This window comes from Notamacropus eugenii, chromosome 3, assembly GCF_028372415.1.
Source record: "Notamacropus eugenii isolate mMacEug1 chromosome 3, mMacEug1.pri_v2, whole genome shotgun sequence".
In the NCBI taxonomy this organism is placed as follows: domain Eukaryota; kingdom Metazoa; phylum Chordata; class Mammalia; order Diprotodontia; family Macropodidae; genus Notamacropus; species Notamacropus eugenii.
In genome coordinates, this window is record NC_092874.1 from 199,841,829 (window position 1) to 199,958,633 (window position 116,805).

General features: G+C 37.1%; 2 protein-coding genes and 1 long non-coding RNA gene across 4 annotated transcripts; 2 read left to right on the forward strand and 1 right to left on the reverse strand.

Moving 5' to 3' along the window:
* The first annotated feature begins 28,391 nt into the window (after nucleotides 1-28,391).
* On the forward strand, nucleotides 28,392-59,357 carry STYK1 (serine/threonine/tyrosine kinase 1). Its single transcript, XM_072653948.1, has 10 exons — nucleotides 28,392-28,793; nucleotides 41,032-41,182; nucleotides 41,985-42,119; nucleotides 44,000-44,266; nucleotides 45,595-45,776; nucleotides 50,031-50,114; nucleotides 51,806-52,014; nucleotides 52,961-53,001; nucleotides 55,303-55,399; nucleotides 58,069-59,357. The coding sequence occupies exons 2-10, from the start codon at nucleotides 41,137-41,139 to the stop codon at nucleotides 58,271-58,273; spliced, it is 1,266 nt and encodes a 421-aa protein (XP_072510049.1). The 5' UTR covers nucleotides 28,392-28,793; nucleotides 41,032-41,136; the 3' UTR covers nucleotides 58,274-59,357.
* On the reverse strand, nucleotides 57,948-62,950 carry LOC140533769 (uncharacterized). The gene is made up of 2 exons (XR_011977049.1): nucleotides 62,359-62,950; nucleotides 57,948-58,285 (listed from the first exon to the last, which is right to left on the reverse strand). It is a non-coding gene; the product is annotated as an uncharacterized lncRNA (long non-coding RNA).
* Nucleotides 62,951-80,561: 17,611 nt separating this feature from the next.
* LOC140533770 (killer cell lectin-like receptor 6) lies at nucleotides 80,562-91,142 on the forward strand. Of its 2 annotated transcripts, XM_072653949.1 has the most exons (8): nucleotides 80,562-80,701; nucleotides 81,855-81,959; nucleotides 84,281-84,379; nucleotides 85,110-85,223; nucleotides 88,460-88,522; nucleotides 88,724-88,875; nucleotides 89,508-89,611; nucleotides 90,676-91,142. In XM_072653949.1, exons 1-8 carry the CDS (start codon nucleotides 80,626-80,628, stop codon nucleotides 90,806-90,808), a joined length of 846 nt encoding a protein of 281 aa, XP_072510050.1. In that variant the 5' UTR covers nucleotides 80,562-80,625; the 3' UTR covers nucleotides 90,809-91,142. The 2 variants fall into 2 exon arrangements, with proteins under 2 accessions (XP_072510050.1, XP_072510051.1); XM_072653950.1 differs by lacking the exon at nucleotides 88,460-88,522.
* Nucleotides 91,143-116,805: the final 25,663 nt, after the last annotated feature.

Consider the following 116,805-nt stretch of genomic DNA (forward strand, 5'->3'; position numbering starts at 1 on the left):
ATAAATGCTTATTTCCTTCCTCACTTCCTAAATCTTCCTCTTTACAACTTCCATGCTTTGTTCCTAGTTTTGGAGCCAAAGCAACTTTCATTGGAGAACTCCTTCAGTTGAGTGATCAAACCATTCATGACTACTTTTTGGTTCTAATCATTTAATCAATTCCAATTCACCTAATTTTATTTTACCTATTTCTCCAACTTGTTCACAAACACAGCAAGAGAGACTTCATCAGAGCCTTTGCTGAAATCCGAGTGCTCCATGTCTTTGCCATTCCCTAGTTTTATTAGTCTAGAAACCCTACCCACCCCCTTGCACCCCAAAAAGACACAAGGTTAACCTGGCATGATCTGTTCTTGATGGAGCTAGACTGTTAGTGATTAGTTTCCCTTTCTAGAAGGGGTTACAAACCCTTTGGGTAATAGTGCAGTCTAGAAATTTATTAGAAATGGATCAGGCTCATTGGCTTGTGGTTTTCAGACTAGATGCTTTAAAAAAATTGCAACAATATTTGCCCTTTCCATGTCCTGTCAAACCTTACCTGCTCAGTGACTGTGGCTTAGCAACCCCAGCTGTCATTTCTTCAATATATTTTACTTATTTCATTAAATATTTTCCAATTACACATAAAATTTAAAAAATCCAATTAACCAGTAGTTTATCTATTTTATTGCTTTAAAAAAATAAAACCAGCTCCTAGTTTATTTATTAGTTCAATAATTTTTTTTAAACTTTCAATTTATTAATCTCTTCTTTGATTTTCAGGATTTCCATTTCAGTGTTTAATTAGGGATTAAATTTTTTTCTATTTTGTTTTTAGTTACATGCCAAATTTGTTTATCTATTGTTTCATTCTTTTATTGATGTACATGTTTAGAACTATTAAATTCTCCCCTCAATACTGTGTTGACTGCATCCCACAAATTTTGATTTGTTTTCTCATTATTGTCATTGTCTTTAATGAAATTATTGATTGTCTCTATCATTTGTTCTTTGAACCACTCATTCCTTAGGAGTATATTATTTAGTTTCCAATTATTTTTTAATCTATGCACCCATCATCCTTTATTGAATATAATTTTAATAGCATTATGGTCTAGAAAGGGTGCATTTAATATTTCTTCTTTTTTGCATTTGATTGTAAGGCATGTATGACCTAGTACATGTTTAATTTTTGTGAAGGCACCATATACAGCTGAGAAAAAGGTATACTCCCTTCTATTTCCATTCAATTTTCTCCAGAGGTCTATCATATCTAACTTTTCTAAAATTCCATTCATTTCCTTAACTTCTTTTTTGTTTAATTTTATTTTTTAATTTATGGAATAAAATAAACATTTCCACAACACAGTATAACAAAAAACATAATTGCACATGAAATTGCAAATCTGTTATGTACAACTGGCTATTCCTTTTAAATATATGAAAACATTATCATGTAAATTTTTTTCTTTCTACCTCTCTAGATGGCTACCATTAGACACAAATATGTACGTATGTATGAATGTATATATGTATGCATATATGCATGTAAAATCATGTGTGCATATATATATAATATGTAAAATCATTCTACATATAGTTCTATTTATCATTTCTTTCCCTAGATGCATTTATTTTATGGTTAGATTGATCCAGCTCTGAATGGGGAAAGTTATCCCCCCCACTATAGTTTTACGGTCTATTTTCTCCTATAATTCACTTAACTTTTCTTTTAATAATCTGTATGCCATGCCATTTGATGTGTATATGTTTAGTACTGATATTGCTTCGTTATCTGTGGTGAACTGTCATTTCTTTTAGAACTCTGGGATATAGATCATCTGGGCCTGATGACTCACAATATCAATTTCTTGTTAATCATTTTCATTCAATTTCTTATAGTCTAAAGTCCTTGGTATAGAAACCAGAAGCCTGATAAGGGTTAAGTAATTCTCTTTCCTCTGTCTTCCATTTTAATTTCCCCACTCACCCTGAGCAATAGTTCTGTCTCTTCTTTGATCCTCCTCTTTCCTTCCATTCATAGTAGGCAAAAATGCCCTTTTTGTTGTCTTTAACATTACTAGCCTCAGCATCCTCTTTCTCAAATTTGAAGATGGAGTGTGCACTCCCCACATCTTATGCCATGTTCCTCTTATTTGCACTTTAGCAATCATTCTTTCTTTGTTGTTGATGATCAGGTGCACAATATAAGTTCCTCTTTTTGGTTCTTCCATTTATTAGAGTATGAAATTATCTTTAAGACAAGCCGAGAATTATGAGCTAGTCTCTTTTGACAGAGAGCTCCAATATGTGTCCAGATAATTGAAGTTCTCCTAAGTACTTTATCATGGCTCCAAGCCAGGTTTGTTATCTGTCTCAGAAAGTCCTCTTTCTGTCTAGGTATTTGTACAAGACTAATTTTCCCCCTTTGATCTTCACTGCTTTTGCAACAGTGGTGTCAAACTCAAATAGAAATGAGGTACCTTATCTGTACATAGGGATCCCTGCAGACTCCATATTGACTTAGTTTTAAAATATAGTGTTGTCTATATTTTTTATTGTATTTTTATTTCTTTTGTTTAATATTTCCCAATAACATTTTCATCTGGTTCATGGCTACTTCTCCAAATTCCTCCATTAGGTTAAGCTAAATCTTCTTCTAAGTCAAGGAAATTGTCTCTAAGATTTAATTGGTCTAGGGCTTAAGGCATGTCAACAGTCTTCCTGTCGTGATCACTTAAAGGCTTAAAAGGCATATAGAATTGGGGTCTTTCAGAGTTGGGTAGATATCCCAAAGCCTTGAGAGTCACCATACCCTGCTAATGATATTCATGTTAGAATGGAGATGGGAGATGGTTTGTTTACCTGACCTAAAAGTGATATCCTTGTTGTATATCCTTTCTGTACAATGACTGAGCAAACCTTTTCTAATTTGTCAGATGGTCATTTCAATCCAATATCAGAACTAAACTAATAGGAGTGGGGGATGGGGCATGCCTAAATCAGATCTAGGCCATGACAGCTAGGTTAACAGCTAGAACAAAAAAGTTATAATGCCATTGGCTCAAATTGTGGTTAAATGTGCTGTGTAACCTTGCATAAGTCATGTAAAATGACTGTCTGCCTCAGCTTCCTTGTCTGCAAAATGGTGATAACAAAATAGTACCTACCTCCCAAAGCTGTTGTGAAGATCAAATGAGATAATTGTAAAGAGCTTAGCACAGTGCCTGGCACTTAGTAAATGCTATATTAATCTTAGCTATTATCATTTATTATAATTATTATTATATTAAGAATTGGCAGGTCTCTGTCAGAAATTGATAGACCAAGATTATGAGTGGGGAGTACATCTTTAACCGATAATTTTTACTGGAAAATGTGCTGCATTCTGCTGAGATCAGAATATAAGGCAGGAGATTGAGAGCAGAAGTAAGGATGAAACTTGGGAACCAGTTATAAGAACATCCTGGGTTTATCCTATTACTGCCACCCAAAGTATGATTTCATTCATAGAGGAAGCCAAAGGGGGATTTCACCACCAAGTAACTGGAAAGTTTGAAAGAGAATTTTAAACAGCAACCTGATGATTCACTAAAACAATAACCCCTCTGAAGGGGGCCAGCGGGACCAATATGGAAACTTGCTTGATGATAGATTTCTATTGACTTGGGCAGCTCTCAGAAAATTGCCTTTTGCAGAGACAGTTAAGTCAGGTAGAGACTTCAGATGGAGACCTCCCATAATCTCCAATAAGTATAGGTGGATAAGATGAAAAATTGCACGTTCCTGGCTTGCAAAAGATGAATTTCTGTTGTAGCTGGTTTTCTACTGGGGCTCTGAAAAGGAGAGAGTGATATTCCTAAAAGATTAGACAATCAAAAATTTTCCTTTTGGTGTCCAAACCAATGGAAGAATTTTGTAGATAGATGCCTCCCATCTTCTACAGTTTTTGATGGGATCTGTCAGCACTCATGAGAGACATTTTATTTCCTCTACTAAACTAAATAATCAGGTTGAAACTTTTGTGAACATAGCAGAAATTGAGTAGTTGATCCATTGCCAATCTAGACATGGGACTCATGAAAACATGTTGTAATGGGATCCAAACATAAGATCTCCCAAGTAAGGGCAAGATTGCTAGCTACTCCTCCCCAAGTGGACTTTTCATGTCATTTGTTGTGGCCTCTAGACAGCTGGAAAACTGGTCCTCTTATTTCAGCTCAAGGGAAGAGTTTTGACTCTGTTAATCAATAGCTTCATTATCATGCCCCTGGTTAAGAGGTTTGGGTGTCCCACCTCCCACAAGCCATATCCATGACAAACCAATACCACTTTAGAAAAGGTAGGGGATTTCTGTTCCAGCAGTTGCTAAGATCCAGCCTTCAAAAAGCCTATCATCAATAGAATTGGGATGGCCTGGGATGGCCTGACTAATGGATGGCAGTGGGAGATATGGCTTCCATTACTGGCTCCATCTTTTACTTGCTGCTATAAATTTTTTTGTACATGTGGAACCTTTTCCCATTTTTATGATTTGGGATACAGTCCTAGAAGCAATACTATTGGGTCAAAGGGTAGGCACATTTTTGTAGCCCTTTGGGCATAGTTCCAAATTGCTCTCCAGAATGGTTGGATCAGCTCACAGCTCCACCAACAATGTTCCAACTCTCTCACATCTTCTCCAACATTTATCATCTTCCTGTTTTGTCATGTTAGTTAATTTATAGGTGTGATATGGTACCTCAGAGTTTTGGTTTGTTTTTTCTCATCGTTTCTCCTATTCATTTTAATTCTTCTATGTAACATGACTAATGTGAAAATGTGTTTAATAAGAATGTATGTGTGGAACTCATATAGGATAGAATGCTGTCTGTGGGAGGGAGGGGGGACGGAGAGGAAAAAAATCTAAGATTTATGGAAGTGATTGTAGAAAACTGAAAACAAATAAATTAATTTTTAAAAAAGATAGATTTGTATATCCCTTGTCTGTATATGTTATTTCTCAGTTACATGTAAAAACAATTTTAAACATTTGTTTTTAGAACTGTGACTTTCAACTCTCCCTTCCTCCCTCCCCACCCATCCCCACTGAGAAGACAAGCAATTCAATATAGGTTATACATCTGCAGTTATGCAAAAGACTTTCATAACAGTCATACTGTGAAAGACTAACTATATTTCCCTCCATCCTATCCTGCCCCACATTTGTTCTATTCTTTCTTTTGACCCTAGCCCTTCTCAAAAGTATTTGCTTCCAATTTTCCCTTCCTCCCATTTTCCCTCCCTTCTATCATCCTCCAACCCCACACTCCCCCTGCTTTCCTGTAGTGTAAGATAGATTTTTCATACCAAATTGAGTGTGCATGTTGTTCCCTCTTTAAGCCAAATGCAATGAGAGTAAGGTTCATTCTTTCCCTCTCACCTCCCTCTTTCCTCCTCCATTGAAAAAGCTTTTTCTTGCCTCTTTTATGTGAGATAATTTGCCCCATTCTGTTTCTCTTTCTCCTCTCAATATATTCCTCTCACCCTTTAATTTTATTTTTTAGATATCATCCCTACCTATTCAACTCACCCTGTGCCCTCTGTCTATATATACCCCAATGCTGAGAAAAGTCTCAAGAGTTACAAATATAATCTTTCCATGCAGGAATGTAAACAGTTTAACTCTAATAAGTCCCTTGTGATTTTTCTTTACTGCTTACCTTTTCATGCTTCTCTTTATTCTTGTGTTTGAAAACCAAGTTTTCTATTCAGCTCTGTTCATTTCAATAAGAATGCTTGAAAGTCCTCTATTTCATTGAATAACCATTTTCCCCCCCTAAAGTATTATACTCAGTTTTGGTGGGTAGGTGATTCTTGGTTTTAATCCTAGTTCTTTTGACCTCTGGAATATCACTTTCCAAGCTCTCTGATCCTTTAATGTAGAAGTTGTTAGATCTTGTGTTATCCTGATTGTATTTCCACAATACTTGAATTGTTTCTTTCTGACTGCTTATAGTATTTTCTCTGTGACCTAGGAGCTCTGGAATTTGTCTACAATATTCCTAGGAGTTTTCCTTTTGGGATCTCTTTCAGAAGACAATTGGTGGATTCTTTCAATATCTATTTTACCCTCTGGTTCTACAATATCAGGACTGTTTTCCTTGAAAATTTCTTGAAAGATGATCTCTAAGCTCTTTTTTTGATCATGGCTTTCAGGTAGTCCCATAATATTTAAATTTTCTCTCCTGGATCTATTTTCCAGGTCAGTTGTTTTTCCAATGAGATATTTCACACTGTCTGTTTAATTCCTTTCATTTTGTTTTATAATTTCTTGATTTTTTGTGAAGTCATTAGCTTCCATCTGCTCCATTCTAATCTTTAATGAATTATTTTCTTCAGTGAGCTGTTGGGCCCCCTTTTCCATCTTGTCTATTCTGCTTTTAAAGACATTCTTCTCTGCATTGGCTTTTTCGACCTCTTTTGCCTTTAGGTTTAGTCTATTTTTTAAAGTGTTATTTTCTCCAGCATTTTTTTTGGGGGGGGTCTCCTTTAGTAAGCAGTTGACTCATTTTTCATGATTTTCTTACCTCACTCTCATTTCTTTTCCCAATTTTCCCTCTACTTATCTTACTTGATTTTCAAAATCCTTTTTGAGCTCTTCCATGGCCTGAGACCAAGTCATATTTTTCTTGGAGGTTTTGCATGTAGGAGTTTTAACTTTGTTGTCTGCTGTTTGTATACTTTGATCTTCCTTGTCACCAAAATAAGATTTTATAGTCTGATTCCTTTTCTGGTTTTTGCTCATTTTTCCAGCTATGTACTTGACTTTTGAGCTCTTTGTGAAGGTACTTCTCTGCTTCCAGTGGGGGTGGGGGTTGTACTGGCAGCCTTTTGATCCCCTCACAATCTATGGGCCTAGAGCTCCAGAAGCAGTCACTACCTCTGCTGCTACCTCTGCTCCTGCTGCTGCTATTGTGAGTCCTCCTCCACAGGCTGCTCCATCCCCTCTGCCACCCTAATCCTGGGGCTAGACCACTCTGCTCCTCACACAGGTCCCACAGGTTTTTTCACTGACCTTCCAATCTGTCCTCAGAATTTTGGGGTCATGAAGTCTGGTAACTTCCATAGGTGCCCCAGATTCAGATCCCCCAGGCCTGCTCAGATGCTGTTTGTGCCAGCATGGCCCACACTAGACTGTACTCTGCTCCCACCATGGCGTGATAGACACTTCCAGATGACCTTCCAGGCTGTCTTGGGCTGGATATTTGCTTCACTCTGTCATTCTGTGAGTTCTGCAGCTCTAGAATTTGTTTAGAGTCATTTTTGACAGGTATTTGGCTGGGTTTTTGGGGAGAGCACTAGCAAGTCCATGCTATTACTCTGTCATCTTGGCTCCACACCTAAATCCTATATTCTATGAGTATTTTTTGACTCTCCTTAACATTAGTTCCTTCTCTTTATTGATTATCTGTAATTTATCTTGCCTTTAGATCACTTGCCCATGGTTGTTTCCATGTTGTCTCCTCCATTACAATGTGAATTCCAGTAGGTATTGTCTTTTGCCTTTCTTTGTATCCCTAGTTCTTAGCACAGTTCCTGGCACATAGTGAATGTTTAATAAATGTTTATTGACTGACCAATGAAAACTTAAAAATAGTTTACCAAGTATTCCATTTTTCACAACACAATTCTCTTTCTGTTTTCACTCCTCTTCAGTTAACATTAAAATTAGCATGTATTGTGCAAAACTAATGTGGAGTAGAAAGTGGCAGCAGCTGTGGGGTTATGGAATATTAGCTTAGAAAGGTAGTATAGATAATCTTCATGCAGATTGGGTAATCAAAAGCTGATGGGTAATCAAAAGAAGTTGATGTAAGGCTGTGGCCCTGGTGACAGGCTGTGACTGTATATGAAGACAGTGCATGAGATAAGCCTCTATGAAAATTTAATGACAGTTTAACTGGGGAGTAATAAAGATGGCCCAGATAGAAAAGAACTGGTTGGCATTCTGACTTTGGACACTAACATGGAGAGGACCTTGATTTTGATCATTGAACTTGGTGGTTTTTCCCTTCAGCCTCTGGTCACTCCTGATTAGTAAGTAGATCAATTGATAAACAAGTGTAGTATTGATAATTGATATTGGTTATATGATATTGATAACTGATAAAAAAAAAAAAGTGTGGTTTCTCCACATGGCTCCCAATGTGGGTGTAATGATAGATCAGGGAAATGTTGGAATTGTATATGTTTGAAGGGACTGAGAACAGAGTTCTTTGGTCAGCTTGGCTAATTATACCACTCCCTGGCAAGTGCAGCAGCTTGGATCCCCTAAGACAGAGGTGGGGAGCCACATGTGGCCTTTTAGGTCCTGAAGTGTGGCCCTTTGACTGAATCCAAACTTCACTCATTCAGTCAAGTGTTCAGTTCACTTGATTCAGTCAAAGGGCTGCACTTGAGGACCTAGAGGGTCCCATGTGGCCCCAAGGCTATAGGTTTCTCACCCCTAACATGAGAAGCAGGAGGAGGGTGAATGGCGCAGATGAGCAGGGGTCTAATTACCTCAGCAGAACAATGCGACATTTGGTAGTGGTAAACTATACTTACTTTGTGTGCCACTCCAAAATAAAAGACTAATAATGACCTGACACTCTTAGAAAATTTGCCCAGGACCTTGGCATCATGGGAATGTATCTAACCTTGCTTTGTAATGGATGCTTGACCCTGCATAGGACACTTTCCCAGAGAAGGACAGAGTATTATGTGTTCTCAGTACCCAGAACTCCCATGGAATATTTCTGAACTTTCACTTATGATTGTCCATTTACTCATCTCATTGCCCCATCCATTCCATCCCTGATACTTAGCGCCCTACTTGATGTTGAAGATTTTGTAAAACAAAACAAAATAGAACAAAAACTGCTTTCAAGTAAGTAATGCAGGGCTTAGAATATATGCTTGGCCATTTTATAAAAACCTCCTAATATAGTTAGCTAATGATTACAGCAGCCTTCCTTCACCAGTTCCTGTGGGGATTTCAACAGTTCTTGATATTCTCAGTCTTTAGAGATTCTTCTATCAGCCCTATTCTTCATAGTAACCTACTGGGACTATTTAGTACAATTCACATAGCCATACAACAGATGGAGTAAAGAAAATGAACTGATGAGAAGAGGTGAGCTGGAACCAACTAAGGTCTTTGTAAGCTTCATTGTATTCTCACAGAGTTAGGAATAACTTACTTGGGAGAGCAGAAAAGATCTCATTCACAAGAGAAAATTTTAATTTCTCTGTCAGTTCATTCCCAAAGGTACAGCCAGTATCTGCTTTTATTTCCCTCAAGGGACATTGTGGAGAGGGTGGGAGGATCATCAGCAATAGCTTCAACAAACATTTGTTGAAACCCTACTGTGTGCAAGAGAATAGGTACTAGTGGGAGAGAAATCGGTGTCAGGAAAGACTGGTCTGAAAACAAATGTTTTTATGTTTGTGAACTTTAGGATCAAAGGAGGGTGGAGTCCAAGGCAGATGGTGAAACTGCTTTATGAGGCTGGACTCTGAACCCTAGAAAGGAGGAAGAGAAGGGAGAGACCAAGATGGGGAGGGAGGGAAAAACTTTTCACTTTCCTTGATTTTTTGGAAGCCCCTTTCTACACTCTCTTCTGATCCACATAGTCTAGAGATACTAAAGTGACAAATCATAGTTGTAATTTTAGGTGAGGCTTATTGCATATTATAAAAACACAAGCAAATCAGCTCCACAATCATCTTGTATTCGATTCTTGACTCTGGGGTATGCAGTGGGGCCTGGGAGATGTTTAGCATTTGGACAGGACGGTTTCCCAGAAATGAGTGATCTCTCCTTAATTAAGATTTTTCTGCACGAGGAGAAGAACTTTCTAGCTTTGGAGTGGGTGTGAGCATTTCCTTTACTAGAAGGAGAATGAAAACACTGACAGTGACCCCTTTCTGCCACACTAATGGCTATGGAATGAGTACAGACTACTGTCATGCATACTCAGCTTAAGATTCTGTTTCAGGGTTCTTCCTGACTTTTCTAATTGTTTCTGTGTTACTCTGTTAAGTCCTTGACCTCCTTCTGACCCTTTCATTGAGGTTTCCCCCACAATGAGGGGGAGCCCATTGCCTAAAGAGGCAGTTTGTTTCACGAGTAGTTAGAAACTCTTTGCTGACAATAAGCCTACATTTTCTTCTTTTTACTTTATACCAGTTTTTCTTAGTACTGCCCTATGGAGCCAAAACAGAACAAATGTAATCTCCTTCACAAGGCGGCCCTTCAAATCTTTGAAAGCTATCATGTCTTCACTGAGTCTTCTGCTTTCCAAGCCAAACATCATCGATTCCTCCAGCTGGTCCTTTAATGGTATGGACTTAAGAAACTTCACGATTCTGATTGCCTTCCTTTGAACATTCTCCACGATAACAATATCCTTCATAATACCCCAAATTGATATTCTGGATGTGATTTGAACAAAGCAGAGTGAACACGACAGGATTATTACCAACTTATTTCTGAAAGCTTTGTCTTTCTTAATAAATCTCAAGATTTCATTGACTTTTTTTTTTGGCTGCCGTATCATACAGTTAGTTTCCACTTGAAGTCCACTAAAACCACCAGATTACTTTCCCAGACAATTTGGTATCTAACCATAACTTCCCCATCTTTTAGTTAGGAAGATGAATTTTTGGAACCCAAGTGTAAGACCGTAACTTTTATCTTAATGAAATTTTATCTTATTAGATTCAGCCCAATTATTTAGTCTGAAAAGATTTTTCACATTGGATACTGACTGTAATCCAGGTTTTTGTCACCTGTGAATTTGACAGGCATATCATCTACGCCTTTGTCCAAGTCGTTAATATGTTAAGCTAGCACAGGCTTAAGTACAGATCCCTGGGTTACATCAATAGAGTGCTCCTTCTAAAATGAGATGAAATTAAGGATTATTTGTAATCAATTTAAAATCCATTTAACTGCTCTACTATCTAGAATTCAGTTCTTAGTATTTTCCACAAAAATAGTATGCATTATCAAATACTTTGCTAAAATCTAGGTAAAGAACACAGCATTTAGTATTAGTATTAGTAACCCTGATGAAAAAAAGCAAATGCAGTAGAACCTCAGTTTATGAGTAACCTGGTTTATGTGTGTTCATCCTTCGTTGCCAAAGAAGACTATGCCATCAGAGAAATGATGACATGACTTGCACTTGACTTTGTTCTGAGTGAGGGAGGGCTGTGCAGGTCACCAGCCTCACTTTTCCTCCAGAGCCATCTGAATCCAGTGACCAGATATTCATCACGATGACAGGAGGTGACCCAGGATGAGGCAATGGGGGTTAAGTGACTTGCCCAAGGTCACACAGCTAGTGAGTGTCAAGTGTCTGAGGTGAGATTTGAACTCAGATCCTCCTGACTCCTGCACTGGTACTCTATCCACTGCACCACCTAGCTGCCCCACCTGATTTATGTATACTTTACTGGATGAGGAAAAATTTTTCACAAAATTTGTCTTGCAGGATGAGCAAAAATTCACAATATGAACATCATGTTTGGACTTGAATGGCTCACAAAGGGATGATGCTCAACTAGGGCAATGTTTTTTTTCTTGCTTTCATATGTCAAACAAATGGACCTCAGGTCAGTATACCGCCTAATTGGTCTCATTCAGCCTTGACCCTTTGTGAAGGCAACATCGTTTGCTCTAAACAGTACCATGACAAGTATCGTTAGATAGATTCCTAATCAGAAGTGAATGTAAAGAAAAAACAATCAAGAAGTCAAAACATGAAAGTGATTCAAAAAAATGAAAAATAAGTGAAGGCAGTATTGTTAGTCTTACTTTTAGTGAAAGTAGCATAAAAGTGAACATTCCTGACATTGAAATCCTTGATCTTCTCATAGAAGGAGATTCTCCTTCCAAGCAATAGCTCTTCCTCCTGCTCCTCTCTCTTGTCTCCCTCACACCAGCGACAACTCTTCTCAAAGGTAAAATGAAGGTTAATTTATTTTATTTTCGGTTTACATTGTGTACTAATCATTGCTATTGTATTTCAGGTGCATTAGGGACAAAAAAACTTACTTAAAGTTATAAGTAATTACTTTTATATGTATATTTTTGGGGAATGTGGTACTGATCACCTGACTTTACATTATTTCCTAATGGGAAAATTTGCTTTGCAATACAGACAAATCACATGATGAACAGAATCTCGGAATGAATTAAGTTTGTAAACTGAGGTTCTACTGTACAGTTAGTCTCACCTGACCTATTTTTTACTGAAGACACATTAACTCATGATGGTCACTCTCTCTTTTTATGGATGGTCACTAATTATCCTTTTAATAATAAGGAGCAAAGCTTGCATTAGAGCATTTTCCCCATGGAAATGGCAATACACACTTTGACTCTGTGGGGAAGGACCAACCAGGATCCTCCCATGACATGAGAGCCAGAAGCAGCCAACATATTGAAGCACAAAGCAATCAATCGTACCTCCTGACAACTGTGCTTGTGCCAAGTGAACCAAACCAGAGGCTACACTCCTGTTCCTGCCGCACTAATTCTGGTTCTGTACGCCACTGAGCAATCAGAAGGCTCAATGACCGTTATGCAGGAATGTTCTGAGAGGACTCAGGAACCTATGCTTTGTCCCAAAAATGCCTGTATGCGTGGGCCTGCTGTGGGAACTGTTTACTCAAGACCTAAGGATGACTATGTTGGTTTCCACCTTTGTGTTGTTTTCAGGTTTATAAGCCCTACCCCTGCCCCAGCATGTTGTCCTGCTTGAGGTGGGGGGGAGGGGACTTTGGTTTGCAAACCCATTTTCCTCACTTTCAAATCAATTAAACAGCTATTTGATTCCTGACTCTCCTTTCCCTAGCCTGCTTTATTTGACTCTGGCCACCCACAGTTTGGAGACCAATCTGGTCTAGACTGCATTTAAAATTCTTTTGTCATTTTCTACTAGCTGCTTCCCTACTGTCTTCCCACATGCCCATGTCTGCTCCCATCCTCAGAAAGTCATTTCATCCATTTATTTTCACTAGCTATTTTCCTATATCACTTCTCCCTTGAAAAGGTTGCCTAAAATACATTAATAGCAATGCTAGTACCTAAAACATTCCCAAAGGACTAAATTCAGAATGCCATCCACATCCAGAGAAAGAACTATGGAATTGGAATGCAGAATGAAGCAGACTGTTTTCTCTTGTGTTTTGTTTTGGTATGGTTTCTCTCATGGTTTCTCCAATTCATTTTGATTCTTCTGTGCAACATGACCAATGTGAAAATGGACAACATTAGGTCCCTGCCCAAGCTCCACTTAACGGCTAGCTTAGAGTGATTATCAATAGTAACAGTTTATCTTTCCCTCCCAGTTTGATTTAGTTATTTTTTTCTTTTGCTTATTACAAGGGCCATTCCCTGACTACTTCTTAAAGAAGCCTATTCACTTAATAGGCATTACCTCCCTCTAAGTGAGTATATGACAAGACCTACCCTAAAAAGGCCAAGGTCTCCCACTACATCCTGGTCCATTTTCAGTCATCCTGATGAATATCTGGTCACTGGATCCAGATGGCTCAGGAGGAGAAAGGGATGCTGGTGACCTTGTACAGCCCTCCTTCACTCAAAACAAAGTCAAGTGCAAGTCATGTCATCATTTTTCTGATGTCATGGTCTTTGAAAATGAAGGACAAACACAACAACAACCGAATGTGAAAATGTGTTTAATAAGAATGTATTTGTAGAACCCATATAAGACTGCATGATGTCTCAGACGGAGAGGGAGTAAATTTAAAACTTATGGAAGTGATTGTTGAAAACTGAAAGCAAATAAATTAATTAAATAAAAAAATTAACGGAAAAAATAAACTGGATTAATGGCTGGCATTTATATACAGTAGTATTTAAACTGTGCCAAACATTGTGCTAAGTGCTTTACAATTATTATCTCATTTGATCTTCATGACAACACTGGGAAGTAGGTACTACTATTATATGCATTTTATAGATGAGGAAACGGAGACAAACAGAGGTTAAATGACTTGCCCAGTGTCACACAGCTAATAAATGTCCAAATCTGGATTCAGATCTACCTGCTGCACCACCTAGGTATCTTTATTTTTTTTCTTCTCTTTTTAACTCCCTATAGTCTGCCTTCTAACCTTATCATTCAACTGACACTGCTTTCTTTAAAATTACCAATGATGTCCTTAATTCTGTGCATTAAAAAAAAAAAGATGGGAAAAGAGAGGGTGGAACCAGGATGGCAGAGGAAAAAGACAGACCTGTAGAAGCTCTCTCCTCATAGCCCATAAAATAACTGTAAAAAAATGACTCTAAAAAATTCTAGAGCAGCAGAAGCCACAACATGACAGAGTGAAAGAGGTTTCCAGCTCAAGGCAGCCTGAAAGACTGACAAGGAGGGTCTATCACACTGTACTCAGAGCAGCCCACAGAGGGCAGCCCAACCTCGGCCATGCAGCATGGCACAGACAGGCCTGGAGCAGGCTGCAGGATGTGGAATGATGGGTACCAGCTGAGATTCCTAGATTCCTCAACCCATAAATGCCAAAAGCAGCTTCAAATGTCAGTGAGTAAGCTCTTTTACCTGGATGAGAAGGGAGCAGGGTCCAGCCCTAGCCCCAGGCCTAGAGCAGCAGCAGCCATTGCAGCAGGAGAGCCCTCAATCTAAAGACCCTGGGGGAATTGAGCAGCTAAGCTAGGTCTCAGTCCTGAGTGGTGGCCCTGGGGTGAGAAGGAGCACTGGCATGGTGGAACTGGTGGAGGCTCTGGAGAGGAAATTCTATTCACAGATACTGGGCAGAAAAGCTTGTGATTGCTCCCAGACCAGAGTGCAGGCCAAGAGAGGAGTAAACACATCTCCCTTGATTGTGCCAACTTAGAGGAACTGAGAACTTACAGGTCCCTAGAGCATACCCTCCACTTGACAAAAGACTCAAAAGTCAAGTAACAGGCTGGAAAAATGCCCAAAAAAGGAAAAAAAATGAGACTATAGAAGATTACTTTCTTGGTGAACAGTTATTTTCTTCCATCCTTTTGTATGAGGAAGAACAATGCATGCCATCAGAGGAAGACATAAAAGTCAAGGCTTCTGCATCCAAAACCTCCAAAATAAATGTGCAATAGTCTCAGGCCTTGGAAGAGCTCCAAAAGAATTTTGAAAATCAAGTAAGAGAGGTGGAGGAAAAATTGGGAAGAGAAATGAGAGAAATGCAGGAAAATCTTGAGAAGTAAGTCAACAGTTTGCTAAAGGAGACCCAAAAAATGCTGAAGAAAATAACATCTTTAAAAATAGACTAATCCAAATGGCAAAAGAAGTCCAAAAAGCCAAGGAGGAGAAGAATGCTTTAAAAAGCAGAATTAACCAAATGGAAAAGGAGGTTCAAAAGCTTACTAAAGAAAATAGTTCTTTAAAAATTAGAATGGAGCAGATGGAAGCTAAGCACTTTATGAAAAACCAAGAAATTACAAATCAAAACCAAAAGAATGAAAAAATAGAAGACAATATGCAATATCCAATTGGAAGAACAACTGACCTTGAAAATAGATCTTGGAGAGACAATTTAAAGATTATGGGACTACCTGAAAGCCATGATCAAAAGAAGAGCCTAGACATCACCTTTCACGAAGTTGTCAAGGAAAACTGCCCTGATATTCTAGAACCAGAGGGTAAAATAAACATTGAAAGAATCCACCAATCACTTCCTGAAAGAGATCTGAAAAGAAAAACTCCTAGGAATGTTGTAGCCAAATTCCAGAGTTCCCAGGTCAAGGAGAAAATATTGCAAGCAGCCAGAAAGAAACAATTCAAGAGTACTGGGGAATTACAATCAGGATAACACAAGACCTAGCAGCTTCTACATTAAGGGATTGGAGGACTTGGAATATGATATTCCAGAAGTCAAAGAAGCTAGGATTAAAACCAAGAATCATCTACCCAGCAAAATTGAGTATAATTCAGAGGAAAGAATGATCATTCAATGAAATAGAAGACTTTCAAGCACTCTTGATGAAAACACCAGGGTTGAAAAGAAAATTTAACTTTCAAACACAAGAATCAAGAGAAGCATCAAAAAGTAAACAGGAAAATAGAAATCATGAGGGACTTACTAAAGTTGAGCTGTTTACATTCCTATATGAAAAGATAATATTTGCAACTCTTGGAACTTTTCTCAGTATTTGGATAGTTGGAGGGATTATATACATATATATATAGGCAGAGGCCACAGGGTGAGTTGAATAGGAAGGGATCATATCTAAAAAATAAAATTAAGAGGTGAGAGAGGAATATATTGGGAGAAGAAATGGAGAAATGGAATGGGGCAAATTATTTCTCATAAAAGAGGCAAGAAAAAGCTTTTTCAATGGAGAGGGAAAGGGAAGAAATGAGAGGGAAGAAGTGAAGCTTACTTTCATCACATTTGGCTTAAGGATTCTTCACCCAATTTTATTTCTGTAGGTTTTTTTTCTGGCTTTATAAAATAATTCTTTGGTAGTTTGATTCATTTAGCACCAAAAAGGTAAATTAATTTAGGGAATATTATCTTTTTATTATACTGGCATAGTTTATCCATGAACAAAAATTTTCTTCAATTATTTAGGCTTATCTTTATTTCTGTTAAAAAATATTTTACAGTTATGTATATTTTGGCGTATGTCTTAGTATTTAGACTCCCAAATATTTTGTGCATTCTCTTATTATTTTGAAAGGGGATTTTTCTTTCTTTTTCTTCTTGCTAGGTATCTGTTGGCAATATTATGGAATGCTAACAATTTATATGGATTTACTTTAGATTCTTCAGTTTTGTTGAATTTTTAAATTGATTTTAGTAGTTATCTAGGTTTCTCCATATAGATCATTATATCACTTACCAAAAGGGTAGTTTTGCTTCTTTATATGTTTACTACCTTGATTTCTCTTTCTTTTCTTATAGTTGTAAGTAATATTTCTAGCACCATGTTAATAGTAGCACTGATAATGGCATATTTGCTTTACCCCTGATTTTATTGGAAATTCCAAATTGAAAAAATTTATTTTATTTCTCCATTACATATAATATTTGCTCTTGGTTTTAGATAGCTACTACTTAAGGCAAAGTCTACTTTTAAGTTTATATTCTTTTGCTTCTAAAAGGTACAGTTTTGATTTTGTCAAAAAGTCTTTTCAAAATCCATAGATATAATCATGTTGGTTTTATTATTTAGTTTGTCAAAATAGTTTATTAATTTTATATTGAACCAACTCTATATTGCTGGTATAAATCCAAACTGTTCATAGTGTTAAATCTTTTTATTTTGTTGTTGTAATCTGTCAATATTTCATTGGATAATTTTGAGTTAGTATTCATTAGGGATATTTGTCTATAGCTTTCTTTTTCTTCTTTGTTTCCATTTCAGACACTAATACAATATTTGTATCAAAGAGATGAGAAGAGTCTCTTCTTATTCTATTTTTGCTAATATTTCATATACTATGAAAATTATTATTCTTTGAATTTTTGAAGAAATTTATTTGTAAATCCATTTTGTCCTTTTTTTCTTTATGGCTTCTTCAATCTCTTTCTGATATTGTGTTATTTACTTTATCTCTCCTTTGTTAATCTGTATGGTTTAATTTTTTTTTACACATTCATCCACTGCTCAAAGTTATCACTTTTGTTAAGAAAGAATGTGTAAAATAGTTTTTAAATTTGTTTATTTATTTATTTTTTCAACATTCATTTCCACAAGATTTTGAGTTCCAAATTGTCTCCCCATCTCTCCCCTCCCCCTGCCCCAAGACACCATGCCTCATTTATTGTGAAGTCTCCTTTTTAATTTTTTGATACAAAAATTCAGTTTTCTTCCCCTTAAAATCAGATTAGTTTACTTACTATTTCATAAAATTTTAAAATAGCTTCACCAGTTTCATTTATTAATTCAGTAGTGTTTTTGCTTTCAATTTTGTTCATCTCTTGTTTTTCAGAATTTCTAATATTTTCTTCAGTGAGGGGTTTCTGATTTGTTGCTTTCATTTTTTTGTTTAATCCTCAATTTATAGCTTTGTTCTTTTTCTCTTTTGTTGCTGAAAACATTTACAGGTACAAATTTTCCCTTGTTGTTGTTCAGTTTTCTGTCTCTTCATGACCCTATGGACAATATTAAACTAATACTGTCAATGAGGTTTTCTTGGCAAAATACTGAAATGGTTTGCTATTTTTTTCTCCAGTGGATTAAGGTGAACAGAAGTTAAGTGATGTGCCCAGGATAACACAACTTGTAAGTATTTGAGGCAAGATTTGAACTCAGGTCTTCTTGACTCCAGGCCTAGCATTCTATCCATTGAGCCTAGCTGCCTCTAAATTTTCCCTAAAATCAGCTTTACCTGCACCACATATATTTTGCTTCATTGTTTCATTCTTACCATTTTCTTTCATGGGTTTTACTATTCTTTTTATAATTTATTATTTGGCACTGTTTCTTTAGAATTAAGTTTCGTAGACTTCAGTTTATTTTAAATTATTTTCTCTATGAACCTTTAGTAAATATAATTTTATTGAATTGTGATTAATAAATGATGTGTTTGCTATTTCTGATTTTCTGCATTTTTTTTTTGGTGAGGTTTTCATTCCTGAACAGTGGTCAGTTTTTGTAAAGGTGCCCTGGACAGATGAGTGTATTTAAACTCCTTTCTGCTCTTTTTTGGTAATCCTCAGAGATTCATCATGTGTAATGTTCCCAAAGTTATATTCAGTTCCTAGTTTCTTTCTTATTAACTTTTGGTTAGACTTGTCTAGGTATGAAATGGGCACACTGAGTTTTTTCACTATTGTAGTTTTACTGTTTATTTCTCCTTGGAATTCTGTTAACTTTTCCTATAAGTATCAAATGCCATGCTATTTACTGAATAAATATTAAGTATTAATATTGAATTTTATGGTGCCTTTAAGCATAATGTAGTTTCCCTGAATATCTTTTTATCATTTATATTTTTTATCTTAGTCTAGTCCAATAATATAATTACTATCCCTGCCTTTTTGAAGCATAATAGATTCTACTCCAGTTCTTCATTTTAATTCAGTGTGAATATTTATGTTTTGAGCATGTTTCTTATAAACAGCATATTGTTTAATACTACTTTCTACTCTATTCTGTTATGTCATTTTATTTTGTGGGTGAGTTCATCCTATTTCACCATGATGATTGTTAGTTATGTATTTCCATCTTCTGGTCTTGTATATTTTCATCTCTTTATCTCCACTTCCCTCTATATAAATAAAAAGAAAGTGGTAACAGGGATGAAATTTGCTTAATACTTGTGATGTATAAATGAAGCAATCTCTTTTTTTCTTACTTAATACTTAATAGTATTTTATATTTTCCAATTACATATAAAGATAGTTTTCACCATTCATTTCTATAAGATTTTGAGTTCCAAATTTTTTTCTTTCCCTCTCCCCTCCCCAAGATGGCAAGCAATTTGATATAGGCTATACATGTTTTTTAAACATATTTCCACATTAGTAATGTGAAGGAATCAGAACAAAAGAAAAAAACATGAGAAAGAAAAAAGAAATAGTATGCTTCAATCTGCATTCAAATTCCATAGTTCTTTCTTTGAATGTAGATAGCATTTTCTATTCTTTTGGGATCATGGTATAAGCAGTCTCTTTCTATTCTGGTTCCCCTCTCCCCTCCTTTTTAGTCTGTCCCTGATCCTAGGCTTTCACTCTTTCTTCCTTTCCTTTTAATCTTCCCTTTCATACTCTCCTGTCTAGTATTAGAATTTTTGTTGTTTATTACTGTTCTCTTACTTATCCTTACCTATTGTACCCTTTATATTTATATTATACCCTTTACCTTTATGCCCTTTGTGAATGCCAAGTAAGGTGGAATTTTTGTTGTTTTTCTTTTGAAGTTCAGTTTCCCAGGCTTATGCTAAATTGCAAATATCTGAAGGATTAATCTCCTTTGAACCCTGGTAATTCATGGCTGTAGCACATTAGGTGCTGAGGCACATAGGTTTTTGTGTCTTTGGGCACTAATCCAGTCAGGTACAGAGTTTCAGCACTACATAGATTGGCTCTCATGCCTTCTGTGCTGAGTCAATCAGATTCTGAGAAAAACTGTATATATAGAAAGTGTTGAGAGGGTGAGTGAGAAGAAAGAATGTGTGAAGAAAAAAGGAGAAGAAGAATAAAAATGAGCATGGTGAATAAAAATGAGCATGAAGATAGAAAATGAAGATGAAAAAGAAGATGAGTTGAGCTTTGAGTGCTGAGCATTGATAGAAGCAGCAGCAGCAGCAAGAACTTGCTGGGGAGGAGGAAAACTCAGTGAAGAGAAATTCTCTGGAGGGGGATCTGCCCATGCTTAGCTCAAACCCCTTTTAAGTATCTGTTAGCAAGGAGCCTCTCTGTAAAAGTGAATTGAAATGGTGGTGGTTCTAATATGTACAAATATCTTTGTTGTCCTGTTAAACTTTGTTTTCCCAGAAGCTGGGGGCAGGAGCCATGGGGGTCGGCTATGCCTGGACTCAGGCAGGAGCAAGGAGAATTTGGAGTGGAGCAGTTCCTTCCTCTATGAGCTGAGACATGGAGCAGGAGCAGAGAGCTGCCTGGGTGTAAACCCAGTAAGGGGCTCAGGAGGAAAAACCCCAGACCTCAGGAATCAGCCCCAAATCAAGATGGAGGGTTTGCAGCAAGGCAGGAGCAGTGAGTATGTTTTCCTTCTGTTTCCCCCTGAGATGGTTTGGGACCCAGGGGGTGGAGTTGTTTATGATGGTTGGGAGGAAGTGTTATAACCCCCAGGTCACCCACCCTGTTGGCTTTGTTGACTAGGCATCCCTCAGAACTTGGAAGCAAAGGCTGGAGCAGTGTTAAGACTTATACTCTTTGGCTCATTCAAGCATGTATGCACCTGAAAGTTCCAGGTGGGAACTTGCAGTGGTGTGGAAAGGACACACCCCCAAGAGGACTTTTAGTATTTGGACACTTTATTTTGATTAAGGGAATTGTAACTTACGTAAGTGATAGAGTATGTTGTATTTTCTGCTACCCATGGGGATGTGCTGAGCTAGGGAAGACCCTGGCTTGGGATCTCCTAATTGTATAAACAAGTATTTGGGATATATTGAATGATATGTTTTGTTTGAAGCCATGTGGCCATCCTAATAATAAGTTGTTAACTTGCTATGCTATGTTATGAATGCTTTAGTTTCTTGAATAAGGTTTATTTTTGAGCAACTAGAGGACTTGTTATACCTTGTGAGTCACCTCCTTAAATAAATATATATTCACAGCAGCAGCCCTCAAGTGTGCTATGGTGATTGGTATTACACCCTTATACCCCTCCTTTTCTTTGTCTTCTCCTATTTCCCTGTGGAGTTTAATGTATTTCTATACCACACTCTGATTATATGTATATCAGTGTATGCAATTATGTTCAACCTATCATTTAGCCAGTGAAGATGAAAGTGAAATTCATGGGATGCCCTTTTCTCTAGCCTTTTCCTTCATATTTTTATACTCTTCTTACTTTCCTCACACTTTCTTCCCCAGCATAGTTCCCTATTTTTCCCATTCCTGTCTTCTTCTAAGACTAACAAAACAGAATAACAACAATCCCTGGGCCTTTGACTCCCTTATTTAACTTTCTTTATGACTCTTGAACAATGAGGTTCTAAGAAGAAATCTGTTTCTTGTCCTTCTACTAGTATGTAAATAATTTATCCCCACGTTATCCATTCCAATTGAACAAACGTATATATCTTTCTATATTTCTCTTGACTCCTATATTTTTATTTCAAAGTGTCACCTTTGCTCTGGCCTTTTTCTCAGATTTTTCTCTTGTAGAATTATGCAGTTTTGTCAGGTTATTCTTGATCATAAGCTTTTTTATCTTTTGCCTTTTGGAATATCACATTCTAAGTTCTCCTTTTCTTTTTTTTTGTGGTAAATGCCAAATGTTATGTCATTTGAATGTAGTTTGTTGGTAGTCAACAAACATTTTTTAAGTGCTTACTGTGAGCCATATACTGTGCTAAGCACTGGAAATACAAATACAAGCAGAAAGAAAGACAATTCCTGACCAAAAGGAGCTTATATTGTAATGAAGGAGGGGAACCATAAAAGGAAGCTAAAAAGTGAGAAAGGGGGTGAAAGGTAAAGAGAAGGTACTTACACTGGTGAAGCAAAGAGAAAATCTGGAAAGCCAGCAGTAGAACCCAGAGAAGAATGAAGATATGGCTGGCCTGAGTACTTTCCTTAAAAAAGAGTTTCTGGGAACTAACCAATTAGAGTGAGGGACTGCAGGGGCAGAGTGTACTTTCATTGAGAAGGCCAATCATCTCTGATTCAACTTTCTTATAGCTCTATTCCTGTGACTTCTTATTTTACTCTAGAAATATATTTTTATGATCTCATAGCTCTGATTTCTGAGGGGGTGGGGTTGGTAACAAAAATTTAATTAACAGATAACAATAACAAACAATAACAATAATGCCTATATTTCTATAATGCTTTCGTAAGCATAATTTCATTACACATTTGGTCTTGAGAGGTAACTTCACACATATATAAAGTGGGATGCAGAGAAGTTAGGTGACTTGACCTGGAAGGTCCCACCCCTCGTTAATTACATATTCAAAACTACAACCTACATCTACAATGAAAATGGTTTTCCTTCCCACGCCTGGCTTCTAGTACTTTGGGAAATTATTTAGCCATTGCTAATAGGGTAGGGCCTAGGACAGGAGAAAGCTGAAACTGAAAGGAAAAGGAGGCACCTTGGGCCATCATAAATAGTAGGACCAATCAAGGAGCAAAAAAAAAAAAAGGCTTTGATGAGAAAGTTTTCATTTCAGATTTCTTTCATGTTCTTGTCTTCACTGAAACCCAGGGCCAGAAGACATTGCTATCCCTGGTCATCTTTTTTTTTTTTGGTAGTGAGTGCTCTTTATTTTTTCTATCACCTACTGGGACAGAAGAAGAAGTTGACCTATTTCTTGCTCTTCATTGCTATTTTCCAATAAAATGTTTTTTATTCTTATTATTTTCGAAAGATCTTTGCCACCATCACTTAGATGGTCCACTTAATCCCTCTATGTCACCTGGTGTAGTCCTTTGTTGCAATCATCCACTGTTGTCTATCTAGGTCAGTCTCCTTCCTTACCTAAGGAACTCAGGAAATGGCTCAGTCTTCCTCTCAAACTTTTTCCTCTTTCTAACTTTCCTGTGATTGTTGATGGTATCATCCTTTTCCAAGTTTGTCTAGGCTCATGATTTTGGTGTCTCTCATTCTCTAGTCCCCCACATCCAATCTGTTGGCAAGTCCAGTCAGTTCTACCTTTGTAACTTGTCTTGCAAATGACAAACACAGTTGATTAAGAACTGACTGAAGCTGCTGTAGTCTCCATTTCCAGGCCAATGAATTACCTGGTTCTGTCATTTCCAGCCTCAGATTATTTTGTAGGTCTCCCAAACTCTACCCCCCAGAGATTGCCCAGCTTTCATTATGAATTTTTGCTTGTTATGCAAAACAATTTACCTGGTGAAACTATGAAATGCCTAACCCCTCCCACCCTCAACCTAGTCATTCCCTCTGCCTTAGTACCCTAGATAAAGTCTGTTCCCAGACCCCTCCTGGGGTACCCCAGAACTTTCTGTGTGGTACTATGAGTGGCAACTCGTATGATCTGATTAAAGACCTCCATTTTGTTGTACTGAGTGTTTTCATTTAAAATTCACATCGATGCATATGTCTCTTTCCTTTGACACTGCCATCACTCTGGTGCAGGCCCTCATTATTTCATGCCTGGACTATTGCAATAACTTCCTGGTCAGTGTCCTTGCTACAAGTCTCTCCCCATTCCAGTCCATCCTCCCAAGTTGCCAAAATGATCTTCCCAAAGTTCATGTTACTTCTCTGCTCAATAAACTCTAGTAATTTCCAAGTACCTCCAGGATCAAATATAAAATAAAAGCTTTTGATGGGGTGATGGGACCTGGACCTCTAAACAGGAAAATACTATGTCTGTGAAAGCAATCCAGTCCCTGAATTTTCCCATACATTTCAGCAGCCCAGATCACTGGATCCTCTGCCCAAGACAACTGGCCCACCCCATCCCACCAAGATTGCCTAATTAGCTTACTTGATAGTCTACAGTGAAAGTACTGTTGAACCTGGTTCATCCCAGAAACTTACCACTTCTTAACGCCATCCAGATCCTTTTACTATCTCTTTTGTATATAAGCATCAGTATTGTCCCTAGTAAGTTGTTGGTTCTCTAAGAATCTTGACTTCCTTATTGGCATTACAATAAACCTTGTCATTTGACTGGAAGGTTTGAGTGTGTGAATTCATTACATGTAGATGCTGCCCTGTACCCTGACATTTTAGGGTTCCCAGCAATCCCAAACCTCATCAGCTTTTAAAACTCTTCATAAACCTGACCCCTTCCTACCTGTCCAGGCTTCTTATACCTTATTCCCCTCCAACTACTCTGTGATCCCGGAACACTAGCCTCTGTTCGCATCACAGGAAATAATATCTCCCATCTCAGTGCCTTTTCACTGACTATACCCTGTATCTGGCCTCTGCCTCCTGGATTCCCTAGATTTCTTTAAGTTTCAGATAAAATCTCACTTTCTCCAAGAAACCTTTCTGGATGATTCGCCTTAATATTAATGCCTTCATTCTGAGATTATCTGCAATTCATCTTGTATATACAGTCAATCTTCAACTTGCACAAGTAACATTCCTAGAAAATTCCATTAAAGTACAAAACACAAATGTTGATACAATGAACCTGTGGGAAATAGGGGGGTCAGTTCCCACAAAGTATAACGTTTCACTAGAAATTGCTGAAAGTATACTTTTCTGTATAGGATTCTTTTAAACAAAATATTAATTCTGATAATATGCACCTTTCCTCACATGGTAACCATGAAATAACTCATAAGATGAAGTACACAAAATAACTTGTTAACATGCAAAACTTTTTTTCACTAATAATTCCTTAGAATTCTGTGACCTTTTGTGCTAAGATCGCAATAAAAAACACATTGATTTCACACAATATTCACTTTTCACAACACATAAAATCTGCAGTACCATAAATCCTGTATAAGCAAAATTCTTAAAACTAAAATAATTTTAACCTGAATCATAACTTTTACTATGTCAGATGGTGGTGATAGGGTATGATACTGTATATTATATTGCTAGAAATCTTTTTTATCTTAGTTGCCATCTGAAAATCAAGGGAGAGGTTGTCACTACTGTCAGAAGTTGCTGAGATTGGGTGAAGTCTTGACAAAACTTCTGACACTGTCTTTCACTTCTGGTGGATGACATTGGAGATTGTGAAGGACACACCAGTTTGAAATAATGCATTGGCAACATCTGCTTCATGCACAATTTGGGTTCCTTAAGGGTCTAGGAGTGTGGGAACATAGCAGAAGAGAGCTGACATTTAACTTTGAGTCTGCGGTCGATGACAGGATTGGCAAACAATGAAGACATGCAATGAATGCATAGGGAGTTCTTTCTGGTTGTTCTGATGTAGCTGATGAATGAGGTCAGTGAAGTGCCTTGTTGAGTACCAGTCACTCCACAAACCTGTATACATGATCATGCTTCTCATTTTTTTCTCCACTGTACACAGCTGTGAGTTACCAATGCAAGATTGAAAATGACATTGCTGCTAAAATCATGGGAATGCTTGAATTCCCTTTAGTTAAATGTTGGAATGTTAAGGATTGACTATATCTTGCTTATATATAGTTATTTGCATATTATTCCTTTAGATTGTGCACTCCTTGAGAGCAGGGACTATTGTTTTCCTTTCTTTGTCATTACAGTTGCTCAAACTTGGTAGTTGACTAATAAATATACCTGTTGTTGATTTGACTTAAGGCTCTTATTACCGCTTATCTGGACTATATAAATCATCTCATTGATGCCTATTTCTAGTCTTTTCCCTCCGCAATCCAATCCCCCCCTCCAAGATGCCAAAATGATCCCCTAAGGCATAGATCTAACCACATCACTCTGTCTCTCAAAACTCTTCAGACTACTTAGATCCAGTAGGATAAAATACATATTCATCAGCCTTGAACTCCATAACCTGGCTCCTCCTTTTCATATTATTACCCTTTATTCTGTATTCTAGCTAACTGGTCTACCAGTTGTTACATGAATTTGACATTCCATTTCCTATCTCTGATCTCCTATCTTCATACTTTCACATAGAGTATCTCATATACTTGGAATGCTTGTCCTCCTCACCTTTGCCTCTTAGAATCCTTATCCTTATTGAAAGTTCATCTTGGGTGTCACCATCTTCTACAAAAAGCCTTTCCCTATTCACTCCCCTTACTCCACTATTTACCCTTCAATTACTTTGTATTTGCTTAACAGTGTGCATGTTTTATCCTCTTCACCCATCTTGCAGAATATTAAGTTTCTTGAGCTGTTCAGAAGATTTTGTAATATATTTTTTTTGGCTGAATTCTACTATTTATCTTCTTAAGAATTGAAAGCTCTCATTTCTGTTGTTTTATTTACCTCCAAATCTTTGTGAGTAGGTAATGCAGGGATAACTAATTTTTTTTTTTTAAATAAATGGGGCATAGAAGTGATGAAATCTGACCAAAGTCTCCCAAGTCAGAGACAGAGCTGGGATTGGAAGTCAAGTGTTTTGGCTAGGGCTTTGTTGTTATGAAGACAAGAACGGTTCTTCCTTTTTTCCCTCCCTTTGTAACCATAGTGTTTTAATTTGGGGTCTGGTTTGTTGACTGGTATGATGATGGCAAGAGCATAGGATTTGGAAGGTCTGGTTTTATTTAGCTCTGCTGTTCAACCACATATGGGGTTTGGGGGAAATTACTTCCCCTTTCTGGATCTCCATTTCCTCAACTGTAAGATTCTATGATTCTGGATGCTGCTACTTTAATAGATAGTAAGAAATCAGTGAGGATTAACTGATAAGGAGAGATAAGATGATTTAAATTTTTGGGGAAAATACAAAATCTGCCTTCTCTACACTATGGCTTCCATTTTATACCTGACTTAGGGGGAAAAAGCATTTGTAAGGACTCAGATATATGCATGCCTTTTTAGGTTAACTTTTTTTGGTTACTAAGTTCTAATCTTAACCTCCTACCTTGGCTGATAATAAGAAGATCCATAAAAGAAGATTTTAACATTCACACCCTTTTCTTTCAGCTGGCTTTTCCTAGAGAAATCCCCCCCATTCCTTTTCCTTCTCAATGATTGTATTAAATTGCCTTCCACTGACACAAAAGGCAAATGGAAGGCCTGAAGCATGAAGGAGTGGTTATTCCCCTCTCCTTAAAGCAGAGAGTCTTGTTTTACTGAGGCTTCAAAAAAATCTCTCTATGGAGGGGGAGAAGCTGACTTGGCTAGGTCTAGCTGTTCTACTGAGGTTCCATCACTGGTTAATCATTTGCCTCAAAGCTCTTCTCTGGCAAACTCTGCCATATAGGCATTTCCTTTTTTGGTCAGACATTTTTATTGAAGGCATCAACAAAAAAGTTACAGGTACATGATGAGAGAAAGGAAACACAAGGTCAATGATGTTCTCTCTGTAGTTGTGGTGATTCCAGATTTAGTGTTTTATTAACTCCCAGGTACCATCACTGATCTCTGATCAACACTCTGCTTTGTAGATAGTTTCTGTTGCCCTGAACAAATTCCCCTCAGTGACTGTATTTCAAGTTTTTCCTATTGACTTAGCTGTAGTGAATTTTTTTTTTTGGTTGCTGTTGTTCAGTCATTTAGTTACGTCCAACTCTGCGTGACCCCATGGACCATAGCACACCTACCATCCTCCACTATGTCTCAAAGTCTAACCAAGTTCATGTTCATTGTTTCCCCATTACTACCTATCTTAATCCTTTCCCATTACACCTGTGGCTCTCCAACCTGCATTAATTATTCTGCTCTCTGATTCAGCTTCTTCCTGACAGAAATGGTCCTGGTTACTCAGAGGAGGAAGGAAAGGTATGGTCAGGTCAGGTGCTATGCCCTTGGGTGCTTACCCAGTCACCCACAAAACTAGAATTAGGAGTTAGATCTGACAAGATGGCTGGAGTCAATGCCTTCTGCTCTGTTTCCCCTCAGATTTGGCTCTCCCTTTACTGCCCAGGCTATCTCCCAGGTAGCAATTTGTTCTGTTTGCTCTAGGGTAAATACCTGTACTCTTATAAATGTCCTGTCATTTCTCCTAGATCCTAGGTGTCAACCTTTATTGTGTAGACGAGACCAATTTGTCCTATGTATAGATTCTTTGCAGTGACACACCCAGCATGACGCAGCACTCAGGTGAATGGCAGTAGCAGTAGCTTCCTGATTGCACAATCGCTCTGCCTTAGGGACAGAGGTTCTATTAGAAGAGAGAGGGAAAGAGAGAGAGAGAGAGAGAGAGAGAGAGAGAGAGAGGAGAAACAAACAGACACAGAGACAGAAGGAGAGAGAGAAGGATACCTTCTTTCTTACCTTACTCCTACACACCTTCCCAATCTTTTGCTCTGAGAAAGGATAATTTGCATAATTATGCTAGAAAGGTAGCAAGAATTAAAATCCCTACGGAATGGAAGAAAGCTGCTGAGGATCCCTTTACGGAGCCAGAAGACAGAAGCCAAGAGGGATGAGCATCAGAGAAGGATTGATCCTTTGGAAAAAATAAGGTGACTGAAGACTTCAGGTCATACAGTAGTGGACGATAGGTTTAAAAGAAACTCCAAGTAGTCGGTGCTGGTGAACCTTGACTATCACTCAGGTAGGAAAGACAAAGCATTGATGGATTAAGGGTATTTTTGTGTATTTGGCTCTTGGGTGGTAATTGGTTGTTCACTTCTTTTCATATCTTGTTCAAGTGGGAATGTTCTCTTTCCTTTCTTCTCCCCCAGCACTTAATGAAAGGGAAAAAAAAACTAATGATGCTTATTAGAGGATACAATAAGAATATACAGCAATAGGAGAGAGAGAATGAGCCTTGAAACCAGGAAAAGCTGGGTTCAAGTCCAGCTTCTGACACATGTTGGCTATGTGATCCAAACCCCCAGGCAAATCACCACCTCTCAGTGTCCCAGATAATTCTTTAGTGCCATAAGTTGCAGAGGAGGTGTCAACTTGCATTGATAGAAGGAGACCACTTACTGAAGAGTTTCCTATATAAGTGAGATCCCTATCCCTTAAGCAGATAAATGTGCCATTTCAGGAAAATGTCTATGGGTTTTTGGTATTTGAACACGGTATATATAACATGGAATCTAGAAATGGGACAAGTAGGACTTGGTGTATATATTTTTTATGCTGTTTGGAGAGTATATCTTGAGAGCCTCTCTCTCAAGTCACATCAATAAGCAGTTATTAAGCATCTACTATGTACCAGGTATTGGGCTAAGCAGTAGGGATGTGAAAAAAAGGCAAAAATTAATTCATACTCTCAAGGAACTTGTAGTCTGATGGGAAAGAGAATATGTAAGCAATTATGTATTAACTAGATAGATACAGGATAAATTGGAGATAATAAAGAAAGGGAAGGCATTAAGATTTAAGGAAGACAGGGAAAGGTTTTTAGATGTCACTAAGCTTGTCTGCCTAGCAATTATGTTACTTCTTTGTGCAAAGTACACTTTCCTTTGGAGATGGCAGGATATGTATTGAACATTTTCAGCTATATACAACGTTGGCTATAGCAACTGCGAAGATGGGCAGATTCAAGGAACTGGAAAATTGATAAGCTTCAATTCTACTGTTAATGGACCAGTTTTTAATCCTGGGCAGGTGTCTGCTCCCTGGTAGTCCTAAAGTACATTTCAAACTCTGACCTTCCAGAAAAGGTCAAGATGATCATAATCTCTGAATAACTGCTAAGGGGGAGAGCATAGAGAACTCCCCCAGGGTCATCTGGACTTAGGTTGTCATTTGGATGATCCACTGACCCTGGGGAATATCACCAAATCTTAGATTTTTCATGATCCCTGAGGCTATTCAGTTCAAACTATTCTTCTTCACCTAAACTAGAATTCCCTTCACGACATGCTTAGTAAGTAATTCACATTTACTTGAAGATTTCCAGTCAAAGGTAATCCACTATCTTGGGCTTTGTGAATTTATTTTTAAAAAACCACAGCGATTTGACAACTATTTAAATGTAATTATTGTCATTTTAAATTTTATTTTGCATATTTAAAAATCTCATTTTGGTGAAGCTCATGAGCTGTATTAGACTACCAAAGGAATCTATGACACATCTCTGCACTATGGGTATGATACCCCTCAAAACATAGTACAGTTATGCCTTCACATCATGGGGGTTAAGGTTACAGTACGCCTGAAATCTGGAAAATCCATGTAAATTTTATCTTTCCCTTTGTACCAAAGAGGAAGTCTTAATTATTATGGTATTAAAAGATAAAATGTGTTGATATTATATAATACTATACATATATTTTATGCATTTCTGAGTTTCTAAACTTTTTCTGTGTCATCTGCTGGCCTTGGCGTGTCATGTGTGGCTTTTACAAAATTCCCTCCAAATTCACATTTAATTTCTTACGCTGACCCACAATGAAATGTGGAAGGGATAACTGTACTGGCTAAGTGCATGACAGTGCATTGGATTATTAAGGATAGATGTTCAAGTAATTGTGTATTTCTACCTTATTACATTATACCTTGATGAGGACAGGAACAGTGTTTTATTCAAAGTTGGTATTTCCCTCAGTGGTAAGTGCAGTACTATGTACATAATAAGGTCTTAAAAAATGTTTGTCAAAGTCTATGCCTACTTTCCTATCTCTGCAAAACTTTAATGAGAATAATTAATTCACATTCAATATCCAATGTCAATTTTTCCTAGAGAAGGGAGCAATGAGGGCTTTTACCATCTGTTGCTGTTATAATTGTAATCCCAGGAACAGATTGTGTGTTTTATTAGTACCTTCCTAGCAAAATAAGGAGAGGCTTACACTAAATGGGTTATTCAGTAGGTGATGAATTCTCTTGCCATAGCAACTCATAAAACAAAGAAAAATATAGAATAGTTATTAGTCCTGTGTGACCCTTCCATTTCTGTCCTTGCAGTCTCAAAGGGTACTAATAATTGTAGGATTTTTTTTTCAGTATAAACATTAACTTTGCTGTCAGTACTATGGAATCCAATGACCAGAAGGTTGTCCTTCTCAACTTATATGAAACCAGAAGACAAAACAAGATTACAATTAAATAGAAAAATGGCTTGTACAAGGTCTCTTTGGAATGGAACGGTGCAGGTGTTTTTATTGTACATCTTAGGGTAATAAGAACATTTGCTGGATATTGACCATTTCATATTGTAGGGTTCATGGTAAGCATTTGCAAAAAGATCACATTACTTTCAGTTTCTGTGCCAGAATCTGTTGCAGAGGATAAGGAGGCAGAAAATTCTACAAAGGATTTGATAAGACCCTATAAATTCAATAAATGTGCTTTATCACTTTGTAACTTTAGCACAAAGGTACATATACGGAACAAAGGTAAAAGTATGGTTTAAGATTAAAAAAGGAAGGAGGCCAAAGACTTGTAGACTCCAAAAAAGTCTCATGGTTATACATTATGCATGCTTTCTTCAAAGAGAGTCGAGAGCTCTAATTATGGTAACAAATAGCTTTACAAAAATAAAATCAATTATTCTTAACAGAAGGGAAATTTACTAGTAGATACTGGGGGTGGGGTGGTCATTTGTGAATCAGTTAGTGTACAGTCAGAATACCAACTTAATGCAAAAACTAAATCATTATCAAGTTCTAAGAATAAAAATAAGGATATATATTCCATAAATGAGACAACTCCAATCTGACCTATGTAAATAGTTAACTGACATTGAAAAATGGGAAATGGGTTAAAAAAGACAAACAAGACCCAGACATCAATGCAGTTTCTCAAGGCATTTGACAGATATAAATCAATTATCACAATAAGGAAGCCAAAAGAGTCTGTAAATACACTTGATCACTTTGTCAGGTGAGGGCAAAAGTAGTTTAGAACATAAAATCATTTGCAAAATGTAATGAGGGAGGATGAGACAAGATATGAGCAGCATGGCCTTTTAAAGAGCAAGTAATGGAGGAAAGAGAGTAAAATACTAAAAAGCTTGACAAAATACTCAATCCAGATCATTTCAAAAGTACTGATGGACGAACCTAGAAAGAAAAATTGGAGGAAAGGAAGGATTGAGATTTCTGTTTTTCCATCAGTTTCACTGAAGTCATCACTTATAGAGTCTAATATAGTCCCTGGTATTCTTCATAAGTAAGTAGAAATGACACTAAAAAACAAACAGAAAGAGCAGCAACTGTATATATTAAAATAAGTATATACAGAGGAAGTCTATATGAGAGGCAGCACAATACTGAGGAAATTGGGGGATTGATTTCCAAGATATCTGATAGAGGGGATAATATCAAATGCTTGAAAAAAATAATGAATGTTATTAATATCAAACAAAGGCAAAGAAAATAGCAATTCTTGGCTCACATACCTTATTTCCTATTTCTGTATTTTTAAAAATTTGTATAACCTACATACAAGAGAAAAAAAACAGATCATTTAAATAGTCCAATACCAGAAAAAAGGAATTGAGTAAGCCATGAATGAACTCCCAAAGAAGAAAACTCTAGGAGCGGTGGACTTACTGAGTGAATTTTATTAAGAATAATTAATTCTGATACCACATAAAATGTTTTCAAAAATAGGAAATAAGGGGAAGCTTTATTCTGTGGTGTAAATATGATCTTGACACCTAACTAGAGAAAGACAAAACAGAGAAGAAAACTACCAATATTTCTAATGAATACTAATGCAACTTTTAAAAATGAACAAATAAGCTGCAACAACATTTTTAAAAGATTATGTTCTATGACTAGGTTTCATGTTCTATGACTAGGTTTCATTTATATCAGGAATATAGAATTGGTTCAATAGAAGAAAAAACTATAAGCATAATAGATCATATTAATACATACTATGCTATAATATAATATAAAACCTATATGATTATATTGATAAATACTTAAAAGGCTTTTGATAAATTCCTACTCCAGTTTCTGTTAAAAACACCAGAAAATTTAAGAATAAATAGGCATTTCTTCAGTATGATAAATAGTATCTATCTAAAACTGAGAGAAAAAAATATATAGATACATATATAACCTGGAGAAAGGTTGGAGACTTTCCTAATAAGGTCAGAGGTAAAATAAACATGCTAATTATCATTATTACTATATAACATAGTGCTGGAAATCTTAGCTAGAACAATAAGAAAAGAAAGAGAAATTGAGGGAAGAAAAGACAAAAAGGAAACAAAAGTATCACTTTTTGTACATGACATAATGATCTATCTATAGAACCTTAAGGAAAAGTCAACTAAAAACTAAAATGAAATGAAACTGTGCTCTCAATTTAGCCAATTTGCAGAATAAATCTCCACATCATCAGCTTTCCTGTACAATACAAGTAAAGCCTAGTAGGAAGATATAGAGAAGAAAATTCAATTCAGACTAATGACAGAATGCATAAAATATTTGGGAGACCATGCAAAACACACCTAGGAATAACTACAAAACACTTCAAAGAAAAAAAAAACCTGGACTTAAATAATTAGAGGAATATTTATTACTCATGGAAAGGCTGTGTTAATATAACAAAAATAACAGTAATATTCAGTGCCAAACCAACCAAAAAGAGAGAGAGGCAGAAAAAAGAATAACAGTTTATTTGGAGGAACAAACAAAAGATCAAGAATTCCAAGGAGGCAATGAAAAAAAGTGGAAAATAAGGGGACCTGGTAGTACTGCATCTCAGACTACATTACAAAGCAGCAATCATTAAAATGAATTAGAACTAGTTAAAAAATTGGGAGTTGGTCAGTGGAACAGATTAGGTACACAACATATAGAGGCAAATAAAAAGTAAGTGCAACCAGCCTAAAGATTCTATTTTCCATGGTAAGAGCTCACTATTCAACAAAAATTGCTGAGAAAACTGGAAATTAATATGGCAGAAATTAAGCATAGATCAATATCTCATTCCATAGATCAAAATAAATTTCAAACACGTATATGGCTTAGACAGAAAAGGTAACATAAGCAAATCAGAGGAACAAGAATGAAATTACCTTTCATATTCATGGTGGTGGAAGAGTTCCTGATCTAACCAGGAATAGAAAGGATTACAAAAGATAAAATAGACTAGTTTGGTTGATAAACAAACAAAACCAGTGTAGTTAAACTTAATAGAGAGAATGCTTCCTGGAGAACAGTCTTTGCAGCAACCTTTGATAATAGTCTGCATTCCAAGAAAAAGAAGGTACTAATTCAATTATATAAGAGTGATGGGGACTCTCGAACAGAGAAATGATCAAAGGATATGAACAGGCAATTTTCAAAAGAAAGAGTTAAAGTTACAGCCTTATGAAAAAATATTCCAAATCACCAGTAATTACAGCAGTGAAAATTAAAGTAACTCTGAGGTTCTTATCTCATATCCAGCAGATGGGCAAAGATGACAAAAAGCAAAACAGAAAATAGCAAATGAATGCTGGAGGGCTGTAGTAAAATACCCTAACTAATGTACTGTTGGTGAAACTGTGACTTGATCCAGCCATTCTGGAAAATAAAATGAATAGTAAGATTGCTATCTGTTCTCTTTTCATCTTTCAACATTTAATTTCCTTGCTTGGGTTTATAGCCAGCAGGTTTAGTAATAATCATGAACAGGAACCATCCCAGTTATCCTATCCTATTCTATTCATGGCAGTGGATAGAGTGCTGGGTCTGGGATTAGGAAGTACTAATCCAAATCCAGCCTCAGACACTTACTAACTGTGTGAACCTGGGCAGGTCACTTAACCTGTGTTGGACTCAGTTTCCTCATTTGTGAAATGAGATAAATAATAACACCTACCTCCAAGAGCTGTTGGGAGGACAAGATAAGATAACAATTTTATAACACACTGCCTGGTGCATACTAAATTCTATATAAATATGAGCTATCACCATCCTCATTCTCATCATTATTATGTATCTATCCATCTCTGTCCCTATTTATGAATAGGGACATGTACACACACGTGCATGTATGTATATATATACATACATACATATATATGTTATTGTTGTTGAGTTGTTTCAGTTGTGTCTGACTTTCCGTGACCCTGTTTGAGGTTTTCTTAGCAAAGATACTGGATTGGTTTGCCATTTCCCTCCCCCACCTCATTTTATAAGTGAAGACTTGAAGCAGGATTAAGTGACTTGTTCAGGGTCACACAGCTACTAAGAGTCTGAGGTCAAATCTGAACTTATGAAGATTAGTCTTCCTGATTCCAAGCCCAGTGCTCTATCCACTGAGATAACTAGCTGCCCTAGATGTATGTATACACACACATATACATACATCACATGCAAATGTATATAGTGTGTATATAAACATATGTATTTATTTACACACACATTTGTGTATAGTTCTCCATATGTGTAAATGAACTTTTACATATAGAGGAAGTAGAAGCTCTCCCCCACAAAAAGAAGCTTGGGATGATCCTCATCTATGGATAATCTCACATGTAAAAGAGTGCTCATGTATCATCATCATGATTCTGGATATTGGCTGTTGTCTTTTTTCTCAAAGAGGACCAAAATGACATCACTATGTTGGGGTCAAGGTACAATATGTTGGACTGTGACTGATCAGACCAGTATGAGCTCAGAATGTTCTACCATGAGTCAGGCACAAATAGTTCATATAATAATATGCTGGATATAATAATAATATATAGCCTCAATGATTTATTTTACTAAATCTAGGGGATGATGATGAAATTATCTCTCTTTCTTAGGGATTCAGGTACTATCCTTCCCTAATTCAGCTTTGTTAGGGGGGCAATAGCTTGAATCTCTTGAGGTGTAAAGCACCTCCAGTCTTACGCTGAGCCAATGTCAATAAATTATGTCATTCAGGGTAAATGATCATCAACTTTTCTTTTATGCCAATGGGAATAAATTTGTAAACAACAGTAAATAATCTAGGAATAAGACTACCTGCCACTTTCACTTATGCTGCTTGAAGCTCTGCTCCTATATTATGCCTTGGGAAATCCATCCTCTCTTCAGTTCTTGTGGCCTGGTGGTGGTCCTCAGTTCTTTTCTTGGACAGCCCTGGAGGCATGATGGGCAGATACCCAGCATGGTAACCATACCTTTCACTCTTTCACTACCCAATGTCATTGGTCTAATCTGGATTTTCCATGTATATGGTTCTTTTTCCCAATGTCTTCAACCAATGCCAAATTAAAAACATCATGGATCCTGTGAACTGTGGATAAAACATTGGCGTGCCAAACTCCATCATTAAAGCCTAGTGCCAAGTCTTGCCTCTGAGGTATACAACTGTGTAACCATGAAGCTACTACCTTTTGATGTTCAAGACAATTCTCTGAGACTATAAAAAGAAACAATTTGTCCATTTGTAGTATCAGAGGTTGTTTCCACATCAGAAGTTCCCTATACTAATATGTTCATGGGTTCAGACAAAAATGAAACCGAACAAAAAGACACACAGGCCTCAGAATTCAACCTGTGCCAGATAAGCCAGACGGTGAAGCTGAGGGTGGGAGCGGTGTGAGAGGAAGAGAGTTAGTCAAAATTCACTGGAATGAGGCCAAGTAGCAGCAGAGCAAATATGAATTTTCTGTTTGGGGTTTATGTCTGGGCAGGAGACGTTGAGTTTGCAGGTATCTCCTGGCTCTTATCCTTACTTCTGAGGATCCATGGGTAAGATACAGAGATAACTTCCAGGAGAATGTGGGTAAAAACATGTGTATGTGAATTAAGTGCACCTCCTTGTATTCATGGGTATGTGTGTCACCAGAGATGTTGGGGTGGATACACAAGGGGTATTAGGATTAGTCTGTGAATGTGAATGTCAAAGTAGATGTCCAATAGTTAGCTTATGTCTATTAATGTTTATTGATTGGTCAGTTCTCTAGACAGTAGACTAAGATTAAAATTTTGGTAGCCCTCTGTCACCATTCTTCACCTCAGTTTCCCCCATCTTATATCCTTCTCATCTTGGGAGAAGAACTCATTCAAAGACTGGATGAAGAGAATTTGAGAATGAATAAAGAGCTGCAGAATCCCAGAATGGGAAGGAACCTCAGAAACCATCCAGTCCAACCTGAATTTGAGGTGTTGCTTTCAATTGAATCCCTTCAAACTCCAGTGAGAGAGAGCTCATCATTTTCCTTCTAAGACAACATATACCACTTTTGTAAGGAAGTTGTTTTTATTTTTCTTATATGAAGCTAAAATGGAAAAAAAATCCAGAAATGACAAACTTGAGAGGAACGATAATGTGATTTCAAACAGGGAGTTACTTGTGAGCAATTAAAACAGCCTGTGTGGGTACATATATAGATACATACATGAATTTCCCAATACCTCCTTAACACTTAGTGATGACCCTTGATTCCTACTTAACTGACTTCCACTCTGCTGCTCATTCTCAATCAAGATGGTTAGACTCTAGGTAGAAAAAGAGATAAACCTGTAATAGAAAGTATTATTATATAGAAATATAGAATAAAAAGTATTTGAAAATAGAAAGTATTATTATACATATAATGGAAGAGTATTATTAAACTGTTATGAGGAATACACAGTATAGACATATGCAAATGGAAGAAATGTGTTTTAGATCTGCAGAAGCTTCCTTATGAATTGTCAGAGCTAGAATGCTAAAATAGGTAAGCTTTGACTCATCAAAAGATAGCTTCTTGCAGACTACCAGGATCTCAAGAGAACTGGGTTAACAAGTGTATGAGAAAATGGTCCAGTTACAGAAAAAAAATCAAACCCCCCAAACACCTCTTTTTTCCTTTAATGAAACCATACATGTCTTTGAATGTCCAGTGGGTTTGATAACAGGTCTTTACATGAGCTGTGCAATGGAAGAGTTTTCATGTATTTATGGTGTTTATTTCTCTTTGTATGGATAGTGTTAAAATTCCAGAATCTTAGATTTGAGAAGGGCATGCAGTTCATCCTTTTACCTCTGGGCTAAACAGTCCTTAACTGTATAAACAATCATCACACAACTTATTTGTGGGACTATTTGTAGAAACACATCCTGATCATGAGCGCATGGAAAGCTCTCTATCATGACACTCTCCCGCTAAATTTGCTTTCTCACTTCAGGCCTTTTCCTTATTGAAAGCATTACTGCCAAGATGAGGCTATAGGTATAGTACATAGTTAGGCACTCTACCTGGCACCAACCCATAACAAGTTCTACTAATGATGTGAGCTGGGATTTATGAAGTATTCTTCCTGACCCAGTCTTAACTTTGTGTTTGGAGGATGTTGTTTTTGAGAGTGAGAATCTAGTTGTGAGTATAGGAGCATGAGTCTCAGAATCCCTGACATCATCATCGTCATCTATAAAACCCTTTAAGGTTTACAAAGTACTTTACAAATATGATCTAATTTTATATTCACAAGAATCCTGGAAGGTAAAGACTATTATTGCCCCATTTTATGGGATGTTTGCTCATATGCACATATTCAAATGTAGCTCCTCCATATCGGTTTTGTGGCTTTTTGGTGCTTATTTTGGTGTGTGTTTATGGGTGTATCATTTGGTTTCTGGGAAGAGCCTGTAGATATGAACTGACTACTGAATTATTCTTGGGTCCTTTTATCTTGTGAAGCAGTTCTGGTAAAGGAAAGGGCACTGGATTTGTAGTTAGAGGACCTGGTTCAACCTCCAACTCCCCCTCTTCTTCCTACCTATATACTGCTTGTGTACCTTTGAGAAAATCCTTGGGCCTCAGTTTCCTCATTTGCAAAGTGAGGAGGATAAAATAGATGACTGCTAAATCTATGAACCTTTGTCTTTGTGTTGTGCTCCAAGGTTTGGTCTCAAATTCATTAAGCTGGCTATCTGAATGAACATGATTGCTTTTCATAGTAGGTTGAAAAGAAGGACTAAGGGGCATGGTAATAAAAACTTACTGATATATGGAAACTTCTAGATAACTCCTAGGCAGTCCTTTGAATTTACATTCAGGATTCTTTCCCCCTCTGCTTCACCCTTGATTTCTTACTAGCTCCGATATGCTCTCCCTGCCCTCCCTTCTTCCTCATGTAGAGCTTCTCTTACCCAGAGTCGTTTTTAATCTCGAGGTCCTCTGCTTAGTCTAAACTCCTGAAGTTCAGTCTTCACACTCCCTGCTGTCTGTATTCCATTTCGATGTTTCAGTTTGGCTGCTCTTTTTACCTGGGCCTCCTTTGTCAACAAGCCACACACCTGAAGGGAAGGGGATGGGGGAGGGGGGTAGGTGATAGAAGGGAGGGCAGATTGGAGGAAAGGTAATCAGAATTCATGCTGTCCTGGGGTGGGAGAAAGGGGGAGATGGGGAGAAAATTTGAAATCCAAAATTTTGTGGAAATGAATGTTGAAAATTGAAAATAAATAATTTATATGGAAAAACCAACCAACCAAACAAACTAAAACAAGTCACACACCTGATCCTCCTTTATGATATGTGGGAATGAGCTCTATTAAATATCATATCCATTCACAAGTTCTATGCAAATATAGGAAAATGAGTATAGGGCTAGAAACTGGGGTTAGGAGGTTGTAAATTCTTTGTACCGATTATATATATTCTTGAGCCCTGGAAAAATCTGGCTCTCAAAGTGTCACCATTGTTATGGAATGAATGAATGAATGAATACAACACAAAGTATAATGTATATACTATATGCAATGTATATATAATATAAAATATTACAAGGCAAGACTATATAACTAGTGTATCATCTTCATGACACAGTACAATATGTTATTGTATAATTCACTTAATGAAAGCACTGTTAACTGGAAACTCCCACCAAAATAGCAATAAAATAGGTTGTGAAATCTGATAGCAGTGAACTGCATAATTATATTCCAGATCAGTAAGAAGTATAGCTCTTAAGAGAAGAGACTTTTTGTGACCTCACAGGAATAGAGACTGTACTAAGTAATCACAGAGAGAATGTAAAATATGCTGAAATACACACCAGAGGGCAAGCTACTCTGGATTCATTTCATTGTGGACTCTGAGGTCACACCTACTACAGGAAGAAAGATTGGAGTCAAGGTATTTCATGCGAGAGGCAGATTATATGGTATTAAGTATGACAAAGAGTAGAGAAAGTCTGGTACACTCAAGGATAACAAGGGAGAGACGTCATGTTCAGACAGCTTAAGGGCAGCCTAAGCTGGGTGGGTACCTGAATGCTGGAGTAAAGATTTTAGGGAAAAAGACCTTAATGTCACATATTACACAGTGGAATGCACACATTTAGCCCAGGGCTACAATAATGTGAACAGTGTATAGATGAATAATATGTTTGGGTACCTCTAGTGCATACCTGGATGATGCATACAACATCCAAACGTGAACATTGATTGCAATGAATGCAGTGAAATGCCTATGATGCTCAGAATTATGGTCTGATATGTGATTTACATCTGGATACCACTTTCTCATTGACTTAGGAATATATCTGCAAGACAGAGGTTTTGGGGTAGATAACACAGGTTTTAAAGTTGCCTAAAGGGAAGAAACAAAAACCTTTGGCAACAGTAGTTACTAGTTGCTAGGCTGGTGGTGCACATGTCACCTTGGTCACATTTCTATTTTTGAATGAGAATATCTAGAGCTCATTAAAAAAAAAAAAAAACAACAAAAAACAAAACTCCATACCTTCTCCACAGTAGAGAATCTCCCAAATGAGAACATACTCTCCCCACAGTGCAGAATATGAAAGGCATTAGTTATATGTCAGGCAAGAGACTAGTAAGAAAACGTATGCCTTGAGATTAGAGAGAGGAAGTTCCCAACAACTACAGGAGACTTATTGATTTAATGACTAACGATCTGTAATGATTACAAGGAAAAAACCTAATCACGCTCTCCCATGTTTCAGAATCACCAAGCCTTGTGGGATTGTTCACCGATGTGAACATTCTATGCGTCCTGTGGAACAGGCACTGGAGGTGGCAGCCCCACTGCAGTGGGAGATTCAAGGAGGATGACACGGGTACTACTGGAATGCAACCTCACTGACAAGCTATGCAGTAAGTTCAGGCTACTACATCATTCATGTCTACTCAAGATTCTCAAGGAGATGCAGACTCAGGCTGATTGGAATCATACATCGGAAATCCAGAGGGAATGAAGGTGGTTTCTAGAAGAGTCCTTGCAGTGACTTAACAATGGACTCTCAGAGAGAAAAAGAATGTACTCAAAAATTCTTTTGAGACAATTGGGCTTAAGTGACTTGCCCAGGGTCACATAGCCAGTAAGTGTCTGAGGCTGGATTTGAACTCAGGTTCTCCTGACTCTGATCTGGCGTTCTATCCACTCTACTACTGTTCCCCCTTTTTGGATCATAATACTTTTAAGTTTAATCTATTTTATTAACATTTTCTCCATCCCTTTATTAAGTCTAGATAATCAATAAAACAGTAAACAAGCCCCTGCTTTGTGACCATTGGTGATTTCTAGGGTGTAAATGCCCACACTGAAAATTTAACAATTGGTTCTTGATAGTCAGTTAGACCTGATTCTAGCACGTCCCTGTATTCTCTCTCTATGGGAAAAGGCCAATCAGAATTTCAAGCTCTACTTCCTCTTTATCTCTGTCAATAGCTTTAACTTTCATGAAGGACAGCAGCAGTCAACCCCAGAGTGGAATTTTTATTCATTCAATAGCAAGATTAAAGAGTAAATCCATTTGTAATTCTCAGTGGGGAGCAGCCTTATTCCACTTCAGAGATAGATGCATGTGAGTTAGGAGAAGAATCAAGTTGGTGATGGGATTTCTGGGCCATATTCGTTTTATACTTCCTTTCCTTTCTCTACTAATTGTCTCTTCAGTAATACGGGAGAACCAGTATGAAGTTGTCATTGTTCCCACACTCTTTGTGGCAGCCTTCCTTATCCTTCTGGGGGTCATCTTATGGCTCCATTTTCGAGGACAAAGGGTCCAAAGACAGCCACCTGGACTCCAAGGTAAAGGGCAGTGGGAAGGGACTTCAGGGCCCAGTAAAGTTTATTCAGAAGGAATGAGAAAGTGAGATAAGATGGGTTTGTGTCTAAAGGCTCAGAGGACTTACCAGGCTGCACACCAAATCTGGAAGTTGGGATGAGAATGATCTCACATCCCAGGATTGGAAAGAAGCACAGTGTTGTGTGTATACAAAGGTAGCTGTTCAAGGCAGAGACCTTCTGTTCTATTCTCTTTTTCCTCCATCAGAATATCAGAAAATTTTCTAGAGCTGGGAAGGGAGAACTCAGACTATGCTAGCTCTGTGTTTCCTTCCTGGTATGCAGGACAGTCCAATTACAGCTTTTCTTATAAAAAGTGTATAGCGGAGGGTGTGTAGACTTAATTACAGTATATAAGTCTATGAAAGGTTATTAAGCCAGTGGTGGTACGCAACCAGCTGGTTTCTAGTTTTACTGAAGATATAATAAGAGGAAATGAACTTACTAGAGATGTTTAAGTTAAATATAATGCATACTTTTCAGATTAGAGGCAGTGTGATGTAATGGATAGGGAGATGGCCATGGAGTGAGAAAGACTTGGGTTCAAGTCCTGGCTCTGACGTCTACCTTCTGTGGGAATATCACTTCTTAGTGCCCCAAGCAATTCTTTAAAGAATTGCTTTGGAGTTGGAGAGGGGGAGAGACAGAGACAGAGAGAAAGAGAAAGAGAGAGGGACAGAGAGAAAGAGAGACAGAGACAGAGAGAGAGAGAGAGACAGGGAGAGAGAGAGAGAGAGAGAGAGAGAGAGAGAGAGAGAGAGAGAGAGAGAGAGAGAGAGAGAGAGAGAGTTGTATAGCTTTGGTAGAGGGAGTTTTCTCTTGGAAATTTCCTATGCCAAAGACATCACAGGTCTAGTCTCCCCACCCACAAAATACTTCCTGAAAGGATTGTAAGACCCTAGAGGGAGAAAAACAACTACCACAACAAGGTTCTCTCCTTCCCTGGAGGTATTTAGTAATAAGGAATAATTCAATTTTTTATCCAACTAGGACAAAGATTATCTAGCCTAGAAATAATAAGATAGTATAGAGCAGGGGTGTCTACATTGGCAGCAATTCATCTCAAGTCCACAATGTTCCCGTGTGCCTGAACCAGATTAAAATGTCATTGGAAATATTTAACAAAATAAATAAGAATACAATAAGCTATAGAAAAATATTAATACGTGGTTTTTGAAGTCAATGGATGGCCCATAGAGATCCTTATGGATAGTTTAGTGGCCTCCATTTCACTTTGAATTTGACATCACCGGTGTAGAGGGTTTTCATAAACTGAGGACAGTAGGGAAAGGGCATAGGTTGGTGGGCTGGAACTGGTCAGAGACGATTAAAGAGTAATTTTCTCTCCCGAGTTGAAGTCATCTAATTCAACTTGGCTGAAGTCACTTCATTTCCCTTTGTCTCCATAATAGTTCCCATGAGTACTTGGGTACCTGAGGCTCTGAGGAGCCTGTTTAGGTGAGATGTCCTCATTACCCTGAAATCAAACTCCTGAGGAATTAGCCTGCAATTCCAGGATGAACAAGTAGTAGAGGAAAAGTCGGGACATTAATTAAGCCAAGGATGGTGGGTGGCCAGCCATTCTTCATCTTCATTGAAGACCAAATAAGAGGGAACAAACTTGGCAGTTTATTGGCACCAACTTTTATGTTGGTGCAGTGGTCAGAGCCTTCCTGGAGAGGTCCTCGGAAAACAGTGGTAAAACTGGGTCTTAAGGGACATTACTGGTCAGAGGGAAAAGAGCTGTAGAGATTTCTTTGATTCCTCCTGGGTTTTCTTTCTCTGGACTCCTAGTTCAGCAAAGACCTGAATCTCAGTTGAGGTGTTTCCTCTGTTTGCCTTAGGAATTGCCCCTATGCCTCCATCTCGGGGCCTGAGCTGGGAAGCAGCAGGACTTGGAGGAAACATCTTTGTGCCAGAGAGGGAGACTTCAGTGGAGGGCCTTTTACAGACTACTGCACCCACCCTGGCTAAGCTACAGTTGCCCAGGGAACAAATCTCACAGGTCCTGGAGGAGATCCACAATGGAACTTGTGGAGCCATCTACCGGGCCAAGATGAACACTGGGGATTCTGCTACACCTAAGAGTGTTATCCTTAAGGCTTTGAGAGGTAAGCTAAGGAGGCCTCCCCTGCTCCCTCCTCTTTTTTTATTTCCATATCTTATTACCCTAGTTAAATTGGGAGAGGTCCCTATACAGAACTCATCTTTTAGATATCAGTTCAGCCTCTCCCAATCAGATAGTAGAACTTTTCTTTCTATACTATGATACATCTAGGGCCCAATTAAGTTTTCTAGTGTGACTTCCTTTCCCCAAATATGACCTTGTCCTGATAATGTCTCTCTCACTGGCAGTCCAAGATGGTGGGAGGACTAGGGAAGGAAAATAAACCAAGAATGGCAACTGAAGAGTACATATGGTAATAACATTCTAATATAAAAATTCTTCAGTCTGAAAAGTCATACATAAATTATATTACCATTTAATATAAGAACATATGCTGCTTTCCATTTTTGCATTTTTGCTACTTTCCATCATGCATAAAAAAAATGGTGTAGTGAAAGGAATACTTCACTAAGAGTTTGGAAACCAGGATTCTAGTACCTTCCTTGTCACTTGACCAGCTTGGACCTTGGTTTCCCCACTTGTAGTAAAGTCAGCATGGAATAATAAAATGGGCATAGGATTGAAACATATGTTTAAATCCCTGATCTGTGAAATGAGAGAAATAGACTAGATGAGCTCTAGGTTTCCTTATAGTTCTAAATCTATGGTCCTGTGAATAACATGTTCACCTGAAGCAAGAGGCCATATTATCATCCACATTTTTTACAGATGAGGAAACTGAGGGTCAGAGATGTTAAGGAACTATCCCAAGAACATGCAGCTAGCTCAGAGATTCCCAGATTTATTTGGTCCACTGCCCCATTTTTGAAAAAAAAGGAATTGCTTAGTGTCCGCTTGGAAATCTACTTTCTTTAACTCTTCAATGCTTTAAAAAAATTATGTCATTTCAAAAAATACTGCCCCCCCCAAATCACTTCAGTGTCTCTCAGTATCACCCACTTTAACCAATCCTCAAATCTGAGTCTCCTGACATCCAGTTCAGATCCAGATCCAGAAAGAACCAGATCTTTCAGTGTGCTGATCTCTTGCAGTACCTTTCAGCTCTAAGATCTATGGTTTGGTTTTTGCTTTGAGAAAATGTCAGTGAAGACCTCAGCATTATGGGTATGAACTGCTTCAAAATAACCTTCTAACTAAAAAAAACAAAAAACATCTAACTACCCAATTCTTATTTACCTTTACCACAAACTATGCATATCCCCTTCATGGGACCTCAGCAGAATCTTAGGCAAATTTGTTCTTTGCCAGATGCCTTCCTCCACCACTGTAGTATTCTCTCTGCTTACCATTCCTTTCTCCTATCTTCTGCAGAACCAGCAGGATTTCATGAGGTAGAAGATTTTTTGGGACGGATTCAGTTCCACCATTTTCTAGGCAAGCATAAGAACTTGGTCCAGCTTGAAGGTTGTTGCACACAGAAGTTGCCCCTCTATATGGTACTGGAGGATGTGACCCAGGGTGATCTGCTCAACTTTCTTTGGACTTGCCGCAGGGTAAGCTGGTGTGTGTGTGTGTGTGTGTGTGTGTGTGTGTGTGTGTGTGTGTGTGTGAAGTAGTTTGGGTTTAAGTTTGGGTTTAAGGCAAGAGAGATGTGGAACTTCCATTTTCTTGATTATTTCCTAAAGTGTCAAACCAAAACTACGTCTTCCTTTTTTAGTTCTACCTTTAGCTTCTAGAGATGTTGACTCAGAAAAGATACATTTATTTCTCAATCTCATATCATGCTGCAATATTTCAATGGATTCATGATCTCAGTGATATGGATCCTAGTGTGAATTGTACCACAATTAAGTCTTCTTATCTGTTCTCTTCCATGACCTTAAATGAATCTTCCACAGCAAATCAACCCAAAAAGCTGGATGCTTTTTAAAAATATTACATATATATATATATATATATATATACACACTATACACACACACACACACACACACATATATGTGTGTGTGTGTGTGTGTAAAAATATTACATATATATATATACACACTATACACACACACACACACACATATATGTGTGTGTGTGTGTGTTACTAGCTTAAGAATCAGGTTGTACATCTATTGTCATTCATTCTTGCTATTTGACTGTCCAATGAAAATTTTCCATCATACAGTTGTAGGCTGATATATTTTATGTCCTTTCTCAAATGTAAGCCATCATTAATAATAGGTAGTCATCCGCCTATAGCTCCCTTGGGTTCCCTCCCCTCCATTTCTCTTTGAGTCACTTTTAATTTTGGTTCTTTAAAAGTTTTAGTGGTCCCATAATAACAATCACCAGAAGAATTCTAATGTTAAAAATGTCTTTTTGGATGTCAAGGGGAGGCTTGGGACCATTGAAGGCACTATACAATTCCAACAATGCCCCCAAGCTGCTTTCTCCATTCTGTTCAATTTTAGGAGTAGCTCATGGTCCATTTGTAGTGCCTATCCAAACTACATAAAATTGTGGATGGATTGCCTACAAAACTGCATATCAGTATAGACAATAGGTGTTCTTCATTCATTTGACTTTTTCTAGGCAGACTGCTAGGAACATCTCCATTGAGTTATCCTAGATTTCACTGAACAGACTGTTCTAGGGCTTGAAGCATTTTGTCAGTCATGAACAGGACATTGAGAGCATGTGAACATCTATGAGGAATTAATTTTTTCATTTAGATACTGTGATAGTGGCAAACACGTTTGATAATAAGCATATGTCTATCTGGTTTATGTATTGCTTGATCCTGATGAGAGAATTGTGGAACAAAGTTATTGTTCTTGTTTCCTCTGTCAAGAAATTTTTACATCTTAACAGTTACATGGGATACAGTTGGTTGAAGGAGGCTTTATTTTCTTTTTATAAAATCAACAAACAATAAACAGCATGATCTGCTATTCTGAGATGTGATCTCTGGAAGAAAAATGCTTATATAAACCCACTTATTCTTTGTTAACATTTTTATCAAGGTACCCTTGATACACAGTTTATCATTATTAAATTTTTGTAAAGATTAGAAAGTTCAACTGACATTTATTAATCACTAAGTATGTGTTAGACACCGCTAAGCGCAGAAACTACTCAAACTGATATGGGAGTTTCTTCCCCAGTATAGATCCAAATGCATCCATGCCTGACCATCCTGTGTGATTTTATCCATATCCTACCCTATATTCACCACAGGGGGTTCACCCAATGTATTGGAGGCTTTCCTCACCATCTCCCAACTACTGGAATATTCTATTATTCTCCTATCATCTGTCATTCTCACCACATGCCATCTCTTTCTAGCATACAATTCTTTGATATATTTTTTTGTGTTCTTCTTAGTTCCTCATTGGTTATATGTACAGGCTGATTACACCTACCATCTGAATCTCCATTTCTCAGTGTATAACATTCACTTTTAATTCTTCAGAGATTGTTGGATTTCTTGTCTCTCTGCCATATAACTACACCAGCAGAATGTCAGAAGTAAGAGAGGGATTTCTGTTTCATGGAAAATTCTAGGTCATTACAATTTCCTTCAGGAAATTGCACTTTCTCTGCTCAATTCTGGGATGAACTTATTATCCCTTTACACTGTCTATATCAGATATAAAGATGGACAAGTTCCGCAGGTTGTCCATCCAAAGCATACTGTAATCTGAGCAACAGTCATTTTTCAACTGCTTAATCCTTCCTATATGGATGGTCAGGTCAAAGTCTTTTGAGTGGTCACACATGTCTTGTAGAAGACTCTACCATGTTCTGGGGAAGCTTGATAGAATCAGACAAAGGCATCCTTGGGTAGAAACATCTAGGGGACCTCACTTTCCACAGAGAAATTTTCCTCAGTTTATATACTTTGCATTTTCTAGGGCCAAACAGAAAACGTTCAACAAACTCCTTTTTCATGGGGGAGGCCCTTGAAATACACTTAGTAGACACCCTCCTGGTGACATTTATATGGTTATCTAAGTTGATCCTCCAAGAGAAGGAGTAAGCATTTTGTACTCAGGATTGTATTTGAAGTGTTTCCAGCTTTGGAGATTCGTCAGAGTAGCACTTTATTGGTTTAGCCTTCCTAGCCATTATGAATAGGATTTTTGGAGAAAATTTCACAATATTAAGTTAAAATATACAAAAATCCATCTTGAATTTCCTTCACTAAAATTTCTTAAATCTCTACTTTCTCCTTTTAAAAAATTCTGCTCATTTCGAGCCAGGAGAACATTATACACAGTAACAGCCACAGTGTGCAAGGACTGTTTCTGATAGGCCCAGCTTTTCACAGCAATGCAAGGACCTAAAATATTTCCAAAGGACTCTTGATGCAAAATGCCATCCATATCCAGAGAAAGAACTATGGAATTGGATCGCAGAATGAAGCAGACTGTTTTCTATTTTGTTATGTTTTGTTTTGCGTTGGTTTTTCTCATGGTTTCTCCCATTTGTTTTAATTCGTCTATGCAACATGACTAATGTGAATATGTGTTTAATAAGAATGTCTGTGTAGAACCCTTATAAGACTGCATGCTGTCTTGGGGAGGGAGGAGGAGAAAATTTAAAACTTATGGAAGTGATTGTTGAAAACTGAAAACAGATAAATGAATTTTCAAAAGTGAGAAAAAAAAGAAAAATTCTGATCATTTCCTTGGTTCTCTGGTCCATTCATCCAGCTATAAAACTGAATGAATATCTATTGATCTCCCACAACGTGCTGAAAATAATCATCTCCCCTTGAACAAGATTTCAGTTCTTGAGGGCAGAGGATGTTTTACTTACTTATTTGTGTTTCCAGTGCATTACACAGTGCCTGGCACATAACAGTCATTTAATAAGTCTGTGTTGATTGACCGATTGGTCTTGGTGATCTGAGCTCTAATAAATAATCCAAGGATGCAAAATGAACAGCAGCATGTATATTTGATTTAAATCTTTATTTATTTAGTACAGCTTCATGTGTTCCTTGGCTTACCTGCCATACTCACTCATGCCCTTGATTTCATTTATCTGGAATCAAGAGAGGCAACATGACATAGTCCCAGAGTCCAGGAGGACCTGAATTCAAGTTCTGTCACTGATACATGTTGGCTTGGTTAAGTAACTTAATTCCTCCATACCCTAACCAATTTTCTAAGACTAGTAGTTATAATTGAGTTGCTGACCTGTATTGCTAGAGAGTTTTCTTACCAGGGAGCTCCCTATGCTGATAAAATGATAGACCTTACTACAAAATAATCTGGGGACAGGCAGAGGCAGAATGTTCAGTTAAGTGGAGGTCAGGATGATTAGGACGACTACGTAGGAAGCCCATCCTCCTCTAATTCTACCCCAGTGACCCCCAAACTAGGTCCTATACACTGCTTATCACCTAGACCCAAACACATGTGTCAAAAGAAGTTGCTGACCAATGGGATAATTAAATGTACAAATGACCTTTGCATGTATTTCACTGTCATTTTGGTTATTTATTTTTTAATCCAATTCCCATCATCATCCCAATTTGACTCCTGTGAACATTTATTTCATCAGTGCCCCGTGTTCCATTGTCCTCTTCCTTTGTTCATATCTATACGAAAGTCTATATTCCTGTATTTCTTAATCTCTGCTCATTTTACAATATTTTTCACCTGGCCTTTATCTCTCTATTTCTAGTTTTCAGTGTCTCTGTCCTTCCACATATTTTTTAAAATTTTTGTTCTGTCTTTCCTTCTGCTACCATGTTTTGACTACCTTCTTTTGGAACATCCATGATGAAATATTTCCTTTCCTCTCTTTAGGATGTGATGACAATGCATGGCCTCCTCTACGACCTCACAGAGAAGCAAGTCTATCATATTGGACAGCAGGTTCTCATGGCTTTGGTGAGACTTGGCAGACATACCCAGGGGTATTGGAGAGGAGGGGAGATCTGTAATTAGAATGAGATGATCAAAGGCATTGCCCCAAATTTAGAAGGTTCTGACCACTTGTAGTTCTTTGTAGAAGGAACAGAACTTTTGCAAATAGCAAGACTATTTAGTTTAAAAAAAGCTACCCCCATTGGGTATGAGGAAGTTATTTCCACACTTGGACCTGTTCCTTCTACCAACTGAGAGTGCACTCCCCCAAGCTTTTCCCATTATAGTTTGTGATGTTTGCTGTTGGAGCAAAAATTCCTAGTTATGGATCTGCTTCTTATGCTCTTAGGCCTACATTTAACTGCACAGCTTTTACCCTGTGTACTCTGAAAAGAAAGAAGCTAAGAAGGAGAAAAAGATACTTTGTCCATTGGAAATAAGCAGTACTTGCTCCATGTAACAAAGAAAAATATAGTCCTATATAATTTATTTCAGAGACTAGTCCAGTCATAATTCTTCAGAGGCAACAACAAGAGTTTAGAAAATTCCCTCAGTCCTAAAGAAAAGATGGTAAAAGGGAAATGATCCTACTAAAAGACTAAGGTGTCTCCTACTAAGGAGACAGTGTATTTATGAATGGAGGATGTAGTAGGATGAGAGAGGATATTTAGAGAAGGACTGAGTGGATGAAAGACCACAGGAACTGATGAAAGTATATATTCTTAACACTTGGAAAACAAACAAATAAAATTCTTGAAGTTCATATTTGGGCTCCCTATGAGATTTTGTCTCTTCCTTGATGAAAGACTAGTTATGGTCCTATTAAGGAGATAGAGGGAGAATATACAATTCACGAACAATGAAAGTGGAGAAGGTTGGAGAAAAGGCCATCAGTGTACTCTGGGTTTTCACAAAAGTAGAGACTTTGAAGAAACAGTTGAGAATTAGAGAAGAAATATATACTTTTGCCTGAATTATTTAAGTAATCCTTCTGGTTTCTTTAGCTTAAATTATCAGCATAATTGAAATTACTCTGATGACTGCTTTCTATGGACAGTCTCAAACTTCTAACTTTTCCTTTAAATTTCTAATAACAAGTCTAATGTTAAAGCTAGAAGGAACCTTACAGTTGAGACCATTTAGTCTTATTTTACAGAAGAATTCCAGGTGCCTATCTGAGACAGACCTGAAATCTGGGAAAACTTCTGATAGGAAAAGAGAAGAGGGAGTGAATGCTGAGACCCCTAAAGGGAAATGGACACATCTTATTAATCATGATATTTTGTTGGAAAGCTATTTTCCCACATCCTCTCCAACATTTATCGTTTTCCTTTTTTGTCATATTCACCAAAGATTGCTGTTCTTGTAGCATTTTTTTTCAGATTCAGTGTTCTTAATTGCCATAAAGTTTCTTCATCACCAACCCTTTAGTCATCTCATGCCAGGAGAGGATCAGGGATGAATCAACATCTAGTATATGATTTCTGACTGCATTTCAAAACAAAATACAAATGCTTTTGGGAATCATTCATAATATTTTGTCATACATACTGTATTTTCCTTCCCAATAGCATAGATATTTGGGCCATAAGTTTATTATTAGTAAGGTCTAACTGGATTTGGTTGGCCTGGACTGACCCAGGTGTTTCCCTTTTCCTTTGTATTCCAAGTCAGTGGTTTCCAAAGCCCTGATCTCTCCATTTTTATCCCCACAGGAATTTCTCCAGGAAAAGCGACTATTCCATGGAGATATAGCAGCCAGGAATGTCTTGATCCAGAGTGACCTCACTGCCAAGCTCTGTGGGCTGGGTCTGGCATATGAAGTCCATGCTCGAGGTGCCATCTCCCCCAAACGGATGGTCCCCCTAAAGTGGCAAGCCCCTGAGAGGCTCCTGCTAAAGCCTGCAGGAATCAGAGGAGATGTGTATGGTTTGTCTCTGCTCAGTAGTCTTTGTCCTGCTGAACTAAGTTCTCTGGAAGGTTTCCAAAGACCATACATGGGTCTTTAGTCTATAAAACAATGATCAAGTAACATTTAATTAGTGATGAGAATCAAACCTAAAGAAATCTGAGGTGTAAAGTTTGTCTTCAGTCGCTTCTCTTTCATGGTTCCTTCCCCCATCTTCCAATGTCTGGTTCCCTTTTAGACATTCAGCACTCTAACCCATATCTCTTTCAGAGGAGAAAACAATCTGATAAATTCATTAATATAAAATTAAGATGTTCAGGACTAAAATGTGTGTTGTTCTCCCTACCATCTTCCGCTAAAGGAATTGGCAAGATCAGGTAATACTTAACTGGAAGAAATGCATCTCTAATTGTAAAATGTCCAGCATCAGTGGGAGCAGTAACCCTTTAATCTCATCAAAAAGGCTGGTTCCACTTGTCTATAAAGTTAATTGTACTCTCAGTTTCTGTGGGTTGGGCTAATTGAATCTGACAAAGCAGGAAAGAGAAGTAGCTAAATGGGGGTAGGAGTAGAAAAAAGGCAGTAAGTGGTGTGGCCTCTGGAAGAAAGTGAAAGTGGGGAGAGAAGGCAAGGGAAAACAGGGAAGAAAACTGAAGTATAAATCACAGTGGGAAATCTCTGACCTCTTCTTTGTTTAGAACTAAGTGGACAAACTGAGAATCCAATGGTGAGAGATATAGATAAGACAGCCACTAGACTCCAGGAGCTAGAAATAGAATGGAGGAGACAAGTCAGCCCTTTCCCCCAGGATAGGCTATAGAGCTCTGGCAGTGCTTAGTCTTAATCCTCTTCTCTTTATTCCTAATGTTTCCCTCCTATTGGTGTTTATTGATTGTGTGAAGTATCTTCGAGATAGAACCACAAGTGGAGAATGAGCAGGTTTATTTTGCTTGATTTACAGATGGTCCTTTGGAATCTTGCTGTATGAGATGGTGACTTTAGGTAAGGATGATCCCTAGAAGAAGAGAGGTGGGGATAAACCCAGAACTTTAAGCCAAATCAATGGGATAGGAATTTAAACTTAATTTCTAGGGAAAGGCAGCTTTGGCTATTAATCAGCTGAATCTATTATAGTTTGCTGGGTTTTCTTCTGGGGGGATGATACATATTGTGGTATAAATCAGCGGTATCAGACTGAAATAGAAGCAAGAGTTGCTAAATGCTACACAGAGATGCTTTCCTGGGACATATTGACTTAGAAAATCACATGCTTATATTATTTATATTCTATTCCATTTTTTATTGATTTTGTTAAATATTTCCCAATTACATTTTCATCTGGTTCAGTTTCACTGGAAGTGTTGCTGGCAGCAATGTTGCTCTTGGGTTGCGTATTTGACAAATCTGTGATCAGCTGTCACATTTATAGTAAATTCTTCAACTTGGAAAGGCTACAAGCCAAGACTAAAGTGGAAGGAGTGTTGGTCCATGATGTTTTGTTTGCGAATTGTTATACTTTTGGTGCAGCCTCTGAAGGTGAGATGCAAAAAAGATATGTATCGATCCTCTGCTGCTTGTGCTAATTTTGGCCTAACAATTAACACACACACACACACACACACACACACACACACACACACACACACACAAACACAGGTGCTCCATCAGCCAGCACCACACCATCCATATGTGGAACCATTGGTTACAGTCAATGGAGAAGTTTTGAATACTGTGGATAAGTTCATTTACCTTGGCAGTATACTTTCTAGGATGTACATGTTGACAACAAGGTTGACACTCACATTGCCAGAGCTAGCTCAGTGATTGGGGGCTCCAAAGACAAGTGTGGGAGAGAAGAGATATGAGACTGACTTCCAAACTGAAGGTCTACAGAGCTACTATGTTGACCTCATTGTTGTATGCCTGCGAAGTCTGGACAGTATACATACCAGTGTTATGCCAGGAAATTAAATTGCTTCCATTTGAATTGTCTTAGGAAGATTCTGAAGATCACCTGGCAGGATAAGATACCAGACACTGAGGTTCTTCCTTGAACTAAATTGCCAACCATCCAAACTCTACTGCAGAAGTGAAACTCTGATGGTCTGGCCACATTGTTCAAATGCCAGACGTGTGCTTGCCAAAAAGACCATTTTATGGAGACCTCACACAGGGCAAGTGCTTACATGGTGGTCAAAAAAAAAGAACCCAAAAAGATACAAGGATTTTCTCAAGTTCTCTCTTAAGAACTTTAGAATGTCTCATATGACATGAGAGACATCGGAACGGGACCATCCAGCATGGTGTGCCTTCATCAGAGAAGGTACAATGCTCTATGAGCAAAACAGAATTGAAGTAGTTCAAAAGAAATGCAGAATGTGCAGAGTTAAAGAATCCACCCCAAATGTTCAAACTGACTATTTGTGTCCAATCTGTGGTAGTGCATTCTGAGCTCATATTGGTCTGGTCAGCCACAGTTGGACACACTGTAATTTTACTCTAACACAGTGATGTCATTTTGGTCCTCTTAGAGAATGAAGGACCAGAACCAACCAACCAACCCATATTTTGTGTTTCACATTCCCTCACCCCATCTCAAGATATGTTTTCAGACCAGAGGCCTCTATAAGATAAAGAGATCAAACTTCAGGTGTTCTTAACTTTTTTTTTCCATCAGGGACCCCTTTGGCAATTTTGGTGAAGACTATAGACCACTTCTCAGAATAAAGGATATAAACACATAAAATTAAAAAAAGCAGATTACAAATGAATTCAGTTATAATGAAATATAGTGATGCAAATATAAAAAAGTTCACAGACTTCAGGTTAAGAATTGCAGATGAGGTAAACCATCTCTAGTTTTTCATCATTCTACCACTTTATGGGCTAATCCTGACTAGAGATAGTGGTTATGGCTGCATGCAGGCATCAACCCAGGCGATTCATTTGACTGAGGATCTATGGCATCTCCTCCTTGTTTAGTCTTAGTTCTGACTTTCCCTGGCACAATTAAAAAAATGGACTTTACTTTCTTAGGTTCCTAGTGTCTTCAAACATGTTTCCCATCTTTTGCATGTAATACTTTCACTTGCCCATCAGGTGGCAAACAAATTCTTTTAAAAAAATTCTTACACTTTCACTGGGTTTCCCCCACCCCACCCCACACATGCCCTTTGGAAATTAACCCAGCTAGATAGAGTGAGGTGGGTCAAGATTATTACCACTGGAGAGTCCTTATTAGGCAGGAATCAGGATTTTTCCTGGAGGGTCACCCACTGCTATTGCTTTTCCCTCCCTTTGCAGGGGCTCCACCATATCCAGAGGTCCCTCCTACCAGCATTCTACAGCATCTCCAGCGGAGAAGAATCATGAAAAGACCCTCCAGTTGCACATCCACCATGTAAGCAATTTCCTTTGGGAAACACTTCTCTTTCTTCTCCCCACCCCTGCCCACTCTCTCATTAGCTACATCTCCCTCAAGAAGTATACACTGGTCACTCATTACTCTCTTTGTACTAAAGTGCACAGCATCAGACCAGACTTTGGAAGGAATATAAATAATCTCCTGTATAGAGTGCAGTGATGGGTAAGCTCTTATCATTGTATTCATGTGAAAAATGAGAAAGTAATTATGTAAGTAATATAATTGATAACAATAAGTAGCATTTCAACTATGTATCATGATTCTATTACTGTTAAGGACTGTCAGAGAAGTTTAGGGTGATGAGGGCAAACTTTGAATTAGGTCTTGACAGAAGAGATGGATGTGGAATGTTGGAACGGAAGGCGAAGACATGTCAGGTATTAGAAATGGCACGATGTATATAATTAGTATCATTTTAATTGTCTTCCCAAGGGGTAGGGGAGGGGCTTGAGGGAGGGAATTGGAAACTCACATTTTTTAAAATGAATGTTAAAAATAAAGTATTTTTATAAGAAGAAAAATGTTTGTTGAGTTAAGTATTAATATTTGTGAGCTATGATGTTAAGTTGAACTCAAAAACATTAAGGTCTTCTCAAAACCTATCTTTCCACATAACCAGATCAAAGAAATATATGAGATCCTTGTTACTGAAGAATAATTGGTACTAGAAAAAGGTCACTTAATGTGAATCCACTTAAAATGGGGATCAATATTTCATAGTAAATAGTAAAAAAAAAAAAAAGACTTCATGGGGATTTTATTTTGAAAAATGAAATGAAAATTATGTTAATAAATCTACTTTCTATTTAACAAAATTACAAAATATAGTCACAACTATGTGCTAATGCTTAGAATGAAAAAAAACAAGGTTTTTTGTTATTTTTCCAACAAAATTGTGTGATGGAAAAAATAATAAATACAGAAAAAATAAATACAAAAAAAAGAAATAGCATGAACAAAGTCATGGAGGTGTGAATTAGCAAGTTTATCTAAGTAAAATTAATCAGATTTACTTGATTGGAGGGGTAGGGCCAAAATAAATTATATATGATAGAAAAATAAATACTTCATATGCATATGTGTGTGTTGAAGGTTGACAAAGCACTTTTCCTCATAACCACTCTATGAAATAGGTAGTATATTCCCCATCTTAGAAATGAGGAGACAGAGGGTCAGAGAGGAGAACGAACTTGCCCATGGTCTCCTGACAAGTTACATCATAAACTAAGATCTAGGTCTACTTAGCTTTACCTTCTTAAGTGTGAAGGGCAACATCTTTTGTATTCTGTGTTCTGCTAGATTTAAAAGTCAGTGGAAATGGCCCTGTTTTTCAAGAGGTTGCCAGGTATGAGTCAAAAGAATTCTGCTCTATTCAGTGACCAAAAGTTACTCCCTCTATCCTGTCAATATGACTTACTGAGGACTCCAGTTTTGATTTAAGGGAGTCCTGCCCCACTAATAAGTAGAAAACTATCTCCTTAATCTGGTCAACCTATCTGTAGACCACTTTGGTTTTTTTTGAGACCTACTGTTACTGGTAAGGAGCTGAGGATGGAAGGGGTGACTTATTTGTTTAACCTCTGAAACTCCCTGCCTTTCTCCAGTTTCAAGTAGCTAAAAGGTAAGCTGGTGTCCAGTAGTAATGGGCAGCATTATCAAGGGTGGTCAAGCAGGCAGACTCCTCATAGAGGAAACCTAACCTTCTTAATTACCATATTTCACCACATAATCATTGCCGCCATATAATTGTTGCACCCTGTTTTTTCAGTCCATAAATAATCATTACATGGTCCAATTCTATTTGTCATGCAGCATAAGAGGTAAATAGAGTAGCAATGTATTCACCAGTGGCATATAGAAATGCATTTATCTCTCTAGCCATGAACTTAGAATTCTCAACTCATGCACATTGTCAATATTCAATTTTAACATATATTCACGAGTATTCCATGCAACCTAATCTTGCACTGAAGACAGTTTAGTCATAAATAAATGATTTTTAGGTAATATTGGCATATTTTTAAAAAACTACTTCAAATAATAGTCACGCTACATTTTTGGAAAAAAAAAAAAACAACCCAAAAAACAAATTGGCAAAAAATCTGCAACAATTACGTGGTGAAATATGGTAAAACTTCCTGGAAACCTGGACATTTCCTAAGATTTCATACTAGAACCTTAGTAATCCTCTATCCAATACCTTCATTTTAGAGACGCGAGGAAGTGACTTGTCTAAGATTTCTAAAGAGGTAAGAAGCAGAGCTGGTTTCTAATTTTCCCACTAGTCTGGTTTTCAAAACTGGTTTCTAATTTTCCCATTACTCTAACCCAGAAGTAACTGACAATTGACAAGACAGCATAGATCTCCCTAGTCTTGTTCTCTGTGGTATTCTGCTAAGACCTTTTATAAAAGAGTATCCCCATCATGGAGATGATAAGGAGAGAACCAAAAGACAGGGAGAGATGAAAATAGTTCACTGGTCATGCACAGGAAAAATATAACAATCAGGAAGGAGACGAGAAGCAGAGAGGAATGATATTTTCAACATTATAGAAAGGAAATGGTTCAGGGAGGGGGAAAGCAGTCTGCTGATGGGCATTGCTATCAGAGAACTAAGTTTTTCATCTGCTTTCCCTCCTTGCAGGTATAGCATCATGAAATCCTGCTGGAGATGGAGTGAGGATAACCGACCTTCCCCAACACAACTACGCCTTCGTCTAGAGGCTGCCAGCCATGGTGCAGATGATAAAGCTGTGCTGCAGGTACCTGAGCTGGTGGTGCCTGAACTGTATGCAGCTGTAGCAGGCATCAGTGTAGAGAGTGTTTCTTCCAATGACACTATGCTCTGAAGAACCACTGCACTGAAAAGACACAAGGGATATGTTCAGGGCATTAATGTTTCTTAGGATTTGTATTGGACATTTGGATATTATAGGGGAAGAAAAGGGAAGGAGAGGGCATGAATCACAGGATCACAGCTCTAGTCCACTCCCCTGATTTTAAAGTTGAAAGAACTTTGCCTAAGAAAGTTAAATAACTTGCCCAATGTCAAACAGGTAGTAAGTGCTGGAGGCAGGGTTTGAATCCTGATCGGAACCAGTGATCTTATCACTATGCTGCCTCTTAGACTTCAGACCTAGAAATATCGTTGAATATATTCTCTGGACAGGGCTGGGTATGGATTCCTAAATCACCACTTGGGAACTGGAGTTGAGTTTTTGGATGGTCCATAACACCCAGGTTGAAATGAATGGATAATATTCCAAAGAAGATTTTTACAAATCCACAGTGCTTCTGGGCTTAGGAGAAATAATTTGTCTCCCTTCAGTTGTGGCTTCCAGATAAATTCCTTTCTGGAACATTTTCTGTTTTAATTCCGATTGTGAGATTCAAGGAGATGAGAATCAAGTAAGAGTTAATATGAAAGAAATAGAGAGGAAGAAATCACAGGCAACATTTGCCCTGAGTAAAAATTCATTAAGGAATCATCCTTCCAAGAGAATTTGGAATAATAATGTGAAAACTCTTATTTCTTATTGTGAGGCTACAGGAAGAACAGAAAAGATTCTCACTTGTCCAGTGGGGTGAGAAGGTAGAGATTTAGAAGGAGGAAGAAATGGTCATTTTATTTCTTTATCAGTCCTCTTGACACTGGTAGTGGTTGGGAGTTGGAAAAGGCACTTCTCTATTGAGAATGTCTAGTTCCCACTGTTCATCATTGTGGGTTCTCAGACCCTACGAGGCATTTAGAGAGTCTTGAGCTTTATTTCACTCATTAAAACAAGCAAAAATGGAGCCTGAAGAGGACTGTGTTGTTCAGAGGGACAAAGACATTCACAAAGAAAATAAAATGGGAACAGTGGCAATTTCTAATAGTGAAGAAACCATCGATTTATTATAAAATCTTTCATTAAATTAATTTTTTAATATTTATTGAACTACTGTGATCTTTTTGATATTTCTTGACATATTAATTTAGCACATGTCAATTATATTTATTTTTCTCGATACCTTTTCCCCCACAAAAGTACTAAGGCAGTTTTGAAAAGTAACCAGTGCATAACATCTTGATACAGGGGCGGGGAACCAGCAGCCTTGAGGCCACCTGTGACCCTCTAGGTTACAAGTGTGGTCTTTGACTGAATCTAAACAAATTGTTCTGTGAAGCTTGGATTCAGTCAAAGGGCCATACTTGAGGACCTAGAGGGCCACAGGTGGCCTCAAGACTACAGGTTCCCAGACCCTGCTGAATGAAATCAGGGATTTGAAGTAAAACTGCTTATTTCCCTAGCAAAAAGCTTGTTCTGAGCTGCCCATTGTTACTCAACACCCATTGATGACCTCACCCATAAAGGGCCCCTAATTCTGTATTCCCAGACCAGGTTCAATTTGACTTTAAAGAACACAGACCAGTCTTTTTCTTATCCTTTATGACTCATAATCCTTCAGGGAACATATCTTAAATAAAGCTTAGGTATACTTATGTCTAGAGGCTTCCTAAAAGGGATTAATAGGACCTCACCTATAAAAGTTTATTCAGCGTAAAATTTGTAGATATTAGGTAGAGGATAGCTATTCATTTCCTCCCATAAGAGAAATGTCTAAAACACAAAAGACTCATAAGCACAAAAGACTCATAAGCACTTATTAACATATACCTAAAACACAAATTATGTCCCATCCACCTCTGCTATATTTTCCTAGGAGGCAGATATTTAAACCACAAAACTCTGGAGACTGCTGAATTTCACTGTCACCTTGGATCTCAGCAGTTCATCTAAGGTCCACATCCTTTAACCAGCTAAGCATGCATGACTCAGCCTCTTGCCTGTGGCCATTTTCTCTTCTGAGAGAGTGTGTTTGCACATCCTGCTGGGCAATCAGCAACCAGACTTTGGAGCTCTTAATGACCTCCAAACCTCTAGAATTTATAAGGCAGCCATCATGACTGAAAGTTTCTATATTTTGCCATTGTTGTTTGGTTTTCTGTATACAGGGGAAGAAACGCAAATTAGAAGAGGCAGTTAGAGACTTGAGATCCATTTTCAGGCTCATCTAGGCAAGCAAACACTCTCACTGTTTCTATGTATGTAGCTACCTATCATTTCTGCTTCTTGAGATTGGTAGAGAGGAGAGAGATTCCTTCTTTCCTCCACTGAAAGTCTGAGGAAGAGCTGTCATCGTCTCAGAGAAAATTATCCAGAGTCCCAAGTCACATGTTCAAAAGATAGTGAGGGAGCTAAAGTAGAATTCTCCTATCATTTTTGACATATCCCTGAGATATCTCAACAGGGAATTTTGGATATCAACCTATAGGAACTATAGTTGTCCATGTCCTTTACTATGGGGCCTAAACAGAGGGCCCCTGGAAAATGCCAAGGCACAAATTCAGATCCATGGGAAGTGCCCCAGTATAGGAGATTGGAATTGGCAGGCTCCTAGTCACACTAGGATTTGAAGAAATTCCATATCCTAGTTTAACATGGAATCATCCACTATTAGATCTACAATTCATTTAGTTTAGTGTTCCCTCTCCATCTTCCTCCTGACACCTTTTGACAGATGAAGAAATCGAGACAAGGAGACATTAAATAACTTGCCTATGGTCATTCATGTAACAAAATAATGTCAGAATAAAAACTAGTCCCCCGAGTCTCAGTCCAGTGTTTTTGGCTACAATGATTATGTCTTTTCTAGAAAAATGGAGCCTGCCTGGCATATACCATGCTTGGAATGGATTCTCTCATCTCTATCGTTGGACATTCTGCTTTCTAGGTCCAGTTTAGGTACTACCTGGGATGTTCTTTTGATTTCTATTATTTTCCCAGCTAGAAGCAATTTATTGCTTTTTGAATCATTCAGGCTAACCAATCAACACGCATTTATTTATATTTTATTATTAATAATTTAGAAATTAAATTATTAGTTAATAAGTATGCTTATTAAGCATAAGGTGCTATGCTAAGCCCTAAGGATACAAAGTACAATGAAAGAAACAGTTCATATTCACTAATACTCTAATGGGTGAGACAACAAATTCCTATATAAATTTAAGGTGCGAAAATATAAATATATAAAATGTAGTTAAATTCAAGGTAGTTTGGAAGGGAGAATAGTAGGGGAGTTGGGAAAGGTGTCATTCAAAAGATGTCATTCTGACTTTTCCCATTGTCTAACCTGTACTGTCGTTATTTGTGTCTATGTTTCATCTGCCTACTAGTATGTAAGCTCCTTGAATGAACAGACTATAATATTTTTCATCTTTGTAGCCCCAGTACCCAGTACAGTGCTTTTTTACAAAAACATAGGAGTTTTAATAATTGTAGAATTGAGCTATGGACTGCAAGGCAACTGACTTTTTTTAGGCCACTGCCTCTTTTCTGTATATAGCACATAGAATTTTAAGGATCTTTATCCCAACTCCCGCTCTCAGAAATGAAACTTGAGTGACAGAGCAGACTTTTCCTTTCCCTTTAGGGTTCAAGATTTACCCCTGAGGAGTGAGGAATGATTCTCTAATACTGTGGTTGGAGCCCATACTGGTGTGCTTACTCCCAGCATTATCAGTCAGGCAGCCTGAAAGTAGATTTTAGAAAGCTGATTGAGAGTGATTTATTGATTGCTTTCATTTGGTTAAGATATTTGCATATCTTATCACTGACTTTCAATGAGGTAAGTTGACTTCATTGAGTAATTCTGTTCTGACATATAAAATGGTAGAATATTATAGCCAATCTTGCCAGTGGAGAAAGAGTATGCAAGAAGAAATTATTGCTAGTGAGGAAACAGAACCCTCATATCTTCTATCATTCAACCCTCTTTGATTTTGCAGTCCTTTCCTTTTTTCTCTTCTGCTTTCCCAAAATGAAGTATCATACCCTTACCTGAGAGTGTTCTGCCCAAAAGAAGGTAAATTTTGATGACTGAAACCTACCTAGTTGTCTTGGAGTTTACTGGCTAGATTTCTCTCTCAAAGACCATGCCTTCAACCCTATTCATTCTAGATCTCATTAACTGGACAATAGATCCCTACCCATGCACGACTTAATGGTTACTTTTGGGGCCCTCCTGGCTCAGAATAAATGTAAATAGCAATTGTTTCTCTTTTGTCCAGAAATTCTAAGGGTCTTTCTCTCCCAGCTTGTTTGTTTTTTTTAAATTGAAGGGGCCATCCATCCCTTGCTTCATTTCTTCCACAGACTTATTCACTGAATGGACTTTAGTATAAAAAGGCCAGGATCTCCCACTGCATCCTGGGCCATCTACAGTCATCCTAATCCATATCTGGCCACTGGACCCAGATGGCTTTGGAGGAGAGAGTGAGGCTGGTGACATTGCACAGCCCTCTCTCCCTCAGATCCAATTCAGTGAAAGTCATGTCATCACCCCCCTGAAGTCACAGTCCTCTTTGAGAACAAAGGACAAACACATTGTGGCATATAATAGAGGTCATACAGGCGATCATGGTCTGTCAGTCACATTGTGATGGCAGGAAACTACTAATAGCAATTACAGGGTGACAATACCATATGAGTAATATGCTAATTTCATCTCTGTTGTGAAAATATCTGGATAGAGCATTCTTTTGTCATTTCCTTATAGTAAGAATGGTATGAAGAGCATTTAACCAGTTGTGCTTGGCTGATGATATGATTTTTGTGAAAACATTGAGTAACCAATGAGTGATGCTTGGACCTACTTGAAAAATGACTGACAGAGGAAAGACTGATATAAAATTAGAAGCTTCCTGATTTCATAATGAATTAGCTACCAGAGTGGTGATGCAGCAGTTATGGGAATGCCAGAATGATGACATTTCAGGGAAACTACAATTGTTAAATGGGGAGGGAATAAAAGAGTAGAGGGAAAAGAGAATTACTTGGGCTATAATATAAAGGCCTCTGAATTCTTTCCATAACTGCTCTTCAGCTGTCCAGTTAAGGCAGATTTATAGATTATTGGCATTTTGTTCCTTGTTTGAAGAAGGACGTAAAGGAGGAAAATTTTGGCTAGAACCTTTGTCGTAAAGTTGATATGTTGACTCTGTTTATGTACATAAGATATTTGATCTATTTGCTCTCTTAGCTGGGCTTCCTCTTCCAGAAATGAAAATGTGCTTACACCATCTGGCACCTCTTATCTGAGCTAAGAATCTTCAAGTCACCATTTGGAAAAATTATTAAAATGTCCAGTTACGGACATTTTGAACCTGGGTTAAAATTTATTTCTGTGTCTTAAGGACTTTGAAAAGGCCTGAATTCCCACTCTTTAGTTTCATTGTTACTAAATTTCCCACGTGGCTAGAATATACTTCTAGAAAAATGGCCAAATGAAAACTCTATGGAGTTTTCTATCTGGATATTTTGGTACCTCTGTCTAGCAGTGGCTCCTCTTCTGAAGATAAACGCTACTGGTGAGAGAAGCAGAAAAGATCTGCTTATTTTTGTGGCAGCAAAACTCATAATATACATAATATAGAGGAAACATAAAATGTAAAAAACTCAGATTAGAAAAAGAAGAAATAAATTATTTTAATAAATTATTTCTAGTATCAGGATAAAGAAATTGAACAAATCACAAATAAATTCCTGCAGGAAAAACTATGGATTTACAAGTGAACTAGTACAAAGAAAATATAGTTAATTAATTTAATTCAAATATTACATAACTATTTGCAAAAATAGGAAAAGAAGGTGTCATCCAATGAAAACTGGCTTGATGTGTATGTCTTCAGTCTACCATTTCAGCCTCTTACTAGAATGGAATCATTAAAGTTAGCTTTTCTATATCTTTATTCTTCATTCCTACTTTCCCACTTTGTATACCAACTCCTTATCAGATTTAGAAATACTTTCATTGTATTGGTTCCTTAGATAATTGAACAGTCTTCTGTTGGTGTCATACTGACTTTTTATCTCAAATGACATTTAAGATTAAGCTCTGAAGGCTTGGGGGACTTCATTTGGAGTCCAGATATTCTTCCTACATGCTGCCCACTGAAAGTATGGAGTTTGCGCACTGAGATTGCTGTTTTCCTCCTTCCCTTTGTAACAGCAAGAATTTCGGCAACCAAGATTAGGAGGAAAGCAGAAAACTGGGAAAGAATTTTTGCAGCTGGTTGTCTGTGATAAAGGCCTCATTTCTAAAATATGTAGAGAATTGAGATGAATGTACAAGAATACAAGTTATTCCCCAATTGATAAATGGTCAAAAGATATGAACAGGGAGTTTTCAGAGGAAGAAGTTAAAGTTTTTGATAGTCATATGAAAAAATGCTCTAAATCACTATTGATGAGAGAGATGCAAATTAAAACGACTCTGAGGTACCACATCACACCTATCAGATTGGCTAACATGATAAAACAGGAAGATGATAAATGTTTGGAGAAGATGTGGGAGAGTTGGAACACTAATTCATTGTTGGTGGAGCTGTGAGCTGATCTAATCATTCTGGAGAGCAATTTGGAATTATGCCCAAAGGGTTCCAAAAATGTGCATACCCCTTGACTCAGCAATATCACTTCTGGGACTCTATCCTAAAGAGGTCATGGAAATGGGAAAGGGTCCCACATGTACAAAAATATTTATAGCAGCTCTCTTTGTGGTGGCCAAAACCTGGAAATCAAGGGGATGCCCATCAATTGGGGAATGGCTGAACAAGTTGTGGTATACGAATGTAATGGAATACTATTGTGCTATGAGAAACAATGAACAGGAAGACTTCAGAGAAGCCTGGGAAGACTTACATGAACTGATGCTGGGTAAAAGGATCAGAACCAGCAGAACTTTGTACACAGCAACAACCATAGTGTGCGAGGAATTTTTCTGGTAGACTTAGTACTTCATTGCAATGCATGGGCTTAAAAAATTTCCAATCAACTCTTGAGGCAAAATGCCAGAGAAAGAGCTATGGAATTGGATCACAGATAGAAACAGACCATTTTTTTTTGTATTATGTTCTGTTTTGTTTTATGGTTTCTCTCATTCATTTTAATTCTCCTATGCAACATGTATTTAATAGGAATGTATGTGTAGAACCTATATAAGATTGTATGCCATCTCAGGGAGGGAGTGAGGAGGGAAGGGGGAAGGAGAGGAAGGGAGGGGGAAAAGTCTAAGCTATATGGAAGTGATTGTCGAACACTGAAAACAAATAAACTAATTTAATTAAAAAAAAAAAAAAGAAGAATGGCAAACACAGGAAGGCCAGCTATACAGGTTCTTAGATCTGCTTTTCTAAAAGGAAAGCAACTTTTGAGGGGTCAACAATCACTTTAATCAAACACATATACAGCAGAGAAAATGCAAGTAGAGAAATAAAGAACAGACAGGGCTGTCTGACCATAATCAATACATCCATCACAGATCAACAGACAGATCCAACTGTCTGACCATTACATACATACATGGTTACCAGACAGAGAAGCAACAACACGTGGGTTTTCAAAGCCAGGTGTGAGTGTGCGTAGCGGTTACCCAGAGTCTTGTCTGGCCAAATAAACATTTCCAGTGAGTAAGCTCCAAAGTAAAACCTCACCTCAGAGTATTTATAGACTTTTCAGAGCTGGAGGACATGACTCTCTGACCTAGTGCTTCAACAGAAATTAACCAAAGGTATTGAAAGTCAATTAAGGATGGGGAAAATCTTTAACTCTTCCCCCCACCCACCATGAACCTTATATTAACATTACACCCTTGTGAGTAGCCATAAAGTTTGTTAAAGCTATCTCTGTGTGGGATGATACTTTTTATCTGAACTCCCTTGCACCATAGAAGTGATCCTTTCAGTCACTTTCTGTGATACAAACACTGTCCTGATATCTAAAGCAAGGAACAGGAAAGCTGAGAAAGAAAATTATAGATCAATAAATACTGACACAAAAATTCAAATAAAATATTAACAAATAGATTACAGCAACAAGTTAAAATCATTATACACCATGACCAGGTTGTTTTTATATGAGAAATTCAAGGTTTGTTCAATACAAGGAATATTACAAACATAAGTCATATTAAAACATGAAAAATACAAATTACTTGATTTTATCAACAGATAATGAAAATAGTTCTTGACAAAAGTCCAATACCTGTTTCTATTTTAAAAAAGAATAGAAAGCCCAAGGGATAAATGTGCTTTTACTCAATGTAATAAATAGTAAAAACAAAGAGTAAACATTATCTGTAGTAACAGTCCTTTCCAATATGATCGGGGTAGAGCAAAGATGCTCATAACTGACACCACTATTTATCATAGCACTAGAAATGCTAGCTAAAACAGTAAGACAAAAAAGAGTAGTTATAGAAATAAGCAGGCAAATGGGAAAGAATATTATCACTTTTATAGATGATAGCATCCAGAGACCCCCAAAATGTCAACTGAATTTAATTGAAAAAAATTAATAAACATGTTAATATTTCAGGGCAGGTAGGTGGCACAGGCCTGGAGTCAGGAAGACTCACCTTCCTGAGTTCAAATCTGGCCTTATATGCTTGCTACCTATATGATCATAGGCAAGTCACTTAACTCTGTTTGCCTCAGTTTCCTCATCTGTAAAATGAGCAATGGCGAATCATTCCACTATTTCTGCCAAGAAAACACTAAGTGATATGACAAAGAGTCAGACATATCTGAAATGACTAAAAACAACAACACTAATATTTCAAGACAGAAAATAAATCCACAAAAATCATCCATTCCTGAATAATTGCCCCAAAAAAATATCTATCAGAAAAAGAAAGAAATTTTATTCAAAATAACTACAAAATATTTGGGAGTCTATCTACCAAGACAAACCCAGGAACTATATGAATAAAATTAAAAAATATTCTTTTCAGAAATGATAATAGACCTAAATAATATTATTTGCCCATAGGTAGGACAACCCAATATAGTAGAAATCAAAATATTACTAAATTAATTTACTTATTTTGGTGATATATAAGCTACCAAAGAATTTTTTTTTTGTAGAGATAGAAAGAAAAATAAGAAATTTCATGTGGAGAACAAAGGTTAAGAATCTGAAGGGGAACAATAAAAAAATAAAACAAACAAAGAAAAGAAAGAAAAAACGAGGCCTCAAAAGATCAGATCTCAAATTATACTACAAAATTGTAATCATCAAAATGACTTTCTGCTGGTTAAGAAGAAAGGTCAACTTAGATTAGATATACAACATACAGAAGCAAATAGACATACTAGCATAATGTTTGATAAGCCCAAAGATCCCAGTTATAAGGGGAAGGATTCACTATTTTTCAAAAACTGCTGGGAAATTTGAAAAAGAGTCTGTCAGAAATTAGATATAATTCAGTATCTGACACCATATACCAAGAAAAACTCCAAATGGATATAAGACTTAGATGTAAAAAGTAACATTAAAAGCAGATTAAAGGAATTTTTTTTTTTTAAAAAAGGAAATTACCTTTCATATCTATGGAAAAGGGAAGAGTTCATGACCAAACAAGGAATAGGAAGGATAGCCAAAAATAAAATAAAGAATTTTGGTTATATAAAATACAAAAGTTTTTATGCATACACATATGTTATAGTTAAAATTAGAATCTAAATAGATCCCAAGAGGGATCTATTGTGTTATCTTTACAGCACAAGATATATTAAGAATTGATTCAAATTTGTAGTCACAAGATCTATTCCATAATAGATAAATGGTCAAAGACAGATTTCAAAGGAAGAAATGAAAGCTACCAGTAGCCACATAAAAAAAATGCTTCACATAATTAATAGAGAAGTAAAAATTAAAATTCTAGGGTTCTACCTAATGACTATCTGATTAGCAAGATAAGAAAAAAGGAAAATAGCAGATATTGGAGGACTATGGGAAAACAGGTGCACCAATGTACTCCTGGTGGAACTAAGAAATGGTACAGCCATCATTAAGACAATTTGAAACTGTGCCTCAAAAGTCCCTTAACTGTGCATATCTTTTAAGACAGTAATATCACTACTAAGCCTATACCCCAAAGAAATCAAAGACAGAAGAAAAGGATCTCTATCTACAAAAATAATTACATCCATTCTTTATGTAAAACCTGGAAACTAATGTAGAGGTGAGAGGTGACAAGCACATAACTATTGAGGAATGGTTAAAAGAATTGTGGCATACAAATATAATAGAATATTATTGTGCTATAAGAAATGAACAAATGGACAATTTCTTCAGAAAAAAAAAACTTAAGAACTATATGAATTGATTCAGAGTGGAGTGAGCAAAGTCAGGAGAACAACTTCCATAATGACAATGTAATGGAGAAAAATAACTTTAAAAGACTTTAGAACTCTAATCAAGACAATGACAAAACAGTTACAGGAAACTAATGGTGAAGTATTCCATCTACCTCCTGAGGGGGAAATGATGAACCCAATCTGCAGAAAGAAAAGTCATTGTTGGACAAGGCAAAAGAGGAAGTTTTCTTCATTTTAACAGCGTATATTTATTTCCAGGTTGTTTTTTCTTTTTGCTCTTGTTATTCAGTTGAGGAGGGAGAGAATAAATTTAAAAATAAAATCACCAGCTGACTTTTAAAATAACTCCTATCTCGAGAAGAGTTGAAAAGGTTCAAATTCTCACTCATCAATTTCACTGTCACCAAATTCCCCAAGTATTTAAATGCACTTCTGGGCAGCAGGGGGCAGGAGGTGGACTCTTATATGTCCTTTAGTTTTCTTCGTAATTAATGATCTAGAATTTTTGGCATCAGTGCCTAGTGGTGACTTTCTTCCTAGGAGAAACTGCTATTGGTGAGAGAAGCAGTTGTAAATAAAATTCAAAGAGGAAGAGTATCCTATAGGGAAGGGGGGGAAGGGAGTTGTTATTACTGGAAAAGAAGAAAATAAAGATAAGGGCACAAAGGAAGGAATTATTTAAATTTCTCAGCTGGACCCTTTTAGAATTTCACTATCCAACTTTATTCCAGAAATTATTTCAGAAAAAAATTGATCTTGAAAATTTGCTTTATAATTAATTTAACTGAATGAACTATTACCAAGATTATAATGCATTTTATTAGTACCAGATCAAAACTATTCAAAATAATTTATAAAACATAACAAAAACCAGTGTTGTGAAAGTCCTTAAAGGATAAGTTTAGTGATTGGAACAATAAAGTTAGAAATACTTCATTTTCATTTATCTACTTTATTATAATTCAGAAGAGGAGGGAATGTGTCAAAGTTAAATTCAAGTTTACCAAAGCTCTTTAGGGACTGGATTAAAAAATCCAATTGAAAGAACAACTTCTAGACTATGACTCACTCACCTGAACAGGCAATATGCTGTCTGGAAATCTTTAAACTTTTTAGAATTGTTGTGAGAAATTATTGTCCTGTAGGGGAGAACCAATCTTGTTCTTCCAATAAGTATTTATTATGTACTCCTGACTAAAATTCTAACCTTTTCTGTGACTCAGTTTTTTCTACCTATAAATTCAAATAATAACTACTTTGGAGACAAATCAGACAGACTGTATTGGCAACAGCATACATATATTTTTCCAAATAAAATTTACTGCTTACTTCTTCAATAGTCTAAACAGTGGTATTTCTAGTATGACTTATTAGAAAGTTGCAATAAAGTGAGTTTTTTTGTGTTGATATTACAGATTTCTGCCTATTTCTTCCTATGCCTTATAGGAATGTGTGTGTGTATGTGTGTGTATATGTGTGTGTGTGTATGTATGTGTACTATACTGAAATCCTGAAAGTTCCTAAAACACAAAAAGTTTTAGATCAGCACCCTAATAAAATTTATTACCCTTTTCCCCCAGCATACCATTAAACAATTCTCTGCCTTCAAAGATGGTCAGTGATGGTAACATATACTCACACTATGTTTCATTTGTGTAACAGGCAACTGACCTTTATTCAGAGTATCACTGATGCTATTTCCCATGTGGAGGAGGTTGGGGAGCCTGTTTTCAAAAAAGCTGCCTCCCCCATTAAACTGTGAACTTCTTGAGAACAAGGACTGTTTTTTGTTTTTGTTTCATTTGGCTTTTTCACCTTTCTTTGTATCCTTGGTGCTTAGCACAGTCCTTGACACATAATAGATGTTTAATAAATGCTTTACTTGGCATGTAATGAAAGTGCTGTGGAGAGACTTTGAAGCATGTGTAGACATTCTGTACTTGATCAATCTATTATGCTATTTGCTTCTGTTCTATGAGTTAACTTATCCCATTCACATTCAAGTTATGATCACTAAGTATGCATTTCCTTCCATCCTGTTTTCCTCTGTTTATCTTTTTCTATGTCTTTTTATCTTGTCCCTCCTTAAAAGTCTGTCTTGTTTCTGACCACTGCCTCCTCCAAAATTCCCTCCCCTCATCATCTTCCCCCTCCCTCCCCATATCTCTTATTCCCTTCCCCTCCTACTGGGTAAGATAAATTTCTATACCCAGCTGAGTGTGTATATATATTCTTCCCTCTTTCAACCAATTCCAGTGATGGTGAAGTTCAAGCAGTGCTCACCTTTCGCACTCTCCAATATAAAAGCCCTTTTTTGCACACTTACTTTATATGAGAAAATTTTTCCCATTCTATCTCTCCATTTCCCTTTCTCCTAGTGCATCCCTCTTTTTCACCCCTACATTTTTTTGAGATCATTCCAACATAATCTACCCACACTCATACCCTCAGTTTATGCAGACTCTTTTTAAGTGCCCTAGTAATGATAAAATTCTTAGGAGTTACACGTATCATCTTCTCACATAGGAATGTAAACACTTTAACCATAGTGAGTCCCTTATGATTACTCTTTCATGTTTATCTTTTTAAGCTTCCCTTCAGTCTTTTGTTTGAATATCAAATTTTCTATTGTGCTGTAGTCTTTTCATCAAGAATGCTTGGAAAGCCTCTATTTCATTAAGTATCCATTTTCCCCCTTGAAAGATTATACTCAACTTTTCTGGGTAGGTGATTTTTGATTGTACTCTTAGCTCCTTTGCATTCTGGAATATCATATTCCAAGTCCTCTGATCCTTTAATATAGAAGCTGCTATATCTTGTGTGATCCTGAAGGTGGCTCCACAATATTTGAATTGTTCCTTTATGGCTTCTTGCAATATTTCACCCTTGATGTGAGTGCTCTGGAATTTGACTATAATATTCCTGGGAGTTTTCATTTTGGGATCTCTTTTAGAAGGTGATTTGATGGATTCTTTCAATTTCTATTTTATCCCTTATCTATTTAAACAGGCAATTTTCCTTTATAATTTCTTGAAATATGATGTTTAGGCTCTTTTTTTGATCATGACTTTCAGGTAGTCCAATAATTCTTAAATTATTTCTTCTCAATATATTTTCTAGGTCAGTTATTTTTCTAATGAAATATTTCACATTTTATTCTACTTTTTTCATTCTTTTGATGCTGTTTTATTGTTTCTTGAAATGTCATGGAATTATTACTTCTTACTTGCCCAATTCTAGTTTTTAAGGATACATTTTCCTCTATGAGCATTTGTGCCTCCTTTTCCATTTGGACTGTTTTGTTTTTTAAGATATTTTCTTCAGTGAATTTCCAAGTTCTCTCCCTTCTTCCTTCTCCACATACCCTCATTGAGAAAACAAGCCATTCAATAAAGGTTATACATATATAGTTATACAAAAAACTTCCATAATAGTTATGTTGTGAAAAACTATATTTCCCTCTATCCTCTCTCACCCCCTACTTATTCTATTTTCAACTTTAACCCTGTCCCTTTTCCAAAGTGTTTGCTTCTGACTACTCTCTTCCCAAATCTGCCCTTCCTTCTATCATTCCCCTCCTTTCCCCTTCCCCCTTACTTCCCTGTAGAGTAAGATATCCAACTGAGTGTGTATGTTTTTCACTCCTTAAGTCAAATTCAATGAGAGTAAGGTTCACTCATCCCATCTCACCTTTTTCTTGCCTCTTTTATGTGAGATAATTTCCTGCATTCTATCTCTCCCTTTTTCCTCCAAATATATTCCTCTCTCACCTCTTGATTTTATTTTTTAGATATAATTTCTTCATATTCAACTCACCCTGTGCCATCTATCTATCTATATTTCCTCCAACTACCCTAATACTAAGCAAGGTCTTATGAGTTACAAATGTCATCTTTTCATGTAGGAATATAAGCAGTTCAGCTTTAAGAAGTCCCTTATGATTTCTCTTTCCTGTTTGTCTTTTCATGCTTTTCTTGATTCTTGTATCTGAATCAAATTTTCTGTTCAACTCTGGTCTTTTCACCAGGAACACTTGGAAGTCCTAAATTTCATTGAAGTTCCACTTTTTCCCCCTGAAGTATTATACTCAGTTTTGCTGGGTAGGCGACTCTTGATTGTGATCCTAGCTCCTCTAACCTCTGGAATATCATATTCCAAGCCCTTCAATCCCTTAATGTAGAAGCTGTTAGATCTTGTGTTATCCTGTATTGTATTTCCACAATACTTGAATTGCTTCTTTCTGGCTGCTTGTAATATTTTCTCCTTGACCTGGGCACTCTGGAATTTGACTACAATATTCCTAGGAGTTTTCCTTTTGGGATCTCTTTCAGGATGTGGTCAGTGGATTCCTTCAATTTCTATTTTACCCTCTGGTTCTAGAATATCAGGGCAGTTTTCCTTGATAATTTCTGGAAAGATGATGTCTAGGCTCTTTTTTAAATCATGGCTTTCAGGTAGTCCAATAATTTTTAAATTATCTCTCCTGGATCTATTTTCCAGTTCAGCAGTTTTTTCCAATGGATATTTCACATTATCTTCATTTTTTCATTTTTTTGGTTCTGTTTTCTAGTTTATTGATTTCCCATAAAGTTATTAGCTTCCATTTGCTCCATTCTAATTTTGAAGGAATTATGTTCTTTAGTGAGCTTTTGGACTGCCTTTTCCATTTGACCAATCCTGCTTTTTAAGGCATTCTTCTCATCATTAGCTTTTGGGACCTTTTTTCTCCATTTGGGTTAGTCTATTTTTAAGGTGTGATTTTATTTAGTATTTTTGAAGGGTCTCTTTTGGCAAGCTGTTGATTTGCTTTTCATGATTTTCTTGCATCACTCTCATTTCTCTTCCCAATGCTTCCTCTGCTTCTCTTACTTGACTTTCAAAATCCTTTTTGAGCTCTTCCATGTCCTGTGACCAATTTATATTTTTCTTGAAGGCTTTTCATGTAGATACTTTGAATTTGTTGTCTTCTTCTGGTTGTATGTTGTGATCTTTGTCACCAAAGTAAGATTCTATAGTCTGAGTTTTTGTACACTGTTTGCTCACGTTTCCAGACAGATACAGACCTCTTCATCAAGGTAGGAGTCTGCTTCCAGTTGGGTGGGGTGGGTATACTGTCCCAGGCTTCAGCAGTTTTTTAACAGTCACCTGATCCCCCACCATCTGTGGGCTCAGACTCCAGAAGTAGCCAATGCCTCCACTGCTGCTGCTACTGATGCTACTGCTTCTGTCATTGGTCAGCATTTCCTCCTCTTCCCCAGGGCTGGGGCCAGACTTCAGATAGACCAGGTCCCACAGAATTCTTGCACTGATCCTCCACATTGTCCTTGGTGTTTGTGGGTTGAGAAGTCTGGAAACTGCCACAGTTGAAAGCGATTCAGTCCCCTGAGACCTGCTCCAATCTTGTCTCTGCTTTCATGGCCCACACTCTGCTCCTAGCCTGGTATGATAGGCCCTTCCTGTTGACCTGCCAAGCTGTCTTAGGCTGGAGATTTGTTTCACTCTGTCATTTTGTGGATTTTGCAGCTCTAGAATTTGTTTAGATTCATTTTTACAGGTATTTGGAGTGTTTTGGGGGAGAGAACAAGGAAGTCCCTGCTTTTACTCTACCATCTTGGCTCTGCTTCTCAAAGTATTTTTCTAGACTTATTTCACAATACTGACACTCAACATACTATATATCCTGGCTAACTATCAACCATACACACACACACACACACACACACACACACACACACACACATACACACAATAAAATGAACTCTCAGTTGTTCTTAGAATTAGACCTGGTATCTCTTGTTTTTGTATGTCATCTTAAATATTTTGGTAAAAATAGATCTGTTGACTTGGATCAGGGGTGGGATCTGGAGTGCCCTTTCCCACTAACAGACCTCAGTTCTGGGCTTATATGGAATAAGATCAGTCCTGGGGAAGTTTGGCCTCTAAAAATAAGGGTCAGGATCCTTCTTGCTCTTTGTCACTTTATCTCTCAACTCCAAAGAATTATCAAATAAAGCTTAAAGTTGACTTAGGCATTTTGGAAGACCTTAGTCCTGCCCAAAGGAATTGGGATATTCTGTTTCATTTGTCCTTTTTAGTTCTAGGTGAAGAGAGTAGACAGTTGAGGTCTGGGAGCTCAACCTCAGAGAAAGACTTTCTTTGGGCCATTGGATCTAAAGAAAGAAGAAGGTATCCCTTCCCTAACCAGCTTAGTGCATGGTGTTCATGCTGTGGGTGAAGGAAATCTTTAATCTTGGATGCTACTGGAAAGAAGGAATAGCTGCACCTCTTCCAGATAGATTTAAAGATGAAGGCATTTCTGGCTACATGGATAATGGAAAGAAATTATTCCCTCCCATGTAGTAGGGAAACCCAGGACATCTTCTCCCTGAAGAAGGTCCCTTGCATCTCTGACATGGGCACTTTCATATTAAATGATCTGAGCACATGTAAAAGTCTTATTACATTCAACATAGGTACCTTATCCTTATAATGTATCAGATTCAGTCAAGTCTTAACTCATTCTGTCTTCCTTCTATAATCCTTGTATTTGCTGACACTGTAGATGTAGAGTTTTGTGGTTACAGATCTCTTTGGCAGTCTAGTGAAGCTTCTGACCTTATCATCTATAGATGGCTGTTCTTTGAAAGGAAAGTTATGATAAATCTGGACAACATACAAAAAAACACAGACAACTCTTTGCTCACAAAGTTCCATATGGTCAAAGGGCAAGGGTGGGGCACCTGTGACCTTGAGGTTACATGTGACACTGTAGGTTTTCAGGTGAAGCCTTTTGACTGAGTCCAAATTTTACAGAATGAATCCTTTCATTAAGGGAATTTGTTCTGTGAAATTTGGATTCAGTCAAAGGACTGCACTTGAGGACCTAGAGCACCACATATGCCTCAAGGTATATGTTCCCCACCTTGAAAGCTGTGGTTATTCCACTGTCACTATTTGGCTGTGAGAAATGGATTATAGGGAAAGTTGAGCACCACAGAATCTTGAATCCTCTTGAATTATGGTGCTGGAGAAGACTCTTGAGAGTCCCTTGGACAGTAAGGAGGTGAAAACAGTCAATACTCAAAGAAATCAATTCAGACAATTCACTGGAAAGTCAAATATTGAAGATGAAACTTAAATATGTCAGTCTTGTAATGAGAAGACAGGATTCCTAGGAAAAGACCTTGGTGTTGGGAAAGATTGAAGGCAAAAAAAGATAAGGGGACAACAGAGAATGAGATAGATAGATAATATTGTGGAAGCAATGAACATGAGCTTAAACAGACTTCTGGACATAGTAGAGGATAGAAAATTTGCCTAGCATCCTATGGTCCATGGGATCATAAAGAGTCAGACATGATGGAATGACTAAACAACAGCAACAAATGTACCAGACACTGTGCTAAGTGGGACAAATACTATCTCATTTGATCGTCACAACAACTCTTTAACGTAGGTATTGTTGTTAATCCTATTTTACAGTTGAGGAAACTGAAGCAAGAAGAATTTAAATTACTTGCCCAGTATCTCACAGATAGTATTTGAAGTTGGATCTGAACTCAGGTCTTCCTGACACCAGGCCCAATACTTTGTGCACTATGGTGCCATCTAGGGCCTTCTGTAGGATATAGAAGGGCCTGATACTCATTTTCACATTGATTTAGTGGGAATTTCAGTGAATGAAAACAATGAATATTTCCATGTCAGAAAATATTTTAAGTTAATTTGAATGATATCTATGGTACAAATGATTGCTTTTCCTTTTCTCCTTCCATTTGAAAGAATAGAAATTTGAACAAATGACACATCACAGCAAGTAGTTTTAGGGCATGTGGGCAATTGAAGGCTATGGAATTCCGTTCAGAGACCATAGAGTAATGGAGAGATTATTTCTCTGCTGATGCTTTCAACAAAGATCCTTCATCTTGTGAGATTTTGCTAAATGTTTAATAAATGCTTAATGAATAATTAAACTTGGTGATATTATGTAATTCACCCCTCTTGGCACAGGAAATATCCTTGGCTAGGTGAGAAGAGAATTTTGTTTGTCTAACCCAACAGGACTCACTAATTCAATATCACAGGAATCTGTCTCAAAATGCTCTTAGGAGACCAGAGTTTTGGGGTGGGTTCTGAACTTTTGTGCTCCATAGTTAGGTGCATGTAAAATCACAGAATCTTATATTGGGAAGGGACTCTATTACTCTTTTCATTTTTAAATCTTTTTCCTTTTAAAAATTTATTTTTCAATGTTAGTTTTTCAGTTCTAAATTTTCTCTCTTTTTCTCCCCTCCCCCACTCATTGAAAAATCATGAAAGATCTTGTTCTACATATGAAGTGATGTAAAACATACAGTATTTTTATATTAGCCATGTTGAGAGAAAAAAACCATTAAAACTAAAGAAAGAGAAGAAAATATTCTTTCATTTGTACCCATAGTCTATCAGTTCTCTGCCTAGAAGTGGATAATATTTTCCACAAGGAGTCTTTTGGAACTATTGTCAATGATTGTATTAGTCACAGCTACTAAATCTTTTGCAGTTCATTATTGTTACAATATTGCTGTTACCATGTACATTGTTCTCCTGTTTCTTTTCCCTTCACTTTGCATCAGTTTATGTAAGTCTTCATGGGTCTTTCTAAAGTCATTCCCTTGGGAAGGGACTTTAAAGGCCATCCAGTTCAATATCTCACCTAATTCAAGAATTCCCTTTACAGGGTGATCTCCATCTCCAGAGAAAGAACTGGAGGATTCTGAATACAGATTGAAGATTTTTTTTTAACTTTATTTTTCTTGGTCTTTTTTTGTTTGTGTGTGGTTTTTTTTTAGTAGTGCCACTTACATGGAAATGTGTTTTGCATGAAATTGTCTTCTCAATGAGGGGAGAAGAGGAGAGGGAGAGAATTTGGAACTCAAAATTGGAAAAAAAGAATGTTAAAATTGTTTCTACATGTATTTGGGAAAATAAAAGATTAACACCCCTCATTAACAGACCCCTTTACAAGTTACATACATTTAGTGATGAAGAGGTTGGTATCTTGTAAAGTAGTCATTCTATGGTTGGGTAGTTATGATTATTATAAATGTTTTCCCTTATTTTAAGCTGAAATGTGTCTTTCCCCATTACTCCTACTCTGAAGCAATCAGAAGACTCATCATTATCACATAATACCAGCCCCTCAGTGACTCACTGACTGAATTAGGCTCATGAAATCTCCAATGTCTTGGATTGGAACCAGGTGGAGAATGTGTTTATACTCTGTATGACCCATGAGGAAGCACAAATCCAAGCATGCCTTAAGGATTTGTCACTCATTGGACAGCTCTCTAACCCCTATTAGGTAGCTATCAAATGTTGCATAAAGTATTTTCTCTACTTTCCCTTCCTGACATCTCTAGGTTCTATGCTTGCAAAAAATGGAAATAATGAGGGTTAGCATTTTATACAGTATTTTCACGTTTTGTCACCTATCTCAACGTAGCCTCCCAACAACCTTGATGAGAAGGCTTTGGACACTATACTGATCTTACGGTTGGGAACATTGAGGTTCAGAGCCATGAATTGACTTGCCCATGGTTGTATGGCTATTAAATATCAGAGGCAGGATTTTCATCCTGGTAGTTGAGAGCAGATTCTCTTGCTACTTCAATTGCTATGGCTTTGCTCCTCACTTTAGTGAGGAGAATCCTGTGAGAGCTGCACTGACTGTTGCAAAAGAAAGGGCCTTCCTGTTAAACTCAACAGCAAAGGCAGTGATCTCTGCATCTGAGGCATTCTGCGTGGTTTGAGCTTCAAAGCAAATGAAGCAGGTTCTGAGGTGAGAACCGCAATGAGGAAGAGTCGCATTTATTTGTAGATTCAGGATAGTGCTAAACACCAAATGTGTGAGTCAGAAACAATTAGCAGAAGATTCTATTTTCCAATTTTATACATTTATATATATGTATATATACGCACACACACACGCATATGTATATATATACACACGCACATATGTATATATATACACACACACATACATATATATATATATATTCAAATATCCCAGTACTCTATGATATCTATGGTATCTATGCCTCTGTGATAATACAGAGCACAGTGAATCACTTTAAAGCACATTTGATCTGAGATGTTGTTAATTTCAAGGTAGAATTTCGTTTGAAGTTTTCTACTTGTTTAGGATTCCCATTTCAAATACTGAGGAACTATTTAACTGCACCCAAGACACTAGGCACACCATGTCCCTTTTTTCTGTACCCAAGTTCATTATTTGGAGTGGATTCAATCCTGGGAAAGTCTGCCTCTCATGAAAGGGGCTAGGCATCCTGCTCACACATTCTTTAGCTTGTTAAATCTTCCTCTCCAGGGATGGGATTGCTTAACAATGCATGTGTAGGGATTTCTTGATATAGCTGGTGGCTCAGTGGATAGAGTACTGGGCTTGGAGTCAGGATGATCTTAGTTCAAATCCAGACTCAGACACTTCCTAGTTGTGTGACCCCGAACAAGTCACTTAACCTATGATTGTCCGACAAAAGGATTCACTGGAGAAGAAAATGACAAACTGCTCCAGTATCTTTGCCAAGAAAACTCCAAGGACAATTAGTGTAAGGGGTCATGAAGAGCTGAACATGCCTGATCAACTGAACAACAACTAAGGATTTCTTATAAAGAAGAAGTTTAAAAAAAGTGTTCAATGTATACAATATGAATCAAATATGGGACAGGCAATCTATCTCTACATGGAAAAGGAATGTTAAACACAGGATGCTCACAAGTGTTTATTTGACAAACAAACAAAACAGGATTCAGTAATTCTTGGAATCTGCTATACTTAAAATATACTTAAATACTTGGGATCTGATGATACTTAAAGGTGATCAGAGCACAAAGCAAGGAACAGGACTGTTGATTAGGCATTTGACATGCCACCTCATGTCTGGATAAAAGCATTCACTGCTGTTCTCTATACATACTAAATCCTGGAGAAAGTGTGTTAGAATCCTTATCAGAAATTATAGTATGGAAAAGCTAGACTCAGAGAAAGAAAACTTGGGTTTAATTCTTACCTTTTTCATCTACTCTTTGTATTGTCCTGGGCTTCAATTTCCTCATCCATAAACCTTGGATAATAGCACCTATCCTACATGTTTCAGAATGATTTTGTGAAGATATAATAATTAGAATAATAATATCATAGCATTTAGGTAGTACTTCAAAGTTTTTAAAGTTCTTTGCTTGGGTTATCTCATTTGATTAAGTGAGAACGTGGATGTGAAAGTGCTTCATAAAACTCCACATTAACAGAAAGTATTAACACTGGAGCCATGGAGAAGTCAGAGAAAGAGATAATATGAATGATAGAATGCTAAGTTTGGAATGAGAAAGACCTGAGTTCAAATCTAACCCAAGACACTTATTCACTGTGTGACCCTGTACAAGTCATTTGATTTCTGTCTGACTCAGTTTACTCAGCTTTAAAATGGCGACAATGGCACCTACCTCCCAGGGTTGTTGTGAGGATCAAATGAGATAAAGTGTATAAAGCTTAACGTAGTGCCTAACAATTAACAGGCACTTATAAATGTTGGCTATCATCATCATCGTCGTCATCATCATCATCATTATCATCATAATTACTAGGATAGAAGTTCAATTAAGGATGACTTTAGGATATTTAAATCCAATGAGTCTTTTCTATAATTCTGCCTCATGCTTTTCTCTGCTTCTACATCCTCTATACCATTGAGACTTTAGGGTTACTCTTTCACATTTGCTCAAGGGAGTTCATACTAAGGCACAGCCATCATTTCTTTCATTGCAAGCTGTTCTATCATTGGAAACAACAAAATTGTGCACATTTCCTTTGTGGTTTTCACCACTATCACATAGCTATCATAGATGACCTTTCCTTATTGGGCTCTATATATAATTCTGGACAGCTAGACAAAGTCTTTCTTTTTTATTTTCTTTTGATTCATAAACAGGATCAGGATGGAGGAATCATCATTTACAAACCCTTCCAACAACCATGATAAACCAGAAAATCAACTTCCAATTATTGATCAAGGTATTTCTACTAAATCTTTGTAAAATTTAACATCTGTTTATCCAAGTTTAACATAAATCCTTCTGATAAGGTGAATAACTGGAATTTGCTTTCTTTAGTGTCTCAAGAAGGGATTTTGATATCAGGAAAAGCATATTTATAATGGAGAAGTACATTTGGGTTCTGGTAACATTAAAGTGATAGCCAATGAATTTTTAATTTGGATACCTAGGAGGGAATTTACTTATGGTGATTTTGGGGATGACCATGTGGTTAAGTTGGGTAAAAGCTGGATTAATTACCTTCCTAGCTTAGGTTATCTGATCTATGGAAGGAGTACTTGATTTGAAGTCAGAATGAACTGGAATTCCTTTAATTTTTCTGTTTCTACATAAGTAAAATGGGGATAATAATACCTACAGTGCTTCTTTCACATTATTGTCATGAAAATCAAATTAGATGACATATTTGAAATGTCAAAATAAATATTATTTATTATTTCTAAAATTTCTCTTACAGAGAAATGGACATCTGCTTCTCCTTTGATCTAATAGACCTATAAGAAAAGTAATTAATGATGGTGGGGGAGAGGGAAGCATGCTGTATTGGCAAGGTCATCAGGTGTTATATCAGGAAGATTTGAGGGCCAGTCTTAACCCTGGCACTAGATTTGGTTCATTGCTATGGTTAATTAATTCCTTCAACACTTAATTTTTTCATTTGTAAAATAGGAATAACTTTCATTAGTCACAGAATTGTTATGAAGAAAGTACTTATAAATCTTAAAATACCACATCAGTGTGATCTCTTACTAGTGATCACCCTACTAGTATCTTTTTTCTACTCTGCACTATGAGATGGGAGGGAGTTGGAGGCATGGAGAACATTTTCTTCCCCTGGCATTTGGAACAGGATCCTGGCAGGACCTTACATCCTGGTCCTAAGGGTTCTGTGGAGGTAAAGAGCATGCCAATCTACATCCTGGTGGAGCAAGATAGGGCTGATGCCAAAGGCTTCTATTTCCTTCACTTTGCCTTCTTTCTGACTCATCCTTCTCTGTTCTGATTTTCATATCTCCAGCCCTAATTATTCCATTGTCTTTCAACCTCAGTTCAAATCCCACTCATTCTCCAGTGTTTGTGTGAATAATTATAGATTCTCTCTTAACCATCAGAAATTACAGAGCAAGAAGTAAAGACCCTGGTGTTTCCTCCTTCTCCTCCTTCTGCTGCAGCAGATGAAGAACAGGGACCAAGCCCAAGTGAACCTTTCATAAAAGGTATCATTTGTTTATGGTTCTCAGTCCATATTCTTCCTTTTATGTGCTTAAACTATTTAATGGATCTGATTTTTAAATGAAAATTTAGATAGGGCCAAGAGATGGAGACATCATGATTAAAAAGTAAGTAAAAAATACAAATAGGACCAAAGTAAAAAATCCGGGTAAGCTCACAAAAGAAGGGGAGGGGTGTTAAAATGTGTACTTCTCTAGTAGCGTAGTATAATGCGGAGTTCTGGACTGAAAAAGATTCTACAAGTTTGGGTTCTAGAACTGAACTAATCACTAGTTATTGGCATGACTTGATCAAGTCACTTAACCTCTTTTACTCTCTGTTTTCATGTGGAAATAGACTAAATTAGATGATTTCTTAAGATTATTTCAAGATCTAAAATTCTACAATTTTCGGAAAATAATACACATGACAATAGAACAGTGCTTTACAGAAAGTAGGCACTTAAAAACAAGTTTGGCGAGTTGGGTTGAATTCTATCCATGTTGACAAAAATGAAACACATTTTGATCAAACTTGACTTGCATTTCAAAGAAAGAACTTTCAGGCGTGCAGGTACTGATAAAACAGCGTGTTAACAAATGTTCGAGAGTATTTTTTTATTTCATTGAGTCATCACATTTTATGACCAGATTTCTCTTTATGGTTGCTTATATTATCATTCTTTATATGATTATGGAATTAATATTTACAAGTATGTTAGAGAAAATAAACATGTCTATTTGTGCATACAGGCATTGCATATTGTGAAAAAATATCTATGGAACTTCTGGAAGTAATAGACTTTTTGTTAGCACTGAATTAGTTCACGAATGTGTTAGTGGGTGGCTAAAAAACTGTAACCAAGGTAAAATACTTTAAGTCACAAGAAGTCCTCAAGATAAATATTTGTTTATGAACATTTGTACTCTCTCTGCTAAGCTATATCAACAAACGTGTATATGTATATATATGATGTACATATACACACATTTTTTTTCTTTTGTCTACGATGACTCCGGAGGAGAGAGTGAGGCTGACAACTTTGTGCCACTCTGCCTCACTTAAATCCAATTTACGCACGAGTCAGAAGACATCACCCATACCATATACACATATATGTCCCCACTCAACTGGGAAATGTCAATAATTAAGTGAATAAAAATTTTAACCTTTCTGTAGATAATTTTCCTGGCAGGAAATAAGCACAAGATATATTGGAAAGAGAATCGTACCAGGACTGAGAAAACCTGGGTTCCCGCTCCAACTTTGCTAAGCTTTGTAAACCTTGGCTTTCCTCTCTCCAGGCTTTGGATTCTTTGTCTTTAAAATGAGAGGGTTTCCACTGCACTCTGCCCCATTCAGACAATTTCTGGAGTGTTATATTCAGTTTAGCGTACCACCTTGGGAGGACATCGTGGAACTAGAAATGGAGTGTGTGTGGTTCAGACTAGGAAGTTCTGAAGACCTTTCCAACTCCGAAATTCTGTGATTTTTAAGATCGTGGATTTAGGTCTGAAAGAGACTATCTAGTCTCACTCCCTATTTTTTTTTTAAACTGAGTCTCTCTAGCTCTCCTAAGCTAGTAGTGCAGTGGCCATTCACAGGTTGGACCCACTATTTATTGGCATTGGAATGAAGACTTGTTCCATTTCCACTGTGGGCTAGTTGATTCCTCCTTAAGTCGTTCCTTGGGGCTCACCACATTGGCACTGGACTTTATAATGACAACAGATTGGCTTAGTCAACTGCAGCTTAGAACTCTTTGAACTCAAGAACTCCACCAGGCTCAGACTCCCTGGTGGAAGAAATTACAGGAGTGTGCCACTGTGTCCCTGATTTTTACAGATGAGGAAACTGAGGTCCACAGAGGTTAAGTGGTATGTTCAGGGTTATGAAGACGATAAGTATCCTGAGAAGGATTTGAATGCAAGTTTTCTGATACCAAATTTATGTACTTTATCTTTTATTGTTCTGTAAGATCATTAGGGATCTCTAAGGTTTCTTTGGTCCATAAAATTTTATCCTGTTATTAAGTCATATGTGAGTTATAAGGATATTTTAAAGTTAGAATGTATAGTAAATAAAGCCCCTATCTCTGCTCTGCCCCCAACAACAACAACAACAACAACAACAAACCCCCACACAAAAACAACAAACAACTCACAAGCCTTTCTCTTTTTTCTTCCATTTGCTCAGTAAGTCACTTTCAAATTTTGGACAATTTAAGATAGACTATATCAATTTTAAAGAGAGAGAGAATTATTTTACCCATTCACAAGGCAAGAATTCACACCATCTCTAAAATTTCTTCACTTGTCTCTATTAGATGCTCCTGCTACCTGTTCTCCATGGGCAGCCATTGCAATGATTCTGGGAATCCTTAGCCTACTCTTAACGTTAACATCTGGATTCTTAGGTTACCAATGTAAGTGTTTCAGAGCAAAATAAAGAAAAGAAATTGTCCATAACTAGGCGCAAAAGTCTCATTTTGTTCAATTATTGAAAAGCTTAAAAGTTTATTTTTATTTTTAAGCAATAGTGACCATCTGTTTACCGAGGATAAGAAGACAAAATCAGTGAAAAATATATGAAACAGAAATCACTGGTGTTAAAGTTAACTTTTTTTAAAAGGCCAGACTGAGGTTCTTTTTTCTTTTTTAATACTGAGATTGTTTAACAAGGGATATTATAGAATTCACCCTTCTGCACATGATGATGATGAGGATAGTGAAAAAGAGAGAAGAGGAAGAGAAGGAAAAAGAGAAAGAGAAAATATGTAATAAACATAATAATATAATATATAATCAATATATTTTATTATATTATAGTGATATATTTCTAGCATAATAGTATAATATTACATATTATATATAAAAAATGCAATATAATAAATTGGTATATTCACCAGATTACTTAACTAGAATACTTGCTATATCGGGTGTAGAAGAAACGGGCAATTCCATGTAATGTATCTATAACTTTAAATTTCCTATCCCATGTCTCTGTCATGATATCTTTTGTGGTCCCTTCCATGTAATTCTTTGTTAGTGATGTGTTGTGCCCTACTTACTCTCACTATGTACCTCTGTATTGTAAATCAAGAACTTGTACTGTAAATAATCAATTCCATGTATGGATTTTATATTGGTTTTTAGATTTTCAACATATCCAGCAATCAGCTACCAACATGAATGTTCTCAATGAAGAACTGGAGTCTTTCCACAGCAAAATAGAAAACTTGACTGAAACAATGAAGAAAATGCAAGAGGGTAATTTGGGGATTGTAGTTTTGTCTCTCCTCAGAGCTTTAGAGTTCCCTCACTAATTCTTTGTCTATTGCTTATTGAATTCTTCACTATCTTTTAAAATCAAATGAAAATGGGATCTCTTCTGTGAATTTTTTTTTTTTTGATATCTCGAGATAGTGATATCCTTTCCTCCTTCAGGCTGAATAAAGAAATTTGTTTATACCTCTGATATTCACTTTAAAAAATATTTTCAAATAAAGTTTTTGCACAAATGAAATCAATATAGCTATTATTATCATTATAAGAAAAGCAGGACATGGGGGGGAAATTTTGATTCAAATTTCTCTGATTAGGCACAGGTCCCCCACCCCTGGATTAAGATCTCATTTCTTAAATATATAGGGAACTAAGATAGATTTATAAGACTAAGAGTTGTTCCCTTCCAGAGAAAGAAATCAAAGCTATAATCATTTGAAAAAGGTTCTAAATCACTAGTTAAAAAAATTTAAATCAAAATAACTCTGAGATACTACCTTATACCATAAGAATGGCTAAGACGACAGAAATAGGAAAGGAACAATGACCAATGCTAGAAAGAATATAGGAAAATAGGTACATAAATAGATTGCTGATGGAACTATGAACTGGTCTAGCCATTCTGGAGAGCAATTTGGAACTCTATCCCCAAAACTGTTCGATTGTGCATACTCTTTGACACAGTATATTGCCATTAGGTCGATACCTCCAAAGAAATGAAAGAAAGAAGAAAAGGACTCATATGTAAAAAAAAATGTGTATAGTAGCTCTTTTGAGAGTGGCATAGAATTATTAACTGAGAAAATGTCTATCAATTAGGAAATAGATGAACACATGGTACATGAATGTGGAATACTATTGTACTATGAGAAATGATAAAAGGGATGATTTCAGAAAAACCCGGGAAGACTTTTGTGAACTAATGCAAAGTGAAGTGAGAAGAGCCAAAAAAACAATTTACAGTAACAGCAATATTGTAAAAACAATCAAATGTGAAAGACTTAGTTACTTTGATCAATAAAATGACCCAACACAATTCCAAAAGACTCATGACAAAAAAATGCCATCCACCTCTAGATAGAGTGCAGATTAAGGCATATTTTTTCCTCTTCCTTTCTTTTCCTCTTTCTTCCTCCCTCTCCACCCTACTCCCACTCTCCAAACATAGCAATTCTGGAAATTTGTTTTGCATGACTTCAAATTTGTAATGAGTTTTATATTTCTTGCCTTCTTGATAGATGAGTGTAGGGTAGCCGAGAGAAAATTTGGAACTGAAAATAAAATAAAATGGAATTACATATGTATTTTCAATTATCATGCATTTTTTCCCAGCTCACTTACCCTCTTTCCCCAATTGGGGAAAAGCTATTGTGACAAATATGCATAGTCAAGAAAAATTTGAATATTAACTGGAATATTTATGTGTCTCATTCTGCATAGTTAGTCCATTACCTTACCAGGAGCTAGGTAGTATGTTTCATATTGGCCCTCTAGAATTCTGGTTGATACTTATGTTGATCCGAGTTCTTAAGTCAAAACTATTCATTTTCATGATATTTTTGTTATAGTATAAATTGTTCTCCTAATTCTTCTTGCTTTACTCTGCAGCAGATAATATATCTTTCCAAGTTGCTTTGAAATTGTTCTCTTCATTATATCTTATAGCATAATTGTATTTCATTACAGTAATATAAAATATATGTTTAGCCATTACCCAATTGATGGACAATCCTTTCAGTTTCTATTTTAAAAAACTATCTGCATAAAACTAACATCTATATTTCTAAAGCCATCCCTGTAAAAAAAAAAAAAGGTACCTTAAAAATTTTTTGTGCATATAGGAAGTTTTCCTCTATCTTTGATCTCTTTGATGGTACAGATACGATTGGGTCAAAGGGTTAGCACAGTTTAGTAACGTTTCGGGATTAGTTCCAAATTGCTTTCAAGAATGGTTAGACAAATTAAGCAATTCAGCAGCAGTGCATCAATGTGACTGTTTCCTGCAGTCCCTCCAACATTGGTTATTTGCCTTTTTTGGTCAATTTTGCCAATTTGATGGATATGGGATAAAATTTCAGAATTGTTTTGATGCACATTTTTCTGATTATTATTGATTTGGAGCTTTTTCATATAGTTATGCATAGCTTAGATGTCTTTCTTTGAAAACTGCCAATTCATATTCTTTGACTATCAGTTGGAGAATAGCCTTCATTCTGACAAATTTTAATCGATTCCTTATATAGTTTGGAAATGAGACTTTCATCAGAAAAATTTTCTGCAAGTATTTTCCCCAGCTAGTTGTTTCCCTTCTAAACTTAGCTATAATAAATTTATTGGTGCAAAAGTACTATATACATAACTTTTAACTTTTATACTGTATTTTGTATAAAACCATTTTAGGGTCTGTGATTCTCTCCTTTATCTGGTTATGAGCTCTTACCTTGTCTTTAGATCTGAAAGATAATTACTTCCTTGTTCCTCTAAGTTCTTTATGATGTCACCCTTTACATCTAGGACATATATCCATTTGGAACTAAACTTTGTATATGGTGTGAGATGTTGGTCTGATATGCACTTAGCATGTATTATTGAGTTGTGTGTCTCCCTATATTAGATCGTAAGTTCTATGGGGATGGACGTCATGTCTTTCTATTTTTCCCCCAGCAGTGTAGCACATTACACACAGTTGTTACTTCATCTATGTTTGTTGAATTATATAGAATCAATTACTAGTCTCAGTGGGGGGAGGAAGGAAAAGTGGATTCTAGACCTTTGTTAGGTGTGAGATTCCTAAAGAGGAAACTCCCTGTACCAATTCATACCTGCATTTCTTCTGCAAATCATAGTCTTAGACACTTGCCTTAGGCACTAAAGAAATTGAGAGCTTGTCCAGAATCAGTAGGTGGCAATTCAATTTTTCTTGAGTCTGAGGCTAGGTGGTATTTAAATTAAATGTTTGTCCAAATACTTATTACTTAAATGAATATGTAAGGCAATCATGTCAAAGTCTTAATTTCTGATATTTTTAATAAATTGTTCATTACAATGATACATGCCTTTTACTTTTTTGGAGAAAGGTAAAACAAACTGACTTAATTATCTTACAATTTGATCATTTCTTTCCTTTAAGATGTTGCTTTAGGTATAGTACAGAGGACAAGTGAAATTTGTATTTTTATTTGATTTAAAATTTTTTGATATGTCCCTTATAAACATTTTAGGGAATTCTAAAATCCAGACTGAAGAGCTCTTTGACATTCAGAAATTGCAGAAGACGAACCAAGGTAAATTAGGATGAAAAATATTTATGCTTGATGACTCTGAAATCACAGTCCCATCCTATATAAAAAAGAAAATAATGCTATTTCACTGGGGAGACTCCTGGGGATGAGGTTTTTTTAAGAGTAAGAGACCTTGACCTCTTGACCATTAATTAATGCATCAATTCTATAAATCTTTGATTTGGCCCATTTTTTTTTCTCCAGGAAACTATCCTGAACTTTGTCTGAAACACTGGAAACAGTACAAAGATAATTGCTACTACCAAACTCTCAAGACTGTGACTTGGTCTAACTGTTCTAGTCTTTGTGTCTCCATGAATTCTACATTTTTACAATCAGGAGATGATATGCTAATGGTAAGGAGGATATTTTTTCATTTTGAGAAGTGAGATTTAACTGCAAAAGGCAATATTCAAGAAAATGATTGATTTATAGAGAGGGAAGAGATAGAAAAATGAGCAAAGAGAGTGGACAGGAATATAAAGGAGCATTTGTTGGGGAGGAGATGATCAGGATGGAGCTCTCATTGTAGCTTATGCACCCACAAGAATCCAGATGATATTAGACATCCTGTCAGATGTCTCTCCAAATTATTTGTATGTAATAGGCTTGATTTCAACCATCTTCTTTAAATGCAATAGAAACAACTCTGAAAAGGTTTTTTTTTGTTTTGTATAGTTTTTTTGTTTGTTTTTTACAATTCATTTTAAAGAGGAACATACATGAAACATAATCTTACTAATTTCGATGGACTGGGTCTCTCCCTGGCTCACCCTGGTTGGAAGCACAGAGACCACTCTTCAGTTGTCTAACCTACAAAATATAGCACTGAAATTTGAAATACCTATCTCCTAGAGTTGTTGCAAGGAAAGAACTTAAAAATAACTTACAGATTTTACATAGATGGGTATTGCTGTTTTTATTGATGTTTTGTGCCTTTATCTGTGCCAAGAAACCATTGTGAGTTGTGCATTCTTGTTCCTCACAGGGTTTCATGAAAACATTTATATTAAATGATACCTGGATTGGCATCTCTTATGAAAAAGACAAGAAGGAGTGGAAGTGGATAGATGGCTTTTCTTTTCCTTTTGAGTAAGTCTCTAGAACAGATTTTAATTCCTAAAAACCATCTTCACTTTTAAACCACATAGGCCTTAGAGAAAGAGGAAAAAGATTCCTGGAGCTTGAGTTTAGATAGAAGATAGACCTTAAGAATGAGAGGAAGTTCAGCTCAATCTCTGACTCATTACACTTTAAGATGAATTGATTGAATAAGGAAGAAGGCGGAGTGGGGAGGAAAGGAAGATCTCTCTCCAAGGAAAAAAATAAATAACCCTACTCCAAAGCTCAATATAAATTTTAACTCCTCAGAAACCCATCAGAGTAAATAGATATATAAATTTTGAGGGTCTAGATATATGATTTCTTTGGTGGAATTCCTGTGTGAAAACTTTCACCAATGCATATGAGCAACTCCCATTCACCATGTTAGAGAGATATTCAAAGTAAAGAAAGTTTAGTTGACTTGCCAAGGTTATATGTACCAGAGACAGGCCTTGAATTACCATGCATAGAGAAAAAGAATGTCAGGACCAGAATTCCTCTGGCTTACTTTGGAGAATCAGTTTGTTTTGTCCAAACCTAAGAAATCCAAGTCCAGAATCTGGTAAGTCCAGAGAGCACAGAGAAAAAAAAAGTTTTTTAACCTTTCCCAGAATATGCTAGACACTTTGACATCCTCCTGGAGCCTTTGGACCAACAGTGTGACCTCAAAGACCAGTTTGATCTAGAATGAACCCTAAAATCCTGACTCATAACCTTGAGTTAGGATCAAAACTGGAACAAGGTAGGGGGTTATGAACAGATTTGACAGGTTTATATTTTGGCATTTGGCTGAATGCTGGGTTTCCAGTGAAGGACAGAGAAGGGGCATAGAGTCCAATGTTTCTCCTTTCTACAATATCCAAATTCTGGCAATCAGAATTACTTTCTGTCCTTCACAGCTGACTATGGCAATTGTCATAAGTGTAAAATCTATTTCATCTGTGCTTCTTCAGTGACTGTGGAAAATCCCACATAGCAAAATCTGTGGTTCCAATTTGCAGCAGACTCAGAAGATAATCTCTCTCTCTCTCTCTCTCCTTTTATTCTTACAGAGCACCACCAAAGCCAGAACGGAATGTCCAGGACTTATGTGGATATATAAAGTTACGTACTATGAATTTATATGACTGTAATAAAACCTTGCCTTGTATATGTGAGAAAAAGGCTCTCAGTCCTGAGAATTAAGATGATGCAATTCCTAAAATGTCCCAGTGGTGTCATAATTCTGGGCCATCACCTTGACCTATTTGTTTTTCTTGCTTTTGTGATTTCTTGTCATTTTTTGATATACCACTATATATAATTTTTAAAATATTCTGTTTCATGTTCTGGTGATGGAGAAAGAAATATTCTGGCTTCTTAAGAGAACTCCAGCCATCATATTCTGCAGTTTTAGAATGCCAATAGCCAATAAGAGAATTATTTTAGATACAGTAACTGATGGAATCATTTTTTTGGATAGGGATACATATAGCTGGCTGAACAAAAGCATTATAATAAATGATTTCTTTTCTTTGCATTCTTTTCTCTCTTTTGGGGGGAGACAGATTTACAAATTATGGTTTTCCACCCATTGTTTTTCAGCACACGTATATTAGAATGATATTAATGATAAAATGACACTTCACAGAATCACAAAACCTCACGGTTGCAGGTGTAGTTCAGCAAAAATTTGATTGATAATCTCCTTTACAATACCTCTAATAAGTGGTTATCCTTCCAATCTTAGATTACTTCCAGAAAAAGAAAAGCCATTACATGGAAACCTTTATACAGAATCATGGAATCTCTAAGTTAGAAGTGTAGCAACTAAGTCAACTTATTCCTTCAGGTGGCCCCTTGTGGGTATGGGGGAGGAGGGGAATCAGCTCTTGATTCAAGGTACTCTGTTGGTCTGTATCCACTAAAAAAACAAAAACAAAGCAGCAACATAACTTTGGAATCTTTGCAAATGCATTTACTTTAGTGAATCAGCCAGAGGATTCAATTGGTTCAAGACAAAGTTATTTAAAGAAACAGCAGAAGACAAAAAGTAACAATAAAATATCTCTTCCGTAAACATGGGATACATTAATTCACAAATGTGATGTCACACAAAAAACTCACCAGCACAAAAATGAATGGGAAAGTAGTAATGCCTAAGAAACATAGATAGATGGGAGCCTATGTGGTCAAGTCATATGGATGGAGGAACAGATCACTGCTGATGCCTTCTAGTGATGTTTTTACACTGCATCCACTCCTACTGGACTAGGTGGTGTATATTCTTTGCATTGTGGTTCTCTAGTGTTCTTGTATTTTTGATAGGAATTGTTCAACTACACATGTGCTTGTAGAACTTCTCTCTACTTCTGGCTTCTGACTTTACCTGGAGTGCTACCTCTTTCCCATAAGAGGAAGAATAGGTTCTCCTATCTCTGTTTTAGCTTAGATCCCTGTGTGTTAAGTTCTAATGACTAAGGTCCTTCATATGTTCAGTATCAGAAAAGGAAGACTCTTCAGCTTCTTTTTCCTCACAAAACAAAAGAAATATATAGTTCTCAAAAGTCTTAGTCATGGGTGGTTTTTCCCTCTGGAAGCAGAGCATGTTTCTAAGTATCAAGATTTTCAAAAATATAAATTTGTCATATTAGTAGAGATTATAGTATATAGTGTTATAATATTATAATATTAAATATATCTTCCTAAACCTTGCTTCCTCTTATTTCCCATGAATAATGTCTGTATCTCAAATATTTGATTAAGGACTAAAAAGTCACTTTTAACTTTAGTCAATTTCTGATTGACAGCCCACATCCATTTAGCATTATTCTTAGAAGTGACTATTCAACAATGCCAAGGACTATCTGATTTTCAGGCCCCCATTTTTTCTCTCCCAAGATTCTTTGGATCTTCTAGTCAAATGAATATAATGTGGTAAAAGTCCAGGTGGAAATGGGCAAGGGATTCTTCTCTCCCTCCTCAATTCTTTGTTTCAAATTCCTTCTTTATGATAAGCATATATAGCCAGCAACTAACCACCCAGGCTTTTTACTTCTTAGTGAAGAGACTTCAAAGGTTAATTATTCTAATCCATACCTTATCCAAAATCCCTTCTACAGTATAAATCTTGAAATGATCATCCATTCTTGGTCTGAGGACTTCCAATGAGAGTGAATCCATCATTACCTGAGGAAGTCCATTGCACTTTTGGATAGCTCTAATTAGGAGAACTTTTTTTTATATGATGCCTAAATTTGCCTCTTTACAATTTCCACACTTTGTTTCCTGGGGCTGCTTTCTGAGTCAAGCAGGATGAATTTAATCCATCTTCCATTGGCTAGCCCTTCAAATGCTTGTTCTTCCTTCTCTAGGCTAAGTATTTCCAATTCCTTTAATTATCCTTCAAATATCATCATCTTGAAACTCTTCTTCTGGATTCTCCCTAGCTAATCTGCGCCCTTCTTAAACTGTGGCACAACAACCAAAAACTATTTTCTATATGGTCTGGTCAGAGTAGAGGACAGTGGGCTCATCACCTCCTTCATTTGAGTATAATGTAGAATCACCATTTTGGCTGTATTATCATATAGAACTTTCAATCAACTAATACTCAGAGTTCTTTTTCAAATAAATTATTGTCTATAGATGATTTTCCCATCTGATTCTTGTGAAGCTGATTTTTTGATCTCAAGTGTAAAACTTTGTCCCTTTCTCTACTGAATTCTAGGTTATTAGATCTGGAACATCAATCTAGCCTACAAAGGTCTTTAAAAAATCCCCAAATCAAACTAGCCTTTATTACACCCTAATATGTGCCAGGCACTATGCTAGATGCCAAAGATACAAATACAAAAGCAAAAAAAAAAACTTTTTGCACTCAAGGAGCTTACATTCTGCTGAAGGGAATCAACATGTACGTATAATATAAATTACATGCAAAATAAATAATATGTGTGTGTGAGTGTGTGTGTGTATAACACCAATAACTAAGTGAGAGATATCTCATGTGTGGGGAATAGCAAGTATGACAGTTTAACTGGAATGTAGAGTATGTATAGCATATAAATATGAATTAAACCTAGAAATATTGACTGAAACCAAACTATCAGAGATGTAAATGCCAAACAGAAGAATTTGTATTTCATCTTAGAAGCACTAGGGAATCACTGAAGTTTCTTGAGCAGGAGAGTGACATTGTCAAACTCATGGTTGATGAATATCAATATGGCAGCTATGTGGAGGTAGATGGGAGAGGGAGGAGATTGGGCACAGGAAGACTAATTAAGAGCCTACTGTAGTAGTTCACTTGAGAGGTGACATGGATGAGAACTAGAGTGATGGCTACGTACATATGGAGAAGGGGAGAAAAATGTTGTGGAAGTAAAATCAAAAGATATGATTATATTGTATAAAGGGGATGAGGTAGAATGCAGAATGACTCCATGAAGATTGTCACAAGATATAAAGTGATGAAGAAAAAGAATGGGGAAAAGGCCATTGGTAAATTATTAAGTGATTGTGGTTTTTTTTTTTTGATTCCCACCCTTTAATATATAATTTATTTATTTTTCAGTTCTTAACATTCACTTCCACAAGAATTTGAATTCAAAAATTTCTTCCTATCTGTCCCCACCCCCCACCTTCCTATCTGCACCCCATCCACCCCTTCCTCCAGGCTGTCCTCCCTTCTAATACCCACCTTTCTTCCATTCCCCCTTCCCTTCTATTTTCCCATAGGGCAAAATAGATTTCTATACTCCATTGCCTGTATAGCTAAATTTCCAGTTACATGCTAAAACAATTTTTAATATTCATTCTTAAAGGTTTGAGTTCCATATTCTCTCCCTCTCTCCCTACCCATCCTCATTAAGAAAACAAGCAATTCCATATAAGTCTTACATGTGTAACAATGCAAAGCACTTCCATAATAGTTATGTTGTAAAATACTAATCTGTCCTAACCCGCCCTTCATTTGTTCCATTCTCTCCCTTGACCTGTCCTCCTACAATAGTGTTTCCTTTTGATTATCCCTTTCCCCAATTTGCTGTCCCTTCTATTACCTTCCCTCTTCTATCACCTTCCTCCTTGTCTTCCTGCAGGGTAAAATAGATGTCCATATCCAATTGAGTGTGTGTTGTTCCCTCCTTAAATCAAATCCCATAAGAGTAAGGCTCAATTATTTTCTTTCATCTCCCCCCTTTTCCTCTCCATTGTAAAAACTCTTTCTTCCCCTTTTTATGTGAGATGATTTGCTACATTCTACCTCTCCCTTTCTCTTACTCCTAGTACATTCCATTCAACAGCAATTTTTTAAATTTTTTTTTTATGTTTAGGTATTCTCCCTTCATCTTCAGTTCACTCTGTGCCCTCTTTCTATAGATAGATAGATACATATATACATACATATATACACATATATATGCATATATGCACACATATGCACACACACACATATATATAACCATGTACATATACATGCCTATGTATGTATAATATACACATACATACCTACCTATACATACTTACATTTATGTATTCCATCCACTATCTTGATACTGAAAAAAGTCTCATAAATTACAAATAACACCTTTTCATGTAGGAATGTAAGCAGTACAACTTTAATGAGTTCCTTAAGGCTTCTCTTTCCTGTTTACTTTTTCATGTTTCTCTTGATTCTTGTATTCGAAAGTCAAATTTTTTATTCAGCTCTGATCCTTTCAACAAGAATGCTTGGAAGTCCTCTATTTCATTGAAATTCCATTTTTTCCCCTGAAGTTTTATACTCACTTTTGCTGGGTAGGTGATTCTTGTTTTTAATCCTATCTCCTTTAACCTCTGGAATATCATATTCCAGTCTCTTCGATCCCTTAGTGTACAAGCTGCTAAATCCTGTGTTATCCTGATTGTGTTTCCACACTACTTGAATTGCCTCTTTCTGGCTGCTTGTAATATTTTCTCCTTGACCTGGGAACTCTGGAATTTTGCTATAATATTCCTAGGAATTTTCCTTTTTGGATCTTTTTCAGGAGGTAATCAGTGAATTCTTTCCATTTCTATTTTATCCTCTGGGTTGAGAATATCAGTGCAGTTTTCCTTGATAATTTCTTGGAAGATGATGTCTAGGCTCTTTTTTTTTTGATCATGGATTTCAGGTAGACCAATAATTTTTAAATTATCTGTCCTGGATCTACTTTTCCAGGTCAGTTGTTTTTCCAATGAGATATTTCACATTATCTTCTATTTTTCATTCTTTTGGTTTTGTTTTGTAATTTCTTGATTTCTCACAAAGTCATTAGCTTCCATCTGCTCCATTCTAATTTTTAAAGAACTATTTTCTTCAGTGAGCTTTTGAACCTCCTTTTCCATGTGTCCAGTTCTGCTTCTTAAACCATTCTTCTCCTCATTGACTTTTTGGACCACTTTTGCCATTTGGGTTAGTCTATTTTTAAAGGTGTTATTTTCTTCAGCATTTTTTTTATCTCCATTAACAAGTTGTTGACTCATTTTTCATAATTTTCTTGCATTGCTCTCATTTCTCTTCCCATTTTTTTCTTCACCTCTCTTACTTGATTTTCAAAATCTTTTTTGAGCTCTTCCATGTCCTGAGACCATTGCATATTTTTTGGAGGTTTTGGATGTAGAAACCTTGACTTTTAGATCTTCCTCTGGTGGTATGCTTTGTTCTTCCTCATCCAAAAGGATAGAAGAAAATATCTGTTCACCAAGAAAGTAACCTTCTATAGTCTTTTTTTCTCGATTTTTTGGGCATTTTCCCAGCCAGTTACTTGACGTTTTAGTCCTTTGTCAAGTGGAGGGTATACTCTAGGGACCTGTAATTTGTTAGTTCCTTAGAGGTGGCATAATCAAGGGAGAAGAGTTTACTACTCTCCTGACCTGCACTCTGTTCTGTGAGCAAGCGGGATCTGTTCAGGATCTGTGAGTAGGATTCCCTCTGCACAGTCACCACCAGCTCCACCAAGTCAGTGCTCCTTCTCACCTCACTTACCCCAGGACCCCTCCACCCCCTTCTCGGAAATGAGATCCAGATTAGCTGCTTGATTCCTCCACAGTCTTAGACCAAAGGCTCCAAAAGTGGGCATTGCTGCCTCAGTGGCTGCTGCTGCCCTGGGGTTGGGACACACCAAGGTGAAAGAGGTTTCTTATTAACTTTTGAAGCTGTCTTTGGCATTTGTGGTTGAGAAATCTGGGAACTGCAGCTGCTGCCCATGATTCCATGCCCTGAAGTCTGCTCCAGTCCTGTCCATGAAGTGCTGCATGACCCAGGCTGGGCTGCACTCAGCTCCGAGTCTGGTGTGATACACCTTTTCTGTTGGCCTTCCAAACTGTCTTGGGCTGGAAATCTCTTTCACTCTGTTGTTTTGTGGCTTCTACTGGTCTAGAATTTGTTTAAAGTCACTTTTTACAGGTATTTTATGGGCTGTAGGGGGAGAGGTTCTACAGGTCCATCCTTCTCTTCCGCAAAGGACAGAATAAGGGACACAAAAGCAATTCTTTTGGTACAGGTTCAAGATAAGGGGGAGAGGACTTTAGGAACCCTTCAAGTTACAGAATAAGCTACAGGGCTTTACAAAGTATTAGAAAAGAAACCCTTAATATTATTTTTAACCCTTAAGGCACTGTTTCTATTCAAAGCACATGGAGGCATAACACTTTCTGTGCACCAAATCCCTATAGATTTGTAAAGTTCCCATCTCCCACAGAATATATCCCTTCCCTCATGGAAATATTCATCAGTGGAGCCTCCTGCCCCATTAAATGAAGATCTTTCCCTTTCTTTTCAAGTGTTTCATTCCCACTCTTTGACATCTGTTTTACTGGAGCAACTTTTCTTGATGAGAGACTATAGGAATTATCTTCCTTCTGTTCTTTATCTACGACTAAGGTACTTCACATAATCCCCTTTATCCTTTACTTCTACTCCTCTGCTTTGTGTGCCCTTCCATTCTCCAATTTAATCTAATAAAATACATTGAATCACCAGTAGGGTTGTAGGGTCTAATCAGTGCTATTCCAGGCCTGCTCTTCCATGATCTCTTCTCTTATTTTTTAGAAAATCTGTTTTCATTTTGTCCCTTTGCAAACTTTTAGAAAGAAATATTTTGATTATTCCTTTGCTGCTGCTATTTCTTTTTTTAAAATTATTTTATTTGTTTTAAGTTTTCTACAATCCCTTTCATGTATCTTAGATTTTTTTCCCCTCCCTCCTCCTTCTTCCCACTCCCTCCCCATTCCCTCCCTGAGATGACATGCAATTTTATATAGGTTCTACACATACACGCTTATTAAATACATTTTCTCCTTACTCAGGATGCAGAGAAGAATTAAAATGAATGAGAGAAACCATAAAACAAAACACAACATAACACAAGAGAAAATGGTCTGCTTAATCCTGTGATCCAATTCCATAGTTCTTTCTCTGGATGTGGAAGACGTTTTGCCTCAAGTGTCCATTGGGAATTTTTTAGGTCCTTGCAGGTATTGTTATGTCCATTTAAGTCTACCAGAAAAACTCCTCACACACCGTGGTTGTTGCTGTGTACAAAGTTCTCCTGGTTCTGCTCCTTTCACTAAGCATCAGTTCATGTAAGTCCTTCCAGGTCTATCTGAAGTCTTCCTGTTCATCATTTCTTACAGCACAATAGTATTCCCTTACATTCACATACCACAGCTTGTTCAGCCATTCCCCTATTGATGCTCATCCCTTTGATTTCCAGTTTTTGGTCACCACAAAGAGAATTGCTATAAATATTTTTGTGCATGTGGGACCCTTTCCAATTTTTATGATCTCCTTGGGATATAGTCCTAGAAGTGATATTGCTGGGTCAAAGGGTATGCACATTTTTGTAGCCCTTTGGGCATAGTTCCAAATTTCTCTCCAGAATGGCTGGATCAGCTCACAGCTCCATCAACAATAAATTAATGTTCCAACTCTCCCACTGCTGCTGCTATTTCTTTAGCCCAATAGATGACTTTCTCTTTCTAGTTAAAAACAATTCTCTATAGATGGGTTCAGTTTCATTTGTCTTGTAATATTTATTCAGAGACATTTTCAAACTTTTAGATGTCTTGGCACTCATCTTCCTTTTTAATTTTTGTATCTTCCTTTTGATTTTTCTGCTTATGCAGATTTGTAAAGGAAATTTCTTCTTGAAATCTTGGTGGTTTTAATCTTTTTTCTTGTATTCCTCTCTGACTCAACTTTCTGATTCCTTCCTTTTTAGTGGTGGCTAAACTGAGGCTAAATCAAATTTTTGTTTTCAGGTTGTACAATTCAGTTTTTACTAGCTTCACTCTCTGCCCCAAGCAGCTTCTTGATGGACAAGACAAAACCCAAATGGATTCCTATCTCTTTTTCTTCAGGTCTAGTGCAACCCCAAATTCTGAACTTTTGCCCCAGTTCTCTTGGACAAACGTCTAGTGCCAATCTGAAGTACAGAGGTAACATCTCCATTCTTTAACAAATATTTCTATTTCTATTAGTTGGTGACATGTTTTCACATGCTTTTTGTTGATGCTCTTTGACAATTATGTATTGGTATTATATGTTTGTTTATTCCCTATATATTTTGGATATCTGATTTTATTGATACCATTTCCCCCTATATTTCCATTTCTCTTCTAATTCTCATGACTTTATTCATGCAATTTTTAAAATGTAGTCAAAATAGGTTTTTTTTATCTTTTGTAATCTGCCTCCCCTCTTATTTAATTAAAAATTCTCCCTCTGGCCATAGTTGTGAAGGGTAATTAATTTCATTTTCTCCTATTTTTTTTTGATACTTACATCGCACTTATTTGTAGTTTATTGTGGTATATCATCTAAGATTTTGGTCTAAACTTAGTTTCTGTCATATTGCTTTCTAATATTCCCAGAAATTTTTATTAAAAAGGGAATCCTTCTCCTAGCAATTTATATGCAATGGTTTACCAAACACTGTTGCCAGTTATAATTGCTTTGGGTTCTTATCCAAGAACTTACTCTGGCCTACTCTGATCTTATAAAGATTAGTATCAAATAATTTTGATGACTTTTGTTTTACAATGTAGTTTCTAGTCTGAGTCTTTTGCACCTTTTCTTATTTTCTCTGAGAAGCTAGATATATTTTTTCCAAATTTATTTTGTTATTATTTTATCTAGTTTCATAAAATATCCCCTTCATAATTTCATTGTCATTGCATTGTTAAAGCTATGAATTAATTTAAGTAAAATTTACAGTTTTATTTTTTTAATGAGGTTTAATCATGTATCAAAGTTGGAAAACTTTGTAGTTATTTGTCTCTCTCCAAAGAGATTTTTCTAGCTATATTTGCATAATTCTTGATGGATTGTGCTAGTTAAACTTTTGAATTTCTATTTTTTCTGAATAAATTTTGTCTTCTTATAATTTCTTCCTGATTTTTCTTAGAACTGGATAAAAATACTGATGATTTTTGTGGACATATTTTGTATTCTGCTTTGATGAGCTATTAGTAGTCTCTGGAGGTTTCCAAATAATCAATTATACTATCTTTAGGAGTAACATTGTCTCCTTCTTGCTGATGTTTATAACTTTAATTTTTTGGCATCTCATTGCTGCACATAGTATTTGTGGAACTATGCCAACTGTAGCTTTTATCCATTGCTAACAATGATAGCTCTTAGTTAATAATATATGCTTTTGACATCTTTTTTAAAGGCCCTTGAAAATCTGTTATTTATGAATTTTAATATAATCAAGTGATCTACTTTATCAATGATTTTTTCTTCATGTATTGAAATTATTATATGGATTCTGTCATCTTTTTTGCTTAAATGATTAATTGGGCAGATTGTTTTCTGAATATTGATCCAATATTGATTCATCCTTACAGCCCCAGTATCAATCTCACTTGTTAATGCTGATTATTTTTGCATAAATATTCATTAGTAAGAGTGGTCCTTTTTCTCTTTCTCTACTTTTCTTTAGCAGACTTTAGTATTAAGGTCACAGTTGTCTCTTAAAAGGAATTTTCTGGAATGGCTTCTCTTTTCGTTTCTTCAGAATAATTTCTTTGCAGCAAACATTGAAAGGGATCCAGGGTCTCATTCGTTTGGATCCTGATTCCAACCCATGCATGCCTGATCATCTTGTGCATCTCTATCTAATCCATGTGTCACTATATGTTTGTTAGCGGAGGTCCATTCACCATGCTGAATGTTTTCTTTATTCATTCATTTTCCCCCCTCAGTTGCCACCAGGAAAGAGAGAGATTTGATCTGTTCGTACATTTTGAGTTGTTCTTCAGTCATTTCAGTTGTGTCTGACTGCTTGTGACCCCACTTGGGAATTTCTTGGCAGAGATATGGAGTGGTTTGCTAATTCCTTCTCCAGCTCATTTTGCCAAAGAGGAAATTGAGGCAAATAGACTAAGTGACTTGCTCAGGGTCACAAAGTTAGTAAGTGTCTGAGATCAGATTTGAACTTCTTCCTGCTTCCAGGCCCAGTATTCTATCCAGTGCTTTACCTACTTGCCTGTCATACCTTTTGTATCTGCATTCAGTTTTAGCTCAGCAACTACTTGGAAAGCTTTCTGTTGATATGTTGACCAAAAGCAGTTACAGAAACCTGTATATGCTCTGACATGGAGGATGGGGGCTCCTATTCTGCATTTCTGGAAGTTAGTTCCTCAAGTATCCATATGAGTTGCACTAGGCAGAGTAGATTGCACATGCTTGAGGGACTGGTCTTCTATCAGCTAATCTTTTGTTACACTTGGTATTCTATAGCTTTGTCTCTTTTCCATTTATTTTGTAGCATCTAATTCAGATGTTCCATGACCTGACCTTTCCCTAACCACATGAGTTGGTCTCATAAGGTCAGGTCTGTGACAAGTGACTCCCAAGCAAATATGCTCATCATCTTTGTTCACTATGTAGAGATAACTCTAAAAAAACTGGATTGCATGGTCACAGAAATGAGGGACTTTATAAGTGGAGAAGAAAATTCAGATGAACTGAAAAATTTTGATTTTTGTGGATAGCAGACATGAAAATAGGAAGGATTACATTTTTAAAGGTCCCAAATTTCCTGCATTCTTCCCCCATATAGATTCTGTTGCTATTGCTTGTAGCTTTTCTCTGCAGTTAGAAAGATGAGGTGTTTGCACAAGTGATAATTCAAGTGTCATTTCCATTTATCCATCTCTGGAACCAGAGAAGACATGAAGCAGTTCCTGACTGTGGCCAGAGCAAGTCATTTGGGTCTCCTTTTCAATGCTTTGCATGTTCTTCATTGAGTAACCAGCAACATAAAAAATGGGATGCAATACAACAGAACTTTCAAAGATACCAGAAACATGACAACAGCTCATCCCCAAACACCCATAGAACAGCACCCTGAAACAGATCCTGGAATAACAGAGTCAGTAGAAAGATGGAGTGGAGTCTTTTGACCCCAGAGACTTAGATGGTTGGCAAATAAGATCCATATCACCTACATAAAAGGGGAGCACAGTCCAGGACAAGAAATATCCCAATAAGCTGATGGCAGGCTCTACCTCAACAAATCAGAGAAAGAACCTGAGCCCTAGAGCAGTAGAGCATGCAAAGGCCACACCAGGACCCCCTTTGTGCCTTAGCACAGCCAGGGGAACTGGCAGACTCTAGCTAAGAGAACCACCATGTGCACTGGAACAGTCTTGGGCAGGCAGGCATCATCCGGTAGTAGACCTCCCTGTGCTTCAGCAAAGCCCCAAGGAAATGCTGAAAAATCCCACCTGGCTTCAGCACATGGCAGACACCACCATTAGGAGCCCAGAACCAGGGAAGCTGCCAGACACCTATAGTCTCCAGCAGTCAGCATCTGAGGCCTCAGGGGACAAAGCTAATGACCAGGAACCTGAACATCAGGAAAAGAAGCTTGAGCTTGAGACAATGACCTCTGTGTTCCAGCTCCTGGGAGCGCTCAATTTTAAAAGTCACAAAATAGTCAAACAAAATGAGTAAAAAGCAAAAATGAGCTCTGGTCATAGAATGCTTCTGTGGTGACAGGGAAGATCAAAGCACAAACTCAGAAGAGGACAACATTATCAATATATCCAAATCTGAAATCTCAAAGGGGAATATGAACTGGTTTCAAGGCCAAAAAACATTCTTGGAAAATCTCAAGAAGGATTTTAAAAGTCTAATAAGAGAAGTAATAGAACAATTGGGAAAAGAAATAAAAGATATGCAAAAGAGAGTCAACAACTTGGAAAAGGAAGGACAAAAATTGAATGTAGAAAATAATTCCTTAAAAAGTACAACTGGCCAAATGGGGGGAAAATCTACTGAAGAAAACAATTCCTCTAAAAGTAGAATTGGCCAGATGAGAAAGGAGCTACAAAAGCTAACTGAAAAAAACAATTTGTTAAAAATTAGAATTCAGAAAGTGGATGCTAATGACTCTATGATACATTAAGAATCAGTCAAACAAAATCAGAAGAATGAGAGTAATAGAAGAAAATGTAAAATAAATCATTGGAAAAACAACTGATCTGGAAAATAGATCCAGGAGAGATAATTTAAAAATTATTGGTCTACCAGAAAGCCATGATAAAATTAATAGCCTGGACAACATCTTTCAAGAAATTATCAGGGAAAACTGTCCTGACATCCTAGAACCAGAGGGTAAAATAGTCATTGAAAGAATCCACTGATCATCTCCTGAAAAAGACCTTAAAATGAAAACATCAAGGAATATCATAGCCAAATTCCAGAATTTTCAGGTCAAAGAGAAAATACTATAAGCAGTCAAAAAAGAGACAATTTAAATACCATGGAACCACAGTCAGGATTATGCTGGACTTACAGCTTCTATATTAAAGGACCACAGGACCTGGAATATGACATTCCAGAAGATGAAGAAGCTTGATTTACAACTAAGAATCAACTATACAACAAAACTGAGTATAGTATTTCAGGGGAAGAGATTCAATGATATAGGATACTTCTAATCATTCCTGATTAAAAAAACAAAACCAGAACTGAACAGAAAATTTGATCTTCAAATACGAGACTCAAGAGAAACATAAAAAGGCAAGCAAGAAAGAAAAAAATAGATGTTATTCAATAAGACTAAACTGTTTATATCCCTGCCCAGGAAGATGATACTTGTAACTCTTGAAAACTGTATCTTTACTATGACATTTAGAAGGGCTATACAAAGAGAGTGTGGGAATAAGGTTAATCTGATGTGATGATAAAATAATTAATAGAATAAGGTAAATTACATCATAGTAAGAGGTTCAAAGATCTATTACAGTAGAAGGAAAGAAGGGAAGTAGGTGAGCACAGTTTGAACGTTAGTCTTCTTGGATTTGGCTCATAGAGGGGATAACATACACATTCAGTTGGTTATAAAAACCTATCACACTTTATAGAGAAGTAGGAAGGGAAAGTGGAAAGAAAAAGGAGGGCATGGATACAAGGCAGGGAAGCAGGAGGGAAAGAAATAGTAGGGGAAAAGGCAAAAGAAAATGTAATGGGGCTGATGGAAGGGAGGGAATATTAAGGGAGGTGGAATCAGAAGTAAGGTGAGGCAGCGAAAGGGTGAAAGGGGAGAGAAAAGTATAAAGAGGAGAAAATAGGATGGAGAGAAAGACACAGTAATCATAACTGTGAATGTGCATGGGATGAACTTTCTCATAAAATGGAGGTAGATAACAGAGTGGATTTAAAACCAGAATTCTACAATGTATTGTTTACAAGAAACAGATTTGAAGCAGAGAGATATGCAGAGAGTAAAGGTAAAAGGCTGGAGCAGAATATATTATGCATCAACTGAAGTAAAACAATCAAGGGTAGCAATCCTGATCTCAAACAAAGTAAAAGCAAAAATAGATTGAATTAAAAGAGATAAAGAAGGAAACTACATCTTGCTAAAAGGTATCACAGACAATGAAGGAATATCAATACTAAACATAGATACATCAAGTAGTATAGTATCCAAATTCTTAGAGGAGAAGTCAGATGACATACAGAAAGAAATAGACAGCAAAACTATACCAGTGAGGGACCTCAGTGTCTGCTTCTCAGAACTAGATAAATCTAATCACAAAATAAACAAGAAGGAAGGTAAGGAGATGAATAGAATTTTAGAAAAGTTAGATATGGTAGACTGCTGGAGAAAATTGAATAGGGATAGAAAAGAATATACCTTTTTCTCTGTGGTACATGGCACATTTTTCACACCAATAAAGTCACATCTAAATAACTGGAAAAATATCAGTTGCTCATGAGTAGGCCAAGCTAATATAATAAAATGACAATCCTACATAAAGTAATTTACTTACTCAGTGCCATAACAATGAAACTGCCAAAAAATTATTTTATGGAGCTAGAAAAAAATAACAAAAATTCATAGGAAGAACAAAAGGTCCAGAACATCAAGGGAATTAATGAAAAGCAATGCAAGGAAAGATGACCTAGTCATACCAGAACTTAAATTGTATTATGAAGCAGCAATCATCAAAACTACTAGGTACTAGCTAAGAAATAGAATGGTGGATCAGTGGTATAGGTTAGGTATGCAAGACACAGCAGTCAATGATTATAGTAATCTACTATTTGATAAACCCAAAGACTCCAGCTTCTGGGACAAGAAGTCATTATGGCAAAAACTGCTGGGAAAATTAGAAAACAGTATGGCAGAAACTAGGCACAGATCAACATCTTACATTGTATAACAAAATAAGTCAAAATGAGTGCATGATTTATACATAAAGGTGAAACTATAAGCAAATTAGGAGAGCAAGGAAGAGTTTACTTGTCAGATCTGTGGAGAAGGGAAGAATTTATGACCAAACAAGAACATTATGAAACGCAAAATGGATAATTTAAATTACATTAAATTAAAAAGCTTTTGTACAAACAAAGCCAATGCAATCAAGACCAGAAGGGAAGCAGAAAACTGGGAAACAATTTTTACAGCCCGTGTCTGTAATAAAGGTCTCATTTCTAAAATATGTAGAGAACTTAGTCAAATTATAAAAATACAAATCATTCCCCAAGTGATAAATGGTCAAAGGATATGAACAGGCAGTTTTCAGATGAAGAAATGAAAGTTAATTATAGGCATATGAAAAAATACTTTAAATCACTATCTATTAGAGAAATGCAAATTAAAAGAATTCTGAGGTTCCACATCACACCTATCAGATTGACTGACATGACAAAACAGGAAAATGATACATTTGGGAGAAGATGCGGGAGAGTTGGAACACTAATGCTTTGGTGGTGGAGTTGTGAATTGATTCAATCTTTCTGGAGAACAATTTGGAACTATGTGCAAAGGGCTATAAAACTGTGCATACCCTTTGATCCAGCAATACAGCTCCTAGGTCTATATCCCAAAGACATCATAAAAAAGGGAAAAAGAACCACATGTACAAAAATATTTATAATAGCTCTTTTAGTGGTGGCAAAGAATTGGAGATTGAGAGGATGCCCATCAATTGGGGAATACCTGAATGAGTTGTGGTATATGAATGCGATGAAATGCTATTGTTCCATAAGAAATGGTGAGCAGATGGACCAGAAAAATCTGGAAAGACTTGCATGAACTGATACTGAGTGAAGTGAACAGAACCAGGAGAACACCATACAGTAATAGCAACATTGTGTGATGACTGACCTTGTTAGATTTAGCTCTTCTCAACAATGCTAGGATCTAAGACAATTCCAAAATGCTATTCAGATCCAAAGAAAGAACTGTAGAGTCTGAATGCAGATTGAAGCAGATTGTTTTCTCTTTTTTGTTGTTTGTTGTTTTTTCTTTGTCACGATTTATCCCTTGTGTTCTGATTTTTCTTTTACTAATAACTAATGCAGAAACATGCTCAATATGATACACATATAACCTAAATTAGACTACATGCCATCTTGGGGAGAGGGGAGTAGCAGAAGGGGGGAAATTAGAATTCAAAATCATATGAAAGCAAATGCTGAAAACTAAAAATAAATTAATTAAAAAAAAGAAACATGACAAGGGTGAAGGCTGTCACCAACAAAACTGAACAAAGATGCACAGTGACAAGTGAACAGAATCAAAATCACAGATATGATATATAATATAATACAATATAATATAATAGGAGAGAGCCAGTAAAACACACACACACACACACACACACACACACACACACACACACACACACACATACACTACTGAAATTGAAGCAGATTCTAAAAGAAAGGAGTTCCAAAGGTCTGTTCAGTTAAAGGTAGTAGCTCCAGATCAGTTCTGTTCTGTTTTTGACCCAGAGTTTCAGTGCTGAGATAAGCAATGGAGACTGTATTAAACACCGCTTCATGTTCTACAAGCAAGGGTATTGCAGATGTGGCAAAGACAGCTCTGTGGCCAGGAATATTTCTTAGTGTGAGCCTCTCAGCCCTAGCTCTGATACTGTTCATGGTAGCAAGCAGAAATGTTTGCTGACCACTAGCCCACGAATGACATTAAATCGTGCAATGAAAATGGTTCCAAGCCTGACATATCTACAAAAATCTATAAACTGACCAGCCACCACAGTTCTGTAGTTCAACAAAAAAGCTGAAAAAGAAGCTTGATGAGAAAATTCTTCAAAGTAGCAAAAAGATTGGGAAAGATTAGAAGAAAGGAAGATTGACAGAAGGAAAAGGGATGAGAATTAGAGATTCAGACCAAAAAGACCCAGCATGGTGTGATAGAATGTGTTCTGGGCTGCAGATAAGAGACCCAGATTCAAATATCACCTCTGCCACAAAATAGATATGGGGTAATGGACAAATCATTTCCCCTATGGGCCTTAAAACCTTTCTCTATAAAGTGAGACGTTTGAGCTAAGTAATCTCTCAGATCTCTTCTAGCTTTACAAGTTTATGAGTCTATGATATTAAAGAATATAAGCAAAAGGAAGCAGAATTAGAAGGTAAATTGTTTAATTAATTACTCAACAAATATCAGTTGAACATCTACTAAGTGCTTAGAACTAGTTAGGTATTATGCAGCACCACTAAATGTTTAAAATGGGGACTATGTAGTATGGTCAGTCAGCTAGCATTTATAAAGTGCCTACTATGGTATGTAGTGGATTAAAAAAAAGGCAGTCCCTGCTTTCATGTAGTTCATAGTGTAATGGAGTACACTAAATATAACATGAATTAATGATTTTTTTTATGGAGGCATTATTTATGTTCTGAGAAGCTATGCAATGGAATGGGTCTTGCCTTTCTTATTTCTAAGGTACTTTTCAACTTGGTTTTGGCACTTTAACCACACCCCATGTAATTTGAAACGGAACTATTTTCTTTCTGTGGGATCCTCTTAGTTGCTAAGACAACCAGATGAAGAGTCAATATTTTGAAGCTGGCTCTATAAGGCATTATACTGAGAAACAGGTAGGGAGAGAAAGAAGCCCTAACACTTCATTACACATGCTAGTCCATAAGCATTTGTTAAGTGCATACTATGTGCCATACACTATAATAATCCCTGGGAATACAAGGAAAGGCAAAAACAATGCCTGTCCTCAAGGAGCTCACATTCTAATTGGGAAGACAACATGTATATACTGGATATATGCAAGATATGTACAAAGTAGATGGAAGTTAATCTTCATGGGGAAGGTGGGTACCTGGGGGCACAGGGTGGGCTAGAAGTGTCATACAGAAAGGCAACCTCTTTATCTGAGACTGGGGGAGAGGAGAGCTGATGCTAGAGATGCTATGAAGGGAATTTGAGATGTGAAAAAACTGGGAGAAGAGGCAACATGATGAATAGTCTCAATTTCTTCAAAAGAGATTCAAGAACCATTTAGCCTCTAGCACCTGATTAGCACTGGGTCCTAAACATGGTGAGTATCTTTCCAAATACTCTACTATTTCATTCTACTCATCAGTAGAGTTAGACACTCTTCAGAGATTCTTCCCCCACCTCTATCCCAGAGAAGTTAATTCAGTCTTGGAGACGTCCCTAGAACACAGCTGTTCTAGCTACCAATTAGAACATGAATAAACCAATTATACTTTAATGCTCTATAATCAGTCAGGCCCCAGACAGGAGCCTTATCCCATCTAATCTCCAGCCCTTACCCAGGATCAGGGTCTACCCAGGCCAAAAATCTTATTATTTGTCCTGCCACATCCTGCACCTTCTTTCTTCCACTACCCTCTACCACTTTCCAGCTCTAATTCAGGGAATAAAAATAAATTTTTATTAATAGTTAACTAATAGTAACTAACAATAGTTAACAATAGTTAGTCAACCTAACTATTGTGGGATGGGAATCATTTGCCAATGATTTCTCTCAGAAGCCCAGTAATTCCATGGACAAAAGCTTCCTTCTTTGCTACCATCACTCCCTACTTCCTCACACCTATCCATATCAGTCCTATTTCTCCCTTATTCCAATTCTAATCTATCTTCTAAAATCTCCACTCTGTCATTAACAAGTGACCCCTCATAAGCATAGCCAAGAAAACAATATAAAGAAAGACTAAAAATTTAAATGAAAAGGTCAACTATAAAACAAAGCAAAACAGAATGTTGAAATCTCAAAGATGAGATATGAGAAGTCACCCTCCCATTCCTTTTCCAGAGGTGGATTGTCCATGAATACGGAACACTGTATATATGGTAAGATTGTTTTTCATTTCTCTCTCTCTCACTCTCCTTTCTCTCTCTCTTCTCTCTCTCTTCTCTCTCTTCTCCTCCTCTCTCACTCTTCTCTTTCTCTCACACAAACTCTTTCTTCTCTCTCTCTCCCTCTCTCTTCCTCTCTTTGTGAAAGAGATGGCTGTCAGGAAAAGGAATGGGAAAGGATATAAAGGAAAACAAATTTAACAAAACAAAAGATATCAATAAAAATGTATCAAAATGAACTTTACTATTAAAACTCTTCTCTCAAGCTTCTTTCATTTTCTTGCAATCATGGATACGTAGTTACGACCAGGTGTCACATTGTCCCTAGCTAATGCCATTCAATACTTCTTTCATGCTTCCAGGTACAGACTGAGCCAAGAGGAATAAATATGCTCGTTGTTTCCTGCCACTACCTGGCCTTGTCATTCAGTAGCCTTTCCTACTGAGAGGCTGACTCCATTTAGACACAGTATCATCCTTTTCAGATCCTGGTGTTTTCTATTTACTGGACCTCATGTCATTCCCTCTCCTTTCTCAAGGAATTCAGTATCTGACTCATAGTCTTCCTCTCTATCCTAGTTCTTCAAATACTTCAATTTACAAGTTGATAACTGAAAATCTGTGCTTCCAAGTTCATCAGTCTCCCAATTACACTATGTGTACTTTCATTGAACTACATTCAGAGAAGGTCATACCTTTCTGTGTTGGGGGCAACATCCTAATGTACCCTCCACACGTACAAATTAGTGGGGGATTTTCTCCTTAAAAAAACATTAAAACTGTGTTCAATATATAATTGGCTCAAGGGAGTAAGGCTGCAGACACTGAGGTAGCTGCTCTAAAAGTCCTTCTTCCACTGTGACCTAGAGAAATTAAGTGACTTGCCCACGATCACAGAGCTAATAAATGTCAGAGGTGGGATCTAAAGTTATGATTTCTTGACTCCAAGTGCAGTGCTCTATCCTTGACATAATGCTGTAATTCAGAGCTGGGATTTAGCAAGGCAAAAACAGTGACAGGACAAGAAAGGGATCAAAGTGTAAATGATAGTGGAGAGTTTACCCCTTCTACTTGCCAAGGCCAACCCTTCTACCATCTCATCCTACAACTTATCTCCACTTTTCTCCTCTTTCTGTCTCTTTCTGTGTCTCTGTTGTAGTCTAGAAGTTGACACTGAGAAAATGAATGTAGACTCCATCTGTGATTACATTGACCCAAATAAGACGAATATTGACCAGAGCAAGAGTCAGTACTGATTATTAGAAAGCATAAATCTTAATATCTGCACCAACATAGAAACACCCTCTTGATCTTTTCATGAGATACATTTCTCTACGTCAATGTGAATTTTAAATGAAAACAATCAATACAACAAAATGGAGGTTTTTAATCAGAGGCAAGTGAGTTGCAGTTCAGGATGCCACACAAAAAGTGCCGAGGTATCCCAGGATGGGGCTAGGAACAGGGTTATTATAGAGTACTAAGGCAGAGGGAATGGGTAGGTTACAGGTTGGAGGGGTTAGGCATCTCACAGCATCACTAGGTAAACTGTTTTGTGTGACAAGCAAAAATCCATAAAGAAGCTTGGGAATCATCAGCATACAGATAGTGATTAAATCTAAGGAAACTGAGGGGATCACCAAGGGAAGCAGTATAAAGGGAGAAGAGAAAAGGGTCCAGGATGGGACCCTTAGGGACCCCTGTGGCTAAAGGGCATGATCTGGAAGAGCAGCAAAGGAAACAGAGAAGGAGCAGGAAGATAGGAAGGAGGAGAACTAGGAAAATGTGGTGTCCTGAAAACTGAGAGAGAAAAGAGTACCAAGGAGGAGAGTGTGATCAACAATGTCAAAGGTTGCAGAGAGGTCAAAAAGGATGAGGATTGAAAAAAAAGCCATTAGATCTGGTAATTAAGAGATCATTAATAACTTTGGAGAGATCAGTTTTGGTGGAATGATACAGTCAGAAGTCAGATTGTAAAGGATTAAGAAGAGAGTAAAAGGAGAGAAAGTGGAGGCAGCTACTTTAGACAGCCTTTTTGAGGAATTTGGCTACAAAGGGCAGAAGAGATAAAAGATGATAGTTGGCAAAGGTGGGAGGAGCAAATGAGGTTTTTGGGTTTTTTTAGGATGGAAAAAACATGAGTATGTTTGTACATAGTAGAGAATGAGTCAGTAGACAGATATGTTGAAAATAAGCATGTTGATGAGATAGAAGGCAATCTGTTGGAAGAGACAAGATGGAATAGGATCTCTTGAATAAGTAGAGAGATTAGCTTTGGTAAGGAGGAAGGCCACATAAGATAGGGATGAAGGAGAAGATAGTGGTAGAAGACATCTGTGTGTTAAGAGATGAGAAAGAAGTGATAAGAGGGAGCTCATGGTGAATGTCCACAATTGTTTTTCTTAAAAATATGAGGCAAGATTCTGTGAAGATTAAAATTGTCCATTTTACAACACAAGAGACCGAGGCAGAGCCTTGAGTCAATGGTACTTTATTAAAGGGTCCCTGGTCCACTCTAATGAAGTGGACCTCAGTTCTTCCTCACCATCTGAGATGCCTCTTTCTTCCATAGTCTTATTTTTATAATGCTTGATACCAGATTTGGTACCTGAACACTAGAGTGTTCAGGCCTACACAAGAGCCTACACAAAATACAGAATCCCATTGTTTGATAGACTTTGCTTCATGGGCCAAAACTGATGTATCAGCTAGAAATGGTATGTCAACAGGAGTGTCTCAGGTTTAGCAGAGCATGGGGCATCTCCACTGGCTAAGTGGTCATAAGACATTCACTTACTCATGTTGAACAAGAGTGGTCCAGAGGTACAAAAATAAGTTGGGGGAATGTCCCATGGTAATTAAGTCACCTCAGCCATGCTGAACTTGGTCACCATAAAAAGGAAAAACAAGGGTGCAGGCCTTTAATTAACTTCCTATGATTAAGCAAGTGAACTTACAACCTGTAGTTTATAGCTCTGGGACCTAATATACAGAACTTATAATCACTAGCCCTCTGGATTCATATCAAACTGATTAATACTTATTGGAATAGAGTTGGGGTTTCAAATGAATCATTTCTCACAGTTCTCAGCTGAGAGGGTGGGGGAAAGGGGAAATGCAAGGAAGGATGAAGAGCTGCTGGGGAGACTGGGATAGCAAGCTGATAAGGGAATATAGTAGGATGGTCTAATAGCAGTGAAGGTCCAGCTGAAGTTGTGCAGAATAAATTTGTAGTCGACTAAATAAGAAGAGTTGCATGATTTCTTTCCGCATTCATTCAGTAGCATGGATAGAGGAGTGAAGGTGGAAAATGGCAGGAATGATCCAAGACAGGTTGGACAGAATCAGAGAAATGATAAGGAGGCTAGGGATAGATGAAAGGAAGATGGTGTAGATTTGATTTAGTTCACCCAAGGGTCAAGATGGGGAAAAGAGGAAAGAGCAGTTAGTGCAGCCGAGATAATGGGCCAAAGGTGAAGAGAGAATTGAGGGGTCAAAGGATTGGAAGTCATGGTGTGGATTTCATATTAATTTATATGATATGTGTAATGAATATGCTAATAGATCTGGTTCTCAGAATTGCCTCTTCTAGCTTACATCAGACTTAACAATATAGCTTGAAATGATCAATCAAACCTTGACAACATTTACAAACACTGCATTCTTGTGCCTGTGTACCTTAAGTGAAGTGAATCAAATTACAAAACTCAAGAGAAGTGTAAAAAGGTAAACAGGAAAACGAAATCGTAAGGGATTTAATAAGGTTAAACTCTTTATATTCCTACATGGGAAGATGGTATTTATAACTCTTAAGACCTTTCTTATCATTTAGGTAGTTAGAAGATGTATAGACAAGCAGAGGACACAGGTGTAAGTTGAATATGAAGGGATGATATCCAAAAAATAAAATTTAGAGGTAAGAGAGGAATGTACTGGGAGAAAGAGAAAGGGAGAGGTAGAATGGGGTAAATTATCTTACATAAAAGAGGTAAGAAAAAGCTTAGGTGAGGGGGAGTGAGTGAACCTTACTCTCATCAGAATTGGCTCAAAGAGGGAATAGCATACACACTCAATTGGTTATAGAAATCTATCTTAACCAACAGGAAAGGTAGGAGAGGAAGGGGAAAAGGGAAGGAAGGGGGAAGGCTATAGGAGGGAGGACAGATTGGGGGAGGAGTAGTAAGAAGCAAGATACTTTTGAAGAAGGACAGGGTGAAAGGAGAGAGAATAGAATTAACAGGGCAGGAAAGAGGATACAGGAAAATACAGTTAGCAATAAATAGTAACTGAAAAATAAATTTTAAAGTAAGTTTCTCTGATAAAGGTCTCATTTCTCAAACATATAGAGAACTGAGTCAAATTTGTAAAAATGGGAGCCATTCCTCAACTGATAAATGCTTAAAAGATATGATCAGCTTTCAAACTAAGTAATCAAGGCAATTTATAACCTTGTGAGAAAAAACTTTCACTATTGAATAGAGCAATGCAAACAATTGCAAGGTACTACCTCACACTTACTAAATTTGCTAATAGTACAGAAAAGGTAAATGACAAATGTTGGAGGGGATGTGGGAAATATAAAACATTAATATACTGCTGGTAGAGTTGTGAACTGATTCAACCATTCTTTACGACAATTTGGAACTATGCCCAAAGAGCTATAAAATCACACATATCCTTTGATCTAGCAGCAGCACTACTAGGTCTGTATCCCAAAAGAGATTTTTAAAAAACAGAAAGGAAAAGTACGTATATGTGCAAAAATATTTATTGCAGCTCTCTTCTGGGGGCAAAGAATTAGAAAAGGATGCCCATCAATTGGGAAATGGCTGAACATGTTGTGGTGTGTTATTGTGATGGAATACTCTTTTGCTATAAGAAATGATGAGCAGGATGCTCTCAGAAAAGCCTGGAAAGACTTGCATGGACTGATGCAAAGTGTAATTAACTGTGTACAAAGTAACAGTGATATTGTAAGATGATCAGCTGTGAATGATAGCTATTCTCAGCAATACAACGATCCAAGACAACTTTTAAGGATTTAGGATGAAAAATACTTTCCATTCCCAGAGAAAGAACTGATGGTATCTGAATACAGACTGAGGCATGCTTTTTTAAATTTTCTTTATCGTTCTTGAGGTTTTAAAAAATTTTTTGATCTGTGTTTTCTTTCACAACAAAACTATTATGTATTATAGGGGCAGCTAGGTGGTGCAGTGGATAGAGCACCAGTGCAGGAGTCAGGAGAACCTGAGTTCAAATCTCACCTCAGTCACTTGACACTCACTAGCTGTGTGACCTTGGGCAAGTCACTTAACCCCAATTGCCTCATCCTGGGTCATCTCCAGTCATCCTGATGAATATCTGGTCACTGGATTCAGATGGCTCTGGAGGAGAAGTGAGGCTGGTGACCTGCACAGCCCTCCCTCACTCAAAACAAAGTCAAGTGCAAGTCATGTCATTATTTCTCTGATGGCATGGTCTTCTTCAGCAACAAAGGACAAACACACACACACACAGGATTATGTGCTACATGTTATTATATATGTGAGATAATTTACCTCATATGCTATTACAGGTTTTATACACACACATATGCATGTACTGCATGATTACATATGTATAATTTATATTGAATTGCTTACCTTCTCAATGATGGGGGTGGGATGCGGGGAAGGAAGGGAAAGAATTTGCAATTTAAAGTTTTAAAAATGAATGTTAAAAAGTGTTTTTATATGTAACTGGGAAAAATAAAATACTAAATTTAAAAAAAGGGGAAATCTCTCTCTCTCTGTCTCTCTCTCTCTCTTTCACACACACACACACACACACACACACACACACACACAGAGTGTAGACTGTAGAACCTGTTCCCATCACAAAACTCTGGTCCTGTAGGCCCACCAAGGAATAACTCCCCAAAGACTTGAACAATATTGCTCCTGCAAGACTCCAGAACTGTTGTATTGTCTTCTACTTGTGGGCTTGTCTTCGTGTGTGTAAGTAAGGTGGTGTAAGTAGTGTGTGTAAAGTGAATTTTTTATTATTTCTCAGAGTTCAGTTTCCCAGGATCCATAGCCAGAACAATCTTTGCTTCCCTGGTACTAGCTATGCGTTCCCACAGTTAGGGTTCAGAACGTCTCCACGATGCTCGCACAGAGTTATACAATGGTAAATAATATAAGCATCCACTGTGGCTGCTCAGTGAGATACAGGGATGAGGAGATGCAAACTTGTGAGGCTGTTGCTGCAATATGCCTTCTTTGTCTGTTGGTCTGTAAAACAGGTGGCCACTAGACAGTGAGTGGGGAACCCTTAGGGTTGAATGCACAAATGCTGTGTGTGCCTCAACTGGCCCCCATTGAGGCTTGAGGGGAACCTTAGGTTTGAACGTGCAAGCTAGAATGCTGTGTGTGCCTTGATCGGCTCCTATCAAGGCTTGGGGGAAGTCTGTTTGCCTCAACTGGTCCCCACTGAGGCTTGGGGATTTAGGGGAAGTATAGGCTGTGCCTGTCTCGATTAACCCCATTGAGACATGGGGTAGTTACACCCCCTTCTCACCTGCCCCTGTGAGAAGGGTGATTAGGGAATGATGTAAGAGTTGTGCTCCCATTATCAGCAACCTCTTCTGAGAGAACTAGACTAGAATAAAGTAGGATTATTAATCCTTTTTTTAGTATCTTTCCTATCTGACCAAATCAAGAGTGCACCTGTGCTAGCAGCCCTCAAGTGTGCTGTGTTTTACCTGTCTTACACTTGGGAAACCACTCTGGCCCTGGAAAACAATTATTTGTGATTCCCCCTCCCTGCTTCCTTCCCACTTGCGATTTATGTATAAAATCTCTGCCTTCACTTCAACAAAGTAGAATTCTGATCAGGAGAATTCCCAATTGGCAAATCTGTTCTTCATAATGAAACTAATTAATTAAATGGCTACCTGGTTACTGGCACTTTGTCTCTGACCTGCTATTTCATCATTCTCAGGTGATTAGAGATCAGTGTTAACAGGAAAAAATTAGGGAAGAAAGAGGGAGAGGTGAAAAACCAATAGATAATGGTCAGATAAGGGGATTTCTGAATTCTTGAATGTGAAAGTGGTGCATTTATGGCGAGATCAAGGATATGACCATCTTTGGTTGTGGCAGAGAAACTTTTGTGCAATGCCTATATGGCATCAAAGCATATTAATATTTACAATGTTTTCCTATGCTCTAATAGAGGTACAGTTCAAGATCAAAAAGAGAGGCAGTCTTTGAGTCAGTAAGATCTGGGTTCAAGTACTGCCTCTGATACATATTATCTAATATCCAAAGGTTCCAAGCAACTTCAAGACTGAATGTTAAAGACAAATTACTAGTGTGCATCTGATCTGGTCAGTGAGTTCCCCCACTTTGTATTCCCTACACCAATGAAATCATAGGTCTATACAAATGATTTCAGGGGCAATAGTAGCAGTAGCAGGAGGGGCAACAGAAGTAGTAGCAGTAATTGTATTAGTAGTAAAAGAAAAAGAGGAGGAGAAATAAGATGAAGAAGGAGAAAGAGAAGGAGGAAAAGGAG

Excerpts from the sequence above, each read along its gene's own strand:
- STYK1 (XM_072653948.1), top strand. The coding sequence starts at position 41,137 with ATGACACGGGTACTACTGGAATGCAACCTCACTGACAAGCTATGCA. Across the intron at positions 44,267-45,594 it reads TATCCTTAAGGCTTTGAGAG|AACCAGCAGGATTTCATGAG; the intron begins GTAAGCTAAGGA and ends TATCTTCTGCAG. Across the intron at positions 52,015-52,960 it reads GCAGGAATCAGAGGAGATGT|ATGGTCCTTTGGAATCTTGC; the intron begins GTATGGTTTGTC and ends CTTGATTTACAG.
- LOC140533770 (XM_072653949.1), top strand. The coding sequence starts at position 80,626 with ATGGAGGAATCATCATTTACAAACCCTTCCAACAACCATGATAAACCA. Across the intron at positions 80,702-81,854 it reads ACTTCCAATTATTGATCAAG|AAATTACAGAGCAAGAAGTA; the intron begins GTATTTCTACTA and ends CTTAACCATCAG. Across the intron at positions 89,612-90,675 it reads GGCTTTTCTTTTCCTTTTGA|AGCACCACCAAAGCCAGAAC; the intron begins GTAAGTCTCTAG and ends TTATTCTTACAG.